This window comes from Sciurus carolinensis, chromosome 16, assembly GCF_902686445.1.
Source record: "Sciurus carolinensis chromosome 16, mSciCar1.2, whole genome shotgun sequence".
NCBI classification, from domain to species: Eukaryota; Metazoa; Chordata; class Mammalia; order Rodentia; family Sciuridae; genus Sciurus; species Sciurus carolinensis.
The window spans coordinates 43,588,423-43,706,073 of record NC_062228.1 but is presented as its reverse complement, the minus strand read 5'-3'; the positions used below and the strand labels follow the sequence as shown (position 1 = coordinate 43,706,073).

Genomic DNA, 117,651 nt, shown 5'->3' with positions numbered 1-117,651 from the left:
GAAAAGAGTCAAAGTAATGCCATTTTGTTCTGACCTGACTCCACTATGTGTCCTGAAGCTCTATCTATGTTGACAGTACAGTAGGACCTTCCCACATCTCTGACTGTGGCCCTGATGTATAACAAAAATGATGAGAAATGTACAGTCAAAACGATTCTCTTGTGTAATCAAAGTATCTGTCTCAACAAGGTCTTTTCTGACCTACATGTGCCTCAATTGTTCTTGTGGTTTTGCCTTTGTAAACCCCTGCACCCCCATGCTCAGGGCTGTTCTCTCAATTTTGGGCATTGTGTGAGACAGCCAACGTCTAATAAAGACTCAAATATGGACTTCTCAGTGGTGATTAGTCTGTTCTTAAATTGTGCCCCACAATACCTATAATAACTGTGCAACCCCAAAACTAACTCAATGTCTCTGAACAATCAATTCATCTGTGAAATGGGAACATGTGTCCCCCCAACCCCTCTACCCCCAACCGCCACCATAGGCCCCTATCAGAATTAAGTAATGACAGCCGTTATGCTGTGTGTGCCCATGCTGTTCAGCAACCTAGAGCCCAACTGGATCCTGCAGCTGGTTGACTCTTGCTCATCCTTAAATAATACTGACAAAGACAGACAACTGACACTCTCCTAAGCACTGTATGTGTAGTAGCTTGTTTGTCCTCACTACAGTCCTGTGGGATGGATACTATTTATGATCCCCATTTTACAGATAAATAAACTGAGGTTAAACCCAAGTAGCCAGGCTCCCTAGTCTGTATCCTTAACCACTACCTTTATGCAGTGACTCTTCAATAATATAATTAATATGATAATAGTTCAAATAACAAGATCACAGAACACAAGACTGCAGTTGCAGCTAATCCCTCCTGAGGGCTTGCTGGGGCTAGGCCAAGGCAACTGCTATGCAAGCCTTTTGTATGAGTCAAGATGTAACAGGAGAGGAAATGGAGGCTCTGAAAGGCAGGGTCACAGAGGGTGGCAGGACCAGGTCTGAACCTGGGCTTGGCTGATGATAAATCTTTTGGAGATGACTAACGTATTTCCTTCTCACCACACCCCTCTGTGGCAGACTGAGCTATCCTGTCCTCAGGCTCTCTTCTTGCTTCCAGGCCTTTGCACAGCTGTGCCTGCTGCCTGGAGTCCTCCTTTTATCTCTGTGCCCACCCAAGATTAGATGAGGCTGTCAGGTTTTTTTTTGTTTGTTTTTTTGCAGTGCTGGGGATCGAACCCAGGGCCTTTTGCATGCAAGGCAAGCACTCTGCCGACTGAGCTATCTCCCCAGCCCCCAGGCTGTCAGTTTTATGATCTCATAACTACTTGTACTTTCTCATAACAGTCAATGCCCAATGCAATCGTGTTCTGTAGTTCCTGATTTTTTTCTCCAGTTTTTCTTAATTGGTGTGTTATATTTGTACTCTTTCCTTGATTTTATTAATTCTGGGCACCCCCAAGCCTTAGGTTTTGGTCTTCCTGTCTGTCCCATTCAAGCCATAAAGTTCCCCACCACCACCATGAGCTTGGTTTAAATTCTCTCTTGAGGCTATCAAGATCCAAATTTCCATCTTCAGCCCAAACACAGCCCCCTGAATGCCAGACTCCTACATCCTGCATCCCATTCACCATCCCTGTAGAGAATGGGGCAGTGTAGGTTCTCAAGCTTCACACATCCTAAACTAAACTCCTGACTTCCTCCCGAACCTACTCCTTACCTTCTTCCAGTGACTGAGGCCAAACACACTTCTTGGTTTTTTTTTTTTTTTTTTTTTTTTTTTTTTTTTTTTGCAGTGCTGGGGATTGAACCCAGGGTCTTGTGCATGCAAGGCAAGCACTCTACCGACTGAGCTATCTCCCCAGCCCCCAAACACACTTCTTTATACTCACTTGAAACTGCATATCCCATTGACAGCATATACAGAATCTCAATCTCAGCCCTATCCCACTTGGAGCAACCTCTTTGATCTCCTGGTCCTGTCCCTGCACCCCCAGTCCATTCCCACCTGCTGCTAGAGGAAGCCTGAGACCACCAGAGTCAGATCAAAGTCCTCTTGGCTCTGAACCTGCCTTAGCTGCAGGTTCTCAACCTAGCCACCAAGTCCTTGCTGATCTGTCCTGTCACCTGCCTTCATCTCTATCCAAGCCCTACTAGCAGCTTGACTTCGATGTTCCCAGCTGAATCTGGACAAAACTCAAAAAAAGGAGGCATGGCAATGTACTAACCGCCCCAATCCCAGCATACATGTGGCTCCATGACCAAGGCCTTCTCCAGCCCACTTCAGTGCTGCCTCAAGTCTACACATGTGATCTCAGGAAGGTCCTCTCAGATTTCTGTTTCAATCTCCAATCCACCCTCACACTGCTCTTAACATTTATTATTATCCAATAACATACTGCATAGTTTACTTGGTCCAGTTTCTTGTCTGTCTTCTCTACTAGAATGGGAGTTTTTTTTTTTTTTTTTTTTTTTTTTTTTTTGCGGTACTGGGGAATCGAACTCAGGGCCTTGTGCTTGTAAGGTAAGCACTCTACCAGCTGAGCTATCTTCCCCAGCCCAGAATGGGAGCTTTCTAAAGACAAGAAGTATATAGTATTCACTGCTATATACCCAGTTCCTAGAATAATGCTTAGCACTTCTGCGGTCATGGATGAATGAAATGTTTTATGTGAGGGCTGAGGATGTACCTCAGTGGGAAAGCACTTGCCCAGCACATGCTAAGTCCTGGGTTCAATCCCCAGTATGACAGAAACAAGCGGAAAAAAAAAAAAAAAATTTTTTTTTCTATTGAATTTTCAGCACCATCAAGAGTAGGGTCCTAACGGACTGGATTTGATCACCTGCTCACATCAGGAATAAGAGAAGAACAATGTAAAAAGAAAAGTGAATTTATTCACAGTTTGGCCAAACTGGGAAGTCAGCTATTCTGTCTTTCCAAAACCCAGACAAGCATTAAATAGTGGAAGAACCAAGGTGGGGTGTCAGTAGAGATATGCATATGTATGTTTTGTCAGGTTTGAGAACCAAAGTTATGCTGTAATTCTGGTTCTTCGGGTTTGTTGGCATCCTTGTGGCACCAGGGACTAGAGCTTGGGGGAACAGTTTCCCTTTGGCTTCCGTTCTAAGCATAATTGCCCTTCGTAAGCTACGACAGAGAAATAACTTAAAGAACTAGTTAGCAGGGCAATGATTGAGTCTCCTTCAATTTTTTAAATTTTCTCCGGGCACAGTGACACACACCTGTAATCCCAGCAGCTCAGGGGGCTGAAGCAGGAGGATCCCAAGTTCAAGGCCAGTCTCAGCGATTTAGTGAGGCCCTAAAGCAACCCAGTGAGACTCTTGTCTCTACGTAAAATACCAAAAAGGGCTGGGGATGTGGCTCAGTGGTTGATTGCCTGTGGGTTCAATTCCTGGTGCCCCCCCTGAAAACTGGATGAGATGATATATTGCCTGGGATTTGCTTTAAAATAATGAGGTTAGGTGTTTTAACAGAACAAGATTGGTCATATGTTGACAATTACTGAAACTGGGTCATGCGTACTCGGAAGACCCTTATATTCTAATTTTCAACTCCTTGCTGGGTGCAGTGATCCATGTCTGTAATCCCAGGAACTCGGAGGCTGGGGCAGGAGCCAGCCTCAGCAATTCAGAAAGGCCCTGAGCAACTTAGATCCTGTCTCAAGATAAAAAAAAAGGCTAGAGATGTAGCTCAGTGGTAAAGTGCCTCTGAATTCAATCCCCAGTAACAAGATACATAAATTCTAAAGTCTCCACTGTGAAGGAGAATAAAAAAAGGGAAATGGGATTTCCCCCCCCCCCCCATCTAAAATGGTTCCTCTTGCGCACTGGACAGCTTGAGAGTCAAGCGAGATGCAAGAAAAGTAGGGGGACAAGAAAGTGGTCCAGCAAGTTCAAAGCCAAGAAGTGAGGTCATCAGCCTTCTTTCGCAGCGGCCAAAAAGTCAATTGTAGCGCCTCCTCCAGGACTTTGGTGCCTCCATACTCCGCTCCACCGGGTTCCGAGGGCCGTCCGCGCCTGCGCAATGCCGCCCACACGTGGCACGCAGGCCAATCTCCTCACCCCACCCTACAATTCTGCGCACTGTTGGAAGTGGAGGCGAGACTGCCCTTTACCTTTGAGCCCAAGGAGACTGCGATGTCGCATGGCTTCCTGGGAAATGAAGTTCGCTTGTACAACTAGAGTCCCTGCGCGGGTAAGACTGCGCCCTACGAAGCGGTGCGCTGCTGCCCCCTGGTGGCGGCTGAGCGCTTATGGCTGAAGCTAAGAACATCCCCTTGCAGGCTCTTAGGAGACGAGGGCCGTCCTGATAACCCGTGGGAATCCTTTACAGAATGGACCCACCAGGAGGGTGGGAGAGGGAAATGTGAAGAAATTGGGGTTGGCCTCCAATTTCTGAAGATGAAAAAAATCAGCACGTTTACTGTGGGCTGTCTATAAGACATTACCACGTTACGGTACCTACAGCTCATACTTAAATGAGTAAGCATTTACCTAGGGGTCAGGCACTTCGTTCTCACAACAGAGACAAACGGGCAGATAAACTCTCAAGCTTTAATTCATCATCTGTTACCCGCTAATATCTTCCCTACCCCTCCCCACTAACAGTCAGTGGACTATGTCTCCACACTCCACCTTTTGTGGGTGTGTGGTGCTAGGGATTGAACCCAGGAGTGTTCCACCTCTAAGCTACATCCCAGCTCTTTTTAGGACAGGGGCTCTTGCCCAGCCTGCCCCTACACTAAATCAAATCGACCACACAGACTGAGTGCAGGACCTCATCTTCCACAAGGAAGAAATTCCTTTTAAGAATGATCATACTCATGACTGGTGGAAAAAATTATACTCGTGACAGTGCAAAAATACGAGAAAAGGCTGGTCTCTTCCTTTGTTTGGGTAGGGGGAGGCAGCCTGAATTTTTTTTCTCTTTCCAATTAAAGGCTTGCCTGATTTCATTTCTGTTGCCATTGGGTTAAAAATTCCTGTCTTAGGGGTTGGGGAGATAGCTCAGTCGGTAGAGTGCTTGCCTTGCAAGCACAAGGCCCTGGGTTCCATCCCCAGCACCCCCCCCCAAAAAAAAAAATTCCTGTCTCTTATATCAAGTGTTATTTATTATTGGTCCTGCTTTATAGGAATGAAGCTGAAACTCAGAGGAGGAACACATACCAGTTCTTTCACTCAGCTGGGGTTGGAACCTGAGTGGTTGGTGTCAAACTCAGATGAACTCTTCCTCACTAAAGCTATTACCACCTCTCTTCACCAACTTTGCAACTTATCCCAGCTTTGCAAATGGCACAAATCAACTCAAGGAGCTATTTTTAGCATGTGAATGCTTAAATTTACTGATTTAACTCAGCTACCAAACAAAAGCAGCTTTCACTATTACTGTGTCACAGGGATCAGGTTTCTGATCAGCATAAATCACCAAAAGATTACTTCAGGTCTAAAAAGATTGGTATTCTTATTGAAATGCACCCACCACCATCACCACACACACTACCTGGCAGATATGGTGATTTCATTCCTTTTTGCCCACTGCCTGTAACCTTATTAGTAATAGAATACCACACTAAAAGACAAAAATGTTCAGTAATTATGTTTTCTTGTTTCTTTAAACTCCCAGGCAAGGGCTGTATCTAATTCATAGTTGTGTTCCTAGCATCAGACCTAATATACAGTGGGGCCTCAAAACTGTGGTTAAAAAATGTGTGTGTGGTGGGGGGGTAGGATATAGCTCAGTTGGTAGAGTGCCTGCCTGGCATGCACAAGGCCCTGGGTTCAATTCCCAGCACCACACACACCGGGGGAAAAAAAAGGCATGGACAATTGTTGCAGATAAGTTTCAGTGGATCTGGTAGAAGAAAATCCACAGCTCCTTTCTGCTGCTTCCCCTTGAGGTTTTAGATCTAGTGACCATAGATCATAGTTGAGGAATAAAGTCCATGACCTTTTTTTTTCCTCTTCTCCTTAGGTATTGGAGACTGAACTCAGCACCTTGGACATGCTAGGCAAGGAATGAGCTATATACCTAGTCTTCTTTTTTTCTTTTTCAATTTTTGAGACAGGATCTGTTTGCTTGTTACTTGCAATCCTCCTGCCTCAGCCTCTAGAACTGCTGGGATTACAGTTGTGCACCACCATACCCAGCTCATGGTCTTTTTAAACTTTTAAGTAAAGATGAATGAGAGGAAGCTGCCTCGCCCAGGAATATGTTCCAAGGCACACTTTTCATATGTGGGATCTGCTGGATTGATGAATTCTCACCAATATCAGAAGTAAAATGCACAGATCATTTCTGGGACAGATTTTTTTTTAAGAATGTGGTAAAACTTCACACCGTCTTCTCCCATGTGCCAGCACAAAGTTGACAATTTTGAGTCCCTAGAAATGGTGGAGCCACAAGACAGGATTTGGGAGTGTAAATAACCACATGGAAGTCACTACCAATCACTCGGAACACCTACATGGGACTGAGTGTAAGCAGGTTATTTGTTACAGCATCCAGTGTCATGCCAACATTTTTTTTGTGGTGTCGGAGATGAAACCCAGGGCCTTGGACATGCTAGGCAAGTGTTTACCACTGAGCTACACACTCCAGCCCTTAAGCCAACACATTGATCACCGTTCCCCATCTTTTGTGGGCACCCTTATATCATAAAGTTTAAGCACCAGGTCATTCTGAAAAGTAAGTCTCTAACCTCTAATTATGACCCAAGCTTTCATACAGCATGTTTAGTTTTCCAGTTTGGAAATTATCAGCGTGATCCTGTCCATTGCCAGTTTACCATGTTGACAACTGGAGTGTTAAAGCACACCTTGAAAGTTTGTCTAGTTCTTCCACCTCAATTTGGCAAATCTTCATGCTTGTGATCCTTACTTGGAGCTCATAGGTATGATTTTTGGGTGATCAGCAGAGTTATGGGGAGTTCATGACCATCTTGCCCCTTCTTTTGGCCTCATCATATGGAGGTGTACTCTGATGCTCAGTTTTAAAGTGAGTCTCAGATCCTCAGTGCTGATTCTTATTCTCTGGACACACTAGCTGAACTTGCTTGTAGGTAGTGGTTAGGAAGCTGGGATCACCTCCTCCAATGCTCTGACAACTCCTTGACAGGAAAGGGTTCTAAGTCTAGGGATCCTTTTCTAAAATAACTTTGCTTTTTGTAGATGGATAATTTTATCGATCTCTGTGTGGGTGCAAGTATAGGTATGTAAGTGTATCTATCCCTTCCAGGGATAAATACAAGTGGGTGCAAGTATAGGTATGTAAGTGTATCTATCCCTTCCAGGTGTTTGATGTCAGTCTCTTTTGAGTGATTTGTGTGCATGTGTGTGTGGCTCCCTAGTGTGTGTGAGAATCTGTATACAGTGGGTGCATGTGAATTCTCTTGTCTGAGTGACTGTCCTGTGTTTGAGGGAGCATCCAGATGTTTGAGGTGTTTCTGTATCTTTGCTATGTCCATGTACTTTGATGACAGGCATCAGAATAACATCAGGCTGTATGTGGGATGTGAGCAGCTTCTCAAGGATTCCCTCAGCTTGCAGGCAGTTTAACATCATTCTTAACTGTAGTTGTCCCTGCTGCTGCTTTCCCTGTCTCCAGAAGTTATAATTAAGTAATTACAATAATTAAGCAGAGTCTAATTAATAGCCATCCTACAAAGAGTCCCTCCCAGGAACTAATGAGGGGTTATCACTGCACATGCAGACACATGCATAGTGCAATTCAGGTTCCCCAGAACACACTGATTGCATATGCATATCACATGCCTAAGGATATGATATTCTCTGCCAGGTTCTGATAATGCTGTGAGGATAGGCTTCATGTCACTTCTAGTCTGTGGATTTCTTTCCTCTTTAAAATACTAAGTGAATAGGTAAGGTCTCCCACCTACAGGGACAGTGACAGGATTACTTGCTGGCCCTCAATATCCCTTCTGTCTCCCTGCTTCTGACAGTTGACTGGGGAACATGGCTGCCCCAAATAAAGACTACACTTCCCATACTCCTTTACAGTCACATGTAGCGATGTAGAAAAATTCTGACCTATGAACTAGGGATAGTTTTTAGTTTTACATCTTCCTTAAAGGCAAAGGTCTCCCCTCCCCTTTTCTTCCTCATGGTTACAGCTGATGAAGTAGGAACTGTAAGGCGTAGAAGGGAGAGCAAGACACAAGGAGATGGAAACCAGCCCTGATATAGTGTGGGGTGATCAATATATAAGCTTTTTAAAAAAAAATTTTTTTTTTAGATGTTGATAAACATTTCATTTTTTCATTTATTTCTATGTAGTGCTAAGAATCGAACCTTACACATGCTAGAGTCACAACCCCCAGCCCCCAATATATTTATTTATTTTGGTACTGGGGACTGAACTCAGGAGTGCTCTATTGCTGAGCTACATCCCCATAACTATTTATTTATTTATTTTTGCAGTGCTGGGGATTGAACCCAGGGCCTTATGCTCGTGAGGCAAGCACTCTACCAACTGAGCTATATCCCCAGCCCGTAACTTTTTATTTTTTGAGACAGGTTCTCACTAAGTTGCTTAGGGCCTTGCTAAGTTGCTGAACCTTGAACTTGCAATTCTCTTGCCTCAGTCTCCTGAGTCGCTGGAATTATAGTGATATGACAGGTGTGCACTACCATGCCTGGCTGCATGAGACTTTGTATGAAAAAGAATTACACTCTCATCTTGTTTAAGACACTATTATTGGGGCTGGGGAGGTAGCTCAGTCGGTAGAGTACTTGCCTTGTAAGAACAAAGCCCTGAGTTAGATCCCCAGCACCCAAAAAAAAAAAAAAAAAAAAAAGACACTATTATTTGGGGACTCTTTGTTAAAGTTGCAGAACATTATATGAGGTTTTTTTTTTTTTTTTTTTTTTTTTGTGGTGCTGGGGATCGAACCCAGGGCCTTGTGCTTGCAAGGCAAGCTCTCTACCGACTGAGCTATCTCCCCAGCCACGCAGAACATTATATGAAACAGCAAAGGACAAAGAACAATCATTTCACAGGCCTTTAGCTATCACTTGAAGGATAAAGGCTTGCTGACTGCCACTGTATGCCTGTAATCCCTGTGACCAGGGAGGCTGAGGCAGGAGGATCACAAGTTCAAGGCTAACCTCAGCAACTTAGCAAGGCCCTAAGCAACTTAGTGAGAATCTGTGTCTCAAAATAAAATAAAAATATAAAGGTCTGTGGATGCAGCTCAGTGGTAGAACACTCGTGAGTTCAAACCCCAGTAACCGGAAAACAAAAACAAGGATAAAGCCTCCATCCTACCCAAACTTGGTTTTGCCTAGGTCCTTATTTAATTCTCATTTACCCAGCTGTTCTCAGTTGCTTCCAAAATCATAAGAGTTCTCCACATACTTCCCAGGTTTCTGATGCATTTAATGTACAAATCTCTAAAATCAATGGGAGGGAAAAAGGTGAATAAAATTAAAATGAGGTCAGGAGCAGAGGGCCAGGGGCACACACACAGGGAGGGGCAATGAGTGGCTGAGATAGGAGCTGGAACAGGGAGATGCCCTTCCCTGGATGTCACATCTCGTCCAACCCATAGTCTTCCTCCGGGAAATCCCCCACTGTCACAACTGATGGCTTGACGAAGGCTCCGTACTTGGGCTGGCATTCGAAGTATCGTTTTCCATTCACACTGCAGAACATAATGGAGAGGCAGTGGTCAAAAGATCCCATAGGGCTCCCACTCAAAATGCCAATATGGACAGGCTCACGTTCACATAAGCATTCACAGACATACATACACAGATGTCTCAAAGGGAATAGTTACCTGCCATCGTTTTTCCCTAATGGCTCATCATAGCGAACACCAATCCAGTAGCCGGGCTTGAAATCTGTGAGTCCTGCCCAGAGGAGAAATCCTGATGAAACCTCTGGACACAGCTCACGAGGAATCTGTGCTTGCTCATCAAAGAAAGCCTGTACTGGTGAAAACCACTCCTTTTTTTTTTAAATTTGCATTCTGGGCATTGAATCCAGGACTTTGTGCATGCTAGGCAAGCACTCTACCAATTGAGCTACATCCCCAACCCTAAAACCACTCCTTGCTACCTTGATTGCTTCCACCCAGCACCACCCACGCCTTGCTACCTCGATTGCTTCCACCCAGCACCACTGCTATCTCCTGTTGGACTGAGATGGTAGCAGCTTTGCTGATCTCCTCGCTCCCACCCCTGCCCCTATTCACTCAGCACCCCTAGCCAAGAGGTTATGGGGTTTTTTTGTGGTACCAGGATTGAACCCAGGGGTGCTTAACCAATGAGCTACATACCCAGTCCCTTTTCTTAAAATTTTATTTAGAGACAGGGTCTCACTAAGTTCTTAGGGCCTCCCTAAGTTGCTGAGGCTGGCTTTGAACTGGTGATTCTCCTGCCTCATCCTCCCAACCCGCTGGGATTACAGGCGTGCACCACCACACCAAGCACCAAGAGGTCTTTGTAAAACCTAAGGGAGCTGGGTTTGGTCATACATGCCTGTGATTCCAGTGACTTGAGAGGCTGAGGCAGGAGAACTGCACATTCAAGGTAAGCCTCAGCAACTCAGCAAGACCTTGTCTCAAAACAAACAAAAAAGTATTGGGGATGTGGCTCAGTAGTAGAGTACCCTTAGTTCAATCCCTAGTACCTCCAGACACAGAAAAACCTAAGGGGGGATGGCACTGCCACCCCTCTGAGAGGCCTCAGAATAAACACTGACATTTGACCTTGAACTTCTAGTCTCCAGAAAGAGCTCTGAGAAATCTATTTCTGTTGTCACTCTGTGTGTGGTACCTGGTTAGGGCAATCCTAGGAAATTATGCATAGTCAACAACAAAAAGCAAAACAACCCCATTAAAAATTGGGCAAAGGAACAGACTAGACATTTCTCCAAAAAAAATGTACCAATGGCCAAGAAGGCATGAAATGATGCTCAACATCATTAGCTATCAAAAAGATGCAAATCAAAAACATGATGTTCTACTTCACACCCATCAGAATAACTAGAATAAAAATGATAGATAATAATTGTGCAGGTGAAGATGTGAAGAAATTGGAACTCTGCTGGTGGACATATAAAATGGTGCAGCCGCTGTGGAAAAGTCTGGCAGTTCCTCAAAAGGTTAAACACAGAATTACCATAAACACAGATTCTACTCTCAGGTATAGAGAAATGAGAACATGTCCATGCAAAAGCTTACTATATAAGAATGTTCATAACAGCATAATTCATAATAGCCAGAGTGGAAATGACCCAAATGTTCATCAACTGATGAATGAATAAATAAAACATAGTATATCTGTATAATGCAAAGTACTGATACATGCACAATATGGGTGAACCTTGAAAACACTGTTATGTGAGTACATCCAAGGACTGCATATTTATGATTCTTTTCATAGGAAACATCCAGAAAGGCAAATCTACACAGAATATAGATTAGTGGTGGGCTAGGGCTGGGGAGGTAAGGTTTCAGGAATGGGGAAAGGCTGATAATGGTTATAGGATTTCCTGTGGAGATAATGGAAAGATTCAAAATTGACTAAGGTGACGGTGGCACAATTCTCTGAACATACTAAAAACTAGTGAACTATGCACTTAAATGAGTGAGTTGTGTGATCCATGAATTTTTTCTGTGTATCTCACTTCCCCACCATCAATGCTCTGGGTTGTCACTGTCAGCTGATGGGTCTCTCTTCCCTGCTGGATTGGAATCTCCTTGAATGCCAGGTCCCTGACACTACCTACCTCAGGACAAAGCATAAGGTCACAGAGACTCTACTGAATGAATGAATGGTATCTCTCCCAGCCTTGGGATCCAGGAATCCTGTGAGCTACATACCTACATACATGACAGTGCCCCGGCGACAGGCCTGCCCAGGTGCCCGCACCTCACAGCGGCTGCCCACAGAAATGGTGCTGGCTTGGGCCTTCTCCTCGGTGAGGCGCTGGTTGGTCTCGGCTTCTTGCTGTGCTCGCTCCTCTTCACTGTATCGGCCTAGCTTGCTGCGCTTCAGAAAGGAGCGAACTGTGTCTGTGGGCAGGGTGGGGGACAGGGTCAGACCTGGTATCTGGGGCTGTGTCTCTGGCCTCTTCAGATAACATTCCAGTCACAAGGGGTCAATATTCATGGAGTATTTCTTCTAAGTGTCCGAAAGCTGTCTCCAAGCTCAAGTCTCCTACCATAGCTTTGGCCTTTCCCCATGACTCCTGGGGTCTTCCTACAATCTAGAAACTAAGCTAAAAGGATGCCACCCACCTCCAGTCCTTCACATGACCCCATCTTCTTCTTCTTTTTTTTTTTTTCCGTACTGAGGAATTAACCCAGGGGCACTGCTTTATCACTGAGCCACATCCCAGTCTTTTTTATTTTTTGAGATAGGTTCTCCATTTGCTGAGGCTGGCGTCAAACTTGCCATTCTCCTGCCTCCGCCCCCTGGGTCACTGGGGGCCTAGCAACATGACCCCGTCTTCTTACATATCCCTCCAGTCTCACGTTCACCTTCACCCAGTCCCACCACACCACACATTCTGATCCATCAGCAGATGCCTGCACTGACTGCCATTCTGCTCTGTCCTCTCCATGGCCCACTACATTCTGTCCCTATACCCCATCTGCCCCACCCCATGCCTCCATCTGGCCCTGACTGTCCCCCACAAACCAGCCTCTTGCATTCCCCACAGGCCCCATTCACCTTCCTGGGCCCTCATCTGCACCCCCATACCTGAGTCCCCACTCTGAGTCCCCACTCCCACTCCATGCCTTGTCTGTCTCAACTGCTGTCCCATGCCTTCATATGTCACCACAATCAACCTCACCCCTTCCTTCATCTTCCCAAGTCCTCTCCCCAGCTGCTGACTCCCTGTGGTGGCCCTCTCTCTCCCACCTGGCTGAGCACTACACAGGCATTCCTACTGGTCCCCACACGCCCTCACCCACTCCATCCCATGTGTTCTGTACCTGGCCTCTGGTCATAGGCTTCTTGTGAGAGCTCGAATTTTTCCACTTTGGACACGTCCTCATACTCTCCAAGGTGGGCACCACTGTGGTCAATGACCTGTGGTGAGGAAAGGGGGGTCAGCAGGTATCAGTCAAGCCAGGAAGGCCTGGGATGCTGGTGTGCAGCTGCATGCTAGAGCATTCTACACACTCCAGTTTTTCCTGAGCCCAGGAGGAGGGACAAGAGTAGGTATCTACACAGGCCATACCCCTTTCTTTCTTTTTTTTTTTTTTTTTTCTCTTTTGCGGTGCTGGGGATTGAACCCAGGGCCCTGGCCATATCCCCTTTCTAATCCCCATGCAAACCCTTGGAGGATGCACTGCCCCTAGATGTACCCTACACACTAGCATCCATATCACTGATGGCCCTGAAGTCACTGGATCTAACTGCAGAGATCAGACCTGGCTCATAGCCCTCTAGGCAGTACATTTGTCCTCTCTGGGACTCTGGGACCTTCCCAGGATGGCCCCAATCTCCAGAACCCCTCTTCTTGGGCTATTCCAAATATTCAACCACTCGCTCCAAAGGCTCCCAGTAGGCTCTGAGCTGGGCACTGGGAACGTGGTGTAAAAATAGATAACCTCAACAAATGGTGCTGGGAAAACTGGAAATCCATATGCAATAGAATGAAACTAAACCCCTATCTCTCACCCTGCACAAAAATCAACTCACAATGGATCAAGGACCTCGAAATCAGACCAGAGACCTTGCATCTTATAGAAGAAAAAGTAGGTCCAAATCTTCACCTTGTTGGCTTAGGATCAGACTTCCTTAACAGGACTCCCATAGCATAAGAAATAAAAGCAAAAATCAACAACTGGGATAGATTCAAACTAAAAAGCTTTCTCTCAGCAAAGGAAACTATCAGCAATGCAGAGAGAGAGCCTACAGAGTGGGAGAATATCTTTGCCACTCATACTTCAGATAGAGCACTAATTTCCAGAACATATAAAGAACTCAAAAAACTCTACACCAAGAATACAAATAACCCAATCAACAAATGGGCTAAGGATATGAACAGACGCTTGACAGAAGAAGATCTACAAGCAATCAACAAACATATGAAAAAATGTTCACCATCTTTAGTAGTAAGAGAAATGCAAATCAAAACTACACTAAGATTCCATCTCACCCCAATTAGAACGGCGATTATCAAGAATACAAGCAACAATAGGTGTTGGAGAGGATGTGGGGAAAAAAGGTACACTCATACATTGCTGGTGGGGCTGCAAATTAGTGCAGCCACTCTGGAAAGCAGTGTGGAGATTCCTTAGAAAACTTGGAATGGACCCACCATTTGACCCAGCTATCCCACTCCTTGGCCTATACCCAAAGGACTTAAAATGAGCATACTACAGAGATGCAGCCATATCAATGTTCATAGCTGCTCAATTCACAATAGCCAGACTGAAACCAACCTAGATGTCCTTCAATTGATGAATGGATAAAGAAACTGTGGTATATATATACAATGGAATATTACTCAGCTATAAAGAATAATAAAATTATGGCATTTGCAGGCAAATGGATGAAACTGGAGAATATCATGCTAAGTGAGATAAGCCAATCTCAAAAATCCAAAAGGCAAATGATCTCACTGATAAGCAGATGATGATACATAATGGGGGGTGGGAGGGGGGCAAGAATGGAGGAAGGAGGGACTATATAGAGGGAAAAGAGGGGTGGGAGGGGTGGAGGGGAAGGAAAAAATAACAGAATGAATCAAACATCATTACCCTATATAAATGTATGATTATGCAAATGGTATGCTGTTACTCCATGTACAAACAGAAACAACATGTATCCCATTTGTTTACAATAAAAATAAATTAAAAAAAAAAAAATAGATAACCTCTCTGGTCGGGCAGTGCTTATTCTGCTGGTAGCATGGTGGCGGCAGGGGACCAACCACCATGCCATGGTGTTTCAGATACATGTACTAAATATCACTTGATGGCCAGGGCTGGAGAGAAAAAGACGACAAAGAAAGAAGATAAAGGAGCATGGGAAGGTGGTCAGGGCAGGCTTTCAAAAGGAGGGGATGGGCCTGGGGAGATAGCTCAGCTGGTAGAGTGCTTGCCTCACAAGCACAAGGCCCTGGGTTCAATCCCCAGCACCGCAAAAAAAAAAAAAAAAAAAAAAAAAAAAAATCAAAAGGAGGGGATGTCTGAGCCAAAGCCTGAAGGATGAGAAGGAGCAGCAGGTGTGAAAGCCAGAGTCAGACACATCCTTGACCTTCTGGAGGAGGAGAGGTCAGTGTCGGTGCAGTGAAGGGAGTCAGTGGAAGAACGGGCAAGACAACAGATCATTGTAGACTTTGGGTTTTACCTGGAGTGTGGTGAAGAGATGGCTCTCATATGGCCCAGGGGTTCATAGGTTCCCTCTGCTGCAGACTGCTGGGGTAGGGATGGGAGCAGAGAGGCCAGGGAGGAGGCTCCCGGGGTATCCAGGTGAGAGGGGGTGCAGGCTGGACCAGGGTGAGTGCAGTTGAGAGTGGGGGAAGAATTTAGATTTTGGATGATTTTGTAGGTGGCATCAACAGGGTTTGTGACAGATGGGATGTGGGAGAGAGGGAAAAAGAGGGATCAAGGACAACTCCAAAGTGTTTGGCCTAAACCACTAGGCTAACATGGCAAAATGAAAATGGTCCTTACCTCTGGATCAAGGATCACTAAGAATCTATTCCCTCTGTCATGAAGTTTTTAAAGTTTGAAGATCTGTTATTTTCAGCAGTGCATGCAGCTGATATTTACCAACAGAAAAGGAATTTTAGAAAAAAACCCCAAATTCCCAGAGGTTCCAACTCTGGACACTGTCCTTGTGGCCTGGGAGATTCCTGAATCACATAGGTGTGAAACCCTCCTGACTGAGGGTGCCACCGCTCATGAATGACTCACTTGCATCCCTAGGCTGTGGCTGCCTGGTCAACCCCAAGTCTCAGTTCTGTGGGCCCAGCAGAGTCCCGACTCATACCCACTATAGTCCTAGCCTCATGACTTCATCTGGACTCTTGTAGCACTCCTTCTGTCCCCCAGTCTGCTCCCTACCTGCAGTCCAAGGCAGCCTGTGAACACCTGAATCAGAGCAGGTTCAGGTTCCTTCCCAGCTTCTACTTCCTTCCCCCACAGTCCCTGGCACCCACTGTGCTCCCTCCCACCTCAGGGTGTTTGCATGTGCTGTGCCCTCCTGCTGGAGCACCTTTTTCCCTTTTCTGTAGGTCTCTGATCAAGCAGCACCTGCTCCAGGAATCCTCCCAGACCTCACTGATGGGTCAGATATGCCAGCAGAGTGTCTCCCAGCTCCAGGATCTCCTGCAAGGCCCTCATCTAAAACTGACTTTCATATTTGCTCCTGTGATCATTTGGCTAACATCTACATCACACACTGAACACAGCTAAAACAGGGATATAGATGTTCAATGAACAATTATTGAATAACAAAGAACAGAAAATAAATAACCAGTACTATGGGCACATGACCAAAGGAAAAGTTCCATCAACAGTTCATGGGGCTGGGGAGATAGCTCAGTTGGTAGAGTGCTTGCCTTGTAAGCACAAGGCCCTGGGTTCGATCCCTGCACCCAAAAAAATAAATAGCAACCATCAACAGTTCATGCTTAAGAAAGTAAATTCCATCCTGAAGTTGAGTTTTGTCTTCTACAAAATGGGGATAATCATACGATCTTCTTGGTCTTTTTTTTGGGGGGGGGGGCGGGCAACATCCTCAGATCTTTTTATTTTTATTTTTATTTTATTTATTTATTTTTTTTTTGCGGTACTGGGGATCGAACTCAGGGCCTTGTGCTTGAAAGGTAAGCACTCTACCAACTGAGCTATCTCCCCAGCCCTCTTTTTATTTTTTATTTTGGGACAGGGTCTTACTAAGTTGCTGAGGTTGGCCTTGAACTTGCAATCCTCCTGCCTCAGCCTCCCAAGTTGCTGGGATACAGGTGTGTGCCCCTGTACTTGGCTTCCTGGTCTTATGGAGTCAATTCATCATTCAACAATGATTCACTGAGTATCCTCTGTGCCACGCATTGTTTTAGATGCTGGGGACACAGCAATGAACCAGAGAGATGAAAATTTCCACTCTCCTGGACACTCAAATACGGGAGACGAAATAAACCAGACAAATGAGAAAAATCCAGAGTATGTCAGAGGGTGAAATGAACTAACAGCAAAAATTTGAAATATAGTTGGATGCGATGGCAATACATCTGTAATCCAAGTTCCTTGGGAGGCTGAGGGAGGAGGATTCCAAGTTCAAAGCCAGATGGACAACTTAGTAAGACCCTGTGTCAAAACAAAAAATTAAAAAATCCAAAATACAGAACAAAGAGGGGGAAAAGGGATGAAATTATAATTCCATTTTAGGCAGGCAAAGGTGTCACTTGAAATGTGACCTTATTTTTGGTACTGGGGACTGAACCTAGGGGCACTTTACCACTGAGCTATACCCCCAACCCTTTTATTTACTAATTTTGCGACAGGGTCTCACTAAATTGCTAAGGGGCCTCACTAAATTGCTGAGGCTGCTCTTGAACTTGCGATCCTCCTCTTCAGCCTCCAGAGTTGCTGATATTACAGGCACATGCCATCGTGCCAGGCAAAATATGACATTTTAAATAAATATAAGAAGGAAGGGGGAAGCCATGTGGACATATAAAGAGATAATTATTCATGGAAAAAATATAATACATATAATACAGTACATGCAAAGGCCCTAAAGTAGAGTTCACCTGGGATGTCTAAGGAGCAATGTGGCAGGTGAAGACAGGTGGGAGAGGAAAATGTTGAGGAGAGAAAGAACAACACTGGCACAAGGACATTCTCTGTGTTCTAGCTTCTCCCAATTTGTCTAGCTGTATTGCTCACAGTGGCTCACCTTATGCTCTAGAACTCTACACTTTTTGGATGGACACTTGGCATGCCCCTCCGACCCCTTTGCTCAAATGTGCCTTCTTCCAGGAAGCTCTTTTTGAAACTTCCAGGTGGAGTCAAGCATCATTTCTGAGTACCCCCAGTTCCCTGAGCTCTCACTATCCTAGCCCAGACCACTATGGACTGCCACCATCTATTAGTGTCTGCCTGTGCTGGACTTGGGACACCATGAGGATAGGGCCTACATGGGTTATTACACAGGGCAAAGCACAGCAAATATTTGTTGAATAAATGAATGAATGAGGTATGGGATTCCCAGCTAGGGTGGCCTCACGTGGATGCGGCAGCCATCGTCTACAGGATAGGAGCCCAGCAGTGCATCCTCCTGATCCAACTTGCTGTAGAATTTGTCATCAACTCCATACAGCTCCAGTTCCATGCACGAAGCAGGACTGCCCACCACCAGCTCCAGTTTACACTGTGGGAATGAGGAGAAAGGATGTCAGCGATCCCATCATCTGCCCTGAGGCTCCGCCTCCTCTTAACAACAACCATCACCCCATCCTGTCTTCTCCAAAAGACCCCAACACCCAGGGCGGAGGGGGTCCTGAGGGGCCTTGCCGGCCCCACCTCCTCTGCTCTTACTCCTGCCTTCTGGAGCATCTATTTTTTCTCTGGCCCCGCCCCTACTCCCTGGAATCTCAGATTCTCTCCTGCCCCATCTGCAGAGTCGGGTCCCCAGTTTCTGCAACACCAGAGATCTCTAGCCCCGCCCCCTACCTTCAGGCCCCTCCCCATCTTCGGGAAACCCCGCATTTTCTTTGCCCCACCCCTCTAGACCCCGCCCTCCAGCCACACCTTGAACTCAGCGATGGTGAGGCTCCGGCTGTACCGCTTCTCAGAGCGGAAGCTGTTAAGGGAGCTGCTGATGAAAACAGTCACTGTGGGCGCCGATATCCCCGCCACCTCCATTTCGCCGCGCCCTGCAGTGACCCGCAAGCCCTGTTCAGCCGTCTCACACCGGCTCCGCCGCCGCTGCTTCTGGGATATCAGCCCCGCCCCCCGCTCCGGGACCAGGCCAATCCATACGCTCCCGCTTTTAGGATCCACCAATCGCCGTCGTCCCTTCTCCACCGCCAGGAAGAGGCCTCTCCCTCATTCTTGGGTAGACCCAGCCAATCCCGAGAGGCCTTCCATAGTTCACAGTTCTTCCAATAGCCGCACGGGAAACGGCCAGGTCGGGCAGAGGCTGAAGCTGGGAGGAAGGACTGGCAGGAGTCCCAATCCGCGAAGGGTAAGCTTTGCGCGTGTGTAATGGCCTGGATCCAAACAGAGTGATGGCTTCTTCCATTTATGCCCTGTACCTTGGGGGTTACTTTGCGCATCATATTCCCGGGTTTTGTACTATATCCATCGTATTCTGTAAGCTGGGGAGGCGAAGTCCCGAAATCGGAAGCAATTACCATAGGATAGTTAAAAAAAAAAAAAAAAAAAACGAGGGAAGCAATCGGCCAAACCTAAGCGCCTAGAGAGATGAGCACAGGCTACCGACAGCTTGTACACGTGCGCGGCTCCGCCCCTCTTTGGCGCTGCTACTTGGCCTGACCCTTTCCGCGACCTGTAGCGCGGCGGAGCAAGTGCAGAAGGCTTGGCGGGCAGTGAGTCGCCATGGAGCCAGACGGGACGTACGAGCCGGGCTTCGTGGGTATTCGATTCTGCCAGGAATGGTGAGAAGGGGAAGCAGGTGCGGAAGGGGAACAAGGACTGGCTCAAGGGCTGACCTCTGACTTCCCCCTCTCTACAGTAACAACATGTTGTACCCCAAGGAAGACAAGGAGAACCGCATTCTGCTTTATGCGGTGAGTGCGAGCTTGCAGGCCTCCCCCGAGGTCTCCAGCCGCCCACCGCTTCCCCTCATGACTTCGTGCTACTCTGTATGACACATACACTCCCTGTTCACTTCCGAGGTGTACTGGTCTCGCCTGCTATCACTTTCTTGTCTTGTCCATCCCGGAGTTGACTCCATCCTGCCCGTAAATCCCTCCGGCATTCTCCCTACCCTCCCATCCTTTTGGTGACCCCCAATCTCTTGGTGATCCGTCCCCTGCTTCCCGCCACATTCGCTCTCTCGCAGTGCCGGAATTGTGATTACCAGCAGGAAGCCGATAACAGCTGCATCTACGTCAACAAAATCACGCACGAAGTGGAGTGAGTGTCGAGACCAGGGACTGGGGACAAGGGTGTTTGTTGTCTTATGAGGCCCACTCTGAGCATATTTATTCACCTCCGCATTCCTGCAGCGAACTGACCCAGATCATTGCTGATGTGTCCCAAGACCCCACATTGCCGCGGACCGAGGACCACCCATGCCAGAAGTGAGCGTGCACGTAGCATTGGGGCGGGAGCATGGCTTGTCCTACTGAGTGCTGGAGAGAGGTGGGAAAGGTATTAAACTGAGGGACTGTACCATTCCTTCAGGTGCGGCCACAAGGAGGCGGTGTTCTTCCAGTCACATAGTGCCCGGGCTGAGGTGAGTGGCAGCAAAGTTTCCTGGGAACCTGGGGCTTGGTCCTTTCCTGTGGTCGGAGATATCAATATTGGGAATCCTGCCCTTCCCTGAATCCTGGGCTGTGTGTACCCTTACAATTGGGAAAGTTCCCTTGGCTTTTCTTTTCCGATGAGGCCCTGCTGGGTGGAGGGTCCTATGCTGTACTCCCCAGGCTCCAGAACCTTCTAACCATGCATCCTTTCTGCCAGGACGCCATGCGCCTGTACTATGTGTGCACTGCCCCACATTGTGGCCACCGCTGGACCGAGTGACCCCTCCCTCTTTATTATAATAAATGCCAGGTTCTGTTTGTGTGTTTCCTGTATTTATTTGCTTCACGGGTAGGATGCTGGTACAGTCTCACTCAGGTGGCCCCATGCAGGGTGCGGTGCTGTGCATAGGCATCGGGCCGTGAACTGGTGAATCCACAGTCCTCACACACGTGCAACTTCTCCCTGCGCTCACGGTAAGCATAGCTGGCTGGCTGCCCGTGCACCTTGGCAAGATGTGCTTCCAGGGAGCATCGCTGGGTAAATGCTTTACCGCAGGCTCCACAACGGAATGGCCGGATTCCTGTGAAAAGGAGGCATAGAGTTGGGCAGGGAAATGGCCATATAACTAAAGGTTTGCCACCTTTCTCTCCAAAATTGAGCATTTCCTGTCCCTATTCCAAACTCATCAAGCTCCTATTTATGACCCATTTGCTCCCTCCCCCAGTATAAACATCGGCCAGACCCCTGTGACCACCATCCCTCCCTAGAAAATTCCTTACCCCAGGGAGGAAGGTGAGAGGTGTTTATTAGCACCCTGCAATCTGGGACCTGAATTCTGTGGCCATAATCTCTCCACCACCAGACCCTACTGTGGCATCACCTTACACTCACTTGCTGGGGGGGGGGGTCTGAGGTGCATCACGTCTCAAGCCTCCTGTTACCGGTGTCCCTACCCTAGGTACATAAAACACTGGGAATTCCACATTCAGGGCACCTGCCTTCATTCTGTCACCATCCCACCTGGCCCAGAAGCTCCTCCCAGTTCTTGCCACTGCTCACCAGTGTGAGTCCTCATGTGGCGCTTGAGATCGAAGGCATCGTGAAAGCCCTTGCCACAACAGCGGCACACATGGCGGCGAGCCGGACTGTGGCACTTGAGGTGCCGAGTCAGCATGCGCTGCAGTGGGAAGGCTTTGGGGCAGAGAGGGCAGCCAAGTGTCCCAGGGCCCCTGGGAGCAGAGGTCAGGGTTCCCTGCATGGGCTGCCAAAAGGATGCAGAAGTTAGCACCTCTAACTGGACCCTGCCCAGCCTTTGTTACTCGGTATTTAAGTATGAAGTACCCAGAAGCATAGGATGAGGAAGGCTGGAGTCTGATCAGTGCAAACACATGCCACCCTCTCGCCAAGGCCTTTCCTATCCAAACCCCATCACTCTTACCTTGCTTGGCATTTCTCTATAGCAAGTGTCATCTTCCAACATACTTTTTTAGTTTTATGTCTGTCCTCAGCCCACACCAGAAATTAAGATCCATTAAAGTGGATTTTTATCTTACCATTGCTAAATGCTTCAGTACCTGGCTCACAATAAATACTGAAATAACCTTTATCACATTTGCATTCTGGCTAGTTCTTTCATTCTTGCATGCACAGCTGAAATACTCCTGAGAGAAGCCAGTGCCTCTTAGTTCCTATCCTCTTATCACCTTGTCCCATGTTCTGACATAAAAATGAACCACCATCCACTTGTTCCCTGGAATCCTTTTCTGCCCCGCTTGGACATAGAGATCTCTGGGGCACCATCTGCAGCTGTCTACCCTGGGAATATGGGGCTTAATTGAGACCTAACTGAGCTCATTCGAGGATAAGGAGTAGCATTCCCAGGAGAGAAAACATCTTGAGGTTGAAGGGCACGTGCAAACACGACCAGGAGTAAGGGGCAAAACAACTGGGGTCTGTGGGTCAGCTGCAGACTCACCACTGCCCAAGGGTCCCCAAGGCGAGAAGGATGGTGTGCGGGTGGCACTGCCAGGCTGCTGCAGTCTGAGGAGAGAAACATGGTGGTGACGCCTTGCCTCTTCGCCGGCCCCTTATCCCCAGACACAGTGAGGGGCCCACCTGGAACATAGGCATCTCCCCGGAGCTGGTCAGGCAGGTGGCCCCAGTTAGGTGGTTGTGGACGCCGACTCCTCACCAGGAAGACTCGAGGCATCACCTCGGGAATGGAGAGATGGTTCCTCACATGCAGAGTTTCCTCCTCCACCTGCTGTCAGACCTCAGCCCAGGGCAACTATCCCAGGTGGGAAGGGAGGGGGATGCCATGGAGGAACCTCTTTCTCTTTATGCAAATTTTGTGACGAACCCAGGGAGTAGACTTTGCTGACTCTAGTTACCTGTATCCAAGGCCTGCCATTCATCCCCCTTTTTGAAGGCCAGGTTCCTGAGGGAACTCTTCAGCCTCCAGAGACAGATAAACAGTAGTTGGGAAGCAATAAGACTCAGAGAGAGGATCAAGCATGGGGAAAAGATCCTAGACAGCTCTGCGGGACGGAGAGAGGAAGGAAACATGGCCCCAGGACTGGCAGGACAAAGGACTTGAGCATTGTTTGCCAGGCAAATCAGTCACCACCGGACATCCAACAGTCTGCTTGGTTATTCAAATCACAGCAGCTGTCTGAGGAAGCAGGGGAGGGGGTGGCTGTGATTGTCCTGCTTCGGAGGATGTAGGGAGGACAGCAGAGTCAATAGGTAAGGTCCAGGCTGTGCATCCTCAGGCAGGAAGGAGGCTCTGCCTCTCTGGTCTTCAGAGGCCCAAAAGCTGTTGTAGTCAGAAGCTCTATTCAGGTATATCAGGCATTAAAATACTGGTTTTTAAAAATAGTTCAGCTCCTGGGGCTGGGGTTGTGGCTCAGTGGTAGAGCGCTCGCCTCTCGTGTATGAGGCACTGGGTTCGATCCTCAGCACCACATAACATGAATAAAATAAAATAAAGGTATTAGGCTGGGGATATAGCTCAGTTGGTAGAGTGCTTGCCTTGCAAGCACAAGGCCCTGGGTTCAATCCCCAGCACTGCCAAAAAAAAAAAAAAAAAGGGGGAAAGGAAAATAAAGGTATTGTGTTCTCTATAACTAAAAAGGAGTTGAAAAAAGAAAAAATGGTGCAGCTCCTATGGCTGCCTAGAATACTGTTCTTCCCTTTTCCCCTGTCTGGAAACTAAAGGGGGTCACCTGATATAGCCAGTGGCCTCCTATACCTTACCCCAGCACTCTATTCAGACTGTTCTAGATCAATCCTTATCTAACTTCTGAACTGGGACTGAGAATTTTGAACACTCCCCATGAAATTATTTTCTCTCATTTATTTACCGACAATTTTCTGAGCTCTATCTAGAGAAAGAACCTAGCTCAGCACTGAAAATGAACACATAAGTCCACGAGAGAGAAAGCACTGCCAGCCCAGAATGCTCAAGACTATGAAGGGGAGCCAGGTGTGGTGGCTTACACCTGTAATCCCAGCTACTCAGGAGGTTGAGGCAGGAGGATTACAAATTCAAGGTCAGCCTGGGCAATTTAATCAGACTGTCTCAAATGAAGAGGGCTGGGAATGTAGCTCAGCATGGTTTTGTTTTGTTTTGTTTTAGCATTTCTAGCAGGCCCTGGGTTCAATGAATAAATGTAAAATAAATAAATTGACTGAAGGGAACAAACAGGCAAATCATCCAAGCTGTGACAGAAAAATCCTGAGGGCCTTTGTGGGCCCAGAAGAGACTCCTGATCAAGTGTGGGGATTCAGGTATGGCATCCTGGATGTGAGTCCTGGAAGTAGATGTTTCTGGTAAAAGGGGAGGATGTTCCAGGCAGAGGCAGACTTGAGGCATCACCTCGGGATTGGAGAGATGGTTCATCACATGCAGAGTAGGCAAAGGCTTGGCACTGTGAGAAGGAATATTTCTTCACATCCCTTGAGAGTCAGTTTTGCTGATTCATCTGGGGAAGCAAGGGAGCCAGCCCTGCGGGTCTGTCCGTCAAGCTTTGCCATTTAATCTCTGCAGGACCTGGGGCAAGTCACTCTTCACTGAGTTTCATTTTTTTCATTCAGAAAATGGGACTGCGGAGTCTCCCTGTCATGTTGTGTTGAAGATCCCGGTAGATCACATTCAAAGAGCATTTAGCATGGGGTCCAGCAGAGGCTGATATGTAAATAGGGTGGTTAAGAAGCTTCGAGGGGTGAAGTGGCCAGGAAGGCTGTGGATCTGCTGATACTGTTTTAAGTGGCGCCTCCACGTCGCAGATGCTGGATTTTATGCAGCCATGACTGGTGTGCCTCACACAGATTTGGCAGCTCAGTACCTACCGGCTGGAGCTTCCTGGCCATTTCAGCTATGGGGGAGACTAAGGGTACATGACACAGGGGTGGGTTACAGTGAAGGGCGAGCTAGCAGGTGGATTGAACCTGGTGGTGCTTCACCACTGAGCTACATCCCCTGCCCCCTACTTTTTCAAATTTTGAGACAGGGTCTCACTAAGTTACCGAGGCTGGCCTAGAATTTGCAATCCTCCTGCGACAGATTCCTGTCACTGGGATTGCAGGCATGCGCCACAGCTACCGGCCGCTTTGTTTCTTCTCAGGTGCCCAGTTCTCTGTGCCCACCACCATGTCTCCTGGGTCAACTGGCTCCTGTGTTGCTTCTAAAAAAAGATTTGGGAAGAAAATGGTTCCAGGCATCATTTGCCCCCACGCCCTTCTCTGTCTTGCCCAGCCCTGCTCCATGCCCTGGGGAGCTGACCCTGTTGCCTCCTGTCCCCATGGTCTCTGGCTTCCAGTAGGATTTAGATAGAGGGGTGTCCCCCAGGAGATGGGGGAGGAGGTAAGATCAGGGTGCTGATTCCCCCAGCTCCCTCCTGTACAGTTGCCAGGGTCAAAGTTCCTCTCAGGGTAGCTGTCTCCCCAGAATTTGTTCCTTCCTTTTGTACCTCCTGCCTGCAGGTGAAAAAAAAACTCCCCTCTGGCACCAGTCTTCGGATACTGTATCAGCTCTGGAGGTTTCCCTAGTCCCTGCCCACTTTTTTTGCAAATGATTCTTTTGTTTGTTTAACTTTCTGGAATAGCCCATATGAACTTGAGCAGGAGCATGCCATTATCTTCCTGCTGGGACCCTGTTGGTTCACAAATCTCATGCCCACACACACCCCACCAACCAATGGCCGGGGTTTCTTAACCATGTGGTTTGTCCAAAGATCAACTCTGATCTTTCCAGGGATTAAAAATTCATTTGGACTGGGCATAGTGGTGCATGCCTATAATCCTAGTTACTTGGGAGGCTGAGACAGGAGGATCACAAGTTGGAGACCAGTCTGGGCAACTTAGTAAGATTGTCTCAAAATAATACTTTAAAAAATTTTTATATTTGTTCTTTTTAGTTATACATGACAGTAGAATGTATTTTGACATATCACGCATACATGGAATATAACTTCCCATTCCATGGCTGTATGTGTTGTGGAGTTTCACTGGTCGTGTATTTGTATATGAACATACGAAAGTTATGTCTGATTCATTCTGTCTTTCCCATTCCCATCTGTTAGCACAAAAAGACCAGGCAGGATGCAAACCTCATGAATCATCTCAACTATTTATTCAGGAACAAAGTTTCTCACAGGAACATGGGATGCAGGGATGAAATGGCATTGGTGGACCCACTTTCCTGGTGGAAAATGAGCTACCGAACAAAGGAAGGGACTGAGTAAAGGACTATGGAAAATAATATTCCTACAAGAGAGCTCCCCAAGAAAAATGGAGGGACAGTGTGGCTTGGGAGGAGGGAGGGGAAACTGACCAAACATTAAACATCTCCCAGACATCCTTTCCCATAAAGATGGGCCCTGAGGGAAAAGCAAACTTTTATCCCTTCTCGGGTTCATCCCCAGCATCTCCACCAAAAGCAAACCTTTACACCTTCCCAGCCCCAGTGCATCTTGAAGGAAGAAGGCAAATATTGAAATGCTGGGTCCTGGACTTTGATCTTCCCCCATCACAAATTAGTCCTCAATGGAGGCACAGAAAATATTGAAATTCTGGGAAACAATGAATCTCAGAAAAAGTAAAACAATGGGCAATATTTGAGTACTCATTCCTCAGGATCTGGACTCCTATCTCCCCAGATAATGAGTTTCAACCTTTTTACAACTACCTTCCTAAGTTAAGGTTCTAACCTGTACAACTAGCCCCAGCTGTCAAAACTGCATGTCTGCAGTCTCCAAAGAAATTGTAAAACCCAGACTCCTTCTATAACCTGGGGGCCAGCTCCACACCCAGAAAATGGGCCCTCCCATGCCTGATCCATGGACTTCGCTGCAGAATAAAGGAGAACTTGCTAATCTGAGGTTTGCTTCCCATCTCCGGCCTCCGTCGTTTGTGGGCCATGAGCTCACACTGGTTTTATATAGGTTATTGTGAGGATTGGTCTAATGAGCATATCAGTTTTTCTTGGGCACTCAGGATTCGGGGGTCTGTTCTATTAATCAGTGAAAGTGTTAGTCTGAGGGCTTAGGAATTTAACCTGGGTTGAGGGTCTGCAGTGTCTGGAGAGAATCTGTTTTTGAAGGGGATTACTGCCTTTTAGATACTGTCATTTTAGGGGTAATAAAACACTTTCTCCCTGTCTGCAGTCGGTATCCAGAAAACCTTTGTCTTGGGAGATGAAGGCTGTGAGTGCATGGCCTTCTTTTTCACCCCCTTTTCCCAGGCCACATTATCTTGGGGATTTTTCATTTTCGGTATCTAATACCATCCCCTCTCCCTCTACCCACTCCCTGTCTAATCTGATGAACTTCCACTCCTCCACTTTGCCTATTGTGAGTCATCATTCGCATGTCAGAGAGAGAATATCTGGACTTTGTTTTTTTTTTTTTTTTTTTTTTTTTGCGGTGCTGGGGATCGAACCCAGGGCCTTGTTGGACTTTGTTTTTTTGGGATTGGTTTATTTCACTTAACATGAAAGTCTCCAGTTTCATCTGTTTACTGGCAAATGCTGTGATTTCATTCTTCTTTATGGCTGAGTAGTATTTCATTGTGTGTGTAAGTGCAAAAGGATGGGATTGCAGACCTTAACAGATTCAGAGAAGTCTTTATTTATTCGCCAACTCAGGCATCACATTGTCAGGGCTTATTTTCTGGATGCGAAAATGGCTTCAGTTATGGAAAGGATTTTGGTTTAATAGGGTACAATGAGGATGATGTAATCATTGGGAGCTGTTTACCTGCAGTTTTGACTGACAGGGGCTAGTTGTACAGGTTAAAACTTTAACTTAGGCAGTTGGTTGTATAAAGGTTGAAACTCATTGTTGTCTGGGGAGATAAGAGTCCAGATCCTGCGTGATGAGTACTCAAATCTTGCCTATTGTCATTTGCTGGGCTTCCATTGCCATGGGGAAGGTCAAGGTTTAGGGCCCATCATTATCAGAAAAGGATCTGCTGGGAGGTTAATTCTTGGCTAGTTTCCCCTCCCTCCTCCAGAGCTCCGCCTCTCTCCATTTTTCTTCCCGGGCTACCTTACAGGAATATTATTTTCCATAACCCTTCAGTGTGTATTTTTTAAAAGGGGTGGGGATGTAGTCCATTGGTAGAGTGGACCTGGATTCAATATTCAGTACCTCCCACCCCTCCCCTCAAAATTTGTCATTTGAAAAAGGGGATATAGACCTTCCTAACAATCAGCCCACCCTCTTTTCTTGCTGAGAACCCAATTTTGCGTCAGTGGCAAAATGCCCAGAACAGGAGCAATGGCCCAAGCAAATTGAAGAAATCTCCATTCCTGTGGCCTGTGATGAATCTGAAGTGGAGGACTCTGAGAATTTGTATTTCTTTCCTGCCACCTTGGGTCTGCTGCTTCATGCCTTTGCTTCTGGTTGGACGAGGATGTACTGCTGGGTGCTACAGCAGCCATGTGTCAAGTGTGAGGCGCTAAGTGGAAGGGCGAAACTGACTCAGGTAGACTGTCAGCACACCAGGCAGGCACGATGACTGGTGACCTCATGAGTCATCTCGGCTCTTCATTCAAGAACAGGGGGTGAGGGGATGAAATGGTGCCGGTGAACCCACTTTCCTAGTGGAAAATGAGCCACTGAACCAAGAAAGGGACTGGGTTTATACAGGTTATTTTTGAGGGGTGGTTTAGTGAGCATATCAGTTTGGGCACTCAGGAAACAGATTTGTGAGAATTTAAACTTGTTCCTAGTGGGCACTAGTTCTACTTGGAGAACAGTCTGGGGTCAGCGTTTAGTGTTCATCTCTTCCCCTTCAGGTTCCCATTGTACCGTCACTGGGAAAGGATGTATCTGGGGAAGGATGGATGCTTTGGCTTCCTTTCTAGGGATTGTTCTGTCACTGGGAAGGAATGCGCTGAGAAAGCTATCTTTTCACTCCCCTTTTTCAGGTCTCACTGTTTTGGGTTTTTTTTCACTTTCCATATCTTAATGATGACATAATCAAGAGTAACAAATGTCCCTAAGCTTGGTGTTAGTATAAATTACACCCACATGATGAAGCCTGGAGACAGAAACAAACATTGGATCAGCAAGCTTTCCTTTATCCAGTATTCAGTGGTGGAGTCCATGGAACCCTGGCGAGGCTCATTTCTGGGGCAGAAAATGGTGGCTGGATGAAGCAAGGGGTCTGGGTTGTATAGGCTTCATTTAGGGTGAGCCAAGAGGGTAATTCCTGGGGTTCATTGTATTGGGGTAGCTGATCCATTAGGGTGGGACAGGAATGTGAATAGGGAATTTCCTGGGGCTTAACTATTGGGGTCAGTTGACCCATTAGGTTGGGGTTAGGTGTCAGTCAGGTTCTTTTTGTGTTCCTTTGCTCAGGCTGAGGCCTGGAATTTTAATGACAAAAGCTTTAATTTTACCCCAGTCAAGGTGGGTGGGGGAGGAGCTGCAGATAGGGAAAATGTCCTTGGACCTATTCTCCATGTCCTTCACCTGGGTCCAAGTGTTTGTTACTTGGAGTTTAGTATGATGCAGAGTGGAAAGAGGGGTTATTCCATGAAGAAGTGGACACCAAACCAAATCTGTCTCCAGGAATCTTGAGCAACAGAGACCAAACAATGGCAGGAAGGTCATCAGTCCTTTGAGGATGGTATGTGGACCTGGAGGGAGCCCCTGGGGCAAAGGTCAAATCTGCTTGGAAGTTCTGGGCCACCTGGTTCCCTAAGGCAGAGGGAGACTTGACAAATAAACAATTATTGGACATTTCCCCCAAACATCAAGAACAGGGATTTTAGAAAAAAGCAATTGTTTCTTGGATTTAAATGTTAAAAAGCCAGGGGGGCCCTGTCTGATGGAACTCCTGTTACTCCTCCCCACCCGTTCTGTTTCAGTCATCCTAGCTCGGCTGTTGTTCCTTACACATTCTATGTCTGATCCCCACACGGTGCCTTAACACTGGATTTTCTATCTGCTTCAATTTATTCCTGAAATGTCCTCTATCAAGCCCCAGCTCAAATGTCACCTAGGAAAGTCCTTCCCTGACCTTTCAACCAGCATGGTGAACCTCTTGGCCTACCCTAGTTACATGGCTATCATTTTAATTTCAGTGTCCGTGCTGCTTTCTGGAAGGTGAGTGCCACCAGGCAGATGCTTCCCCTGACCTTTTCCTCACCTTGAAGTATCAAACAGTAACAGGCACCTAGAGGGGCTGACAGGTGTTTCTGAACAACAGCATGATTGGTCTTGAGGTGTCACATATTATGGCAGCAAAGGGCTGTGTCCCCACATTAGGGAGTCCAGCTCTGCCACTAGGCAAACTTAGGTTCATGTCTCAGCTCAGGGACCCTGGGTGAGGAATTGGGTCCCACTGAGCTGTTGCTGATGGGCCATGACCACCAACAGGCAAGGAAGAACTCAGGCCACAGCAGGTGGGACTGTTTTAGGAGAGAACCATGGCCTGTCTAGTTTCCTTTATACACAGGAGTTTGGGACTTTGGGGGCATTTGTGGACATGATGAAGCCAGAATTGAGGACAGGCAGTTAATGTAGAATAAGAAATCTGGTCAAATTGAGGAATGAAGGTCATCTGAGTCTGGGAAGTTGGAGACCTCCCTGGGAGATTGGAATGTCAGTGTCTACAGAGTCCTTTTGATCATCAAGGTTACCTGCCTAACTACCCCTCCCAAAATGCTGCAGGCAGGGAATTGCTAATTAACACCCCCTAGGCCCCCTACCTGCCTGACTCTCCATTTGGCCCTTCCCCTGCAATCTGCTTCTCAACTTTTTTGCCCCGCCACTGGCAATTCCTGAGCCTAGTCACATAGGCAGGAAGGAGAAAGATAAGGGGGGGTGGGGGAGAACAGAACAAAGGAGACCCTAATCTATAAAAGATGTAGGGTGTACTCACTTCTTGGGATTCTAGAACATCAGCCATGGCCCACTGGAAGAATAAACAAATGAATGAGTAGCAGAGTATTTGTGGTTACTGTTAGGTCGGGATTTGGGCGACTACATGAGGGACTGAGGCAAAGGGCAGCACGCCACATGGCGACCAATCAAACGGGCAGGAAAACTCCACTGACCCTTACATCCACCTGTCACTCAGCAGGACCCCCGCCCACTCCGGCTTATAAAGACCCTGGGCAGCCGGGGCCATGTGCGGATTTTCTCTAGCTCCCTACCCTGACCTGTACCCCGGGGGGCTGGGAATTTTGCCCGAGAGCCTAATTCCAATAAAGCTTGCTTAGGCTCTTTCTGTCCGAATTTATTTGGCCACTAGCCGTGCCCCCGAGCTTACAGTTACTACTTTTTAAAAAAATCTGCTTAATATATGCTTGCCTTGGCGTGCTTCTCTGGTTGTTATACTTCAATACCTGAGGAAGCAGAACTCGTCAACGTCGGTATCAATGAGAGTGGCCTTCTTGGCAGATACATCATGTGACCAGATGCTTGCTGGCAGTTCATGGATTGAAGTTGGATTCAGTTTTGCTGGAGAAAGAATGACTAGTCCCAGCTGCTGGGTGGCCAGGGCCTGCTGCCGGTCTATTCTCTCTCCTTCTTTCACTATTGCAGATGGGACAACAGCAGCCTGGACCTTAAAGGACCCGTGGTATGGCAACACATGTACTAGTGGGCAAGGTTGATGGTGGTGATCTGCTCAGCAGTTCCTGTGGGTTTGCAGGTTATCAGCAGTGGGCAGGGAAGGGGGGCCAGCCCCTGTCTGGAGTACAGCTGAGCATTAGTGGGGAAGGACTACACATGATCCCTCTATAATAGCTCAGTGGGCTGGGGACAGGAGATGTGGGAGGCCAGGCCCAGGGGTCATTATCCTGGTTCCATGATCCTGTCAGCATCCCAGAACAGGACACACGTGAGTCCCCAGGCAGGTCTACCTGAGCATGGCTCTCTTCCCTCCCTCCTTGCATCCACCTGAAGGTGGCTTTGTGGATGGGCCAAGACACACACCAGGAACTATTGCTCCAAGTTATCCGTTTATTCCTTAAAATATCAATTTCTTCAGAACAGGAGGGTTGCTAGCCTCAGTGTCCCCGTGCCTTCCTGCGCACGGCCTGCACCAGCAGCTCTGAGTAGTGTTCCAATAGGGCTTGCAGGTCTGGGCTGGCCAGAGGGCAGAGCATAGGTGGGAACGGGGGACCTGGACTGGCCAGGGGGCATAGTGTGGGTGGAGATGGGGGATCTGGGCTGGGTAGGGTTGGGGCTGGGGCCACATCAGTCCCAACCAGCCAGTCGCTGGCTTCTAGCTGGGTGTGGATCCAAAGGAAGGTGGAGGCCAGCTCAGTCTGTGCTTGCTGCTGTTCAGTGCCCACCTGGCTGCTGGAGACCAACTGTAAGGGATGACACTTTATCAGGGGCCAGCCAGGCCAGACAGTCCCAGGGAGCTTCCTCAACCCTGGCTTGTTAGCTTACCATGTGATAAAGGTCCAGGGCTTCTTGGAAGGCAGTCTGCAGTCTCTGCACGATGTTCCCCACACTGCTCAGTTCAGGGGGAGTTGAGGGAAAGACCTCAGCTGGCAGACCAGGTTCCCTCCAGTGTCCAGGGCTGCCCCGGATCAGACTGGGTGCATCTGTGGGTGGAGAGGAGGGAACGAGCAAGACACTTTGGCTTTCCACTGGCCTGGGAAAAGTCCAGATGGTTGGGACTGTTGTCCCCCTGTCTAGAACACCTCCCTCAGTCCCCAGTGCTCCCTCTCCTCCCCTCCCCTCCCCACTGCAGGTCTTTGCTAAATGTAACCTCCCGGTAGCCTGTTCTCATCCTCCTGCATAGAATGGCCACCAGTGCCTGCCTTCTCACTACCCAACCGGTTCTCTTACTTATTCTGATACATTTGACACTTTCCTTATAGATTTTGTCTGGGTATCTCCCCCAATAAAGAATGTCAATTCTCTGTTACTTTGTCTACCACCATGTCCCATGTCCCCAGGGCCTAGAAAAAATTCTAACAAATATATGTGATGTGCTCATTAAATATTTATGTAAATGAATAAACAAATGAATGAGTAGCAGAGTCCCTGTGGTTAGATCAAGTGCCCAGATTGGAAGATGAGCCGATTAGCACAGGAGATGAGCTTAGGGGTCTGTCCCTTGTCCCAAGGGTGACACTCACCAGGGGTGGGCTCCAGGAGGGACTTGGTGCTACCAAGGACCCCAGGCCTAGCCTCTAGAAGCTGGGGACTGTTGGGGTGGGCAGGAGGGGTGAGGGGCTCAGGGGCTGGGAGCTTTGGGAGAAAGACAGAGGTGTGGAGCCTCAGGGTGCTCACATCGACAGGGCTGGGGGCTGGGAAGCTGCCTTCTGTAACTGCTATATCAGGTTGGGTGTCTGTGAACTCCCGGGACCAGACACACGTGGTAGGTGTCTCCAGTGGGGGTGGGGGCAGGAGGAGCCTATCATAGACACTTGACAGGGTCAGTCTGAGGCTGGCTCGAGCCTCATGGTTGCCCCAGGAAGGCAGGGCAGGTTCTTGGCCTTCACTGTTAGAATTGGGTATCACTCTGGTGGTGATGGCCTTGAGCTCTTGGCCCAAGGAGGCCAGTTCCCCCATGGATGAGGGCCTAGGGAGGGGCCTGGCTAGCTCAGCCATGACTGGGCTCTCACTGTCCCCAAGGGAGATGCTGCGTGACATCCTGGCATGAGAGCTAGCAGTGGTCTCCATGTACGAACAGGTGGAGGGGGAGAAGACACCCTGAGCCAGGCCTGGGGCAGATATGGATGTGGGTGTCGGTTTCCTGTCCATGGTTGGCACTGAAGAGGCAGCGACATAGGGCACCAGGCCTGTGAGGCAGGGGCCTGGAAAGGAAGCAGATGGCTCACCTCAACACATCAGTCACAGAGCTGGAAGACACGGCCCTGCCCTAGAGGCTACAGGGTCTGAATGGACCCTTCCCACAGTTAAGCTGGGCACCCAGGGATGCTTGATGAGAGACCCAGGGCTGTTTGTGTGGAACTGGGGAGACTTACTCAGCGGGCACCAGGCCTCCAGGGTCTCAAGAGACTCCTCAGTCTTCCCCCCAGAGAGGACCTGCAAGCACAGCTAAGGTGAGGACAAGGCCTCCTAGCTCTCAGTTCTGCGCCCTGAGGGAGGTGACTCCAATACTCACGTTGGTCCTGTCTGGGGAGGCGTAGCCAGTACCTGCTCTCAGGAGCTCTGTTTTGGGCTGGCTTCCCCCTTGGCCTGTGGGCTTGACCTCTGGAGACTTCAAAAGGTGCAGGGGCAGTTGGGAAGGGAAGGCAGGGGTAAACCTGAGGGAAGGAAGCCAGATGAGAGAGAGACACTCATAAAGCCTGCCCTGGGATGCCTGTAGGGGTAGGGGAATGGAGGGGGTTACTAGCGTCTAACCTGGAATTCTTTTGGAGGCGTGAGAGAAACTGGGCTGAGATGCTCAGGCGGGGATTGAAGAAGTAGTCCTCGGAGTCAGAGACCTTTGTGTCTTCCAGGGATCCATGGAAAAGCTCTAGGGGAAGATGATAGACAGGGACCTCAGAATCCTCTTGGTCAATCAGCCCTGGATGCAGGTAGACCCACAAGCCAGCCAGTAGATTCCCAGAAGCCCCATCAGCAGACACAACACATGTGCTTCAGAAGCCAACAGAGCAGGGAGAGGAACTGTGCAGCTCGTCCTTAAGAAAAGAGGTCGTCTGTTCTGCTCTGCCAGGAGAAGACCTACCCCAGGGACACCCACGCTGTGCTCAGCACTGGATGGACAGCCCAGGCAGGTCTGGTACTGGGTTGGACCCTACCTTCAGAGTGGGCATTAGTAAGTGTCTCAAAATGGTGGCGGAGAAACTTCTCCTGCTCAGGGGTCTGAGGCAGGGAGCTGTTGGCCAAGCCTGGTCCTTCAGGTTGGGATGATTCTTCTGCTGTACCTGAGCATTCTAGAGAGTGGTGACAAGGAGGAGGGATGGGGAGGAGAAAAAGCTGTCAATGCCATGAGTCATGGCAGACGTCACTTGACAATGGAGAAAGCTGGACTAACCTGTCACACACCCTGTTGCCACTGGGCTGATAGAAAAAGTTCCCATCTTCCAGGCAAGGAAACTGAGGCTCGGGGCTGATATGGGGCCAGGGGTTATTATATATTGTGACTCTCTTGGACCCATACGATACCCTAACCCATGTGTCTGGCTCACCTGCCATGTGGGGCCTCATCATGGCACACTGAGGGTCTGGGTCAGGTCGTGGAGGGGTGGAATGAATGGTGGCAAAATTGCACTCCAAGTCGACCTCTGACTCCCCTGAGTCTGCAGGAACAGAGCATGGGTCAGAAGTCCACTGCTGGGGCCCTTCATAGGTGAGCCAGGGCATGTGGCTCAGCTGCTCTGGGCTTTGGTTTCCCCATCTGAAGAGTGGAGGTGATGATAGCCCACTTCCCATTTTTATGGATCAGTAAGTTATATATCAAGGAGGTGGCAGAGCTAGGCTCTCAGCTAGGGGGCTGCTGGATTCCAGAATGTTCAAGTAATAGCAAGGACTATGTTTGCCTTCTGAGACAGACAGTGAGCTCCAGGAGGATTTGGTCAAGGTCCCCATCAATGCCCAAAAAGGGGCCTGGCTGAATGGACAGACTTTCATAGGTCTCTGTCTGCCTCTCACTCACCCTCAGGTTGGCTCTGATCCTTAGAGCTGATGGAAGAGACTCTGAGATAGGAGTCACCTTGCTGGTCTCCAGGCCCTGACTCCACCTCCTTCTCACTGAAATGCCAACAGGGGGGATTATACTGGTAACAACTGTCCCCCACCCTGAGCTCCTAGGCCCCTGCACCCTACTCCTACTGGGAGCACTTCCCCAGCCTCTCTTGTTCCTTTGAATGCGCCCTTCCTGCAGGACCCCTGACATTTCAGCTGGGGCCAAGGAAACTGAGGCTGTGGCTGAGGCTACAGTGCTGGTTCCTGACCTTCGTGGGCCTCATTCCTTGGCCTCATCCCTCTGCCTCACCCATCCTTATTCCCACAGGCCCACTAGCAGAGCAGAGAGCAGTTCTTCCAGAGTGTGCCTATCAGAAGGAGGTTTCTTCTTTCCAACTAGGGCTGCCCTTGGTGGAAAGGCGACCCACCTGTCTGTCCCTGTGATTGTCATTCCTGCCTCCAGGGAGTAGATGATGAGCTCTCTGGCCTCAGATGACTCCCTCTGTAGGGGCAGGAAGGAGGAATGCCCGTGGCCATCTTCCTGGGGACTCTCTGACTAGGGAGGGAAGAGCGTAGCTATTCTGAGGCAGCAGTGGCACCGAGGCTCTCAGGATGCTAGTTGTTATACAAATGACAGAGCAGGAATAATGCCAGTAGCCCCACTGCTGGACAATGAGTTGGAGCCTCTGCAGAGTGCTCAGCTCCGTACTCCTGTTGAGTTCCTTCTGTGCTCCCCTCTGCACTACTTGTCCCTTTACAGGTGGGGAAAAGGCATGTCTCTAAAAATGATAAGAGGCCCAGCCCTCGGAGAGTCCATTTATATGATGCTCAAGAACAGGCAAACCACTGGGTACAGTGGCGCACGCCTGTAATCCCAGCAACTCAGGAGGCTGAGGCAGGAGAATCCAAGTTCAAGACCAGCTTTGGCAATTTAGTGAGGCCCTACGCAACTTAGCGAGACCCTGTCTCAAAACAAAAATAAAAAGGGCTGGGGATGTAGTTCAGTGTTAAAGAACCCTTGGTTTGAATTCTAGGAAAGAAGAAAGGAAGAACAGAAGGAAGGAAGGAAGGGCAAACCAATCAATGGGGAGAGGTGGCACATACATATGAATTACACAGATAATCCATAAAGCTATATACCTAAGATCTATGCGCATTAATGCATATATAATATATATTAGAAGAAAGATTATATATTACGTATTAGAATAAAAAAGAATGTTCTCTTAGAATATAATAGGGTAAGAGCAAAGTTGCTTGGTTATCTCTCTCCAGGGGCCCAGGCCCTGTCCTTAGCACTGGATTTCTACAAAAATCCTCAGAGGTAGAGGAAATTGCTTATTTATTTATGTTTTTGGGTATTAATTTATTCAGAGGAGATTGTTTTGACCATTTTTTTGGGGGAAAATGTAGGTCCAGAGAGGCCACAGGGGCTTAAACCAGAGCTCTCTAATTGAATGCCCCCCATTCAGGAATAGGCTGTTCCAGGGTCCAATTTCTTAACCCTCAAATGACCCATTTCCCAAAGAATCCCAGGGTTCACCCTCCTGCCCTCCACCCTCTCTCATAATCTTCTCCACACCCCTAGAATTGGACACTCAGACCTGTTTTCAAAATGAAAGCATGGAAGCCCCAGGCCCTGGTGGGGAAGTCATGGGGGAGGGGCCGTAGGCTGGGTTAGGCTGTACCTCGCTTAGCAGGCCTGCCAGACTCTGTGGCTCCACTGTGTCTAGAATGGAGTCCTCCAGACTTTCAGGTTTCATCGGGGTAAAGTAGCAATCCAGGTCCCGGGCATCCAGAATGGTCTTGAGGGGTTCCTGGTCTGCTCGCTCTGCCCAGCGGCCATGAGGCTGGTAGCTGCGCTTGGTGTTGAAGGCTGAGCCATCTGCCACATCATCATCTCCTAGCTTGAGAGAATGGTCAAACAGCTAGCCAAGTGCTCATCAACTGCAGTGACACTGCACGGACCTCACCCAGTCTCTTGGCTTTAAAAACCTTTCAGAAACAACTTCCAGAAACATCGCCAGCTTAAACCTTTCTCAATGCAGCTGCACGGATGTATAGTAGATATTCCTGAGTTAACATGTTAAAAACTCCATTCCTGATCCCCCAAACTTGTTCCTCCTAAAACCCTGCCTCAGTTATTCTTCCCAGTTGTTCAGGCCCCCAACCTTGGCCTCATCCTTTCTTCCTTTCCCTGAGTCTATCCCTTATGCTCCACACTGTATATCATCTGCATATTCTGTTAGCTCTGCCATCCATACATCCAAAATATGGCTACTTCTCGTTCTATCTACCACTGCCTCCTACCAAAACCATTGCTGGAGAGACGACAGACGGTGCTGTTTGAGAAGACAGGCTCTGGAGCTGGCCGCATTGGGTCAACCACACCTTCTAATGCCTAGCAATGGGACGCCTGACTAGTTACTTAACCTGTCTGTGAAATGGAGATAAGAAGCCCTTACTTCACTGAGTATTCAATGAGAAAATACATATAAAAAGCTTAAAACAGGGGCTGGGAATATAGCTTGGTTGGTAGAGTGCTTACCTCGCAAGCACAAGGTCCTGGGTTCAAATCCCCAGCACCACAAAAAAAAAAAAAAAAAAAAAAGACTTAAAACAGAGTCATGCTATGAATATTTGTTGAGTGTCATTCTGACTGTAATGTGTGCTCATAAGGAAAAGCTGGGTGGGGGGCTGAGTGAGCATAGTCAGGTGCCCTGACCTGGTCTGCAGAAAAGGATGCTCCCTGAGGAATGACATTGTTCCTGAAATACACTCCAACCTAGATTTTAGGATTCTGCTGTTGGCTTCTAACCTACCAGCTCCTAGCCCATTCATTCCTCAGCCAAGTCAACATTCACTCCATGTTTTTTTAGTACTAGGAATTGAATCCAGAAGCACTCTACCAATGAGCCACATCCCCAGTCCTTTTATTTTGAGACAAGGTCTTGTCAAATGATGTGTGAGAGTGAGCCATCTGCTTCCTTTACTGCCCCCTGCCTCACAGACTGGCCTTGAACTTGTGATCCTCTTGCTTTAGGCTCCTCAATTGCTGGGATTACAGGCATGCGCCACCACATCCAGCCCCAGTCCTTTTGGAGATAGGCTCTTGCTAAATTGCTGAGACTGACCTTGAACTTGTGATCCTCTTGACTCAGGTTCCCAATTAGCTGGGATTCCAGGGGTGCATCACCACCACGCCCAGTCATTCATTCCATCTTAACATCTTCTTGGTCCTTCTTTTTCCCCCTCACATCCAATAGATTGGCTCTATCTCTGAAGTCCAACTAGAGTCCAACCATCATTTCCTCCTGGTCTAGTCCTCAGACTCTCCCTCCTGGATTATTGCAGGAGTCTCCTCCCAGCTGTTCCTAAGTCTGCTTCCCATGTGCAGCCACAGGGTCCTATCAGTGCCTGAGTTAGATCACAGCCTTCCTGGGCTCCAAGACCTCCCTTGGCTCCATCTAATGAAGAAAGGTGACGAAGGACAAGAAGGACTCACCAGAGCCCACATACCCCACACAATCTGGTCCCTATTGCCTCTGAGTCTTTCTCTTCCCTCTCTGCCTCTCAATTATCTCAAACCAGACACCTCAACCAGCCTGTTCTTTGAACACACTAAGCACAATCCTGCCTCATGGCATTTGCATACTGTTCTGCCTAGAACAAATATTATCTAACTAGCAAGGTCTTTTCTGTTTACCCTAAAATTGCCATCCCCAACACTCCTTACTTTCCTTCTTAATCTCTTTTTCTCCATAGCACTTATTAGGTTTCAGCATACTATATAATTTACTTATTTAATGTAGTTACACTAATAAGTGAGCCTGAGAAGGGTGGGGTTTTTGTCTGCCTCGAACACTGCTTATCTCCAACAGCCAGAACAATGCCTGGCATAGGGCACACATGTTGCATGAACCCAGAGCTGTCAGATCTGAAACTGGAAGGACAACAAGGTTTTCGAAACAAAGGCAAGACATGGGAAGGGGTAAGTGTTTCCAGAAAAAGAGGAAAATGAGGAGGGTGCCTCCTTGCCAGCCCCTAGGCATCCTACTCTCCTGAAAGACTCACCAGTCGCTTGGCCCAGAGTGGCAGCTTGCCATTGGTCAGTAGGCACTGAGGACCTGGAAGGACATATGGAATCCATGAAAAGAGGACAAACAACTCAAGAGTCAAGTAAGGTAGTGGGCCAGACCCACCCAGCGATGATTCCCTATACTGACAGTTCAAAGCAGGGCCCCTCCAGACTAGCCCATTTCCCAACCTGGATCCAACTTCTCTTTGGATGGTGTTTTCAGCAGCTCTTCTGGTTCACACTCTTCCTCCAGCTCATCTTCTGTCTGTTCTCCAGGGCTTAGGGATAGAATCTCACTGGGCATGGATGCATAAGTCTCCTGCCTAAAGCCAGGAAGGAGGATCAAAGGGGAGAATTACAGATAAATGAGGTGAAGTGGGAGGACTTGCTGAGCTGGCCCTGTACGAAACTCCACAGGAACGTAGTCTTGGCTTCCAGTCAAGATGGTGCCATGAGATGGATCATTTGACACACCCTCTCCACTAATAAATGAGATATGACAAAGGCTGGGTTTGATGACAAGACTCTCCAAGAGCACAGCAAGGGACACACAATGAGGCCACAGTCCTGGGTCAATGGGTTCCCTCAGGTGGAAGCAATAAAGCTTTACTAATTCTGAGTATGAGAGACTAAATCGTCTGGACAAGGTGGGCCCTGGAGCTCCACAGTGTGGTGCGAGTCTCAAAACCAAGAGCCAAAGGGAGCTGCCCACTCCTTTGGTGCCTACGTCTGTGTGACACTCCAATGCCACCTCAGGACTGGCCCATGTCAAGGCCTGGTTCTCATGGGGCCCTGGGAGTCCACATGGAGGTAATGGCAAAGCATCCAAGAGGAGAAGCACAGACAGGGACAGACTCAGAGGTACCAGAGAGGCAAACCCCAAAATTTTCCTGTTCAAAATAAGTACCCCACCACTGGGCTGGGGTTGTGTCTCACTTGAGGACTACACCCTTCCCACTGTACACTCCCTTCCAGTATCCTTCCTGATCACCCACTCCCTATCATCACCGGTCAGGGACCCTTGGTTCCCCCACACCCTTGGGACACATCCCTTCCAGTATCACAGTGCTCAGAGGATTGCCAAGCGCACTGATTCTGTACTTTAAAACTCTTCTCATGTGTTATTAGAACTTTGTTTCCAAAGTCTGTCTCCTTGATTAGGCTGTTTTGGCCCTGGTCATGTCCCCAGCATCACTTCTCCAAGGATCCCTGGGGAATGGATGGGGCTGCCAGGACCTGGGTTGGCTGCCCCACTTTCTGTCCTTGGGCTGCTGTTGCCGCTGTTGCTCCTGGTGGTTGATCTCCAGCAAGTGTTGCTTCATGCAGGTGGTAATCTCTGGGCCCAGGTGCCAGATGAATACACAGCTGCACAGGCAAAAGAGAGATGTGGAAGAGGGAGCAAAGTGAACATGGGAGCCACTGAAACAGCTGACCCAAAGCCACCCAGGTCACCACAGCCAAGACCCCATTCCCCAGAGGCTCTGGACTGTTGGATCTATACCCTGGCCTGGGTCTAGGTCATCCCAGTAAATCAGCACCTTCGCTGAGGGTCTCAAGACCTGAGGAAGGATACTCTGGGGAATGAATGTAGTAAACTAAAGGGAGTGACAAAAGGGACAAAGGGACTTCCTTGGGCACCAACCACATGCTACAAAATTTATATATCCCATCCCAGTCAATTTTTGTCATACAATTTTCAAGGTAGACAGTATCATCACTCATAGAGGAGTAAAGTAAGGCTCAGCGAGGAGAAATGACCAGGTTATAAGACAAGTGACAGATCTAGAATCTGAACTCAGGACTGGGTGTGAAAACCAAGGTGTACGCCATCCAAGATGGGAGTGAGTTGGAAAGCTTAGAAATGCTCTCCATGCAGGCAGGTGGCGAGCACAGTGCGGCTGGTCCCACTTTCCCCAACCCCCCGCCCGCCCTCATCAGAGGGGTACAGTCAGGGATGGCCTCCAGGGATGTCCCACCTGTCTCCAGATACTGTGATCAAATGACGACAGTCATAAGTGAACTTCATGCCAGTAACAATTTCTGCAAGCAAAGCAGAGAAGCTGCCTGTGTGAGTCAGAGGCTGTGGGTGGCAAGGGAGGTAGTCAGGTAGCGAGGTTTATTCACCTGAATGGCCAAACATCTTGGCAACGCACTCTCCTGAGTAAAAGTCTATCACTGAGATGCTTTTGTCAGAACAGCTTGTGGCCAGGAAGGTGCCTGAGGGGTCTACGTGGACCTGTCAGGAAGAGTTCCCCGTGTCACACAGGCCACCTGCTTCACTCCTTTGTGAGGCCTGGGCTAAACTTTCCACTCCCCACTGACTGTCAACCCACTCCATGTGGACTCTTGGCACAGGGCATCATCACAAGGCGGCAGATACGAGCCCCCTGTGGGAGTGCCGGTGTGTGGCTCCCATCCCAGAGGCCTCAACTCCTCACCTTCAGCAGAGACCCTTCATCACCCTGAGAGCCCTTGTAGCACTTCTTTTGCTTCCCATTCACTGTGTTGTAGATCCTGGGGAGGTGGGATATAATGTGGGAATATAGGAGGGCCTTGCCCTCATGCCAGCCCCATTTCCCTTCTTGGCTCCTACTGCCTTCCTTTCCCCCGGAAGTCTTCTACCACCTCTTGTCCCTATCTGCTGCCTGAACTGAAACCCTGTCTCAATCTGAAGTCATGGAGGCAATGACCTGGGGTACCTGCTGTTAGTGTCCATCCCCTCCATACAGAAAGCTTAGAACCTGGCCCCCAATCTGAATGAGCCCATGAAGGAGATGGATATATCCTCCCCAGGCTCAGTTCTGATGTTCCCTTCCTCCAGGAAGCCTGCTTGATTCAAGGTGGGGTTGGGTGTTTGCCTAGGGCCCCTGGGCTCCCTCTGTCTCAGTCCTGGCCATTCTGCATTGTTACTGCCTGATGACATGACTGTGTACCCCCAGTGGATTGTGAACTCTATGAAGAAGGGCCACTGCCAAGACCCCAGCACTGTCTAGTTCAGCGAAGGGCTAAGGAAAGTGGGTAAGTGAGTTTATGATCTCTCAGTCATTCCATACTGACTCCCAAGAGAGTCTAAAGGGAGTCTTCTGTGGACTTATTGACTAAGCTTAGGAAAGCCTGGTTTCTAAGAAACATCTGCTGAGTTCCTCACCCTCCCATCTTCTCAGGGGCCCGGTGAACAGAGAAAGAAAAGCAAGTAGCTAAAGCGAAGACAGAACCCAGTGAGGTCCCACAGAGGCCTGCTCAGAAACCAGCCCAGGTCAGGCCAACGAAGGGTGCAGGGCAGCTCCTCACCTCACATTGCGATCCTGGCAGGCCACAGCCACGTACTTCTGTGTGATGTCAATGTCCATGTCATACAAGGTGGTCTTCTCTGCTACGTGGTGGGTACGGACAAAGTGCAGTCCATCTGAGGACTGGCAGGGCAGGAAAGACCTTCAGTGGACACCCCTGACAAGCTCCCCGCCCCAATGAGTTCACCCCACCTACCTTCTTAGCACTGCGAAAATAGATGCTCTTGTCTGCCCCACAGCTGATCATCTGGATGTCTCTGTTGCCTGGGAAAGGAGAAGGGTAGGGTTAGCAAGGGCTGGGACACATGGTAAAGAAGGGACGAGTGAGACAACTCTACTGCAAGGGCAATCAAGGATCAAGGTGAGCTCCCTGGAGATGAGGTGGGTGATAAGCCTGGATGAGACTCTGTAAGACATGAACTTGGTGCATGAGTGGGCATAGATGGAGCTGTGGGAAAGGCAGGCCACTGTAGAGCAAGGGCATACTGGGAAACAGACCAGGGACTCAGAAGCGACACCATCTCCAATACAGAATCTATCCTATTCTTTGTAGTACTGGAGACTGAACCCAGTGGTGCACTACTACCAAGCTACACTCCCAGCCTTTTCTATTTTTTGAGATAGGGTCTTACTAAGTTGCTGAGGCTGGCCTTGAACTTGTGATCCTCCCACCTGAGTCTCCCAAGTTGCTGGGATTATAGGCGCTCATCACCAAGCCCAGCTTCCAATGTGCGGTTTTGATGGGTGACTGGAGCAGCAGAATGTTGGTGAGAATGCATGATGGATAAGTGGAGACGGCCGGGAGGCTCGCACCATCAAGAATCAGGAGCAGTGTGCAGCAGTGCACGCTTGTCATCCCAGTTATTTGGGAGGCTGAGGCTGAGGATTGCAAGTTCAAGGCTAGCCTGGGAAATGCAGTGAGTCCTATCTCAAAATAAAACAAAAAAGGGCTGAAGATGTAGTTCAGTGGTAGAGCATCTGCCTAGCATATCTGAGGCCTTGGGTTCAATTCCTGGCACCTTAGGAAGAAAAAAAAAATCAATCGGAACACGCACATTAACTTTGGGTTAGGTCCCATACATGTGCTTGATCTTCCTGAAAGAACACTCACCAGCCATTCCACTATACACAGAATGGGGCTCAGAGACACAAAGTCCTTGTTCCAAGTTGCACAGAGAACCAGGGCAGGGCCAGGACTGAACACAGGCATTCTCTGGTGCTGTTCATGCTGTGCTTGGAACCTGGGCTTCCCCTTAGACCCTTGCCTTCCTATCTGTTCAATGGGCCAAATAATAGCTCCTCTCCTGCAGAGCTGTGTGAAGCCTTTGTAACAGGGCTGCCATGTGGTAAGCCTGATAAAGGTTCTGCTTTTATTATTTTCATGTCTTTAAAGAAAACGAACTGTGGTGAGGCTGAGAAGACAGAACAAATAAAAACCATTTGGAGTCTTGGTACAAGAGATGCTGTGGGGCTGGGGATGTGGCCATCATCAGAGTGCTTGCCTGGTACATGTGAAGTCATGGGTTCGATTCCCAGTATTGAAAAAAAAAGCGGCTCCTCCGTGACAGGACATTCAAGAGTCCAGGCCTAACATACAAGGGTTGGATAAAACTCAAGCAGGAGTCACTGGACACAGAAGGGAGTGAAACCTGTGTTGGGGAGGGAGTGTAACCTGGGAGGGACCCAGAGAGGGCCTTCAAGGTCCTGGTAACATTCCACTTCTTAACCCGTGGGTGCTAATTCCAAGCATTTAGTAATATGCAGACCACAAGAGATCAGAACAGTCTCTGGCTATAAACAATGTCTGCATCTGTACCAGCTCAGACCTAGGGACTATGAACTTGGATGGAGATTTCTCTGCATTATGCTGTAAACTACACACATTTTGTTCACTTGTTTGGACATATATTTCACAGAAGACAGTTAGAAGATTGAGCCTTCAGCAGGGCAGCTTCCAATAGGGTCTGCATCCTTTTAGATTAGCCAGGGGATCTAGTGAAGGGCCATGACCTTCATTCACTAAATGACCTTACAGCCTGACTCCTAGCTACCCCTTGGTCAGTCAGTAACTCTCCTGGATCTAGACCATTCATTAAAGGTGGGCCTAGGCCACTGCTGGTCAAGCTGTTAAATTTACTGATTTATTTTAACTACCTATATCCTACTAATAGGATGGTTTAAATGTTTTTGTTTTTTTTGGGTGCAGGGAATTGAACTCAGGGGCAATGGGACACTGAGCCACATCCCCAGCCCTATTTTTTATTTTATTTAGAGACAGGGTCTCACTGAGTTGCTTAGCGCCTTGCTTTTGCTGAGGCTGGGTGTGAATTCGTGATACTCCTGTCTCAGTCTCCCAAGCTGCTAGGATTACAGGTGTATGCCACCGTGCCCAGTGGTTTAAATGTTTTCTAAAGATATCTAAGAACTTTAAGCTGACCAAAGGCTTTTGTTAAATCTTCGTCAAAATCTATCAAACACTTTTAACTTATGTGCCCAGTTTCTCTACCTCCTTAGCTAGAGAGGCAGGACAGGAAGTGGGGAAGACCGAAGGACATCAATAAATTCTCATTCACGAGATTATATGTGAATAATCTTAATAGTCAGGAAAGTAGAGTCAGTTAATGTATTCTCTCCATGAATAGATTCTTCTTGGATATAGATTTTCATGGTTTTTTTTCTTCTTTTATTTCTGCAGTGCTGGGGATGGAACCCAGGGCCTTACTACATGCTAGACAAGCATTTCATCACTGATTACACCTTCAGTACCCTTGAATATAGTTTTAATATGTTCTTTGGTTTTGATCAATTAAACCCCACAGGGCCTGTCTCCTGTGTCCTGGGAATATTTTAGGGCCAGGAATCTCTATACTGAATCTCTCCAGTCTTGTGGGAATCCCTTTGATTTCCTGGTTGAGTGTGGGCTTTGGAGGACAGTCTTAGGCAAGCTCCTAGGCTCTGTACTGTCTGGCTACATGGTTATGTCTATAAAATGGGGAAAGAGGATAAATGCTGGGAGGAGTCCATGTCTACCCAGTTCCTAGAACGCAAAAATCACTGCTGAGCACAGAACTCGCTTTTACAGTCCTTAATATTGTCTATTTTTCTGCCGAGGTTATCAGTGCTGGTTCTGCCCTCTCATTGATTCCCACCCTGATTTCCATTCTTCTAATGCTGATCCCCTGGGAACAGAGGGTAGAAACAGGTGGGGACAGGGGACACAGGAGACAGACCTGGCCCAAGAGAACAATTCCTGATACCAATAATTGCTTCTGGGAAGGGCAGTTGCCTCAAATCAGGATAAGGAAAGTCAACCCACAAATTCTGCCAAAGTTGAGAGGAAAAGGCGAAATCTCTTCCCATGGTACAATAGCAATCAAGATCTTGCCCACAAAAGACATAAGCAGAGAGATAAGACAGACCTGAAGGTGAAAAAGAGAGATGACTGAACAAGACCTTAAAATGTTCAGCATGGGGATGGGGATGTAGCTCAGTTGGTAGAGTGCTTGCCTTGCAAGCACAAGGCCCTGGGTTCAATCCCCAGCACCGCAAAAAAAAAAAAATGTTCAGCATGACTCAGAAGTAAAAAGCATATGACACAGGAAAACAAAGGTCAGGTCATATGAACACAATATTCCATATATGGTGGTGTCGGGGGGCTTTTCTATAACTCTGGGACACAAGTTGCAGACCAGTTTCACTTAGGCATACAGGGGCTGTAAAGAGCATATTAAATCTTAGGTTTTGAAAAGTTCCCTTTTTATTCTAGTTTGAGGGTCTATATAAGGAAGAGGGAACTGCTTTTTATTTCATATCTATTGGGACATAAAACCAAAGTGACAACATAATTTAAGGTTTTTTAAAGAGTCCAACAAAGAAAATATTCTATTCTTTCTTTTGAGACAGGGTCTCAAAAGACCCTGTTGTTGTTGTGTTGTCCAGGAAGGTCTTAAACTCCTGGGTTCAAAAGATCCTTCAGGAAGCCAGGTATGGTGTTGTATGCCTATAATTCCAGTGACTTGAGAGGCTGAGACAGGAGGATCAAAAGTTCAAGGCCAGCCTCAGCAACTTAGCAAGACCCTCAGCAACTCAGCAAGACCCTCAGCAACTCAGTGAGACTCAGTCTCAAAATAAAAAATAAAAAGGATGTGGCTCATTGGTAAAGCATACCTGGATTTAATCCCTAATACTCAAAACAAAAAAGCCCTCCTGTCTTAGTTTTCAGAGTAGCTGGGACTCCATACCTGGACCATACCTGTACCTATTCACTTGGTAAATATAATCTGTGGGCATTAATTTTCATAAACAAACAAAAACCTAAAAAATTTAGTATTTGGATTCTGCTGTGCCTAACCAAAAAGCTTGTCTCCCCTTTTCTGTTTAAGCTAGAGGGAGTTATTTGCACAGGGACCTATCTAATCAGGCACAGGAAGCAGGAAGGAAGGGGCTCACCAGTAAACTTAATGGCTGTGATGGAGGAAGAATGGTCGTCCAGGGTCTGCTCCAGGTTGTAGTTCTTCTCCACATTCAGCACATGGATCAGCCGGTCCCGACTGGCAGAGGCCAGCAAGGTCAGCCCTGTGAGTGGAAGATGAACCTGGGTTCCCTAAGGCTGCCTGGATGCCTTGGCCTTCCAGAACGGCAGCATGACTGGGTTGTCCAGTCCTTGGAGAAGGAGTCTATGGTCCCAGAGTTGGAGTCAAAGACAGAAAGGGCCATGCCCACAGCACTGGGTAGTCACCCACACTCTTACTATCAGTTCAGGGAGTACAAATCTTGATGCACCATGAATGCTCCCCAACACATGTCCACAGCAGCCATTCTGACAGAGCCTAGCACCCCTTCCTACCAAGTCCAACTCTTTTTTTTTTTTTTTTTTCGGTGCTGGGGATTTGAACCCAGGGCCCTTCCAACTGAGCTATATCCCAGCCTTAAGTCCAACTCCTTGGCATCCATGTGAAGACCTGGCATCCTTTTGGCCTCATCAGAAACTACTGCTGGCCCTGATGCACTTTGGACTCTGGCCCCCCAGGTCTCATTAGAGCCCTACTGACTGCCTGCTGTCATACTCCTTCTGCCCTCCCTACTGGGCCCCCTCAGATAGTGCCGACCCAGTCACATGGTGTAGCTCAGGCCTAACAAAGGTGCTGCTATAAAGGACAATATTGGGAACTACTGGGAAAAATTCAAATATAACCTGAGGAGGCAGGGAGCTCAGGAAAGGTGTAAAGAGTTAAGACAGATGTAAAGAAAAATTGGTGGGCAGAGAGTATGGGGTATGGAAGAATGAAAGAAGATGGTGGGAAAGATTATCACATAATATATTAGGACATAACTCTACCTATGCTGAATTCCTGCCAAAAATGTATCATCTGAATCATGTCATAGGGAAAACAGTCAAACTAAATTGGTAGGAAAATTCTACAAAATGATAGGCCTGTACTCTATAGAAAGCTGAGGTCAAAAAGACAAATTAAGCTGGGTGTGGTGGTGCACACCTGAAATCCCAGCAGCTCGGGAGGCTGAGGTAGGGGAATCATGAGTTCAAAGACAGTGAGCAATTTAGCAAGGCTCTAGGCAACTTACTAAGACCCTGACTCTAAATAAAATATAAAGAGGGTTGGGGATGCAGCTCAGTGGAATGCCCCTGGGTTCAAACCCCATTACCAAAAAAAAAAAAGACAAATTAAGACTGAAAAAAATGTTCCAGAATAAAGGCAATAAAAAAGGGAAGACAATTAAAATGTGAACCTGGAATAGAAAAACAAAGGCACTATAAAGGACAATATTGGAACAACTGGCAAAATGTGAATAAGAACCACAGGATAATGACAACACAGTATCAGTGAAATTGCAGATTTGGTAAGTGCACTGCACCATGTATATGGATGCTCTCCTTCCTAGGAAATGCTCCCAGAAGCATCTGAGGGTGTGGAAGCATCATGCCTACAACTTACTCTCAAATAGTCCAGCAAAAGAGGATGACAGGCTGCGGCTGTGGCTCCGTGGTGGAGCACTTGCCTAGCACCTCTGAGGCACTGGGTTCAATCCTCAGCACCACATAAAGATAATAAATAAAATAAAGGTCTATAAAAAAGAATAACAATATATATTATTTTATGCATAAATGTATCTGTAAACACATGTACATACACACAAGAGAGAAATGGAGAAAGGGTAAGCAAAGGAAGTTATATGAACAGTTACAGGGTTAAACTGAATTTAAAAGAAAAATACATAAATCTGGGTGAAGGGTATGTACGTGTTCATTATAATGTTCTTGCAATTTTTTCTGTAGCTTAAAGCTTTTTCAAAATAATGCCCAATAATCACGCTATCTTTTCCATTAGAGGATGAGTTCATTCAGACGCTCACTTACTCATCCCTTCAGCTTGGGCATTGTCGGGGGCATTGGGACAATAGGAGCAAGATGAGCTGAGCCCTGCCTGTATGTGTCTTGTTTTGTGGAAACCCAGCCACCCTGGTCCCAGGCTCCAACAATAGGCCCTTACTAAACACAGGAGAGATATCACTTACCCATTCCTGTGGCTGTGTTAGGGAGTTGCCCCTCTTTCTCCCACTACCTGCTGTGAGCTCACCTGTCTCAGGCTTGGAGTACTCCAGGCACAGCACCTCGGCATCGTGGGCTTCTACTTTGACCAGCTCATCCATGAAGTGCAGCTCGTGGATCCTGAAAGACATACACTGCCCACTGTACCCTGCCTGGAGCCCCTACAACTAGCCCCAGGTGCTCTGCACTGCTAGAAAAGGTCAGAACAGGGCTGGGGATATAGCTCAGTTGGTAGAATGCCTGCCTCGCAAGCACAAGGCCCTGGGTTCAATTCCCAGCACCGCAAAAAAAAAAAAAAAAAAAAGAAAAGGTCAGAACGGCCAAGTAGCCAATGTTGGGGTACCCTATCATGTACCCTATCATGCCAACTAGTCTAGAGATGCCCAACATAATCTCATCAAGAATCCTGCCATTTTAAAGGGATCAGCATTGAGCCAGGGAGACTTCAGCAGGCACCAGTCCCTTGTGATTCATGGGCCAAAACATACCCTCAGGGATCAAAGACAGTGCTCTGGGGGAACAGGTATTTGTGCAGGACCACATCAGAGGTGATTCCTGATGGGACCTGGGGATATAATCAAGACTTTTTTTTTTCCTTAATTGTACTGGGGATTGACCCATGAATTGTGCATGCTGCGCAAGAGCTCTACCACTGAGCCACATCCCCAACCCTTTTCAAAATCTTTTACTTTAAGACAGAGTCTTACTAAGTTGTTTAGGGCCTCACTAAGTTGCTAAGACTGGCCTCGAACTTGTGATCCTCTTGCCTCAGCCTCCCAAGTTGCCGGGATTATAGGTGTGCATTGCAATGTCCAGACTCCTTAAATCAAGACTTTCTTCATTTTCTCCAAATGAAATCAGTCAACAGGTCATTCCAGCTCTTCCACTGTCTACCTGTGTGATTTTAGCCTAGCCGCATGGCCTCACTGATTTAACTCATCTGAAGACAGCTAAAATAGCACTTATACAGGGGAGTCAGTGAGAGGATTAGGGCAACTGATACACACAGTGCTAGGGAAACAATGCTAGCCCTGTGTTTGCTCTTGTTACTGCTCTGCCATTCATAGCAGAACCATATTCTCTCCTCATGAAGTTTGTGATATCACAACAGTTACCGTATTTAAAAATCACAGAATTGAACAGAAAATATTTGCACTTTCCACTCTTGTTGGTAAGAAGACAGGACAACTTGTAGCCTGGTCTTGAGGTGCTGCATGGTAGCTGCCTATTTATGCGACACATGCCTCCAGATCCCCTGTCTTTCATTCCCCAATAATTCCAACACTCAGATGGTCACAGCTGTCCTTTGTCATCTTAAACCTGTGACAGGGCTCATGTTCTGCTAGCATCTATTAAAATACTTCGGCAGGTGGGTAAACACGCTGAGGCCTCAAATGTCCCACCCACCCTCTTGGTTCCTCTCTCAGGGCCACCAGCATCCCCCTGCAGGCATCTTTCACTGACATTTCAGCACTGGTGCCACCTGGCCTAGCACTGTGCAGACGAAGTGCATGGCCTGCTGCTTAGGTCTTGGTTGTTGTCTTGATCTCAGTCCTTCTGGAAGTCCCCTCCCAGCTTAAGTTCTGGGAGTGGCTGGTTACTGGATTGCTACTCACAGTCCCTCACCTCCAATGGGCAGCTGGAGATGCCAAGGTCAGGGCTCCTCCCTACTGCCCTGAGAACCCAAGCCGCAGCTGGGAGGTGCACACCAGACACTGCCAGGGCCCACTTGCCTCAGATTTCCACTTCGGTCGCCTGAAGCCAAGTGCTGGCCGTCAGGACTGACCTGCATGACTCGCACCCCAGCTTTCACATCCATGGGTGTCCCATTCTCGCAGCCCCGGTCTGGGAAGTGTGATGTGTCCTGCAGGTGCTGGGTGTCATTTTCCACATATACCACCTTCAGCAGGGTCTATGGAAGGAGAGGGCTGAGGTCAGTGCTATAAGAAGCAAAGAAGCACCTCTGAAATTCTATGCCTCCCCAGGGCCCAGTAATTCCTCCTTCATTAGGACCAGAAATTCTGAGCTGAGTGCTTCACCACTCAGAATAATAACTGTTTTCCAGTTTCTCTTGCAGCTAAATGAGGCCATGTGAATGAACACATTCTAGGCAATGAGATAAAAAGCAAGTGAGAATTCTTCTGCTGCCTTTCTTCTTCTATCTTTCTTGCCTGGAACTCACATATGACGGCTGAAGCTCCAGCAGCTATACTGGATCATGAGGTTGAGAGTCATTCCCTCAAATGACAGAGTAGAGAAATGGAAAGACTTTGAGTCTCTGCGGGCATCCTATAGCTACCAAAAACAGCAGTTACTACTTCCAGTCTCCTTTTATGAGTCAGACAACCAACCTTTTCTTTCTTGAGTTTTTCTATTGAATGTAGCCAAATGTAAAGTGTCTATCACAGGTGCAGAAGAGAAGATGGCCGTGCTGGGTGGAGGGTAAGGGCAGTAGTAAAGGAGCATCTGCTACATGCAACCTGCATTAAGGTCTTTTTTTGTTCCAATCACACTGAACTCTTTCAGGATTTCTAAGTTCTTTCCCACCTTGGGGCTTTTACACAGGTTATCCCTGAGGTGTGGAACTCTTTCCTCTTTTTGCTCCTCTCAATCTTCTATATTACAGTTCAACTGTCCCTTTCAGAAGTTGCTCTTGACAGCCCAGATGAGAAAGATCTCATGATACTGCTATATACCCTACGAGCACCCTACAGTTTTTTAAAAAATATATTTTTTTAATATATATATTTTTAGATGTTGATAGACCTTTATTTTATTCATTTATTTATATGTAGTGCTAAGGATCGAACCCAGTGCCTCACACAATGTGAGGCAAGCACACTACCACTGAGCCACAATTCCAACCCCACCCTACAGTTTTCTTTCCTGGCGCTTATCATATTTGTGATTATACTTGATTTGTAGAGCTATCATCAGTTCACCACCTGCCTCTCCTAACTAGAAATGTAGGTGCCACAAAGGCAAGAAAAGGGTCTATCTTAGTCACTACTGTATCTCCAGCATGCAGTCAAGTCCCTGGTACACCTTAATAAGTATCTGCATAATAAATGAATGCATATTTAGATACGAGTTCCTCAGAAAAGCTCCCTCCCTGACCTGGCAAATGTAACCAAAATTTCTTCAGCAAATGAATTTTCCCCAGTCTCTGCCAAGGCTCTCCTGTGCCCCAGCTTGAACCTTCCCAGTGTCGTACTCAATTAGAGAGGGAAAGTCCCTGCTTGTCTTGGTCCATCAGGTGCTCTCCCAGGGAGTATTGACTCAAGATTCAGGGAGTAATTTCATTTCTGTTGAGGGTGTCAGGTTGCCTGGATTGGCTGTGTCCACAAAGACCTGGCAAGCAGGAGCTGGGGTGGAGTAGAGAAAATCAGATAGGATAGACCACGCCACCACAGAAAGGAAGAGAGAGAGAAACATGAGGAAGGGACATGGAGACTGACCTGCCTTTGTTCTTGGTTCTTGCCCCTAGTAAAACCTAACACCTAGGTTCCTTCCAAAAGACTCCCTCCAGCCCCTGTACCTGGCTTAAAGTAGGTCTTCATTTCTCCAAGAGATAGATCACAGTGGAGCTACTCACACTGCTGAAGATGTTTTTCTGCCAGTGAGAGTCAGGGTTGCCATCCGTGTTCCAGAAACGGATGGTGTTGTCTGAGGAACAAGTCAGAAAAGATCCCGATGGCAAACAAGCTCTCTGATCTTCAAACTCAGGATACACCTAGAGTTCCCAGAGAATAAGGCAAAGATTCATGATGGTCACCTTGATGATAGCATGATGATACACTGTTACATTTTGGTGGGAAAAAAAAAAAAAAAGCTGAAGACAAACAGGCAGAGTGCAATGCCTTCTATGATAAAAACAACTAAGAAAAAATGCTCCCATGTATCATTCATGTACCACCTTCAGCCCAAGTCTTAAAATATCCCTATAAGCTGGGTACAGTGGTACATACCTATAATTCCAGTGACACACCTGTAATCCCAGTGACTCAGAAGGCTGAGGCAGGAGGAGCAAAAGTTCGAGGCTAGCCTCAACAACTTAGAGAGACCATGTCTCAAAATAAAAAATAACCAGGTCTGGGGATATGGCTCATTGTAAGGCACCCCTGAGTTCAATCCCCAGTACCAAAACAAAACAACAACAACAACAACAAAACTCCATTCAAACCCTCCAATTCTTATAAATGAATTTCCAAGGGAAATGGGCAGCTCAGTCAAAAATCACTAAGCACAAAAAGAAACAAGGTCTTGTGAGCAAGAAGCAGCGGAAACATCAGAGTTTAGTAAAGATGTCCAATACTGGGAATTATTAGACAGAATATAAAATTACTATGTTCAATAAGCTGAAATAAATAAATAAGGGCTAGGGGTATAGCTCAGTGGTAGAGCACTTGCCTAGTATGCACAAAGCCCTGGGTTCAATTCCTAGTACCAAAGAAAGAAAGAGAGAACAAATAAGACATGATTAAAAGTATGAGTAGCCAAGCCAGGCACAGACAGTGGTGCACATCTATAATCCCAGGAGGCTAATGCAGGAGGATCACAAGTTCAAGGCCAGATCAGGCAATTTAGCAAGATCCCCTATCAAAACAATGTGAGAAGCCAACCAGAAATTATAAAATTAATGAAGCATGGCTAAAAAGGAACAAAATAAAACTACTAGAAATGAAAAATAAAACATTCATTTTTCTTTTTTGGTGCTGGGGCTCAAATGCAGGGCCTACCACTGAGCTGCGCCCTTAGCTCAAAAAGTAAAGGTATTAAAATACCAAAGACAAGACACAGGTGAAAGAAAATTAAGTGAATTGCAAGACAGAGAAAACTATTGAGGAATGAAATGGACCAAATTATACTAGGTGCATGTATGAATATACCACAATGCATTCCAATTTTATATATAACTATAATGCATCAATTAAAAAGTAAATAAATAAATAGAAGGAAGACCAAAAGAGTAGAGGAAAGGGGTCAGGGGGAAAACTATGTTATATGCATTTATGACATTTATGGGAGGGTCAAAATGAACCCCACTATTATGTATAACTGTATTGCACTAAAAAAACAACAAAAAAGAGCAACCAAGTTAAAAAAAAAACAAAGAACACACACATATATATTTATATACATGTAAAAACCAGATAGATGCAAAGAAAATAAACTGAAGGAAGACAAAAGAAACCGGTAACAGTGGGTAAAGGTGAGAGGGAGTAGGATTTGGGGGGGTGGGCTGATGATCAACACAGACTTTTGTTTATCTGTACCATTTTTCCCCAAATTTTAAAAAACTTCATATGTATCTCAAATATAAATTTTAAGTTATTAGTTATTAAAAGTTATTTAAAAACATTCTCGCCATGTGAAAAGGTACTGTTTACAAAAACATCAGACTCACAAGGGCTAAATAATGCCTATTCAAAAGGACAAAGTTTTCTATTTTTTCTGTTTTTGTACCAGGGATTGAATTCAGTGGTCCTGAACCACTGAGCCACATCCGTAGTCCTTTTTATGTTTTAAAAATTTCTTTTTATTTATTGTTTTTGGTACAGGGAATTGAACCCAGGGGTGCTTAATCACTGAGCAACATCCCCACTAAGATGCTTAGGGCCTCACTAAATTTCTAAGGCTGGCTTTGAACTTGCAATCCTCCTGCCTCAGCCTCCCAAGTCACTGGGATTACAGACATGCACCACCACACCTGGTGACAAAGTTGTTTCTTATAATCCTGAACTGATCTATGAAAATAATTTTTGCCAGGTGTGGTGGCACACGCCTATAATCTCAGTGACTCTGGAGGCTGAGGCAAGAGGATCGCCAAGTTCGAGACCAGCAACCTATTTTGAGACCTTGTCTCAAAATAAAAAAATAAAAAGGGCTGGGGTTGTGGCTCAGTGGTAAAGTACCTCTGGGTGAAATCCCAGTACTGGGGAAGAAAAAAAAAAAAAAAAAGAGGGTTTGGCATGAGGGCCAATGACTATCTTTTTTTAAAAATATTTTTTAGTTGTTGATGTACTTTTATTTTATTTATTTATTTTTATGTGGTACTGAGAATCAAACCCAGTGCCCCACACATGCTAGGCAAGTGCCACAACCCCAGCCCACTGACTATTTTTTGAAGAAATGGTTGAATGGGTTCCCTAAACTCTATGGAAGTTTCCACTACTTGAGTTCCCAAATGAGAGTTGAGTAGGGGTGGAAAGGAAGAGTGGGCTCACCTCCACGTTCCAGACATAGGAGCTGTGGAAGAGCTCTGACCACATCTTGACCACTTTATTGATGTCCTTGATATCCCAGACGTAGATGCTATGGTCTCTATACACACACGATAGCCACTGGTGGACGGGGTCGAAGGTCAGTGCCACTGTATCTGGGTAGACCGCTTCTACCTTCCTGCAGAAGAGGAAGCTAACAAGGCCACATGGACCATTAATTATCATTAATGTCACTGTTGAGTAGTGACAGTCATCTCTGGAACACAAGAGCTGCCTAACTGGCAGCTCAAGTATTTTGGCCTTGTTTCTCTCCTACTCTACTTTATGTCTCCCTCCTCCTTCTTCCTTTGCTTCCCTTTGGCTTCTCATAGAGGTTGCAAACTGTAACGGGCCTTGAAGAGCATTTTGAATTTTTGATTCCTTGCCCTTTATCCATTCCACTGCACCCAAACTCCCATTCTATTTTCTTTGGAGCATGGAAGGAAAATGAGCATGCACCTCAGACCCACTTTCTTCTCTCCTAGGCCTCACCAACACATCATCAAATACCTCTGTGAGGGGGCTGGGGAGATGTCCCTTGGTCTGGGGCATCATACAAAGGATATAGTTTATTGAGCACTTACAGTGTGCTAGGCTGAAAAGTTTAGGTGCCCTGAATTCTCACAACCACTATGAGAGGTGGGTTTGATGTTTTACAGATGAAGAAACAAGCACAGGGAGGTGCACTGACCTGCCTAAGGCCACAGAGAACACAACAGAAGGTGGCAGAGCTGGGCAGCCTGGCTACTGCAATATGCCATGGGCCGTGGGCTGCTCCCCACCCCTTCTTTCCTTTATGACACCCAGTCAGGCCTTCCAGGCTCTCTCTTGGAAAAGGAACCCAAGAGCTAGGGTCCAGAAATCCACAAAGAGGTGGCCCCAGGTACCCAGCACTCCCTGGTTAGGCACCCCCCATCCACACCCCATAGATGAGACTTCTGACAAAGGGGATAAACCACAGCACGCTCTTTCCCTCTGCTCTCGATATGGCAGCCAAGGAATCTAACATGTAAGGCCTGGTCATGTAACCTTAGTAGCTGCCCCTGGGCCTCAGAACAGACTCCTCCGCCGGCCTCTCCCAGCGCTCAACCTCATCTCTTACCAGCCTGCCCAGCACACTAGGCTCCAGTCACACGGCCCCTCCCTGTTCCCACACCAAGCCATGCCCAGTGTGTTGTCCCCTTTAGTCTTTCACTTGCTATTGTGACCCAGTTCTCCACATGGCTGGCTCCTCCTTGCCGGATACCCAACTGACATAGCTCTGCCCCTCCAGGGCACCCTCCTTCCCAAGTTCCTGCCTTCTTTCACCAGAGCACTGTGATTATGTGACACTGTCTTTTCTGAGTACTTGTTTATCATGGAGCTCCCTCCCTATACTGTAGCTTCACGGTGGCAGAGATTTTGTTGCTTCCAGCCTAGGGATGCCACTTAATAAATGTTATTTATTAAATATTTAATAAATATTAGCAACATGGAGGAACATATTCCTCTATATCCCTGCCTGCCCTTGGTTTTCCTTTTTCATAGCACTTACCCACTACCTGAAGTTCTTTTGTTTACTCCTTTGTTTCTTCCCCAACCTAGCTTCTCTTCTCTTCTTGGAGCCTGTCTCCAGAGGCAGAACATTTTTGCTCTATTCACCCTAGTAATGCCCAGGACTAAGAGTAATAACCAGTATTTGGAGGATGGACGTCTGGGCCAGACAGATATGGAAGTGCCGATGGATGCCTGCAACAGGCTCTGTGTGGGCCCCTCCATCTCCCCCTGCTGGACAGTACCTGGGCTCCAGGCCCTGTGCCACGTCTACCCCAAGGTAGTGTGGCTTGGGCAGGTTGGTGAGATAGTGCAGGCTGTGGGCTTGGAAGATGCGAACTATCCCATCTGTGCAGCCGCAGAAGATGAGCTCCTCACTGACACAGAGGCAAGAAGACATGGAGACCTTTGGGGACAGAGGAGGTGGACCTGATTAGAGCTAGTGCACTGTGTATTCTGGCCCAGGGACACAGGGACTGACAAAGCAGTCATGGCCCTCATAATTCCTTGGATCTAAGAACCATTTGGGCACATTTTAAGATTTTTGAAATCAGGATATAGTATACAGTTACTACTAAACGAAATGTGCCAGCAGGTGAACAGAGGCACAAGTTGGGACAGAGCTGTCACTACTCTCTATAGAAGAACTTAGCAGTGTGTGAAAAATATCTCTTTAGCAGATTGCAACTTCAGATAGGCCACCTGAAGTAACCAGGTTGAAATTTAGGCTTAAATTTTATTCCCAATTACTTAAAAACATTTTCATAAAGATTACTACTCCAAAGTAGTCCAGAAAAAACTTATAGTATATAGGAAGGACTATCAGGACATGTGGATAGAAGGGGCAGCACATGCCAGACACAGGTTCAAGAAGTTTTTCCATATCAAGAGGGACTTCATGAATCATTTGGTGCTCAGATACTAAACTCTGTCAGAAGATTCTGAGTTGGGAGCAGTGGCACATGCTTGTTATCCCAGCAATTTGGAAGGCTGAAGAAAGAGATCACAAGTTTGAGGCCAGCCTTAGCAACTTAGCAAGGCCCCAAGCAACTTAGCGAGACCCTATCTCAAAATAAAAAATAAAAAGGGCTAGGGATGTGGCTCGGTGGTTAAGTGCACTTGGGTTCAATCCCCAGTAACAAAAACCAAAAAAACAAAAACCAAAAAACAAACAAAAAAACAAAAAAAACATAAAAACCACCCTCCAAAAACAAAACAAAACCAGATGATTTTTGGCTTGAAATCTGAAATCTGCTTATGTTTTAGCAAGGACTGAAATGGGGGGTTAAAAAAAAAAAAAAATGCTGTTTTGTTACCTAGGGCAGATAAAGCCTGGAATTTTTCCACATGCTATTACCCTAAACTAGAAGTAAGTCACAGGAGCAAGCAAGAAGAGGAAACCGAGTTGTTCCTTCAAACAGCCAAATTGGAGCAGGAAGATAGCTTGGACTCAAACCTTCAGATACTGAAGAAAAGAAATTCTGCAACTTATTGATTAACTGTCCTTTAAAATTTTATGTATTTTGTATAGTCATATATATATATTATATATATATATATATTATATATATATATTAGTTATATATGGACATAATGCCTTTATTTTATTTTTATGTGGTGCTAAGGATAGAACCCATGGCCTCACACATGCTAGGCGAGTGCTCTACCACTAAGTCACAAACCCAGCACATATTCTGTATAGTCTTTTTTTGACCGAAAAATAATTAAGTCAATGGCACTTTAGATTTTTAAAAAAATTCAATTTTTAAAAAAATTTGAGAGTTGGGGTTGTAGATCAGTGGTAGAGCACTTGCCTAGCATGTGTGAGGCTCTGGATTTGAACCTCAGCACCACATAAAAATAGAAAAATAAAAGTATTGTGTCCATCTACAACAACAAAAAAAAAAAAAAAAAAAAAAAAAATTGAGCCAAGAATGCTCAATGAAGAAGAGAAGATCTGACAGTGATGGGAAAACAATTGTGACCTGGACCCCATTTCAGGCAAGTGCCTTACATATATTATCTTATGTGACTTCCCTATCAATTGAGAAGAAGGCAGTAGAATTCCCATTTTACACGTGAGGAAATTGAGGCTCAGAGAGGGGAAGCCACACATCCAGAACTTATGTGGTCGACCACCAGCAGGGACGATGCTAAGCATCCCTGGAGACACATTGTATGGGAAAAGAACAGTTTCCCCACTGCTGGCAGAGAGGGGTCGGCGTACCTTCAGGTTGATCCATTTCTCCAGCACTCTCTTCTCATTGAACTGGCAGAGGAGGCCCGAGTAGGACACACAGAAGGTATTGCCTGCCATCCGGCCCCGACCACAGGCCACACCACAGAAGATGTTGTTGTGCAGCTCACCCAAAATGCCTGAACGTCCCACCAGGGGCACTGTGCCTGTTACCTGGAGGCATAGCAGAGCACAGTGAGATGCTGTGTACATGGTCTAGTCCCTGCAGGGCCATATGGGTCCTGTATCAATACAGTTCAACAGGAGGACTCTAAGAAACTCCTTGAAGTGGAGAAGGAAAGAAAAACAGAACCACACTTATGGGTAGAAGGGTAGAAAAGCATTGGTTCAAGAATGAAATCTGGCCTCAGGATTGAGGGGTCCCTGCAGGGTCTGCCATTCAGCACCTGGAACCCTGAGAGGCTTGACAACCTCTGAGACCACTGCCCCCCAAATCTCATATAGAAATCAAAGCCTCATGCTGCCGACAGTGACTCTGCTAGGACCTGGCTAAGGTGGCAAAGATAAAACTCACCTTTGCTTCAGTAGAGACTTCCAAGAACCAGAACCTCACATGTCGGTTCCCCACAGTGACAAAATAGCTGCTGTCCTCAGAGAAGGAGAGGGCAATGACCCTGCATGATACCTTGTTGGAGGCCACCACAATGTCTTTCTGGGGGGAACAAAAAACAAAAACAAAAACAAAAACAAAAAAACAAAAAACAGTGCAGGGAGAAGCTCATGACAGCACCCACCCCGTGGGATTCTTTGTCTCTTGGCCCTCAGCCCTGGGTCTCCCTGCTCTAAGTCTGTTTTCCTTGGACCCTGAAGTGAGGTGCTCTCTGGGGAAACCTGTGTGACTCTTGTCATCTCTAGTAACCAAGAGAAAAGACAGATTTGGAAAGGTCCCCAGAAGAGAGCAAGTTCCAGAGGTTTCCCCAAGGGTCCAAGTTCTACAGCTCACACATGTTCGGGAAGTCACAGCTGGGGGTAAGAACAGCACACCCTCTGGTTATCACAGATGGGGCTTTGCTCTGGACCCTTCCCTGAGCCCTCTACAGGATAACTTATGCAATCCTCTCGAAGTGCCTCCCATGAGGGAGGCAGGTCTCCTCTGCCCTGCCAGGCTGTTGGATTGGGGGGAATGTCATGTGTTCTAGGTCACACAATATACTGGTCATAGGTGCAGCCAGATCTTGGTATCCATTTTTGCTGACACCAAGCCCTTCCCCAGCTATTCTAAAGCCCCGTCTTCCAGTGTGTGGCAACTCAATGAAGTCTCACAATGCAATGAAGCAGGTACTATTATAGACATTTCAGAAGTGAGATAACACTTGCAGAGTATTATCTGTTCGAGGTGAGAGCTGATCAGTATAAAAATAATTCCAATAATTTCACTAGTTGAGACCCTATCATGAGCCTCGCTCCCCTCCTAAAATAAGGACATGACAACTGGAACTCCATTTGGGGACATAAAGTGATCCCAGAACAGACACAATAAGGGCTACAGAACAGAAAGACAGGAGGTAGTAGGTGCTTAACTAATGTTTGTTGGCTGAATGAGCACTTTACCAAGTTATCTCATTTAGTTCCTCCAATGCCTGAGACTCAGGATGGTCTGGCAACTGGCTGCTCACCCATATGCCCACTGGTCAGCTCTCACCTTCCAGTCCCAGACGTTGAGGACCATGTCATGCTGATAGCCCATTGACACGATGTGCTTCATATTTGGTGAGAAGGCAACACAGGCCACACCATACTTGTGGCCCAACATCTCCGCCACCTGACTTTTCTCCTCTGCATCCCAGATGCGCACCGCTGGCCTGTGCCCGTTCTGGGGAAGGTGAGGCCATTACTGCTCCTGGTCTCTGTACCAGGCAGGGCTAGAGGTACTGTTAGGGCTGAGGTTGCCTTCGCCACAGGTTGTGCCCAAAAGCCACCTCCCTCCCCCATATGCCACTGGGCTTTTCTGGACCAGGAGGGTGCCATTACAGGGACTCCCAGACCTGCTAGGAGCACAAGGAATGGCCCCAAGACCCTCCCCACCTGCTCAGTTATGATCATGACTCACCTCCCCTGTCACTATGAACTTCCCATCAGGGGAGAAGGCCACAGCACTCAGAGACTTCCTGGGGACAAGGAAAGGAATTGATCACTGGTTCCACTGAAATGGTTGCACTTTTAGCACTCTGCCCACTCCTGGCTCCCAAGTCCAGGAAGAGACCAGGAGAAGTGAGTATGAGCAGCTCCCACACATCAGTACTGCTGAGTGGCCAGCACAGCACTCAGAGAAATGGCAGTAAAAAGGTCTCTTTCTCCTTGGACACCCAAATCAAGTAGGATGGCCACTGTACAGGGACCCTGCTTTCTTCTCCTTATACAGGAGTGGGTTACCCAAGATTCCACCTACCCTGTAACCTTGAGAAACTAAGATGCAAGAAATGGCACAGACCTGGCCTAAATAAGGGAGTGGTGTTGGGAGGACAGTGGCAGCCCTCACACCAAGACAGCCTGCAGCATGTATTCCATCGTTAAATGCTCAAGCTGTCCTGGAAAACCCGTAAATGGCTGACAAGTTACTCTCTGATACGCCTAGCTAGTCTGCCCAAGAACTGAATGACCAGACTAGCTGGCACTTTTTGTGGTACCAAGATTTACTGTTTCCACATTGTATTACTTTTTTTCCTTCTCCCCTCTTTTAATCTTGTTTCACCTTTGTTCCTTACAGTCTAGTAACTCAGTCAGTTAGTAAATTAGCATACGGATAACTAAGTAAGTGCCTGTATTTGAACTCAGGGACTTAAGCAATCCTCTTGCCTCAGTCTCTCAAATAGATGGGATTGCAGGTGTGCACCACATCTAGTTTTCTGTGTTAGTCTTTGACAAACTCATAGAACGTTTATTATCATTTTTGAGTTCACCCTCAGGTGACTTCTCATTACTCCTTATAGCAGCGGGCAGGGTAAGCTGTTTTTCCAATGTCCCCTCACTCCTCCTTCCTCACTGACATAGCCCCAATTTTAAATGGGATATTGCTGTTCCTGACTACAGTACATTTCCTCACCTCTCTTGAAGCTACTGCATGACAGTCTGGTCAATGAGAAGGAAACTAGTATGCTATGTGCAACTTGGCACAGAAAAGTTTCTCAAAGTGAACCCTTTGCCCTGACCACCACTGGTTCTCCTCCTGAAATAAGTACATAACAGCCAGAACTCCATCACAGGCCATTAGGTGACTTTAGGAACAGAAACTTCACAATAAGTGTGATAAAACAGAAAATCAGAAGGAGTGGGTCCCTGATGCTCACAGAAACAACAGCCAGCCCACTTTTAGAATTCCTATGTGAAGGAAGAACATGTCCTTGTGTTTTAAGCCATGCGTGTCAGGGGGGTTTCTGCTGTCTATAGCCACCTCTAACCTGCTGCATGCCCTGACCCTGTGCCTGACCCTCTAGCAAACTCTGCATGGGCATCACTGCAGATTCCTTGAGCATGCTCCATGGAGTCTGGACTCTCATTAGTTAATTTTTGCAGATAAGACCTCAACACAGGGAAGTCCTCTGCCCACAGTCATTCAAGCAGACAGGGCAATGTTTTGACCTCTAGGCCAGTGATTCTTAGTCCTGGCTGCACATCAGAATTCCCAGGAGAGCTTCTGAAAAATGGTCAAATCATGCTAAGATTAGTTAAGTAGAAGTGTGGGGAGAAACAGGAAGATATATGGTCACTCTCAGACAATTCCTTGAAGATAATTGCTAAGCACAAAGGGGAAAAGAAGAGGCTTTGCAGTGGGGAAGTGTGGCAGACACTACCTTAACCTAGAGCTCCACATGAACACCACCAGTCAATGGAAGCCTTCCTGAGAGGATGCTCCAAGTACACAGCTCTCCCGTGGTTTTCCTGCCAAAGATGCAGGACCTAAATCTACCTATGAGGAAACACTGGACAAATTCAACTGTTGAGATATTCTACAAAATATCTAAACTGTAATCCTCAAAAATGTCAAGGTGATGAAAAGCAAGAACACATGGAAGAGACACTTCAGGTTGAAGGAAACTGAAGGGACAACGAAATATGTTGGAACACTTGGTGAAGCTTGGAGTCATATGAGAAGTAGATGGCAATGATGTACCAATTTTAATTTCCTGATTTTGCTGGATTTATTGTGGTTTTGAAGGATTATGTCATAATTGTTTTGCAGGAAATACACACAGAGGTATATAAAGACAGAGGCATCATGTTTGCAACTTACTCTCAAATACTTTAAAAAAATAGTATATATATTGATAAAGAACTTACTCTCAAATACTTTAGAAAAAATAATATGTATATTGATAAAAATAGATATGTATATTGATAAAGATATTGATAATGAGAGGTACTCTTTGTACTATTCTTCTAAGTCTGGACCTACTTACTTATTTTAGTATAAAGTTTAAATATTGCCAATGCCCAGGTCTCATTCAACCAGTGAATTTAGAGTTCTCTGGGGATGAGGCTCTGGGATCAGGTGACTCTGATATGCAGTCAGAGGAAAAAATCCTTCATTGGCCACATCTCTTCCAAGACAAACCCACTGAAGACTAAGGATGGGCACATTCACACCTTCCACTTCAGGTTAGGGTCACCTCCAGGGAACACAGATGCCTACAGAGATGACAGAAACTTGTCAAAAGGGGTCTAACAAATGCCATTAAGATCCAGCCCAACACTGCAACAAAGGAACATGGGCCTGAGGCCAGAATTTCTCATTTTTCCAAAATGAGAGGGGTATTTATTTCTATATAAAAAAACTTAAAGTTTTTGTTGACTAATTTTAATCTTTAAAACACTGTTGGGCAAGTCTGTGGGTATCTTGTTTGTGATTATATTCTTTTTTTTTTTTTGGGTGCTGGGGATCAAACCCAGGGCCTTGTGCTTACAAGGCAAGCACTCTATCGACTAAGCTATCTCCCCAGCCCCGTGATTATATTCTTAAGGATGCTCTGACTAATGTAGGCAGCTCTTTTACTTGCAGAGGAAGTGAAAGCTCAGAAAGAAGTGTCTCACCTAAGATCACACAGTGAACAAACATTTAAAAGCCAGTTCTGCCCTCATCACCCATGACAGATCCCATAGTTAGGAGGCAAGGGTGAAGAAGTCACTTCCAAGAAGGAATCCATCTCTGCCATCCAATAGGACCTGCCATAGCTTAAGGAAAGACCATATCTTAGCATCCACAAAAGGAGGAGAAAACCCACAATTTTTGTGTCCACCTGGAGAAATGGGCAAGGTTGGGTGGGGAATCAGAGAAGCTGAGCTTGAGTGATACCAAGGAGTGACGTGGGGCGCCAGTCTCCCAAAGGTTATGACCTTTTGGGACCATATCTCCAGGATGGCACAATGATCAATTAGCCTCAAAGCAAAGGGTGCCAACCAATCTGAACCCACTCAGGGCCAAAGGCCATCCCTAATAAACTTGCAGCAGAAGGGATTGTTCTAAAACTCAAATCACATTTACCATTCATTGAGGAAAGTGCCATAAATATGCCAGTCACTATTCCTGGTGCTAGGGACACAAAAATGAACTGAATGTCCCTGCCCTCAGAAAACTCACTGTGAAAGGAAGAAAGACAGTGAACATCAGAATAGAGGTAATGAGACAACATTATCAGAAAGGAGTAAATTTTGTAGAGAAAAGAAAAGCACAGAAGGGAGATGGAATGCTGAGGCCTGGGGTGGTGGGGAAAAGCACTTCCCTGGCCTGAAAACTCCAGTTTTCAGTTCTCTTTGGCCTCAGTATGCCATTCATCCCCTCTCCAAGGCCAGTGAGGTCCATGTGATGTGGCTTCTGTCTATTCCATTCTCATCCCCCCCACCCCACCTGCTCCCCTACTCTCAGTACTAGGGTCTTTGGCTGTTTCTCACACTACCAGATTCTTCACCACTGCAGAGTCCTTGCTGTTGCTGTCCCTCCTGCTTGTGTTTTCCCTTTGTCATTATGAACACCCTTTCACTTCCTTCAAGTCTCAGATCCAGGTCCTTCCCTGTGTCCTCAGAAATGGTTTTCTCCCATTCTCTGCCCTAACACATCCCCCATCATTTCCTCCATAGCACTGATCATGATCAGCTAGTAGTGTGCCAACGGGTTTACAGTCTTGCCTGTAGTGGGCTGTCAGCTTTAGACAGATTCTCATCACTTTTGTTCATTGCTTTCACCAGCACTTGGAACAGTACCTAGCACAGAGTGGACACTTGGTGAATGAAGCTGAAGCAATGGTTGAGAGAATGAGTGAGTCAACAACCCATGAGCACTTCAGGCTCTGTGGGGAACAGGTGCTAAGACCCTGGTTCTCCGCCACCCCATGCCCAGGCCCCAGTCTACCTGGCAGTATTAAAGATGTGCTGCTGCTTATTCTCCTTGGGGTTCAAAATCACCACCACACAGCTGTGGAGAAAGAAGAAAATGTGCCTATTAAAATGGTGTGTGTTGTGGGGGCACTAGGATCCAGTATGATTCCATCTGACAGAAAAAAATAACATGTCAATGGAACTCCTCTGAACAGAGAACTCTTTCTGGTCTTCTCTAGATTTTTTTTTTTTTTTAATGGACACAATACCTTTATTTTGTTTGTTTATTTATTTATTTTATGTGGTGCTGAGGATCAAATCCAGTGCCTCACACAAGCTAGGTAGGTGCTCTACCACTGAGCCACAACCCCAACCCCTTCTCTAGATTTTAATGCTGAGAATTCTAGGGCACTTAAAGTTATTAATAAATTCTTAAACAGAAACCAACACTGCCTCCATGGGAACTACTCTGTTAGGTTCTAAGCTAATAAAGACTAACAGGTAAGGTTAGGACTCCTTAGACCCATTTCACAGATGAGGAAATTGAAGCCCAGGGACAGGGCTGCTGCCTCCTCAGCAGATCAGGAACAGAACAGAGATGTGAAATCATCCTCATTAGATTTAAAAGCCCACTCTTATCCTCTATCCTGAACTTCTTCCCCAAAATTCAATAGCAGAAACTGTTCATCAGGAATTACCTTGGACCTTCCCTGCCCTACCCTGCTGGGGTGGTCCCTTTGGTGCCTAGAATAGTGCCAGGTTAGATCAGTATTTATGGGATACACAGCTGTCAGATCCTCAGTCCTCTCAGCTACCCCAATGGAGGGTATTATTAGTTTAGTCTTATAGAAGTAGAAGCAGAGGTTGTAGACGTGCATACATATGAGAGTGCAAACATGGGGTTAAAACCACATTTTGGTTTTAACCACATGAATTCCCCAGAACCACAGTCATCTCCCACTTGTAGTCATGATTAAGGCTTTTATAGTGTCCACTATATGCTGAGTACTGTTCTAGACCCAGATGGGTGCATGGAATCCTCTCTACATCCCCTAAAGAAAAACAGCATTATCCACATTCTACAAATAGGAAATCTAAGCTCCAATGAAGTCATTGGTGAATTTCCAAATTCCCTTGCAATGATTAGATGCCAAAGCTCACCATGTGCTTACCCTGCCAGGTAGGCCACATGGCCGGTACCAGGGTCACAGGTTAGACCACTGCTATTCTGAGCTGTGATGCCGAGCACCTTCTCAAGAGACACCTGCAAAGAAAAGGCCCAAGTCAGAAGTACCTGCCCCAGCAGGCCCCACATGATGCAGCTGCCTTGGCTACCTACATAGTTCCTGCCACATTCAACAAACATTCACTGAGTTTCTAAAATCATGCTACCCACCAGCAACTACCACTTGTTCTTTTTTTTTTTTTGCAGTGCTGGGGATTGAACCCAGGGCCTTGTGCATACGAGGCAAGCACTCTACCAACTGAGCTATACCCCCAGTCCACCACTTGTTCTTTTTAACACTCTTTTAACAAAAACACACTACTAGGTGAAGGGCACAGAGTGGTGGGGAAGACAGACAATCTGTCTTCCCTATCTTCTTGGAGTTCATATTCTGGTGGTGATATGGATGAAGGACATAGAAAAGGAACAGAACGTATGTGCAGAATAGATGTTAGTTGATGACAGAAGCAATAGAGGAAAAAAAAGCAGGGAAGGAGACTGGGAATGCAGGGAGAGAGGGGAGGAGAATGCCATAGTAAGAAGACAACCTTTGTATAAGTTTCTAAGTACTTTTTCTATTTCGAGATGGAGTTTCACTATGTTGCCCAGGCTGGCATCAAACTTGAGATCCTCCTGTCTCAGTCTCCCAGGTAACTCAGATTGCAGGTATCTGTCATCATGGATGTAAGACCTGAATCCTCAAAACAAATCAGGGAAGAAGGCATTATGACAACTCTTATTTATAGCCGACCACAGTAAGAACCAAGATTCTGCACCTGGTGAGTGGCAAGGTTGGGATACAAACCTAGACAGTTTGGCTCCAAAGCCAAAACCTTGGGCCTTGTAGGGGAAATAGCAGTGAGTAAAGAGACACTGCTCCCTCATCAAAGTCTAGCCTGGTGTGCTAGAGCACACCTATTATCCTAGGGACTTGGGTAGCTGAGGTTGAGGAAGGAGGATCACAAGTTCAAAGACAGCCTGAACAACTTAAGACCCTGTCTCAAAAAGTATTGAAGATAAAGTTCAGTAGTAGAGAACCCCTGGGTTTGATCCTCAATACTAAAGAAAAAAATTCATAGTCTAGAGGTTCTAGAAGTTTCAATAAGCAAAGAAAAAAGAGGATAGTCACAATTAAAAAAAAAAATTCAAAGGGCACAATTGCACATGCTTATAAATGTGGTTACTTGGGAGGCTGAGGCAGGAGGATCACAAGTTTGAGGTCAGCCTTAACAACTCAGTGAAACCCTGTCTCAAAATTTAAAAAATAAATAAATAAAAGGGCTGGGTGGTATAGCTCAGTGGTAGAGGGTCCCTGGGTTCAATCCCCAGTACCACAATAAATATATAAATAAATAAAAATACATTAAAATATTTTTTAAATTCTCAAAGTTAAGTTAAATGGGTCACACCCAATCATGACTGACTGAACCTATTTATATGGCATAGAACTTTCATATTTTAATAGACTATTTTTTTCTTATTATACAGGCAATGACCCTTAAGCAAGTCATTGGCCTCAGAACTGAAAAGCAAACATAGAAATAGAATAGCTAACATTTATTGGGCATTTCCCAGTAGCCAGGTGCTATTCCAATCCCTATAAACTGTATTAACTTATTTAATACTCATAATAACTCTATGATATAATTACTCTCATTATTATTCCCATCTTACAGATAAAACAGAGGCCCAGAAAGCAGCAGTGCCAAGATTCTAACATAGCCATGACACATATGCTGGTTTCTTTTTGGTTTAGTGTTGTTTTTTTGGTACTGGGGATTGAACCCAGGGGTACTCTACCACTGAGCTACAGCCCCAGCCCTTTTTATTTTGAGATAGGGACTCACTAAGTTGCTCAGGTTGGCCTTGAACTTGTGATCCTCTTGCCTCGGCCTCCTGAGTTGCTGGGATTACAGATGTGTGCCATGGTGCCCAGCTAATGTTTTATGTGTCTGCAAAAGAAGAAAAATAAATAAATGACATGCCCCAAGATATATTAAAACAGTATTTTTTAACACTAATTGAGTATTTGCAAATGTGCCAGATGTTGGTCTAAATGCTTACGGAATGTGAACTCATAATCCTTACAAATACCCTATGAGGGATTTCTCATTTTACAGATAGGGAAAATAAAAAAAGTTCTGAACTTGCTAAGAACAGAATTAATGTTCAAGATCAGGCAGTCTGAGTCTAGAGGCTGTGCACTTAACTACCTTGCTATGGTGCCTCTTTGTATTTGTTTTCTCCTACATACATAGCTTAAGAGCTCACAAAACATGAACATGTAAAGGGCCATGAAGTATAGGACACTGAATAAGAGATCAAAGCAGGTATCTGCTTCAGACAGATTTGAGAAGGTCTCTCTGAGTAGTAATACTCAAGGATGAGACTGAGAGAAGTCAAGCAGGTAGACTTTAGCAAAAAGCCCAGGCAGAAGATTAACCCTCCAAGGGCTAGGAGGTGAAAAGGAACTTGGAGCTCCAGAAAAACAGAAAGCAGGCAGTGTGACAGGACCTTGGGGAGAGGGAGGACATGGGAGGTAGAGCCAGAAAGGTGGGCAAGGGCCATTTGGCTCAGAGCCCTGCAGCCAGGAACAGGTAGTACAAAGGCAGCAGAAATTCACCAAGCAAGAACAATATCCACTAGCAGCTGCCATATATTTATCCTAAATTTTTTCTTTTTTAGTTCTAGATGGACACAATACCTTTTATTTCATTTATTCATTTTTATGTGATGCTGAGAATCTAACCCCTTGCCCCACACATGCTAAGGTAAGCGCTCTACCACTGAGCCACATCCCCAGGCCCCATATACACCTTTCATCTGGGCTCTGTGCCAAGAAGTTCAGTCACAATTGCATCTCCCTTTAACACTGTGATATGGTTGCTATTTCCATTAAAAAACAAACAAACAAAAAACCAGATTTTGTGCCTAGGAAGTTGAACGTTTTTTTTTTTTTTTAAATTGCCGGTGTGCTAAGGGAATTCCTTCTACCTACTCTAAAATAATTCCTTTCTGTTTCTGTGTCTTAGGATTTAAGGACCTGTTTTGTACGCCTTCCTACCCAAGCAGCGTAGCTGGCATTTTACAAATAATTATTCACATTCTCTCCATAGTTTTGAGGGACAATAAGGAATAAGAATCCCACCTTAGTGAGGGAAAAGGAAAAAGAAGGCAGGGTGGGAGAGAAGGCAGAGTAGAACCGAGCAAGTTGGGACAGGTGACTGTACGCAGGTGGGGGTTTTAAAGAACCGGGGGGCGGGGGGACGAGAAACGTCTAAAGGTGACTGAATGGGGCTTATCCAGGAAGGTGGAACTGGACACTGATTTGTAGAAGCAAAATGGTTTCCTAGGGACTGGAATCCGAAAAACCCCCCAAAACATCCCACTACTGAGGGTGGAGCCAGGAATGACGAACAGTACCCAAGAGCCGGCGAGGCAGAAAGTGGGAGGAGCCTTAAACTCAAGGGGGCGGGGCTTCCTGACGAGGCGGGGCTGGGGGGGCAACCCGAGGGGACCAATAGGCGGGAACTGATGGGTGGGGCCAAAGAGTTTAGGGCTGGACCAGGTGCGGCCCAAATAAGCCTGGAATTGGTGTGGGCAGGACGAGCAGATTCTCACCCGGTGCTGTACGGTGTCCTCGGGCGCTGCCAAGAGTCGTGTCCGTCGCCGAAGGCAGAGAGGTGGGGCAGGGGGCGGGGAGGACTGGGTTCTCCGCGCTGGAATTCCCCCCATGATAGATGGCAGCTTCTCGCCCGCATCGTTCCGCGTGTAGCCTCCGGGCCCTACGGCCGCCATCGTCGCGTCGGAGGCCAGCGACCGTTATGCTCTTTAACCGCCGCGTCCGCCACGACCCACTCGAATAGCGAATAACCGCGGGAAAGCCGGCGGCGCTGCCCATTGGACGTGGCCGGCCAACCGTCTGGCCAATCTCGGGGCTGCTGGGCCGCAATCATGACCAATAGGAGCTAGGAGGCGGAGCGGAGTATCAGGCAGGGCGGAGCCACAGCCAACGTACTTGATTTTTGATCAAGCATTGTGGAGCTTCTCGTTCAGTTTGCGTTTTTCTCACTTGCTGAAATGTGCAGGGTTTGACTTTTACTAGGCTAATGTCATAGTCTCCGCCCTTGCTTTTTGCTGCCATTGCGGCGACTATCGGGGCTGTGGCTCGGACGTTGCTTTAGGGTGGAGTGGAAAGAACCTGAAGGGCTAGTGGCCTCGGTTGGCGCAGGCTCAGAGACGCTGTGACGCCACCTCTTCCTCAACAGGTGATGGTTAAGGTGATGTAGAACCGGTTTTGCGTAGCTATACTCGCGTTTTCTCACCAACCACGTGACCAGGGCGTAGCTGTGGTAGCGGAGGGACTTTTGGTACGTCAGTAGCCTCAGCACTCCTCTATCACATGACACGGAAGATGTCACGTGAGGCAGGAGGCGCGTGCCCGGGAGGGGCGGGAATTGGCGGCTCCCGGGGAGGACTAAAGTGCGGCCTCTGACTACGCAAAAAGCAACTGGGTTGGACAGCCATGCCCAAGTACTGCAGGGCTCCGAACTGCTGTAACACTGCGGGCCAACTGGGATCAGACAACCGCCCTGTGAGCTTCTACAAGTGAGCGCAAGCGCGGGGCGGGGCTTGAGGGGGCGGGGCCACGGGAGGGGCGGGGCCCAAGGAGAACTGCAGCTGTTTCTGGCACCTGGTCCTGTAGCAGGGTTGTAGGAAGGTGAAAATAGGTGAGACATCAGAGGATCAGAGGTAGACGCAGATAATGAACTGAACCAGAGAAGTGGGAGACGGTGATGTAAGGAGAGGTGAGGTTCTGTAAGTTAAAATGTCTACTCTCCATCTTCACTCATTAGAGATTAGAGTCATCTCAAACTCAAAACATTTGCAGCTGAGCTGCTTATGTTCTTGCCCCTCAAACCTTTCAGGTTTTCTATCTTAATAGCCAACTCTGGAGGAGCTAAGTCACCTCGACACAGAAAGATAGCCTGGAGAGCTGGAGATGTAGCTCAGGGCCCTGGGTTGGATCCCCAGCTGGTGGGGGGAGGGAAGCAGTCTCAATTTGTAGTCCAGGTTCAAAGCTTCAGATAAGGGATTTCCAGATTCAGTATTCCACAACTGTCTAAATTTTAGCGCATCCAAGGAAAGAGGACCCTGGTCCCACTTTGCAATCCAGACCTAATATTGATCCCTTTACACACAGTTCTGATTTGCTTTGAACCTATCTAAACACTGCTCCATTTGTATTTCACTAGATATGTTTTCCTTTGGCAAGACTACCCATGGTATCTTTGGTGTGCAAACTCCCTCTTTGCTATGGTAAATGAGTACAGGTTTGTCTCTGGTGATCTTAGCCCAAGTGGGCTGGAACATATTCCTCATCCTGTCCTTCTGAAATCCTGTTGGCTCTCCCTTTAGAATCTACCCGGAATTCGATCTTGTCTAACTCCCTCCTTCAACTAGACTTCATTAATAGTCTCTTCACTGGTCTCCCTACTCCTTCCCCTGCCCCTCACCAAGTCTGTTTCCCATATACAACCAGAGGGATCCTTGACCTAAATCAGTTTAGGGCCCTCCTCTACTCTGATTCCTCCCCTGGCTCACACCTTATTATAAAAAACAGGATGAGGTCTGAAATAGTAAAAAAAAAAAAAAAAAAAAAAAAAAAAAAAAAAACCAGGCCTACAAAATCCTGCAGTAGCCGGTTCCCCACTACCTGTATAACCTCATCTCCTCTCCTCCCTCCTGCCCCTTACACTACTTCAGTGACACTGGCCTACTCCATGTTCATTTAGCACTCCAGGCACATTGCTGCTCCAGGGTCTTTGCCTATGCTAGTCATTCCCTCTGAAAAGTTCTTGCCTTTATGACCACTAACCTGTGTAAAATTGTGACTGTCTTCCAACACACATAACCCTCCCTGTCTGCTTCCTACTTTAATTTCCCTTTTAACACATAATTGTCTGGCACATAACGTATTTTAGGTATTTATTCATTGTCTCCCCCACTAGAATGTCAGTAAGCTCTGTGAAGCCAGGGAATTTTGTCTGCCCTGTTTCCTTTTGTGTCCCCAGCTTCTGGAACAGTTTCTGGCACACAGTGGGTGTTCAGTAGATATTTGTTGGATGGATTTAATGATTGAATTTCAGATGGGCGTCTCCTGGAAACCCAGTAGTTCATGTCCCAGCTCTCCTTTGAGGGACTTTGGTACAGAGTAGAGGGGAGCAGGGGCATCTTCAAACTTAAATCATCCAGATTTGCTTGTTACTCTGACACCGCTTATTAATTCAACGGTTGTTTTGAATGTCTTGTGGAGAAGCATGCAAGACCCTATTGTATCCAGTGACTCTGACTAATCTTGTTCCTGCCATGACAGACTCATGAAAGGGGAGGGATCAAACATTTAAGAACTGCATATGCAACCTGGAAGTTATCCATGATCCCATGATCCTATTTCTTTCTTTTTTTTTTTTTTTTGGTGTGTGTGTGTGTGTGTGTGTGTGTGTGTGTGTGTGTGGTACTGGAAATTGAGCCCAGGGATGCTGTTCTACCGAGCTACATCCCAGCCCTTTTTTGTTTTTATTTTGAGATGTGGTCTCACTATGTTATGCAGGCTGGCCTCAAACTTGTGATTCTCCTGCCTCAGCCTCCCAAGTCACTGAGATTATGGGATGTGCCACCATACACGACCCATCATCTTTGTTCTTAATGAGAGACTGAGATAACTGCTTGCTGGTCTTCTTGCTTCCACTCTGGCCTTCCTTACAACAGCAATAACAACATCAAACTTGTGTGAACGCCCCTATATGCCAGGCACTGTTCTAAGTGCTTCACATGTAATAATAATATCAATGGGAATAACAATGACAACTGTACACAGCAGCCAGATTACTATAAAAATCAGTTCATTGGTCCCCACCAGCAGGTTTCAGGCTGTTCTTCACACTGTCTGGTCCATGTGCACCTAAGGCCCACCCTGAGTTAGTCTCACAGAAGCCATTTAGCTAAGCATTAAGAGAAGGAGCATTTCCTAAAACGATTCAGGAGAGGGCACAGGTGCCAGGTGGTAAACAAGGTGAAACACATTGAAGGAAGTGGCTACCAGGAAACTTGAGAGACTGCCTGGCAGCCAAAGAGAATTTCATTAGCTGTGATTTAGGCCCTTTCAGAGACAAGTGACAGTCATCTCTAATGGGGGGCTATCAGTTAGGAATTGCATCTGACTGGCAGTAACAAAGTCCTGAAATAATAGTGGCTTAACAAATTATGAGGGCCACAGGAATTGGCATGGTTGTTATGTTGCAGTAGCATATGTCCCATCTCAGCTTACTACAACAGAGGTTTATTCTTTGCTCATGCCATGTCCTTTGCCGGTCATTTGTGGGCCTACTCTATGGTATCTTAATTGAAGACTGAGAGGGAACTGTCTCTACTTGGAATATTGCTGGTCATGTAGGAGGAGGAAAAGAGAAAGTATAGAGAACCATCCAGTGGCTCCTGGTAGATTTTATATTTAGAAGTGGTCCATGTCCCTTTCACTCACATTCTTTTGGCCATAGCAAGTAGGGGAAGCCACCCATCCATGAAACTGAGATGTGTAATCTTCATGTGGGGAGAGGCAGCAAGGTTTGAACAATATGTTTCTCACATAAAACAAATATGGAGGTTGGAAGACCAGCACTGGGATGGCAGCACCACAGTTATGAGAGATGAGGGTCCTCTTTGCTCTCTCTTAGTATATGGCTTCTATCCAAAATGGCTGCTCCAGCCATGTGCCCTACCATTCCTGGAAGGAAGAAAAGGGAAAGAAGGAAGAGCAAAAACTACACTGAGTCATCTCCCTTTACAAGGCCTTCCCCAAAACCCCACCCCAGTAGTGGCTTCTTCATCACTGATCACCCCCAACTACAAAAAGAGGCTGGGCAATGTGGCATATTAACTACACATTTAACCACCCTGCAGAAATCTCGAGTTAAGAAGAAAAGATCTAGTAGTATATGCCACCCCATGCTCTAGACAAGATAACCAGAAAAACTAAAATAGTCAATACAAAGGCACACACTTGCTGTTTGTGTGTTTGTGTGTGTGTGTGTGTGTGCATGCATGCACGCTGGGGCCTCACACACTTACACGTACTGAACAAGCACTGCACCACAGCCGCATCCCCAGCCCTTCAGTAGGTTTTTAGAGATGAATATTGCTCCTTATAAATGTTACTATCCAGAGGAACAAAAGAGAGTAAGAACAAAACCAAATTAGGGAGAGGCTTCCTAAGATAATTTACTTTCTTTCTTTGCCCTGTGAGCCACTCTTACTCCATTTGAACATCCCTTTTCCATTTAAGGCACCATTCCAGAAATCCCACACAACATGAAGGCATTCATTGGTCAGAACTTAATCACATGATCCCACCCATTGCAGATTTGCCTGGGAAATACAGTCTTTTAGCAGGACAGGTTACAGCCTCAAAGTTGAAGTTTTGTTATTAAGGAAAAATAAGAGAGTGGATGGATATTAGAGTAGTCAACTGCCAGTCCTGGCTGGGGAGCAGGTGGGGGCGGAAGTGCTGCTACAGTGAGTCTCATGCAGCATCCAGACTCCCTGGCTGTGTGCCCTGGGGTTCTGCTCTTTGGGAGCTACAGCTCTTGTCTCAGTTGTTTCACCCAGCTGTCCCTGCTTCTCTGCCTTTTGTCTAAGAAGTCTTGCTCCCCTCTATCTCTATCCATCCCATCCACCCCATAAAGGTAACCTCTCTCCCTCCCGCCTTCCCTCCTCCTTTTCTTGATTCGGGGGACTTTACCAATGAGCTACATCCCCAGTCCTTTTCTCCTCTCATTTTTTATTATTAGACAGGATCTCATTAACTTGCTGAGGGTCTTACTAAGTTGCTGAAGCTATCCTTGAACTTGTGATCCTCCTGCCTTAGCCTCCTGTGTGGCTGGTGTGTGCCACCACACCCCATATCACAGATTCTTCTGTGTTCTTTCCATGGTTTCTTTATGTAAATACAATCAAATTTGAATATATGTTCTTACTTCTCCCTTGATTATGATATTAATTTCCTATGACTGCTGTAACAAACTTGCTGGATTAGACAGGAGATATTATGCTCTCACAGTTCTGGAGGCCAAAATCAATGTGTACAGAGAATGGGAGCTGTAGGAGAGAATCTTTTCCTTGCCTCTTCCAGTTTCTAGTGGCCACAGGCATTCCTTGGCTTGTGCCCCCATCTCTGCCTCCATGGTGACATTGCCTTCTCATTTGCCTGTGGTATTGTCTCCTCTCTGTGATAAGGATATTTGTGATGGTATTTAGGACCATATCGGATAATCCAGGTTCATTTCTCCATCTCAAGATCCTTAATTTTATCACATCTTTTTGTCCTAGAAGGTAATACAGGTTCCAGGGATTGAGACATGGCTATCCTTTGGGGACCTACCACAATTACTAAAAGCTGATACACTCTCTTGGGAACCTTGTATTTTTCACGAAATATGTGCTTGACTATAGCATATCAGTTCATAGAGTGCCTCCATAGTCTGTTTTAGTAGCTGCATAGTATTCTCCCCTATGGATGTGCTTGAGTTCATGTACACATCTTCTGTAGGAAGTATTGTACCCATTCAACTCTCTTCCCCCTTTTTTGTGGGGGAAGTGCATGTGCTCTGACACTGAGCTACACCCCAGCCCCACTTATTTATTTATTTATTGGTATCAGGGATTGAACCCAGGGGTGCTCAACCACTGAGAAACATCCTCGTCCCTTTTTATATTTTAATTAGAGACAGGGTTTTGCTGAGTTGCTCAGGGCCTTGCTAGATTGTTGAGGCTGGCTTTGAACTCATGATCATTCTGCCTCAGCTTCCAAAGCCACTGGGATTACAGATGTATACCACCACAATTGGCACTCTTTTTTTTTTTTTTTTAAATAATGAAAAAGCAGGCCTCAGGCTTCCATCCGTCACCTCAGCAGGTAAAGGTTTCTGATGTTTTTTTATGGCTAGCTTCTGTTTATGTTATTGATACTAGTTTTCCATTTTCATTTTCCATTGTAGTGTATTGTGGTCTCTTTTAAGTATATTTAATACCTAATGTTGGTTAATCTTTTTTTTTTTTTAAATATACCAGGGATTGAACCCAGGGGTGCCACCTCCCCAGACCTTTTTTATTTTGAGACAGGGTATAACTTAGGGCCTTGCTAAATTGCTGAGGCTAGCTTTGAACTTGCGATCCTCCTGCCTCGGCCTCTCGAGCCACTGGGTTTACAGGTGTGCACCACTGCACCCAGCTAATATTGGTTAATCTTAAGAAAACTATTTAGTAATATCATAGATATGAAAATCATCCTGAAGTTCTATGTACATGAATGAATATTTTAGTTCATTCTTAAAAACGTGTCTTTTAAACAATAAATAAATAAAAAAATAAGAAATAAAACATGTCTTTTAATAAAAAAATGTATTTAGAAGTATTCAGAATGTCAACAAAACAGCTGTAACTTTTTTTTTTGCAATTACAGAACAGTACTCACTTAACAGAACAATTGTTTGCTGCATTAGAGACAATTGAAGATGAAAAAACTACTCTTTGCATGTGTAATTTGTTCTGTGCACTGACAAGAACCTGCTTTCAATTTCCATGCCAATCTACCACCCCCACACTGTACTATGCAGGGTTAGTAGCTATTGAAAAATACTACAAGGAGGGCTGGGGCTGTAGCTCAGTGGCAGAGCGCTTGCCTAGCATGTGTGAGGCACTGGGTTCGATCCTCAGCACCACATAAAAATAAAGGCATGCTGTCCATCTACAACTGCAAAAAAAAAAAAAAAAAAAAAAAAAATTAAAAAAAGAAAAATACCACAAGGACAGGGCTATCTAAAGGCATATTCATTAGTGTGTTAACTGTACCAAAAGAGACACTGAACACTTCAAAAACAAATCTTACACAGCCTTACGTTTTAATTTTTTTTCTTTAAAGGGAATGAGTTGTGTACAGGGGGAATTCAGTGACTTACAGACAAGAAAAAAACTGCACTAGAACCAACTTATTCATCTTCTTCCTCCTACTCCTTTCCTCTTCCTCCTCCTACTCCTTTCCTCTTCATCTCCCTCCTCTTCCTTTTTCTTGCTTTTTTCAGACTTGACAAATGTTTTTTGCTGCATCAGGTTTTCCTTTAGCTTGATAGGCAGCAATATTTTTTTCATATTTTTCCTCTGTTGTCTCTGCAGCAGTGTTCATTCCACATCTCTCCCAGTTTCTTTGCAACATCACTAATGGCCAGGCTGGGATACTCAAAATAGAAAAAACAGACAGGAGGCCTCTGGGGTGCATTGGGGTCTTTGAACTTCTTTTAATGGTCCTTGTAACTTTTGCTATGTCTTCAAATTTTATTTTCCTTAACAGAAATTGTCTTCTACCGCTCTGAGCATTTTTTTTTTTTTTTTTTTTTTTTTTTTTTGCAGTGCAGGGGATTTGAACCCAGGGCCTTGTGCATGCAAGGCAAGCACTCTACCAACAGCTATATCCCCAACCCTCTCTGAGCATTTCTTAGAAGAACACTCTGAGAAGGTGACTGAAGCATCTGGGTGCTTCCTCTGTTCCTCCTATCAAATTCACAGAGTGCATATAAGGATGTTTTGCCTTTGCCTTTGGCCTCTTAGGATCTTCTTTGCCTATGTTTGGTTTTTTTCCTCAGCAAGGCACAGAGTTACCTGGTGCATGTCTGTCTCATTGCCTTGGTGCTGTCTCTGTGGAGCTCAGCATACTGCAGTGGCTGTCAAAGATGTTTGTGTTTTTGCTTCACCGTGCTGGGCACTGAACCCATGCATGCTAAGCCCGTGCATGCTCTACCACTGAGCACACCCCTGACCCTTGCTAAAATGTTTTTAAATTTTTATTTATTAATTTACTTATTTAGTACCAGGGGTGCTTGCCCACTGAGCCACATCCCCAACCCTTTTTATTTTTCATTTTGAGACAGGGTCTTGCTAAGTTGCTTAGGACCTCACTCAGTGGCTGAGGCTGGCTTTGAACTTGTGATTCTCCTACCTCAGCCTCCTGAGCTGCTGGGAATGTAGGCATGTGCCACTGTGCTTGGCCAAAATTTTACTTTTTTAAAATATTTTTTTAGATGTTGATAGACCTTTATTTTATTCATTTGTTTATATATGGTCCTGAGAATCAAACCCAGTGCCTCACACATGCTAGGCAAGCACTCTACCACTGAACCACAACCCCAGCCCCTTATTTTATTTTTGTAAAATATTTTTTTAGTTGTAGATGGACACAGAATCTTTATTTATTTATTTTTATGTGGTGCTGAAGATGGAACCAAGTGCCTCACTCGTACAAGTGCTCTACCACTGAGCTATAGCCCAACCCAAGTTTTATTTTATTTTTTTAATTTTTTTGAGTTGTCAATGGACCTTTATTTTATTTATTTATAAGTAGTGCTGAGAATCAAACCCAGTGCCTCACGCATGCTAGGCAAGCACTCTACCACTGAGCCCCAGCCCCCTGCAAATTTTATTTTTAATTGTAGTAAAATGCACATTACATAACCATTTTTAAGTGTACAGTTCAACAATGTTAAGTATATTCCCATTGTTGTATAACCAGCCTCCAGAACTTTTTTGTTTTGTAAATTAAAAAAAAAGAGAAATTTCTCTATTCCCATTGAACAGTTCCCTATTTCCCCCTTCTCCCAGCCCCTGGTGACCACCATTTTACTTTCTGTCTCTGAATTTGACTGCTCTAAAGGCCTCATAAAAGTGGAAGCATTAGTGTTCTTTGTGACTTGCTTATTTTATTTCCCCTAATGGTTCCAAGATTCATCCATGTTGTAGCATATATCAGAATTTCCTTTTTGAGGCTAAATAATATCCCATTGTATAGTGTATGCCACATTTGTTTATCCATTCACCTGTCAATCGACACGTTCACCTTCTGGCTTTGTGAATTAAGCTACTTTGGACATGGGTGTGCAAGACCCTGCTTTCACTTGTTTTGGGCATATACCCAGAAGTGGACTGCTGAATCATAAGGTGATTCTATTTTAATTTTTTGAGAAGCTGCCATATTGTTTTCCATAATGGCAATACCATTTTACATTTTCCAGCAGTGTCCAGGATTCCAGTTTCTCTACTTCCTCTGTTATTTTCTGTTTTTATTTATTTATTTCTGTTTTTGTTTTTGCAGTAACCATTCCAGTAGCTTGGGGGGTAACATTTCATCATGGTTTTGATGTGCATTGCCCTAATCACTAGTGATATTGGGCATCTTTTCATATGCTTGTTGACCATTTGTATGTCTTTGGAGAAATGTGTGCTCAAGTCCTTTGCCCATTTTTAAATTAAGTTGTGTTTTTATTATTGTTGAGCTGTTTATAAACTTGTAGTGGTTGTTTTTGAACATACACATAAAACAGAGTTTGTATGTATAATGACTCCTCACATAGCCGGTTTTCAACATTTTGCCGATCTTTTTTCACTTCCCTGCTCCACATACCTCGAAGTTTTGCCCCACATTTTAAAGTAAATCCCAGGGCTGGGAATGCACTTAATTGGTAGAGTACTTGTCTAGCACACACAGCACCCTTGGTTTGATCCCCAGCACCCAAAAAAGAAAACAACAAACCTAATATAAATCCCAGACATTGGGTCTTCCACCTGTATATATTTCAGAATGTTTTTCTAACAATACTTTTATTTTGCATTTATTTATTTATTGCATTGCTGGGAATGAGAAGCAGGGATGCTAAGTGAGTGCTGTGCCACTGAGCGACATCACCAGCCCTTTTTAAAATTTTTAAAGTTTGAGGCAGGGCCTCACTAAGTTGCTGAGGCTGGCCTTGAACTTGTAATTCTCCTGCCTCAGACTCCTCTGAGGCTGTGATCTCAGAGTAGCTGAGATTACAGGCATGCACCACCAAACTTGGCCAAAATACCATTTTAGAAGGATACACCAATACAGTTATCATATCTAGCAAAATTAATTTCTTACAATTATCTAGTACCCAATTTATGTTTCCTTTTCTCCAGTTGTCTTGAAATGGCTTTTTACTAATGGTTTTTTTGTGAACAAGGTCCACACCCTGCATTTGGGTTGGTGTTTTCTTAAATCTCTCAACCCATACCCCCCACTCTCATGCTGCATGGCTGTGGAAGAAGCATTTTCACTTGACTGCAGGATCTCTCTTACTCTCCATGTTTGATTTTGTAGACCACTCCTTTAGGTTCATGTGCAGGAACAACCTGAGGGTAGGAAGTAGAGGTGGACAGGGAAACCAGGAACAAGGCTGCTGCCAGAACCTGGCCAGGAGAACTGGGATGGGCGGTGGAGGAGGGGTAGAGGCAGTTGCTGGGTGTTTAGAAGGTGGAGCCCACATGTGGGATGTGAGTGAGGTCAGAAAGCCTGGGTGGGAGGCAGAGGCTATGAACCCATAGGTAGGTGTCCTCAGCGAGGGGTGGATGGGGACCTGCAGCGCTCACCCTACAATTCCACCATTCTGCAGGTTCCCACTGAAGGATGGTCCCAGGCTGGAGGCCTGGCTGCGGCGCATGGGCCGGGAGCACTGGGTGCCCAGCTGCCACCAGCACTTGTGTAGTGAGCACTTCACGCCTTCTTGTTTCCAGTGGCGCTGGGGTGTGCGCTATCTGCGGCCAGATGCGGTGCCTTCCATTTTCTCCCAGGTGCCACCAGCCAAGGTAAGCGTGGGAAGTCCCATGAGTGGAGTCTGATCCCCCAGCCTTCACTACCTGGAAAACAATTCCCAGAATCTGGTTCCTGGCTTTCCCTTTCTAAGCGAAGACCCTTGAAGAGTCTACCCCCTACCCTTCCCTCCTGAGGAAGTTCCTGGCTGAAGTCATCTTGCTCGAGGGAAGTCCTCCTTGGAGTCTGACCTAAACTCCGGAGGGAAAGCCTCTTGGAGTCTGACCCTAAAGTCCCACCTCCATGTCTTCCAGAGCCAGCGAAGGACCCGAAGTACCCAGAAACCTGTCGAGCCTCCTCCACCTCCTCCTCCGCCGCGACAGGAGGCTGCACCTGGGACCCGGGACACCGTCGCAGCCTCTGGCCCAGTGCACGTAGTGGTGCTGGGGCCTGCATCTGGGGGCTCCGAGGCTGCGTCCACCGTGCTCCTGACGCCCTTGCCCCTTCCGTCCACTCCCGCAGGGCGTTGGACTGGAGTTCCTGCCCAGCGCCCGGGGGCGGGACTGGGAGCGGTGCTGGGAGCACTGCAGCGGCGGGTGAGAAGGCTGCAGCGGCGCCACCAGCGGCACCAGGCTCAGCTCCGGGCTCTGGAGCAGCTGGCGCTGCAGCTGCGCAGGAAGATCGTGCAGGCTCAGGTGCGCCTGGGCCAGCTTCGCGCGGTGAGTGCTGCTGGGGCTTGAGACTGGCCATCTAGGTTGGCTTGCCTGGCCTGCACAGTGCCCTCATTTATGTTTAAAAATCCCAATATTTCATCCAGATTTCCAAATTGCTCATTTTTCTAGGGGTGAAAAAAAGAATCTGGGGCTGGGGAAGTGGCTCAGTGTTACAGCACTTGCCTAACATGTGGGAGGCCCTGGGTACCATCCCCAGCTCAGCAAAAAAATAAAAATTAAAAAGAACAAAAACTTCAATCTGGCAACTATTGGTTGGAGCTGAGTAATGGCTGCTCCATTTATGAATAATTTTTAAGAAGTTCTTACTTTCTACCAGACACATATTTAATAATTTGTTAAAAACTCACTGTGATCTTGATACTCTTGTTCCCATTTGCCAGATGAAAAAGCTGCAGCATACAGCAATCTAGTAACTTGCCCGAAGTACATTTCAGAGCCAGGACTCAAACCCAGATGTCTAGCACCAGAAAAGGCCTTGCTGTCCTGTTGGAAAGCTCCCTTCCCAGCCCCATCTAGCTTAAATTCACAACCCCTTTACTACAGTCGACCACATTCTCTCTAAAGATCTTTTACCCATACATTTTACTACTGGGTTGTTTTGGTTGCGGGGAGGGTGAAAATCAAAGCTTGACCAAGCCCTTCCCCTGCTTAAAAACTAGAGCTGAGCTTGAGGGCCTCGGCCTATCACCCCCACACTCAGAACCTTACCTGGATGGGACAAGCATCCAGGCAGAGCTATGGAGCCAGAGGAGGGGGCCTCAGAGAGGAACTGAAGTGTCTCAGGTTGACAGCTAATGGGTTGGATGTGACCTCCAGATATAATTTGTTTGGCTTCAACAGTGCTTTAAAATCATTTCTGGTCTTTCCTGAAGGCTCAGTAGATCTTGCAGTGCAGGGTTCATATTCTCAGGTAATAGCAGTCAGCTGGAATTGCAGTGTGGCTGCCCCTGGGGGCTTTGAGGCTGTGGCCTGGAGCCAGGGGGACAGTGGGGCTGAGTCACAGTTCAGTCTCAGGCCTGGGGCTCTCTGTGAAGCCTGCTGGGGCCCCTGGGCTGACTGTCTCTCTCTGCCTCCCCTGTCCCCATCCAATCCCTGTTTCCTACTCATTCATCCTGTGTCCCTGTCTGCCCATGTCTCTCTTCATCTGTATCTTTCTTTGTCCCCCATATCTGTGTCCCTGTCTATGTTTGTCCACCCTCACATCTATCTCCCGATGTCCCTGTACTTCCACATCTCTTCCTGTTTCCCCAAACTTCTTTTCTCTCCCACACATGTCTCTGGCTTCACATCTGTTCCCCTGTCTTCCATCACATTTCACTCTGTTTCCTGACACCCTTCCTTCTCTGACCTCCCTGATCCTCACCATTTCTGTCTGTCCCTCTATCTCCTTACCCCTTGTTCCCCTTTGTTTCCCATCTCTACCACTTCTTTGCCTGGAATGGCTCAGCTGCCTGGATCTGAGGAATCCCAAACCTTCACCATCATCTGTGGAGGGCCTGACATAGCTGTGGTCCTTGCCCAAGGCCCTGCACCTGCCACCCTGGATGCCAAGCCTCAGCTGGACACACAGTCACCCAGTGCATAAGGGTCAGGACAGACAATATCAAGGGACCGAAGAGAGAAGATGGAAGAAGAGAGCCCATCACTCATGTGCTTGGCCCAACTGTATTGCCCATGCCTGGGGAATAGCAGTGCCTCCCCCAAGTACCCAGGTTCTGCTCCCCACTTCTAGAGATCCCTTGAATCCTATGGGTGACTGGGTCCAGACCCTCATCCCCTGGATATCTCGCCCCTGCCACCCCCAGCTCAAATCTTTGTAGTTAGTAAAACAACCTCAGCAGAAAAAGGGTCACTGGGGAATGCTGTACCTGGTTCAAAGAGCCCTTGGCACCCTGTGCCAAGCCTGCTGCTGAGTTGGGGACATGGCAGTGAACACAGCTGAAAACCATCCCTGCCCTCATGGTGCTCACATTTTGCTTGACTTGAAGGTGAACTAGTAAACTAATAAACTGGATCACTCTGACTGATATGTGCTGTAAAAACTGAAATAAAATATGCTTGAGAGGAAGGTGTGGGGAGAGGGCTGTCTAAGAAGGCAGCATTTGAGCACAGACCTGGGTGGTGAGGAGTCAACCTGTAGGTCATGTGGACAGGTGTTCCAGGACAAGAACAGATCTGCAGAGGACCTAATGTCTAGGGCATTGGAGGGAGGAGGGCAGTGTTGCTCTGAAAAAAGTTAAAGTGGGGAAGGGCCTGGGGCAGGTGCAATTTTAGATAGAGCAGAGGTGTCCTTGAAAAGGCAAACAAAATCCAAAAGAGGGGAGAGAAGGAAGCATGCAAGGACTTAGGGGAAGAGCCTTCCAGGCAGAACAGCCTGGGGTGCAGAAAAGCAAGGAGGCCAGTATGGTCAGAGTGGAGTGAACAGAGAGAGGAGGTGAGACTGGAGACATGGTGGGCAAGTGTACCTAGGGCCTTATGGGTTGTGGCTGGGAGCATTGGCTTTTACCTGGAGTGAGGTGCAGTAGGCATATGCTTCTGAGTCAAGGAGTGCCCTGTTGACAGGTGTTAGGTCCCTGTGACTGCAGGGTAGGAAGGAAGGTCAAGTGGGATTGGGGGAGCAGGGAGAACAGAGAGAAAGCTGCTGCCATTGCTGAGGTGGGAGAAGATGAAGGATGGACCAGGATAGGGACCTGCAATTGGGTGATAAAATTCTGTAAGTATTCTGGAGATGGAGATACTGGGCCTGCCCAGTGTGAGGGGTGCAAGGCAGACACCAGGCTGGGGTGATTTGGGGCAGAACTGACAACAGTCAAACCAGATGTGAGATTGAGCCGGGACCTTGACTGGCTCCAGGAGGCCTTACTCCAAGAGATACAGGTTCTCAGAAGAGATCCATTGACAGATCTGTCTTCTGGACACTGCTGTAGTCACATGGCCTTGAGTGCACAGCCATGTAGCTCGGTGATTAAGAACCAGACCCGATGAACTGGCTGGTTTCGAATTTTAGCTCCATCACCCACTTGCTGTGTACTGATGGGCAAGCAACTTAAACTTTCTCGACCTGTATGATAAGGACAAAGACGGTGGTGATGTAAAAGCACCTCTGAGGCTCCCATAGTGGGTAAGCTTGGGGGTTGAGCTTCTGGAGAAAGGGAACAACCATCAACACAGCACAGAGACCACTGCCCTAACTGGCCTGGTTCGCAGACCTAGGAGAAAGCGCTGTCACGGCGCGGATGGATAAAAAGACCGCGTCGGCTTTCCCACTCCTCTTTTTTATTTTTCCCTGATCTCTGCTTCATCTCTCTCCTGTCTCGGTGCCTCAAATCCTTGTAGGTGGCAGTATTTTCCTCTTCGAGTTCTGGGGTCTAGCCCCTTCGCCTGGCTGTCTCCCGCGCCTTCATCCTTGCTAGCTGCCTCCCAGCATCTCCTCCCCCGCGCCTTACCACTGCGCATGCGCCGTCAGCGCCCCTCCCTCTCCACCCCCATCCCCGATCGGTGTCTGGGCCTCGTCCCCTTCTCTCTGTCTCCCTCTCTTCCCTTATCACGTCGCCGGGTACCGACACCCCATTAGTCCCGTGGTCTCCTCAGTCTCAGCCTCGGTCTCCAACCCCGTCCACTCGAGGTAAGATGGGAAGAGGGGAGGCCTGCGAGAAGGGGAGGGGCAAAGCATCCTGCATCCCGAGATAAACAAACCCCGGGAGGGGGCGGCCGAGACTGAGGGGCTTGACGCGGGAGAAGAATGGGGGGCTGGGCCTGGGGAAGGTGGCAGGCGCTGGGCGCATAGCCTGGGCGCATATCCCGGGGCCGTCTGATGGCTAATGGGGCTCTATGGTTGTCCAAGATCCAGAGCTGGGGGCACGGGGACCACCCGGGGCCTTGGGCCCAGAACCTGTGGGGCACCCTTTCTAGCTGACCTCTGCCTGCAGGATTTGCCTGCAAGCCACCCCTAACTCTTGTACCCGCCCACCACCAAGGGCCATCTAGGACCATGACTAAGACAGATCCTGCCCCGATGGCCCCTCCACCCCGAGGAGAAGAGGAAGAAGAGGAGGAAGAGGATGAGCCCGTCCCCGAAGCCCCCAGCCCCACCCAGGAGCGCCGGCAGAAGCCTGTTGTGCACCCATCGGCACCTGCCCCTCTCCCCAAGGACTACGGTAACCACTATCCCCACCCTAGAATCTGGCATGGAGACTTGCATGGTCAGGGAGGGTGGGCTGAAGTCTGCTGGTGGTGATGGTGGGGGATCCTGAGGTGGTCCAGAGCCCTTGGACTTCCCTGCCTTAATTTATTCAGCCATTGGAATATGGAGTTGAAATAATCCTAATCTTTGGTTCATGACACATTATTCAATCATATAGTCATTCAACAAACATGTCTTAGAAGCTGCTGTGGATCTGGCTCTATCTATGCTAGTATCTAGGGCCATAGCATAGAGCAAGACAAGCTTGGTTTGCTCTGAGAGAACTCACAGGTTTCAATGACAATCACAAATAAGTATTAAAAATATAATATAGATATGTGATTTCAAAGCATGATAATTATGTTTACCAAGAACAGGATGCTGCAAGAGATTTTAAAAACATGGTTTCCCTTGGGAGGTAATATCTGGGGTAGTACTGAGGGAAAGTTGAGGTTAACCAAAAGGTCAGGAAAAAGAGGGTCCAAGGAGAGATAACTTCAGGAGTAAAGAATCTGAGGTAGGAGGGTGTGAGGTGGGAACTGGGAGTGGCCTGTTGGAGAAACTGAAAGTATCTAATTGTCTATTGAACCATATTTATTGCTTGCTACTCTTCCGTAATGAGCTCTATACTGGGTGATGGGGAATTAATGAAGAACAATCAAGCCATGGTCCCCACTCTCAGGAGAGACTAAACAAGTGAACAGATAAATCAGATGAGTTCAGATTGGAATGAATGCTATAAAAGAAATAAAAGGTAAAGTTATAATAGATAAGTGCTAGGGGACCTCTTGCTTGAAACCAAATAGGGTGGGTCTTTCTGATGAGGTGACATTTAGGCTGACACCCAAAGCATAAGGAATCAGCCATAGGAGAGCTGGAGAGAGTTCCTGGCAGAGACCAACGAGTGCAAAGGCCCTGAGGCAGAACTGAGCTTGGAACAGAAAGATCATAGAGCTGCATGTAGGGAGTGATCAGAGTTGAGGCGAGAGGTTGGCATGGGCAAGATATGGAAGGGCCTTGAAAGACTGTGGATATATTCTAAGTGTGACTGGCACACATACTAAGAGAGCTCTGTGTGTGTGTGTGTGTGTGTGTGTGTGTGTGTGCGCACGCGCGCATGCATGAACAGTGTGTCTAAAAGCAAAGAAGAGGCAGGTTTGATTTATAATTTTAAAAGCTCCCTCTGACTTCTGGTAGAGAGGTGGAGTGCAGCCAGAGTTGGATATAGGAGAGAGATTTTAGAAGATGCTGACTGGGAATCCCTAGCAACTGTGAGGTTCCACAAGGCACTAGGTTCACAGAGTTGGCACCACCAGGATAGGGCAGGAGAGATGGGATCTATGGGCACATCACCCACTATTGGTGGATTAGAGAGACAAGTACCTTTAGGTCTGGCAGAAAAATAGGAAAGATTTCTGAGGACTTGAGTTATAGGGGAAACTGGAAAATTCTCTTTGGAAATGCAACTGGATGTGGCTGGGGCCTGTGGTCCAGTGGGAAGTGAGAGGGTCTAAGCTGGGCCCTCCAGGGAATCCTACTTGTAGAACAAGGGAGGGTTTGGTCACAAAAATGCCAAGGAATCTGGAAATATGGTCCAAGCCAGAGAGAAAGCTAAGGTGAACTCCAAGAGGAAACTGTATCTGTTTGTTGTTAATTCAGCAGAGATTGCTGAGTAGCCACTGCATGCCGGCTGCTGTGCCCAGCTGTGGGGATAAGGGAGTGGCAAGGCAGAACAGAAATAGTGCTTGTATCCCAGTGAGGGCAACAAGTAAGAAAGGAAGAGAAAGGAAAAAAGAGGAAAGAGGGGAGGAGAAGGAGGGAGAAAAGAAGAGAGGAAGGTTAAGTGTTAAGTAGCAATATGTGCTATTGATAAGAAAATTAAAATAGGAACTGGAGAAGGGCAGGGTTGCTGATTTAGATGGAACACTCTGGGGGGCGCTATGAGGAGATCTGAGGGGAGACTGTCCAGGTGGGAAAATAGCAAGTGCAAGGAGACAGGAATTTTCCTGGCACATCAGAGGGACAGAAGGCAGCCAATGTGGCTGGAGGGGAAAGAAGGAGAGGACAGAGGAAGAGTGGCCAGATTGTGCAGGGCCTTGTGTGCCAGCAGGAGGACTTTGGTCTGTACTCAGAGTAGGATAGGAGCCAGGGAAGGGTTCTGAGCCAGGGAGGGCAGCAGTGTGAATGGGGTTTGAAAAGGAGCACAGGGGCTGATTCCTGAGACACCTTCCACGCAGCGCGTCCGCATCGGCTGTGTTGATCTGATCACTCGCTTACTCATTCATTCAGCACACACAGCTCCTGCCACTGTGTGAGGCCCCTGCTGGGTGCTGACGTGGCCCCAGAGCAACACTCGTCAGAGTCTAATGCAGGGAACGAGATGTCCCTCTGGCCACCACGCTGGCTGGCCACAGGTTGGATCCTGCTCACTTATAGATACATTTTATATGGACTACACAATATTTGAAAAATCTGAGAATTTTCTTAAAACCAGGACTTTTGACTTCCTGAGATAGATTTTAAAATTCTGGCCATTTGTCCAAACTGTGACCATAGTCTGACAGCACCACAGGGTCCTTAAGCAGTAGTAGTGTCCTTCAGCTTGCAGACCGGAAGGTGCTACACTGGGGTTTGCTGCCCTACGAAAAATGCTTGATTTTTCAAATTTTCAAGACACATTATGCATCCAGATTTTTGTGTGAAACCTCCTGATCTTGGAACCTCATGTTGGCCACACAGAAAATGCCTGTGGGTTGAGAGTGGCTAGTGTGCCACCAGTTTGAGACCCTGCATTAGAGGCTCTTAAAGGCAAAGACTGAGCTCCCCTGCCTGGGGTGGTGTGGGGGGACAGGGGAGAGAGGGTCCAGCTTGCCTGGAGTGACCTCAGACCTTTCTCCACCCCAGCCTTCACCTTTTTCGATCCCAATGACCCTGCGTGCCAGGAGATTCTGTTTGACCCTCAGACCACCATCCCGGAGTTGTTTGCCATCGTGCGTCAGTGGGTGCCCCAAGTGCAGCACAAGATAGATGTCATCGGTAATGAGGTAGGAACACAGGGGAAGCCAGGGAGGGAAGGGATGTGTCCCTCGCATGTTTGGGTACCCACCTGTTCCCTGGTGCTCCCAGATTCTGCGTCGAGGCTGCCACGTGAATGATCGTGATGGGCTGACCGATATGACGCTGCTCCATTATGCGTGCAAGGCTGGGGCCCATGGAGTCGGTGAGGGCCCAAACCCCCAAGCCCTGAGCCCCAAAGCCTAAGTCTCTAGCCCCGAGACCCTCAAAACCTCCCAGAACAAGGCCCTAATGCCCCAAGATGCACTCCAGGAGTCCCCAGGCTTTCCCCATGCGCTGGGTGCATGCTCTTCGGAGGACTTCCAAGCTGACCCTTGCTGTCGTGCAGGGGACCCTGCGGCGGCCGTGCGTCTCTCGCAGCAGCTGCTGGCGCTGGGCGCCGATGTTACCCTGCGCAGTCGCTGGACCAATATGAACGCGCTTCACTATGCAGCCTATTTTGACGTGCCCGACCTTGTACGGGTGCTGCTGAAGGGTGCACGGCCACGAGGTAAGAGAAGGGACCTGGCTGGGAAGGGAAGGGGGAGGGCGCCTCGAGGACCTGGGTTAGAGAGGTGGAGACCCGGGGTGAGAGGGACCTGGAGTGATGGGGCAGAACTGAGGCCTGGCTGGGTGGGGGAGCGGACCAGGATCCCAGGAGGTAGCGGGAAGCAGGAGGTGGAAGCCTGCGCCGTGCACTGTCAGTGGGCCACACCCCCAGGGAGGGGCGGGGCGTAAAAGTGAGGGGTGGTGCTCTGGCAGAGGCTGAGGCGGAGACCGAGAGGCCAGGGTCGGGATAAGAAAGGAACCCAGAGGTAAGAGGAGGGCTGGGTTCCCACCAAGTTCACCCAGAACCCTCCTCTCGCCCACTTCCCAGTAGTGAACTCCACGTGCAGTGACTTCAACCACGGCTCAGCCCTGCACATCGCTGCCTCCAACCTGTGCCTGGGCGCGGCCAAATGTTTGCTGGAGCATGGCGCCAACCCAGCGCTGAGGGTACTGCCACTCTGGCCCAGCCCTATTATCCTTTCCCTGCTCCCTCCATCTACTACCCTCCAACAGACCGCTGCAGAGGATGAGAACCACTTGTATTTCTCTACTCCTAAAATACTATAAAAACAATTTGTACATTCAACGAATGAAATGATAGCTGATAATAGGGTTCATTATATGTCAGGTGAAATGTTACAAGCCCTGTTTTACAATGGGGAGACTGAGGCAGAGAGATTAAAGGATTTCCTCAGGGTCACTCAGCAAAGATATCTTTTCTTCCAATTCTGACTGACCCTGTGGTTGTACAGACAGCATTTGAGATCATGAGGAAAGTAAGAGTTAAGCCTTCAGCGAATGAGAGGCTTGGGCCCCTCCTAAACCCTCAGTATGATCTTTGATTCCCTTCTGTTATCAATCCCAATACCTCTGGCATCCTGGGGGTTCGTGGCCTGTGCCCCTGTTCTCTCCTCATTCCCCATTGCCTCAGTTTGATATCTGAGCCTATAGTACAGGACCCCCTTCTCAGTGTTCATATACACCCACCTCCCAAGGCCCTGTTACAGGGTTAGGGTCCCTAAAGGCATAACCTCCCCAAGGGCATGACCTACAGTACCACCCCCATTCTCTGTTGGCTCCATCCCCAGTGCTACAGGGCATTACTTGACACATCCCCAGCCCCACCACAGGGGTGGACTTCCCTGGGGTCTGCACCTGAATGCCCCACCCCTTCTTATTCCCATGGCCCAGGGCATGCTGTAGTCCCATCCCAGCTCCACTCAGACTGGTAGCCTCCATGGGGGTGTGGCCTGTACCCCTGAGCCCCTGTCCCCTCTCTTCCTATTTGCCCACAGAATCGGAAGGGACAGGTGCCAGCTGAGGTGGTCCCAGACCCTATGGACATGTCCCTGGACAAGGCAGAGGCAGCACTGGTGGCCAAGGAGCTGCGGACGCTGCTGGAAGAAGCTGTACCACTATCTTGCGCCCTCCCCAAGGTCACACTACCCAACTACGACAATGTCCCAGGCAATCTCATGCTCAGCGCACTGGGCCTGCGCCTAGGAGATCGTGTGCTGCTGGATGGTCAGAAGGTCAGAGATGGATGTGGGTGGGGGTAGTTCCCTCATCCCTCAGAGCTGGGTCTTTGGGCTGCGAACAGACTGTCCCCTTTGTCTGCCCGCCTCTCAGTCATTCACACAGTTCTTTATTCCATCTAACAATTGTTCTGTCAGTGCTTCCTTTGTGCCTCACTCTGTGCTGAGCTGATGGCTTAAAGGGAGAAAGAGACTGACACCCAAACGACGACAGCCCAGAGTAGTCATGGTTGAAATAAGCAGAGTGATCAGCACAGCTCTGTGCATCTGTGGCTCTCCTGGGGTCTTATGGTCCCTAGTCAGCTCCCCTATCCACTCTTAGAGTGGACAGGACTTTGACTAGGACAGTAGAAGCCAGAGTGCTCAGGGGTGTGATGGGGGATGCACCCAACTTGAAGCTGAAGAGGAGAGGAGGAGAGGGTTTCAGGTAGAGGGAGTAGCTGTAAAGTGCCGGAGGCCAGAGAATCTTTATCTGGGCAGTCCAACTCTCGTTCATTTGGCTAGTGTCACTCAGGCTCCATGCTGAGCCCAATCTGTCCCTAAGGATAGAAGGCTGCCTTCAACCCAACTCTGCTCTCATGGAGTGCCACTGCCAGTGAAGAGTCAGCCAGTCAGTAAAATCCAACTATGGTTAAAACCATTTTTAGAAGCAGAAAGGATCGTGAAAACCATTAGATAGATGGATTTAAATTGTCTGGCAGGAAGCAGGAGTGATTTTAACTGGGCTGATCTAAGAAGGCTTCTTTGAGTGATGTCCAAGCAGATATGGGAAGGAGTTCCCCGCACAAAGATAAGGCAACAGCGAGTATGAAGACCCCACGGTGCAGAAAGGCAGTGTGACTGGGGAGAAGTTGGCAGAGAAAGGCTGGATCACAAGTTCTGCAGGCCACTGAAACTTCTCTGTGTGAGGCTTAAATGAATTAAAGCCTGGTGTACACTAAGTGTTCTTTGTGTGCCAGGCACTGTTCTAGTCCCCATGTCAACCTCCAAAATCAACACTATTAATTACTATTTTGTAATTAATTAATGGCACTAGGGACTGAACCCAGGGCCTCACACATTCTAGGCAAGTACTCTACCACTGAGCTACACCTCCAGTCCAGGTTAGTTCATTTCATAGATAAGAAACTGAGGGCTGGGTTCTATCCCCAGTACCATTAAAAGAAGAAGAAAAAGAAAAGCAACTGGGAGTACTCACGCAATGCTAGTAACCACACTCACTGAGGACTCTCTACAGCTAAGCGTCTTTACAGGTATTTTAAAAATGTGTCCATCAGATCTAGGCATGGTGGTGCACACCTGTAATCCCAGAGACTAGTAAGGTTTCAGCAGGAGCACAAGCTCCTGACCAGTTTCAGCAACTTAGCAAGACCATGTCTCAAAATTAAAAGATTAAAAGGACTGGGGATGTAGCTCAGTGGTAAAGTGCCTTTGGGTTCAATCCTAGTACATGCAGGCATACATGCATACATAAATTTGGCTAGTATGACTGGGGAAATAAATTTTTGAATTAATTAAAATTTTCATACTTGGCTAGCAGTTATTTACTATATTGGACAGCATAATGTTACAAGTTGGTGTGAGTTCTATTCCCATTTTGCAGATAGGGAGATTGAGGCACAGAGAAGTCAGATAGCCAGTAAATGGTGATGTTGAAGCTGAAGCTTGAGCCCAGCATTCCTGCGTACATCCCCTGCTCCACCACCCTGTGTGCTAGTGGTCCTTCCTCCCTAGGGCCCTTCCCAAGCCATATTCTCCCTTCTCTCCTCAGACGGGCACGCTGCGGTTCTGCGGGACCACAGAGTTTGCCAGCGGCCAGTGGGTCGGCGTGGAGCTGGATGAACCCGAGGGCAAGAATGATGGCAGTGTTGGGGGTGTCCGGTACTTCATCTGCCCTCCCAAGCAGGGTCAGTCTCACCTGGAGCCCAGGGGAGTGGGGATGGGGGTCCATTCAGTAGTTCTAATGCTAGAGTCTGGGTAACGCGTGTGCAAGATGAGGACATGGCCAAGGGAGAGGCTTGGACAACCCCCAACCTAGTCTCTGTTCCGCCAGGTCTTTTTGCCTCTGTGTCCAAGATCTCCAAAGCAGTAGATGCACCCCCCTCATCTGTCACCTCCACGCCCCGGACTCCCCGGATGGACTTCTCCCGTGTTACTGGCAAAGGCCGAAGGGAACACAAAGGTCAGAGGGGGAGCACTAGGGGGTGGGATGAGCCAGTCATGGGGACATTCTCTGGATAGCTCAGTTTCTATGACTCAGTTTCTCCTCAGGCCCAAACTCTAGTTTTAGAGGATAAGCTCTGAGCTCCTGGCTTTTCTAACTGAGTTTTATTTTGGCTCCTTTCTGGCCCTGCCCATTTCTTGAAAGAACTTGTGGGTCTCCTGCCTTCTACTTAGTTTCCCCTCAAACCCAAAGTCTTCCCCATTTGGGGGGAAGACTATTTCTGGGAGTTCTTGTTCCAGGGGTTCCTGGCTTTTATGATTTGATTTACTTATTCTGAGACCCAAATCCCCCTTCATTTTATTTTACAATTGATTGATGGATTGATTTACTTTTTTTTTTTTTTTTTTGTGGTGCTGGGGATTGAACCCAGGGCCTTGTACTTGCGAGGCAAGCACTCTACCAACTGAGCTATCTCCCCAGCCCAAGATTGATTTACTTTTGAGGGAGGGTCCTGCTACATTGCCCAGGCTGGTCTTGAATTTCTGTCCTAGCCTCTTGAATGCTGGGACCACATGTAGAAACTATTTTGTCCAGCTCCCCTTCTTTTTATTTTATTTTATTTTATTGCTTTATTTATTTACTTACTTAGTGGTACTGAAGATCAAACCCAGGGTCTCACACAAGCTAGACAAGTGCTATACCACTGAGCTGCATTCCCCGTCCTTTTTAAAATTCAAGACAGGGTCTCACTAAATTGCCCAAGTTGGCTTTGAACTTGGAATCCTCCTGAGTAGCTAGGATTATAGGCATGTGTCACCACGCCTGTAAATAATTTTTTATTTCTTATGGTGCCGGGGATCTTACCCAGGGCATTCTACCACTGAGCCACACCCCAGCATTGTAAAAAGGACAGTTTCTAGGTTCATGACTTCTGCCTCAGTTTTTCCTTTGGCTTATATATCCTCAGCTCTGAGAAAAGACTTTAGGGTTCTGTAGGTTCTGTGGCTCAGTTTCCACTCAAGTCTAAAGGCCCCCTCTCTTCTAGTTCTTTGGCATCTGGGATTCAGTTTCCCTTCAAACCCAAATACCATCCCCTGTCCTAATCCTGGGGAAGACTCTGGAGTTCCTGTGATTTTTATCTTGAGACTTCCCTGGTGACATGGGGTCCCCAAAGCTGGCATCTGAGGCCTGACTCACCCCTTACCATTTCCTCCCAGGCAAGAAGAAGTCTCCATCATCCCCATCTATGGGCAGCCTGCAGCAGCGTGAGGGGGCCAAGGCTGAAGTCGGAGACCAAGTCCTCGTGGCAGGCCAGAAGCAGGGGATTGTGCGCTTTTATGGGAAGACAGACTTTGCTCCAGGTGAGGATAGGGATTCTGGGCTGGGGGACAGGCAGGCCCTGGGGCATCCTGACACCCTTCTGCTATAGGTTACTGGTATGGCATTGAGCTGGACCAGCCCACAGGCAAGCACGATGGCTCTGTCTTTGGTGTCCGGTACTTTACCTGCCCCCCACGGCATGGAGTCTTTGCACCAGCATCCCGCATTCAGAGGTGAGCCCAAACTCTGACCCCCAATCCAGGGGGCCACTCACAGCCTTGATCTACCCCCTTAGATAGTCTCTTCCTCTTGGACCAGCAGGACAGTGTAGTTACCATCCATACCCTAGCCCTTTCCTCTAGGTCTTTTGGGGCTCACCTCCCAGGCAAACCCTGGCCTCTTGTGACTCTGATTTCTTCTGTGTCTTCCCAGGATTGGTGGATCTGCCGATCCCCCTGGGGACAGTGTTGGAGCCAAAAAAGTACATCAAGTAACAAGTGAGTTGGGGGCTGGAACATGGGGAGGGATGTGGGTCTGGGAATGGCAGAAGGGTGATGGGTTTTCAGGTATATGCTGGTGACAAAATCTCTGATATTTAATTGTGGGCACAGCCCAGGAAAATGTTGAGACGGGTGCTACAGGGTATGAAGAGGTTAACAACAAGGCTTGGAGGGCTGGGGTTATAACTCAGATGTAAAGCAGTTGCTTAGCATATGCAACACCCTGGTTCAATCCCGAGCACCAAAACAACAAAAAACCCAAACCCAAAAAATGAGGCTAAGAGCAGGCATCAGGGATGTAGGTTGAGTAGGTCTTAACATGAGTAAGTATTTGGGGGAACTCGGAAGGTCCAGATGGGGATTGGAAATGTAGAATCTAGATAGAATCCATAGGTCCTGGGGACATGGATAGATATTAGTGACAAGGATTCTGGGTGGGTATTGAGTACACAGGTGAGTTATCTTCCCCTCACCCTACTCTCCTTTCCAGTGACACAGCCCAAACGCACCTTCACGACAGTCCGAACTCCAAAGGACATTGCATCAGAGAACTCTATCTCCAGGTTTGTGGCCAGCCCTGTCCCCTATCCTGTGGACTGTTATGGAGAGGCATTCACAAGGCTGTTGAGTACTAGGGTCTGGGCTTTAGTTGGGGATTGAAATAGAAGCTAGGAAAAGTTGTGGCTAGTAAGCACACCCAGAAACAGTCTTTAGGGTATAGGGCCTGGCACTCTGGCACTAACTTTTGGTGACAACTCTTAGTGGGTAGGTTAAGGAAGCAGAACACCCTCCACTGCACACAAGCCAGAGATAGATCCCAAACACTGGGGGAGAGCTGGGGGTGATGGAACCAGATGTTCCTGCATCATGCATCATGGTGTGACCAGGTTCTCCTCCTTTTAGGTTGCTTTTCTGCTGCTGGTTTCCGTGGATGCTGAGGGCAGAGATGCAGTCTTAGAGGCCCTGGATACCTGACAAAGACAAAGAAGTCCCTTCTAGCATCTCCTGACATAAGGAGTCCCCAGTCACCCTGAGATAGAGACTCCCAGTAACACATCCAGAATAGAGACCCCCATTAGCCAACCCTCAATCACTGAGGTCCCATTATTAACAGATTCCCCATGATAACCCCCTCCCCAAATACAGACCCCATATCACCCAGAAAGAGATTCCCTAAGTAGCATCTTCAGGCTAGTCCCTTCCCTATTCCCAGCCCCTCAGAGCAGAATCCTAATTAACAGATTTCTGCATCACCCCAAATGATGGTGACCCTTTCCACATAATGTTCCACAGCAGGACATTCTGAGTCACTCATCAGTGGATCAGAAACTCCCCCATTAACAAAGACTCTCCCTGACTCTCTTTGAAATAAACATAGGTCACACCTCCAGAGTAATATACCATGTCACTATTCCCATTTAACATCAGTTCCCTCAAGATTCTGTGATCCTATGGTCACCCCGAAGCCCTTACATTCCATCCCCCTTTCAGAGACTCTCTCCATTAACAAAGACCCTTGTTCTTTCCTCTTGAGAAAAGACTCACTTTAACTAGCCCACTGTCACCCCCAATTTATATTATAGACACCAAAACAGTCCTGGAAGTGCTAATTACAGGACCCCCAAGTCTTCCTACCCTCTGCACCCTCAAGAAACCCCCAGTGCCTTGTATGAAGCCCACCCCACATGGCCCCCAGCCTCTGTGCTGGTCAGGCTCCCAGAAAATTCTCTATTTTTTAAGTAATGACTTCCCCCTTTGGGGGACCCCAAAATTTGGAGACCCCATTCTGGACTCTGGGGATCCCACACCCCAGAGTATATATGTCCCAAACTCTCCTGTGCCCCCAAGTCCTATGCCCCCTAGAATATCCCAAGTTTCTAACTCCCAGGACCCCCAAATCATGGAATCCTCAAATCCCCAGGGAATCCCAAATTTAAAAATCTAATCACAAATCCCCAGAAAACCCAATTATGAGATCCTTGTGCCTGGGACAGAGGAGATTCAGTCAGGATAGGCATTTCAGGCTCTCAGGGCATTCAAGCCCTGTTCGTAGGCACCAGGAGACCCCCAACCAGGAATTCCCATCCTGGAAACTGCAGGACTCAGTGCCCTGAGTTCAAGGATCTCAAGTAACCCAAATTCAAGAGCCCGCCCTAAGGGAACCCCAAATCCCAAAGCCTCTGTTTATAATACGTGGAGGACCCAAGGCCCTGAGAGAATCCCAAGTCTTGGAGCCCCCATTTCAATCTATCTTCTGGTCACAGGTCCAAGACACCAAATCTGAGTTACTGGCCCCAAAGGACCTCAAAGCCCTTGGGCCAGGTCAACAGCCTGAGGGAGAACCTGAAGGCCCCGCGGGTCCAGGGCAGACCTGGGGCCCTGACCACCAAGGACAGCTCACGACTGCCCCTTCTTCACTGCATGTCCCCAAACAGCATGACCCCTGTCCTCTTCAATAAAGACGTTTCTACGGCCTGTGTGTGTCAGGTCATTGGGGGTTACAGCCTCTGGCCACTTGTTGGGGGAGCACGGAGAAGGCGGCTTCCCTTCAATTGTGCCTCCCCACGGCCTGGTTGCAGGATGGCCTGGCCTACGAAAAGTCCACCTAACATTCCTCATCACTCTCCTGCGGCCACTGTGGCGGTTTCTCCCAGCGGGCCCACACCGCGGGGTGGACGCGTTCGGTTCTGGAGTCCTGATTGGCCGTGTCAGACGAAGGCCGGTCCCCAGTGGCTCCCCGAAGCTCGGAGGCCGGGAGGCGCAGCCTATCCCTGAACGAGGCGAGGGGCGGGCGCATACTAAGCGAGAGCGCCGATTGGCTGGAGGGCGGACCCGTAAAGCCTCTAGAGTTCCCATTGGCCTGAGGTATTTTGCGTCCGCAATGTGGGGCGGAAGTGGCCGGGAGGGGGACCGGGGAGTTGATTCTGAAAATTGGAGGGGACACGCGTGGACGGTCAGTGTTGGGGGCGGGGGCCAGAGATGGGTGTCCAGGAGGGCTGAGAGTGGGGATCCAGGGGGGCTCATACAGTGGAGTCCTTGAAAGAGTCGAGGACTGAAGTGTTCAGGGAGGGGAGGTTTGAGAGGAGGCAGGCTTAGGTCCTAGGGAGCCGCAGTGAAGAGGCGCTCTCCGAAAAAAAAAAAAAAAAAAAAATCGGAGAGGGTTCAGAATGGGAGGGGATTTGAGGAGGCTTAGATGGGTGTCACAAGGACTCTCAGAATGGGGGATCGGAAAGGACTGAGGTCGAAGGAGCGTCCGCCGGCTCAGAGAGGCGCCACTCATCGTAGCAGGTCTGAAGTGGGGTCTCAAGGTATTTAAAGGGGTTCTGGGGTGCAGCCTGGGGTGGGTGGACTATGTGCGGAGCTTTTGAGAAAGGCTCCCAGTGTGAGGTCAAAGAATGTTCTCTGAGAGACTGAAGAGGGCACACGTGTAGTTTGATGGGTCCTCAGAATTTTGGAGGAGTGTGCTGGGTGCTGGGCAGGGACCCTAGGGGATCATTGTGTGGCATTTGAGATGCTGAGGACACAGTTTTTAGAGACAGTGAGTTTCACAGGAGGGTTGAGATGAGGCCCTGGATGGTGATGGGGCAGGAGGCTGAATCCCAGCCTGAGGATAGGCTTACTAACTGAAGTGTGTCCTTCACTCTCCACAGGACTGGGTGCCAGGAGTTGGAGTTGATGGAGGAGCAGGACGCCAGGGTTCCAGCCCTGGAATCATTCAGGGTGGAGCAGGTTGTCAGGATTGGGGGTACAGAGAGTGAAGTGGGGGAGCGTTGGAGGTGGGAGGTGGGGTAGGGTGAACAGGCTGACTCCTGGGTTCCTAGGCTGGGACTCCCCTCACCCTCCAAATTTATTTTTATCCTCAGAGTCCAGTCCCACCCCCAACCCCTACCCAGAATGGGGTCAACTTCAGACCCTGGCCTGTCTGAGAATATCCTTAGCTTCTCTCCAAAGACAGAGGTTGCTCAGTGATGATAGAGCTCTGTGTGGGTTAGAAGGCCACATCAGGGGAATCTTTCCATTGTAGGCACCACCTGTAATCTACTATGTACCTGACTTCATCTCCAAGGAAGAGGAGGAGTATTTACTTCGACAGGTGATCCCTAATTTCCTTATAACTTGTTTTCACCCCTCTTCCCATGTTCCTCTCCAACTCTCAGCACCAGTATAAGAGTCCCCAAGGCTGCAGTGAAGAAAGGAGGCCTTCCCCTACCCTCCTCTATCCTTGTGCTTCTCTTGGAAATTGTTAGACCTGTCAGAGGTGTCCCCCCCCACCCTAGGAGGCTTAGGGGAAACCAAACTAATTGTTAGGAAGGAGGCAGTTATTATGAAGCTCAGACACCCTGTACCGAGATAGTCTAGTTCAGCTTCCAAAATGAGGATGTTATTGAGATCACATCTCTTGTGCAGAAATAGCCCCTGCAACTCCAGAGCCTCAAGAATATGGAAGTTACAGAGCTCATATTCCCTATGTTGAGATAGCCCAGTACTGCTATCTTAAAGGAGATTGTAATCATAGGCTGAGATAGCCCAGTTCAGATCCTTGAGATTGGAGAATGAAGAATTTAGTGTTCAAATTTCTGTGCTAAGATAATCCAGGAATCAGGATGGTACAGAGTAAGTTCTGCTTTGTGCCAAGATAGCTTAGCATAGACTCAAACTCGTAGGAACAAGGTTACCAAGTATAGACCACCTACGCTGAGATGGCCCACTTCATATTCTAGTCTTCAGATTTGGGAAAAGAAGAATTTACAGAGCTCAGAGTCCCCACACTGGGATAGCCCTTTGTGACCAGAGTCTTAGTTACAGAGCATCTATCTTCGTTGTGCTATGATAGCTCTCTTGAGCTTGAGTCCCAGCAATGAGTTCACTACAGAATATAAACCCTTGTGCTGAAATAACCCATTCTAAAACTTTTGGTTCTTGGGATTGAAAATGTGACATATTTTCAAATCCCTGGACTGAAATAGCTCAGATCAGCCCCATAACCATACCAAGAATATTATCAACTGGAGTATAGATTTCTTAGACTGAGATAGCCCATTCTAGACCCTTGGGATCTTGGCAATGGAGAATTTTCAAAGTACTTTCCTTGCTGTACTAAAGACTAAGTCCCTCTCCCAGGCAATAGGAACAAGGAGACTCCAGAACCCAGACTATCCCTAGATATAGCCCAGGAAACAGGCCCAGAAGAGCCTAGGCAACCCCAGAGTTCTGAGTAGACTCAAACTATGATTGTGCAGCCCTGGTTTCTTTCTTCAATTCTGGGGGACACAGGTGGACTTTGGGGTCAAAAGCCTGCCCTGCAAACAGCAAAATCCTGGGAACATACTATTCTAGAGAAAAGTTCTACGGTCACTAAGATGACCCATTTCTATCCCAGGGAGAGACCACTTTGTTGACCTGGGTGAGAGAATCAGAGGGGTGGTTCTAAAAAAAGGAGTGACCTTTCCCCACTTCCTAGGTTTTCAATGCCCCAAAGCCAAAGTGGACCCAGCTATCTGGGAGGAAGTTACAGAACTGGGGTAAGTTTCCCCAGCTAGGGGCATAGGTGATTCTGGGGTGGGCATGGGGTTCAGGTCTGGTAGTCTCAAGACATGGGGCCCTTTAGGACTCAAGGGTTTCTAAGGGCCAGAAGGATTCTGAGGGGTCAGTGGAAATCCTGAGGAGTTAGGGCTCCTTGGCGACTTGAGAGTAACTCATGGGGTTCAGTGACCAGAAAAATCAGAAAACCTTTGACGTGCCCAGCGGTCTCTAGGGGTCTCTCAGTGGGTCAGGGTGCTTCTGACCATGGATATGCCTAATGGGGGTGCCAAGTACCAGGGATCCTTGGTTTGGTGCCCTCAGGACCCCATTGTACTCCCCAGGTGGGCTCCCCCATCCCAGGGGGATGGTCCCTGAGCGACTGCCTCCGTGGCTCCAGCGCTATGTGGACAAAGTGTCTGATCTCAGCCTTTTTGGGGGTCTTGCTGCTAACCATGTCCTCGTGAACCAGTATCTGCCTGGGGAGGGCATCATGGTAACCACACACCCTCACCCCAGCCCCCACAGTGGCAGCCGCCTCACCCCAGATCTCTGAACCACTGTGGGACAGGGCATCATGCTCGCCCACCCTCACACTCAGGCAGCAGCCACATACCCCACCCATGCACTCAGGTGTCTGTCCCAGCTTGGGAGTGCCCCTTTGGCCCAGAGGGCGGGAGGGGTAGACTCCTGCCCTGCCCAGCCCTGGTGCCCGCTCCCCAGCCCCACGAGGACGGACCATTGTACTACCCGACCGTCAGCACCATCAGCCTGGGCTCCCATACCGTGCTGGATTTCTACGAGCCTCGGCAGCCAGAGGATGATGACCCTGTGGAACAGGTGGGCTCTACAACACTGCCTCAAGCCCTGGACTGCTCCAGCATCCCCCTCCTCCAGGGTGACCCAATCCCATTTGCCCTTGGGCTATTCTTGACACCTTCCAGACACTTCCACATGTTTTTTATGGGGTACACCCGCTTTCTCCCAGATGTCCAACCCATCTGCTTGCTGGGTGCCCTGACTGCCATAATAGGACAGGTACCCAGTGCCTTTACTGCTGAGTAGATGCCCTGACACCCCATGGTCCCCCTGACCCCATATATACATATTCTAGCAGACTAAGGCTCACCTGTACCCCATGCAGAGCTCCCCAGTACTCAGCAGACATCTTGATATCCTCAGATACCCCAGTGTCATTCACTCATGCGTGTTCCAACATCCCCCCACTTGCCCTCTCTTCCCAGTGCTTGAGCACCCCAACACTGGTATCCTGCTACTCTAGTAATGTGATCTGCAGTGCAGACATGCCCAGATTCTTCAGATCCCTTGTCACATGACTCTGCTCAGAGATCCCCACAGGTACCCTGACCACACCCTCGCTGACCTCTCTGAGTGGCATATTTGACATCCCAGTGTTCACAGAAACTCCCCTAGACACCCTGGCCCTCTGCTTCTGGGGGTTTCCCTTTTGGCCTTACATGCTCCTGGATATTCTGATATACTTCCTAAAGCCAGTGTCCTCTAACATCCTGATGTCCTCAGACACCCCAGCCCCTTACATTGTCCACCCCTGGTCCTTGTTCCAGCATGCCCTTAGCCCAGGTGTGCCCTGGTGTCCTGGGGCCTTCTGATTTCTGTCCCAGCCCTGGCCCCTTGGAGATAGCAGCTGCAGCTCCCAGTCAGCTGACCCTTTGAGGTACTCACTGCAGCCTGGTTCCTGCCCCCTCTGGAGGAACTGCTGACTCCTAGCCCTTCTTTCCCTTCCCAGCAGCTCTGACTCTGGAACCCCCAGATTTTCACTCCTCAGCCACCAAAGCCTCCATCCCCCGGAGCACTGTTACTCTTCAGCCTTTGCCCCTGGTTCTGACCCTTGTTCCCTGATCCCGAAACCTGACTGCCCACTCCTCTGGGTAGCCACTAACCATCAACCCATTTCACAGCCTCGGCCGCCACCCCAGCCTACTACCTCGCTGCTGCTAGAACCGCGCAGCCTGCTGGTGCTCCGGGGTGCCGCATACACACGCCTCCTCCACGGCATCGCAGCCACCCGGGTGGACGTGCTGGACGCTGCCTCACTGCCACCCAATGCGACTGCCTGCAGATCTGCACTGCCCGGAGCCCACCTGGTGCGCGGCACCCGAGTCTCACTGACCATCCGCCGTGTGCCCCGTGTACTGCGCGCTGGTCTCCTGCTCAGCAAGTGACTGCGGGGCTCCAGGTCCTGCCCAGATTGCAGGGCTTCTGCCCACTTGGGGTTGTTGGGTCTCTGTGACCTTGAAATCCTGGGGCAGAGGTGGCTCTCCTGAGTTATTTATTTTCCCAGTAACTGTGGGAACCATGGGAGAAGATCCTATTCCAAATAAACCAAAAATATCTTTTCTTGGTTTTAGTTTTTTTTTTTTTTTTTTAGGGGGGGTGGTACAGATTCTTGGGTTCTTGAGGGGCACTGCGCCTGGGACTTTAAATGGGTGGGGTAGGCCCTGTGTCAGACTTATGGGCCACTGAGGGGGTTGGAATCCAGGGATTTTGAGGGGATGGGTGGAGGCTCTCTATCTTGGACCCCCTTGGGATGAAGTGAGGTGATGGAAGATTTGGCTATGGGTCCTGCTAGGGAGGAAGGAGTTAAGTGGCTCTGCTAACACCTCAGCAGGGCATCAAATTACCTGGGTCTCAGTTCCGCTAGGGAGGGGTGGAGCCAGATCTGCCCCTGGGCCTCTGGCAGCTTCAGGCCTGAGTGAGTCCTGCTGAGGAGGTCTGGGGGACACCATTATTAGGGAAAAGGCTCTTAATAGGTGATTCTTTGTCCCCAGGCCCCCAGCTATGGTCCTGTCCCCACCTAGACTCCCCTCAGAGCCTCTCAATCATCCTCCTGGAGCCCCTAGGGAGCCGGATGTTGCTGGATGCACCATCTGCCCTGTGTCTGGAGAGGAGACAATCAGGTAGGGGCTGGGGCTTTTAAAACTTGGTTCCTTGAGGGTGGGAGCAGTGGCAGGGACCATTTAAGGCCAGGAGGTGCTGTGGATATGATCATCTGGGGACATAGGAGAGGAAAGAGATGGGGTTAGGGTGGATAGAAATGTACAGTGGCCCATCCAGGGACCATCAACATCCCTTACATCCCAGGAAAGAGCAGGCCCAGGACTCCTTGGACCCTCCTGGGCATGTCCAGGGTGGGTTGAGGGGCACTGAACCCCCAAGAACATCAACACCCTCTTTCCAGGAGGACTCAGCTGGAAACAAACACCATGAGGTGAGTTGAGGTGACTCCTTATGTCAGGCCTCTCTGTCCCCCAGAATCTGACCCTCTGTTGTGAGGATGAGGGGGTGATTCTGGAAAGGTATTGGGTATCTGGTGGTGGTGTGGGGCACTCTGGAATACATTTCTTTACCAATTGTTATAAAAGCATTTCAATATTTTACCAACTAGAAAGAAGCATTTCCTCATTGGCCTGGGTAAAGTCCCATTTTTCTCGGGTCAGCTCCCTTCTTGTCCAGACCTCCATGCCCTACATATCTAAGTTTCAGGGAAGCTTGAAAACCTGTAGACCTTGAATTATATGTCCCCATCCTCCAAGTGGAAAGCCTTTTGGGTGGGAATAGCCATGGTGCAGCCTCAGGAATGGACTCTGGTGCAGAGAAGCATCCAGAAAGCAGCAGCCTGCAGAAAAGTGGAGGTATTATCTTGATTGACCTGCTGACCCTGATTCAGCCCCCTGTGTTCCCCAGCACCCTGGCTCTGGCCTGGAGGCATTGGAGGCTGAGCACGACAGTCTGCACCTCTGCCTGTTGGGGCTGGGTCTCCAACTGCAGGACCTGGAGCAAGGACTTGGGCCCTGGACACTGGCCCAGTGCAGGATGGTCCAGCTACAGGTGGGCATTGAGAGACCAGGAGGCAGGAGGGTGGACAGGGCCCCAGGAGTGGGGTCCAGCTTTCTGCAGTGAGAAATGGGTTTAGTACATGTTCCAGGGCTCTGAATAGGAAATAGGAAAGCGGGTAACTCCAGGTTCTGGTCTCTGACCTCTTGGCATGTGTGTGGGGTGATGACCAACCATGTGTCCCAGGCGCTACAGGCAGATCTACGAGGGGCAGCTGAGCGTGTGGATGCACTGCTAACATTTGGTGAGGGACTGGCACAGCGCAGTGAGCCCAGGGCTTGGGCATCTTTGGAGCAGATCCTGAGGGCCCTTGGAACCCACCGAGACACCATCTTCCGACAGCTCTGGCAGCTGCAGGCCCAGCTGGCCAGCTACAGCCTGGTATGACCCGCCCTTGTAGTCCCAGTGCAGGCCCCAGTCCCCAATCCCCCAACTCCCATGAACTCTGTTCTCTGACCCAGGTGTTCGAGAAGGCCAGTATGCTGGACCAGGACTTGGAGGTCGAGGGTGACTCAGATGGGCCAGGACCTGATGGAGTCTGGGGACCCTGGGCACCCAGTAACCTCCCCACTCCTGCAGAGTTGGAGTGGGACCCAGCGGGGGATGTTGGGGGACTTGGGCCCTCGAAGCAAAAGACATCCCAGACACCAGGGGCTCCTTGTGAGCTGTGTGGCCACAGGGGCCCCCAAGACAGAGGACAAAATCTTGAGGTGAGAGCAATCCCTCTTGAAGGCCCCCCAACTCAGCCAGGTACCCACAGGGCCCCCCTTTGTATTCTACAATGGCCCTTTCCTTTTAAAGAAGTCTTGGTGGCTGTCTCTGTCTCCCAGTGTCTCCAGGATTTCCTTGCTCCTACCACCTGATTCTTGGTCTCCAGGAATCCCTCTCTTTCAGTTTTCCTCCTTCCATCTCTTGCTACATCCTCAACCCTGTTTCCTCTCCCTCTGTCTCTCACCTTAGGTGCCACAGCTCTCATCTTGGAGGCCCTGCATTCACACCCAACTCACTTCCTAACTTCATTCCAGTCCCTCCTCCAATGTCACCTCTTCAGAGGCCTGCCCTACCCCCTGACATTAGCACGCCTTATCTTGCTACTGTATTTCCTCACAGAACTTTCCATGGCTTGACATTACACATTTACTTATTTAATTTTTGGTATCTCTGCCTAGAAAACAAGTTCTGTGGAGCCAGGACTTCCCCTCTTTTTAGCCCCACTGTGTCCCTGAGTTGCTAGAACTGTGTCTGACATGTAATAGACACTCATCAAATATTTGTTGAGGGAATGAATAAATAATGCCTCTCCCCTCTTGGTTTCTCTGGCTCTTCCCCTGTCTGTCTGTCCCATGAGATCTCTTTGTTCCCCCAGAATTCTATCCCTATGACGCTCTCCTTTCAGGCCCTTCCCCAACCATGTTATTCTTTGCTGCAATTTTCCAAAAGTCACATACCCCTCTTTCCTCACAGGATATGCTCACATTGGGGCTTAGCCACCAGAAACATTTAGTAGGTCACCGAAGACGCTCCCTACTCCGGAAGCCTCAGGTGAGCTGGTCCTCAACCAGGTATAGCAATTGGGGACCTTTATGGCAAGTAGCAAAAAACTAACCAAAATTGACCAACATAAAAAAGGGGAATGCTGTTTCTCCTCGTAACTGAAAAGTCCAGGCATTGCTGAATGCAGGATCTTAAATGCTATCAGGGCTCAGTTCCTTCTTGCTCTTGGGCACTACTTCCCTGAGGTGGCTTTTTTCTCAGTGGCTGCTCCAGCTGTTATACACTCACTTCTCACAGCTTTACCCACCCCAGGGAAAGGAGAGTGCTTCTGGCCTACTGGCAGCAGCCAAAGTCCCAGGGCTGCCTTGCTTGGGTCATGGGTTAAACCTGAGCCAATCAGAGTGCTCTGATTGGTCACTTCTGGATCACATGACCAATTATGAAAGTGGAGGAGGTGGGGGTCAGCTGCACTTGAACCCCAAGGTCTAAAGAGTGGGGAGGCATGATCCTTACACGCTCCCCCCAAACTAAGCCAATGTTATCAGGAAAAGGGGGATTGGATTGCACAGAGACAGATATCTACCACACTTGGAGATACTCTTAAGTCCAAGTGGGGTCCTGGGGATAAAGAGGAAAGGAAGATAAATAAGACTCGTAAGTCTATAGTCGTAGGACAAAGGCCACATTAAGTGTCTCTTCTATCCATTCTGCTGCTGGTTGCTGTCTACCTTAGGACAAGAAGAGGCAAACATCTCCCATTCTCCAGGATGTGATGCTGGAGGTGGATCCTGGGTGAGGTGCTTGGAAGACCTTGGTGTGGGGATGGGGGAGACAGGGCTCATGGTGGCAGCCTGCCCCTATATCTAACACTCCCTTTTCCCCCTCAGGGCCTCTGCTCCTACGTCTAGATGGCCCCTGACTTTCCTTCTTATCCTTTTCCTCTTCCTTCTTCTGATGGGTATCACATTGTTTCTGCCCATGTCAGGGAGCCCCTGCTGCTCTCGTGCCCGACGGGCCCGGACGCCCTACCTGATGCTCAGCTATGTCAATGGTCTCCCCCCAATCTGAGTACCCAGCCCAGACATGTGTAATAAATGGTCACTGTCAAAAGATGTGTGAGGCTGTTGGTTGCTCAATTACCCAGAACCTGGGACATTGCCCAGATGTGTCTGGACAGTGCCCTCCATAGACTACTTTGTCTTGAGCACTAAACCTGGAACTGAATGAGCCCATTTTGGGCTGGGTTCCCCCAGACCCAGACACAAAGATTCCTGCTGAAGTAGCTGACTGGGAGGTGATCCTAGAAGAATGGTAGGGGAATGAGGAAGTGAGCCAGGAAAGGGAGGAAGCTAACACTGGGTGAATTCATGAGCTGGTTACTGCTCTGGGTTCCTGAGGCACCACATACTGGGGACCTCTGGGAAACCCTGTAGAACACACTTGCTGTTCACCCCTTGGGGTACTGACATCCCAGCTTCTATTTTTCACTGATGTGGACTTTTCCTGAAGACATTGACTCCCTGGCACTTCTATCCTGTCCATTCTGTGAAGGTCCCCGCTCCCTACCTCAAATAAAGAAGCACAGGTACTTGCCACAGGAAGTTGGAGGCAGCCAGGAGAAGGGAGCAGGTGATCGGATGAGCTGCCAGAGGCAACTGCTACAGGCCCTGACTCCATCCACATAGGAACCCTGTTCAAACATTCTACACAGGTGGGCAGGGCAGCCCCCTGCTGGGCCATCACTGGCCCAGGACTGTGAGAACCCCCTTCCAGGGCTCTTGACAACACCAGGCTGAAGTCCAGTCTCCTTCAAACTTAAAGTATGGAGAAAAGAGATGGGAACACAATCAGACTTAAGAACAGGGGCAGGAGCTCTGTGGTGGTCTCCTGGATATTATCTTAACACAGATCCCTTCTTCTAGAATTCTCACAACTGCCCATGATATAGGCCTACTGAACAAATCTCAAAAAGAAGTCACAGGCAGTCACATGTAGAGCAAGACTGAAGCCCAACCCTTACTAATGTTAAACAGGAATGGGAGTTAATTTTTGTGGGGAACTGAGAAGTTGAGGACGACAGGCACACCTAGATCCAGGGACTCAAATGATGTCTCCTTTTCTCAGTTCTTTCGTGCTTTAGTTTTGTTCTTATCCTAGTGGTGACCAAAGTAGCCCTCAAAACTTTCAGGTACGCCTTGCCACCAATTTAGCAGCCACCAGGAGAGTCATTCTTCCTTTATAGTTGTAGTGTCTCAAGGGTGGCTTCTCTGGCTTGGGCCACACATTCTATCTCCACTGGGGGCCAGTCAGCCCTGCCCGAACCATGTAAACTGAAAATGAGGGAGGGGTAGATCTCTAAAGAAAATTGAGGAACTCTTACTAGAAGCAGGGGAACAGATATTGAAGGGGTGAGGGAAGCAGCAGATTTCAGGACAGACTGCAGGTCTGGGGAAATTCAGAATGCAAGCCACGTCTGTCTTGTTTCAAAGGCTAGACCCAGACGCTGCCCCCCAAACCTAGGAGGGGCTGTGGCCTCCCTGGCATCAGCAGCAAGTAGGGCCAGCAGAATCTTGGCAATATTGACCCAAAGATCCAGGAATGGAGCAAATCTTAATTCGTTCATGGAACAGATGCCGACTCTCTGCTAGGAGCCAGGCCCTGGTCAAGAAGATATGACAGTGAACAAGGCAGACAAACCCTTGTCCTTGCAAAGCTGACATTCTAGTGGGAGAGTCACAATAAACAAGTAAAATATGTAATAGATCAGGTGGTCATAAGTGCTAAGGAGAAAAAGAAGGCAAAGATGTAGGGAGCACAATTATTTTTTAGGGGGTACAATTTATTCATTTACTATTTTTGTGGGACTGGGAATTGAATCCAGGAGTACTCTGCCTCTGAGCTAGATCCTTGGACCCTTTCTAAAAAATTTTCATTTTTGAGACAGGGTCTCGTTAAGTTGCTCAGGCTTACCATCCATCTGCCTCAACCTCCTGAGTAGCCGGGACTAAAGGTGCCCATCTATGGGAACCTCCCCATTTTTTTTTTTTTTTTCCGGAAATACTGGGGATTGAACCCAGGAGTGCTCTACCACTGAGCTACCTCCCAGCCCATTTTATATTTTATTTTGAGATAGGGTCTTGCTAAGTTGCCCTAGGCTGGCCTTGAACTTGTGATCCTCCTACCTCAGCCTCCCAAGTTGCTGGGGGATTACATGTATGTACCACTGTGCCTGGCAGAGGGTACAATTTAAACAAAGAAGCTGAGGAGTTCAAGGGAAAAAATTCTGTTGCTATATTATAATTGTGCCTTTAAAACAAACTGTAGTGAGGAAATAAGCCACATGGACTCCTAGTGCAGCCCTGTCCAGTAGTAATACAATGCAAGACACGAATGTAATTTAAAATGTTCTAGACTAAAACAGTAAAAACAGGTGAAATTAATTTTAATAATTTATGTTCTATTTTACCTGGTATATCCAAAATATATCACTTCAATATATAGTCAATATAAAAATAATGAGAACTGGGTATAGTGGTGCACGTCTTAATCTCAGCTTGGGAGGCTGAGGCAGGAGGATCACAAGTTCAAAGCCAGTCTCAGCAACTTAGTGAGGCTGTAGGCAACTTAGTGAGACCCTGTCAAAAAATGAAAAATAAAAAGGGCTGGGGATGTGGCTCAGTGGTAGAGCACCTCTGGGTTCAATACCCAGTACCAAAAAACAAACCGAAAAAAATCAGTTTGAATAAGATTTCAACAGATTAAATGAAATATTGTCCTACCAAAACAAAGTTGTATAATAGAAATAGTTTATCTTACTTCAGCTTTTAAATTTAAACTTATAAAAGTTCACTAACCAGATTTCAAATACTCAAGTCACAAGTATTCCTAGATGAAGAGGGCGGACCTTGAAGAACATTCCTGGCAAAGGGAAGAGCCAGTGCAAAGGCCCTGAGGTAGGAATGTGCCTGTACAGGTAAGCCAGTGTGGCTGCAATGGTGGAGAGGGAGGTGATGGGAGTCTTATCAGGTAAGGCCTCTGGGTCATGATAAGGACTAATCAGCATGAGATGGGCATTAATGGAACCTTTTCAACTTTCATTCTGGTAATTTTGAATTTGCACAAGAGAAGAAGGAACAAGTCCTCAAGGACTCATTATGGCTCCAAAAATTATCAGCTCAGGGCCAATCCATCTCATTCTGCAAGATACCCACTCCCTACTCCCTAGATTACTTTGAAGCCTACTCTAGACATCATATCCTTTTATCTGCCAAAGTCATTTTTGAAATTTGTTTTGTTTCACTTACTGAAAACTGTGTGTATGTGTGTGTGTGTGTGTGTGTGTGTGTGCGCGCACGTGCACACGCACGCCAGGGCGCTCTACCACTGAGCTACACCCCCAGGCCTTTTTTCTTCTTAATATTTATTTTATAGTTGTAGATGGACACAAAACCTTTATTTATTTTTATGTGGTGCTGAGGATCAAACCCAATGCCTCACATGTGCCAGGCAAGTGCTCTACCACTGAGCTACAGTCCCATCCCCCTCCCCCTAGTCCTTTTTATTTTTATTTTTTTATCTTGAGACAAGATCTTGCTAAGGTGCCCAGGCTGGTCTTGAACTTGTGCTCCTCTTGTCTCAGTCTCCTGAGTAGCTGGAATTATAAGGATGCTCCACAGCACCCAGTTCGAATTACCGAAAACTTTTAAGACAATTAACAACAAATTCCCATATATCCCATATACTAGATTTACTAGTAGTTCACATTTTGCTCTATTTGCTTTACCATTCACATTCTTGCTAATATATATGTTTATGTACAAACACAAACGTGCTCACATGCACACGAATGTTTTGGCAATTTTTGAGAGGAGGCTGCAGACACAATGCTCTTTACTTCTAAATACTTTAATGTGGATGTCCGTAGCCCAGATGTGAGGCTCTGGGTTTGATTCCCAACACTGCAAACAAAACAAAAGGCATTCTCTTCTGCAATTAGAATACAGTTGTCAAAATCAGGAAATTCTACCAGTGTGTGCACACCGTAATCCCTGCTTTGGAGGGAGGCTGAGACTGGAGGACCACAAGTTTGAGGTCAGCCAGTGTAACTTTGTGAGACCCCAGCTCAAAATAAATAAATAAGGCTGGGAATGTAGCTTAGTGGCACAACACCCCTGCATTCAGTACCCAGTACTGCGGAAAAAAAAGCAGGAAATTTTACGACTCAATTCAAATCTATTATTAACACATAATCCATATTCCAAAATTATTCCAACCCTTATATATACTATGCAGCAATCTTCTTGGACTAGGAAATTCTTTTTTAATAGACCAGGGTAAGGGGTTGAAAATGTTGATGGGCCTTGGCAGAGTAAAGATCAGAGCAGCAGTCACAGAGCATCAGCAGAGTCCCCTGCTTTACACAGACACATACACTCAGCCCCGGACATGGATGAGCAGTCTTCTTTTTTTTTTTTTTTTGCAGTGCTGGGGATTGAACCCAGGACCTTGTGCTTACAAGGCAAGCACTCTACCAACTGAGCTATATCCCCAGCCCAAATGATGAGCAGCCTTATTTGGGAGGTGATCCAGGAGGCTTGAGTGGGGAGAGTGAGGCAGGCCCCTGGGAAGGCCCAAAATGGTAACCACTGTGGGCAGCAGGGGCTCAGTCCCACAGGGAACCTCTGAGGAACCTTGAACATGTGTTACAATTGTCTCGCTGAACAAGAGGCAGGCCTGGGCACTCATCCAGTGACTGCTGTTCCCCACCATTAGTCCCCGGGGGTGGGGGGACACTAACCCACCTTCCTTAACTTCCAGAAAATCCTCCAGTAAAGAAGCAGAGAGGCAGGGCTTGGTGCAGGAAGCTGGTAGCCTCCTGGGAACCCACTTCTGCAGCTGCAGTCGAACTCGAGCTGAAGGGTCCAGCGGTGGGGTGGGGGATGCATCATCACTGGCTGCAACAACATGTGGTTAATGCACGGGTTCATCACAACAGTCAGGTGATGGGGCTATTCCTCTGCCCCTTTCATCAATTAGGGCATTAAGGCACACAGAGGTCGTTAAATCACTTGCCCATGACCATGTATTGGCAAGTGCTGGAGCTGGGAGTTCACCCGGAGTTCTCGTTCTGTAGTCCATGCTCTTGACTGCCACATACCCACACCACCTCTTCTGTCAAAGTAGGCATTCCCTCGAGCAACCTTTGCCTACTTGGCAAACTCCATTCCTCTGTAACACCCAGGTGGATGTCTCCTCCCCTGCTCACCCAGGTTGCCCAGCTCAATAGGAAGTCCACTGGCAGTGCCATCTTGGAGTTTATTAGAGCTCAAGATCAAGGAGCTAGGTGGGAGAAAAGGTTGGAAGACATAATGGGAGCTGGATGGTGGGACCCCATTACTTTCAAGACTTTTCTGAAATCGAGCCAGGACAAGGTCACCTTGACGGAAAAAACTGAGGTGACAACCAGAGATGACACAGGGAAGTAGTGCCACGGCCTTGTGGCATGGGGCACTCCAGGCCCTCTCTGGGATCTGCATTTCTCCCCCTTGTCCCTACCAGGCCTTTACCCACAGTGGTCCTCCTCTTAGAAGTCTATAACTACTTTCTGAAAAACTCCTAATTCTTCAGATTTCAAGCCAACTTTATAATATTTGGGTGCCTGGCTTTTTCATTGGGATTAGGGCAGTGGTCATGTCACTGTCTCTTCTGCTTGACCTCTCTTCAGTCAAGGTCTGGGTTCCTCTCTAAGGTCCTCCTTTCCTCAACTGCATCTGCAAGAACTCATCCCTCTTTTAAAATATTTAAAAAAAATATTTTTAGTTGTAGATGGGCACAATACCTTTTATTTATTTACATGTGGTGCTGAGGCTTGAGCCCAGTGCCTCACACCTGCTAGGCAAGCGCTCTACCACTGAGCCACAACCCCAGTCCTCTTCCACTTTCTTAACTGACTTGGATGCAAATACAGCTCAGGGTTGCAAAATATAGTACTCTAGGTGATTTTCAGGGAAGGTTCACATGGGGACAGGGGAAGCAGTATGCCTGTGTTTGGTGGGTCCATCACCCTGCCCCCTGTCCCAGGGCCTTGCTAACAAAGATCCCAGCTGCTAGCTAAGGCTAGACTCCTCAGTCAGGTTTGAAGATGTGTAAGTTTCCAGATTTAGTGAAGCACTGAAAAGAATATGAGGTCTCCACTACAACCTCAGCTCCACCATTTCCTCTCCTGATTTATTACTTGCTTTAAAAGGAATCAGCTGGGGCTGGGGTTGGGGTTGGGGCTCAGTGGTGGAGCACATGTCTAGCATGTGAGGCACTTGGTTTGATCCTTAGAACCACATATAAATAAATAAATAAAATAAAAGGTATTGTGTCTACTACTAAAAATTAAAAAAAAAAAAAAAAAAAAAGGAGTCAACTAGAGTCTTTTCGAAGTGAAGCTAGGATGGGTTTCCCCCATAGATTTACCCAAGAGAGAGAACTATGCCACTTCAACCAATTTGCCAGGCTAGAGGACTTCAGAAAGGAAGAAACAGCTTCCTACATCCATTCTCTCCCAGAGAGCCAAATCCAGGTGTGGATAGGTATCTTCAAAAATTCACTATAAAACCCTTAAGAACAGGGACATAGAACATCCCCAATTTTATTCCTTTTGTGCAACAGTCCTGAGAAAGAAGAAGCACAAGAGTTGGGGTTGCCCCTTAGAACAAATGAATACGGATTCTTGAGCTGATCAGCTGGGGGTGAGAACCCCCAACCCTTCCTCATGGTTCCAGTTTGACACAATGTATGGAGGTGGGGTGAGGGGAGTAAGGTTTTCCAAAGGGGATTGCAGGCTGCTCACGGTTCATCAGTGCATCTTTCCAAAGTGCTTCTCAGCAAAAAACCTGCTCTTCTCAGTTAAATACAGGAAAGGGCAGTCCCTTCAAGAGTCAGGGGTAAATGTATTCTCAGAGGTGAAGAGAAGGGGCTCAGGCTCTTCGTCCATTACAGAGGGAGGGGGCGTCTGGGCTCCCCATGACTCTGGATAAGTTGATCTCCGCACGGCACTGTTCAGCCTCCCAGGCCACCCCAAGCCCTCACTGGGGGTGGGGGAACTGACCTGCCACCAGGTATGGGGAAAGGTCGGACATCTCTCACGGTCCACCACTGGGCTCTCTACGCTCACGTCGCCAGGAGGGCTGTTTCCGTGGAGCTAGTTTCTCGAGACCTCTCACCTTCCATCAGATGGGTTCTCGGGCCCCTCCAAGGAGCCAAGCGGGCCCCCTGCACTACTGAAAGAGCTCTTCTGTCATCGTCCGTCGGGTCGGATCTCCGGTGCCCCGGAGCTGTCCAGAGGGTTCCTTGGACCATCACCATCTTCGGACGGGGTCCCCAGAGCCGCCGCGCCGCCGGGCTCCTCCGTCGGGCCCCGCGGGCGCACGAAAGCACCCAAGGCCTTTGCGTGGTCGGAGCGCAGCAGCTGCAGCTGGCGCCGTCCGCGGCGGTACAGGTACTCGATGCGCAGCACATCGGTGCGTGGCAGGCTGGCGTGCTGCCGGAACTCGGCCCGCACCCGCGCCTCGGCGCCCGGCTTCCCGCGCCCAGCGCGCAGAAGCTCGCGGTACAGGCTCAGAACTTGCCTCTGCAGCCGGCTGGGCCGGCTCATGATAGCAGCAGGTGGCAGGAGCAGCAAAGGTCGGTGAACAGCAGCTGAACACTTGCCCAAGCCAAAGGGCAGGGAAATAGTCACTTCCGCCGCGCGCCCTTCACGAGCACCGCCTCCTGCCCCCGGCTATCCGGGGCCGCCACGCCCGATTGGCTGTCATGGTAGTTACGTGACGGCGCGAGGAGAAAGGGGGCGGAGTCTTGGTTGCCCGGCCCATCCCACAGGGAATTAGTGTCCTTGAGTGGTCGGCGGTACTTTCGACCCAAAGCACCTGGGACCTGGGGGAAAGGAGCTAGGCGCTCGGACTCTTAGGCTTTGGGTCAGAGGGAACTGGAGGTTCTGACCTAACCCCTTGGTATTGGGAGGAGAAGGAGCTAGGGATTTGGACGCTTCGGTCCCCAAAGGCGTGGGAGCAGTGGGAGAGAAGACAGGCACAAGCATGTTTTGTTTTGGTTTGTCTTTTAAGGAGACGGATTTCACCATGTTACCCTGGTTGGCGTCGAACTTTTGGGATCAAGTGATCCTCCCGGGCAGCTGGGACTACAGGCGCGATCCACCGCACCTGTCTCCCCGCCTGTTGTCTTCAGTTATTAAAAGCTCGGTGCGTTCGCTCCCTCGGGACAGGTCGCGTTAGGGGTCCCTGCCCTCGAGATGCCCAGAGGAACAGGATTAAGGACTAAAATGTTGGATCCCGGATTGTTGGACAAGATTCTCTGTTTTGAAAGACAAGCAGAGTGGGAGAGAGCGCCAAGCTCCCAAAGGCAGCGTGTGGCTCAATAAGTTGGACTGGTCGCGCCCTCTGCCGGTGAGAGTCGGGTACTGGGGCAGCCGCGGGAGAATCCTTACCAGCAGTTAAAGCTCGAAGTCCCACACGCTGAGCACCTTGGTTGGGTTGACACAATTCGGACCTCCTGGGAACATCAGGTTTGGGGCCACGATTTCCTTGTAGTCCTAGCAGGCTGCTGTAAGGCCCGCAGGGATATGCCCCTCAGGTCCTATTAGTACCAGGAGCAAAGGGGGATCACTGGATAACCCAAGAACCCTCCAGCCAGCATGCAACCAAGTCTCTCCACATGAGTGGGCAGCCCCGCTGGACATTGGTTCTCCTTCAGGAAGGGTGGGTCAGGGGATGGAATCTGGGAGTCTAGAGGGACTCAGAAACCACTGTGAATCCTGCCGGGTAAATCTCTCAGAAAAGAGGAATAAGGTCTAAATCAAGAATGGCAGAATATTTGTAGCTGGTGGGTTCATAGGGTTTCATAATACTTTTCTATTTGTGATACTTGAAATTTTTCTTTCTTTTTTTTTAATTGGATAAAACAGTGCAGAAACTTTATTCTGTGGGTACAAAGAACAGAGAGGGGTAAACTCATGTTCTAAAGACACCTGCTCTCCAATGTGGGTCAAGAAGGGCTCCTCTTATGAGTGAAAGGGCCTATGGCATGGGTCAGGTCAAGGTGGGAAAAGGAGAAGCATGAACAGATCGTCTTTTGTGCCCTGCACCTAATTGCACCTGGCCAGTTTTGTGCTTGCCTCCCCACTGCCATTCAGATTTTTCTGGTTTGGATTGATTTTGCAGGCTGCCTTGGTTCCTGTTAAGTAAGCACAGCTAGGAGAGCAGTTAGGCATGGTTGAAGCCAAGGAGCAGACTGACCAGGGGCTGTTTAGGTGACAAAAGGGGAATTAGAATGACCCTTTGGTCCCACACTTATTCCTCCAGCTTTATTTGAAAAATTTTTTCTTTTAAGCGCTTTCCTAAAAGAGATTGGGGGACGTGGAATAAAACCTTGGATACCAGTTGCATCTCTCTCACCAATGTCTTCATAATCTGTTTCCTGAGCACTTACTATGTGCCAGGTACAATTCCACATGCTTTAATGTTTTATATTTACTTTATAGGAATATATGACATCGTGTATTCATGTAATAAAATATGCAATATAATGTGATGCTATTGGTATTTTTATATTGCTACCCAATTTATATTATTTTATGTGATATATTTTTTTTGAAGTAGTGATTATTTCAAGACCCTTTGGATCTAGGACTATCACTGTGCTTTTCATTGGTGTTTAAAAAGCTCTAAGAACTCTCAAGATTCTGATATGTAGTGGGTATTGTTAATTCTGGCAATGGAATGAATGCAATAGCAGATGCATCTGCTATTCTGCCTTGTTACTCTTTCTGTGGCCATCTCTCTATTCCCAGGGTCACTTAGGGGTTTAAACATTCATACTTTTAGCTGGGTACATGACTGTAATTCCAACTACTTAGGAGGCTGAGTCAGGAGGCTCATAACTTTGAGGCTAGCTTTGTCAATTTAGCAAGACCCTGACTCA

At 47.8% G+C, this 117,651-nt stretch overlaps 9 protein-coding genes and 1 non-coding gene across 29 annotated transcripts; 6 read left to right on the top strand and 4 right to left on the bottom strand.

Annotated features, from left to right (window-relative positions):
• Positions 1-9,391: 9,391 nt before the first annotated feature.
• Positions 9,392-19,040, bottom strand: Tbcb (tubulin folding cofactor B). The gene is made up of 6 exons (XM_047527651.1): positions 18,756-19,040; positions 18,232-18,375; positions 12,978-13,074; positions 11,859-12,050; positions 9,810-9,882; positions 9,392-9,674 (listed from the first exon to the last, which is right to left on the bottom strand). The coding sequence occupies exons 1-6, from the start codon at positions 18,867-18,869 to the stop codon at positions 9,560-9,562; spliced, it is 735 nt and encodes a 244-aa protein (XP_047383607.1). The 5' UTR covers positions 18,870-19,040; the 3' UTR covers positions 9,392-9,559.
• Polr2i (RNA polymerase II subunit I) lies at positions 18,961-20,755 on the top strand. The gene is made up of 7 exons (XM_047527679.1): positions 18,961-19,191; positions 19,522-19,624; positions 19,702-19,756; positions 20,032-20,105; positions 20,198-20,272; positions 20,376-20,427; positions 20,655-20,755. Exons 2-7 carry the CDS (start codon positions 19,566-19,568, stop codon positions 20,715-20,717), a joined length of 378 nt encoding a protein of 125 aa, XP_047383635.1. The 5' UTR covers positions 18,961-19,191; positions 19,522-19,565; the 3' UTR covers positions 20,718-20,755.
• A 13-nt stretch (positions 20,756-20,768) lies between these two features.
• On the bottom strand, positions 20,769-22,647 carry Ovol3 (ovo like zinc finger 3). Of its 2 annotated transcripts, XM_047527666.1 has the most exons (4): positions 22,554-22,647; positions 22,414-22,478; positions 21,498-21,699; positions 20,769-21,018 (listed from the first exon to the last, which is right to left on the bottom strand). In XM_047527666.1, the coding sequence occupies exons 1-4, from the start codon at positions 22,645-22,647 to the stop codon at positions 20,810-20,812; spliced, it is 570 nt and encodes a 189-aa protein (XP_047383622.1). In that variant the 3' UTR covers positions 20,769-20,809. The 2 variants fall into 2 exon arrangements, with proteins under 2 accessions (XP_047383622.1, XP_047383621.1); XM_047527665.1 differs by having other exon boundaries at positions 22,414-22,647.
• Positions 22,648-31,901: 9,254 nt separating this feature from the next.
• On the bottom strand, positions 31,902-71,015 carry Wdr62 (WD repeat domain 62). 4 transcript variants are annotated; one of them, XM_047527420.1, is made up of 32 exons: positions 70,711-71,015; positions 67,037-67,128; positions 65,899-65,961; positions 61,606-61,663; positions 61,198-61,368; positions 60,070-60,207; positions 59,526-59,708; positions 57,544-57,704; positions 55,730-55,919; positions 53,098-53,235; positions 51,236-51,414; positions 49,531-49,622; positions 47,384-47,509; positions 43,131-43,198; positions 42,936-43,057; positions 42,083-42,158; positions 41,769-41,880; positions 41,621-41,684; positions 40,881-41,009; positions 39,834-39,967; positions 39,641-39,693; positions 37,255-37,473; positions 35,995-36,122; positions 35,538-35,632; positions 35,071-35,181; positions 34,681-34,815; positions 34,280-34,394; positions 34,041-34,182; positions 33,901-33,961; positions 33,604-33,729; positions 32,351-32,508; positions 31,902-32,268 (listed from the first exon to the last, which is right to left on the bottom strand). In XM_047527420.1, exons 1-32 carry the CDS (start codon positions 70,885-70,887, stop codon positions 31,963-31,965), a joined length of 4,122 nt encoding a protein of 1,373 aa, XP_047383376.1. In that variant the 5' UTR covers positions 70,888-71,015; the 3' UTR covers positions 31,902-31,962. The 4 variants fall into 4 exon arrangements, with proteins under 4 accessions (XP_047383376.1, XP_047383373.1, XP_047383374.1 ...); XM_047527417.1 differs by having other exon boundaries at positions 33,049-33,729; positions 70,711-71,008; XM_047527418.1 differs by lacking the exon at positions 35,071-35,181 and having other exon boundaries at positions 33,049-33,729; positions 70,711-71,010.
• On the top strand, positions 46,410-46,483 carry Trnaa-ugc (transfer RNA alanine (anticodon UGC)). The gene has a single exon. It is a non-coding gene; the product is annotated as a tRNA-Ala (tRNA).
• Thap8 (THAP domain containing 8) lies at positions 70,681-85,008 on the top strand. Of its 7 annotated transcripts, XM_047527647.1 has the most exons (5): positions 70,838-71,357; positions 78,553-78,658; positions 81,603-81,795; positions 82,054-82,458; positions 83,921-85,008. In XM_047527647.1, the coding sequence occupies exons 3-5, from the start codon at positions 81,649-81,651 to the stop codon at positions 84,056-84,058; spliced, it is 690 nt and encodes a 229-aa protein (XP_047383603.1). In that variant the 5' UTR covers positions 70,838-71,357; positions 78,553-78,658; positions 81,603-81,648; the 3' UTR covers positions 84,059-85,008. The 7 variants fall into 7 exon arrangements, with proteins under 7 accessions (XP_047383600.1, XP_047383603.1, XP_047383602.1 ...); XM_047527644.1 differs by lacking the exons at positions 70,838-71,357; positions 78,553-78,658 and adding an exon at positions 70,681-70,772; XM_047527646.1 differs by lacking the exon at positions 78,553-78,658 and having other exon boundaries at positions 70,838-71,369.
• A 146-nt stretch (positions 85,009-85,154) lies between these two features.
• Clip3 (CAP-Gly domain containing linker protein 3) lies at positions 85,155-98,253 on the top strand. The gene is made up of 14 exons (XM_047527522.1): positions 85,155-86,098; positions 86,451-86,630; positions 89,561-89,700; positions 89,783-89,876; positions 90,060-90,221; positions 90,588-90,706; positions 91,555-91,791; positions 93,566-93,701; positions 93,848-93,976; positions 95,176-95,319; positions 95,388-95,511; positions 95,711-95,775; positions 96,269-96,341; positions 96,682-98,253. Exons 2-14 carry the CDS (start codon positions 86,465-86,467, stop codon positions 96,734-96,736), a joined length of 1,644 nt encoding a protein of 547 aa, XP_047383478.1. The 5' UTR covers positions 85,155-86,098; positions 86,451-86,464; the 3' UTR covers positions 96,737-98,253.
• Positions 98,254-98,672: 419 nt separating this feature from the next.
• Alkbh6 (alkB homolog 6) lies at positions 98,673-103,682 on the top strand. 8 transcript variants are annotated; one of them, XM_047527624.1, is made up of 8 exons: positions 98,943-99,066; positions 99,429-99,507; positions 99,803-99,871; positions 101,240-101,300; positions 101,643-101,794; positions 101,932-102,138; positions 102,543-102,657; positions 103,239-103,362. In XM_047527624.1, the coding sequence occupies exons 1-7, from the start codon at positions 98,972-98,974 to the stop codon at positions 102,633-102,635; spliced, it is 756 nt and encodes a 251-aa protein (XP_047383580.1). In that variant the 5' UTR covers positions 98,943-98,971; the 3' UTR covers positions 102,636-102,657; positions 103,239-103,362. The 8 variants fall into 8 exon arrangements, with proteins under 8 accessions (XP_047383582.1, XP_047383578.1, XP_047383583.1 ...); XM_047527626.1 differs by lacking the exons at positions 98,943-99,066; positions 102,543-102,657 and adding an exon at positions 98,673-98,731 and having other exon boundaries at positions 102,022-102,138; positions 103,239-103,682; XM_047527622.1 differs by lacking the exons at positions 98,943-99,066; positions 102,543-102,657 and adding an exon at positions 98,673-98,731 and having other exon boundaries at positions 103,239-103,682.
• Syne4 (spectrin repeat containing nuclear envelope family member 4) lies at positions 103,381-107,745 on the top strand. Of its 3 annotated transcripts, none has more exons than XM_047527597.1 (9): positions 103,381-103,516; positions 104,109-104,237; positions 104,519-104,548; positions 105,025-105,168; positions 105,361-105,555; positions 105,636-105,884; positions 106,639-106,716; positions 107,402-107,460; positions 107,556-107,745. In XM_047527597.1, exons 2-9 carry the CDS (start codon positions 104,199-104,201, stop codon positions 107,734-107,736), a joined length of 975 nt encoding a protein of 324 aa, XP_047383553.1. In that variant the 5' UTR covers positions 103,381-103,516; positions 104,109-104,198; the 3' UTR covers positions 107,737-107,745. The 3 variants fall into 3 exon arrangements, with proteins under 3 accessions (XP_047383553.1, XP_047383552.1, XP_047383554.1); XM_047527596.1 differs by having other exon boundaries at positions 104,422-104,548; XM_047527598.1 differs by lacking the exon at positions 104,519-104,548.
• Positions 107,746-114,274: 6,529 nt separating this feature from the next.
• Sdhaf1 (succinate dehydrogenase complex assembly factor 1) lies at positions 114,275-115,396 on the bottom strand. Its single transcript, XM_047527680.1, has one exon. The coding sequence runs from the start codon at positions 115,310-115,312 to the stop codon at positions 114,956-114,958; it is 357 nt and encodes a 118-aa protein (XP_047383636.1). The 5' UTR covers positions 115,313-115,396; the 3' UTR covers positions 114,275-114,955.
• Between the last annotated feature and the right edge of the window lie 2,255 nt (positions 115,397-117,651).

What these genes read in the sequence shown, in the direction of transcription:
- Tbcb (XM_047527651.1), bottom strand. Translation starts at nt 18,869, where the DNA reads ATGGAGGTGGCGGGGATATCGGCGCCCACAGTGACTGTTTTCATCAGC. An exon ending in ACGATGGCTGCCGCATCCAC is followed by an intron (nt 13,075 to 18,231) that starts GTGAGGCCACCC and finishes TCCTCACCACAG; the next exon opens with GTCATTGACCACAGTGGTGC. An exon ending in GGGCACTGTCATGTATGTAG is followed by an intron (nt 9,883 to 11,858) that starts GTATGTAGCTCA and finishes TCCTCTGGGCAG; the next exon opens with GACTCACAGATTTCAAGCCC.
- Polr2i (XM_047527679.1), top strand. Translation starts at nt 19,566, where the DNA reads ATGGAGCCAGACGGGACGTACGAGCCGGGCTTCGTGGGTATTCGATTC. An exon ending in ATTCGATTCTGCCAGGAATG is followed by an intron (nt 19,625 to 19,701) that starts GTGAGAAGGGGA and finishes CCCTCTCTACAG; the next exon opens with TAACAACATGTTGTACCCCA. An exon ending in ACCGCATTCTGCTTTATGCG is followed by an intron (nt 19,757 to 20,031) that starts GTGAGTGCGAGC and finishes GCTCTCTCGCAG; the next exon opens with TGCCGGAATTGTGATTACCA.
- Ovol3 (XM_047527665.1), bottom strand. Translation starts at nt 22,647, where the DNA reads ATGCCTCGAGTCTTCCTGGTGAGGAGTCGGCGTCCACAACCACCTAAC. An exon ending in TTGGGGACCCTTGGGCAGTG is followed by an intron (nt 21,700 to 22,413) that starts GTGAGTCTGCAG and finishes TCCTTTTGGCAG; the next exon opens with CCCATGCAGGGAACCCTGAC. An exon ending in CCACATGAGGACTCACACTG is followed by an intron (nt 21,019 to 21,497) that starts GTGAGCAGTGGC and finishes TCCTTTTCACAG; the next exon opens with GAATCCGGCCATTCCGTTGT.
- Wdr62 (XM_047527417.1), bottom strand. Translation starts at nt 70,887, where the DNA reads ATGGCGGCCGTAGGGCCCGGAGGCTACACGCGGAACGATGCGGGCGAG. An exon ending in GTACTCCAAGCCTGAGACAG is followed by an intron (nt 47,510 to 49,530) that starts GTGAGCTCACAG and finishes TTCCACTCACAG; the next exon opens with GGCTGACCTTGCTGGCCTCT. An exon ending in CAAGATGTTTGGCCATTCAG is followed by an intron (nt 41,685 to 41,768) that starts GTGAATAAACCT and finishes CTTTGCTTGCAG; the next exon opens with AAATTGTTACTGGCATGAAG.
- Thap8 (XM_047527642.1), top strand. Translation starts at nt 71,615, where the DNA reads ATGCCCAAGTACTGCAGGGCTCCGAACTGCTGTAACACTGCGGGCCAA. An exon ending in CGCCCTGTGAGCTTCTACAA is followed by an intron (nt 71,698 to 81,602) that starts GTGAGCGCAAGC and finishes ACCATTCTGCAG; the next exon opens with GTTCCCACTGAAGGATGGTC. An exon ending in GCCTGGGCCAGCTTCGCGCG is followed by an intron (nt 82,459 to 83,920) that starts GTGAGTGCTGCT and finishes GGAATGGCTCAG; the next exon opens with CTGCCTGGATCTGAGGAATC.
- Clip3 (XM_047527522.1), top strand. Translation starts at nt 86,465, where the DNA reads ATGACTAAGACAGATCCTGCCCCGATGGCCCCTCCACCCCGAGGAGAA. An exon ending in CCCTCTCCCCAAGGACTACG is followed by an intron (nt 86,631 to 89,560) that starts GTAACCACTATC and finishes TCTCCACCCCAG; the next exon opens with CCTTCACCTTTTTCGATCCC. An exon ending in GAAGACAGACTTTGCTCCAG is followed by an intron (nt 95,320 to 95,387) that starts GTGAGGATAGGG and finishes CTTCTGCTATAG; the next exon opens with GTTACTGGTATGGCATTGAG.
- Alkbh6 (XM_047527618.1), top strand. Translation starts at nt 98,972, where the DNA reads ATGGGTGTCACAAGGACTCTCAGAATGGGGGATCGGAAAGGACTGAGG. An exon ending in GGCGCCACTCATCGTAGCAG is followed by an intron (nt 99,067 to 99,428) that starts GTCTGAAGTGGG and finishes CACTCTCCACAG; the next exon opens with GACTGGGTGCCAGGAGTTGG. An exon ending in AATCATTCAGGGTGGAGCAG is followed by an intron (nt 99,508 to 99,802) that starts GTTGTCAGGATT and finishes TTTCCATTGTAG; the next exon opens with GCACCACCTGTAATCTACTA.
- Syne4 (XM_047527596.1), top strand. Translation starts at nt 104,119, where the DNA reads ATGGTCCTGTCCCCACCTAGACTCCCCTCAGAGCCTCTCAATCATCCT. An exon ending in TCTGGAGAGGAGACAATCAG is followed by an intron (nt 104,238 to 104,421) that starts GTAGGGGCTGGG and finishes CTTACATCCCAG; the next exon opens with GAAAGAGCAGGCCCAGGACT. An exon ending in GCAGGATGGTCCAGCTACAG is followed by an intron (nt 105,169 to 105,360) that starts GTGGGCATTGAG and finishes CATGTGTCCCAG; the next exon opens with GCGCTACAGGCAGATCTACG.
- Sdhaf1 (XM_047527680.1), bottom strand. Translation starts at nt 115,312, where the DNA reads ATGAGCCGGCCCAGCCGGCTGCAGAGGCAAGTTCTGAGCCTGTACCGC.